Genomic DNA, 144,179 nt, shown 5'->3' with positions numbered 1-144,179 from the left:
GGGCAAGAGACCGGGGCGTCCCCCTGGGCCTCTAATACCTTCCCCTCCAGAGCAGAGTGTACCGCAGAAACAACCACTCCTCTTTGAAGAATGGGTACCGGATCACTCACATTACCCCCTCCAGGGAAACAACGAGATTGCATCAGCCTTGGTATTTTTTGCCCCAGGACGATAGGTAATAACAAAGTTAAACCTGGTAAAAAATAGCGACCACCTAGCTTGTCTAGGAGTGAGACGCTTAGCTGATTCGAGGTACAGAAGATTTTTGTGGTCCGTAATCACAGTGACGGGGTGGACTGCCACCTCTAAAAAGTGATGCCATTCTTCAAACGCTAGTTTAATAGCTAATAGTTCCCTATTGCCAATATCGTAGTTCTTTTCTGCTGCAGATAGTTTTTTTAGAAAAGAAAGCACAAGGACGCCATTTGCCAGGAGACGGACCCTGAGACAGCACCGCCCCCACTCCCACCTCTGACACATCGACTTCAACAATAAAAGGCTGAGAGACATCAGGTTGGACTAGTACAGGTGCCGAGGTAAACCTCTCTTTTAGAGAGGAAAAAGCATCTTTAGCGGCGTCAGACCATTTAGAAAAATCAGTCAATAACTGAATAATTTTTAATGAATTTCCTATAGAAATTTGCGAAGCCCAAGAACCGTTGCAGTGCTTTGAGGTTCTCAGGAAGATCCCAATCTAAAATTGCCTGGACCTTCCTAGGATCCATACGGAAACCTGAAGCAGATAAAAAATAAGCTACAGTCCAGCAAGGGTACCCTGTTAGATCAAGAGATAACTAAATTTAATAAGAAATGTGAAAATATACAGTGTCCACTGTATACTGCCCTCGTGGCGTTGCCAGGAGGTACAGGACACACCAAGAGGATAAAAGATACTTAGTACGAACAGACACACGCACTTAGTGACATCCCTGGGCAGAGGACCAGTTTAGGGTATCAGTGCTAGGGATTTCATTCCCCCCCCCCCCCCCCTTTTTATCCACCACTTACCTAGTGCATTTGACTATACCCTGGCCTCTTACCTCGGATTAACTATATAGGATTCTTTTGTATATGTATATTTTCACATTTCTTATTAAATTTAGTTATCTAACAGGGTACCCTTGCTGGACTGTTTGTTTTACACACTAATACCCTGTTTCGGTATAACTTTGGTATCTTTATTGCTGGACTTTTAGATAAAAAATAACCTAGGAACTGTATCTCCTGAACGGCGAAGACACATTTTTCAATTTTAGCATATAATTTATTCGTCCGTAGGACCTGCAGTACTTGTCTGACATGCGCCTCATGTGTTCTCAGATCAGACGAATAAATTAAAATATCATCTAGGTATATTACCACAAACTTGCCGATTAGATGACTAAAAATTTCATTAACAAAATGTTGAAAGACGGCAGGAGCATTGGTCAGACCGAAAGGCATAACTAGATCTTCATAATGCCCCTCAGGGGTGTTAAAAGCTGTCTTCCATGCATCCCCCTCCTTGATACGAATCAGATTGTAGGCCCCTCTAAGATCAAGTTTGGAGAACCACCTAGCATCCGCAATCTGGTTAAACAGGTCAGGAATGAGAGGAAGAGGGTATGGGTCTCGGATGGTTATCCGATTTAATTCGCGAAAATCTAGGCAAGGACGCAGACCCCCATCTTTCTTTTTAACGAAGAAAAACCCTGCAACAGGAATTTGGAGAAACAAGGACAAAATTTGTCTACCACGCCCTCTATACTCAGCTATGGCTCAGGAGGCCCACAGGCCCACTCACCTATTAAAAGGTGCCATAGTAAGTGTGGTTAATGCAGAGTGGATTGCTCCAGGATTTTCTACAGTAGCCTCTTGGTTTGTATAAGGATGTATGGTCTGGTCACTGAACAATCCCAGTCAAGTGGTGAAGACTCCAAGCAAGCACACCCCCAGACCACTTTACCCATTCTAGAGACTGCAGATACACTATATACAACTGCCTAAGGTAGGAGTATATGAATTTGTCCTTGTGTGCGTTGATCTCTTTTCACTGTGGCCAGAAGCCTTCCCAGTAGCAAAGATAAATGCAAAGATGACAGCAAAGAAGCTGGTCAGTGAACTGGTGTGCAGGTATGGAGTCCCTGAAGTTATTGAATCAGACAGGGGTTCCCACTTCACAAGAGAAGTAATGAATGAAGTGATACAGGCTTTAGGGGTTATCCAAGCTTTCCATATAGCATACCATTCCCAAAGTAGCGGCTGCATCGAGCGCCTAAATGGCACGATCAAATTGAAAATTCAGAAAGCCATGTAGGAAACTCAGCGGCCTTTGCCAGGGTGTTTGCATTTGGCCTTATATCCAGTTAGGACCACTCCAAACAGAAAAACAGGATTATCCTCATTTGAGATTCTATTTGGAAGCAACCCCAGATTAGGATTGTATTTTCCACAACAGTTGCAAATGAACTATGATAGCCTGACAAGCTAAATGCGGGCCCTCACAAAGAGGCTTGAGCACACCCATAAACAAGTAATTGCCTTCTTTCCAGATCCAGATTCAATAGAAGGAACACACAGTCTGCAAGCAGGAGACTGGGTGGTGATAAAAAGACATGTGAGGAAAGGCCTGGATCCCAGATTTGACAGTCTTTTCCAAGTCCTGTTAGGGGGTGTCCAAATGTGTCCCTTCCAGTTCTGAAATGTATTCCTATCGGTCAAGTCATGAGGTAGATTGTACCTGCCTATCTGTAATATTGTTGGGCGGCCATGTGCCATGGAGGGCGGGGTTAGACCAGTAAAAGGTCCAACACATGTTAACAGGGACACAGAATTTCTTGGAAACTAAGCAGACTATACGCAAGTCTTCTTTCATCTGTGCTGGTTGCTTACACTTGCAAGTCTCCATATATCTAAAAAAGACTAATAGTACTTCACAAGGATCAGGATTCAACGGTACCAGGGACCTGGCCTACTACTCTACTACAAAGGTTGAAGGAAAGCCTAACTGGACACATGCTTCTCACTGCAAGAAAGTTCTGACGCCCAAGAATAAGGATCCTCCTGCTGATGGCCGCCCGAATCCTGGGAACAACGGCACTGTACCAACAACTGAAGGATAATTGGGACAATGCACTTACCTGATACCACTAGGTGTTGTTTAGAGGACTCAATGACACTGACAGTAAAATGTAAGACTGTTGAATCTGTACTCACAGTCCCGTGAGTTCAAGAACTATGGCAATCTGGCAATCCCTTTTGACTTTTAAAGAACTTATTCATATGTCTTGGCAGTTTGTCTCACAAAGAAGACCAGGGCCTGATGATCAAAATTATAATTTCACTGCAGTCCCTCTCCCCATAGCATGGTGAGTGGAGGCTCCCTGGTGGAAAGATAAACAATAATGCAAGTAGTGTTGATTATAATAGTAGTCTATGTTGTAATTAAGCTTATGTTTATGTGCACCAACAGGTTCTGTACCAAAAGGATAAACTACCAAGATTGTTGATAAGTCTTGTGAACGGCATCAATGCCTGAGAGGGAATCTGGCCTCTGGCTGGCAGTTGTACCTATCCCACCTGAAATACCTCTGGGTTAAGATGTTAGTTCCAAGATATCTCAAAATGGGGGAATTGTGAGGGATGAGAATCCATTTTGTATAAAAATGTCCTCCATCTTGTGGATATGTGGAAAATTAATGAACCAGCTGGCAGAATGCAGGGAGTCTCTGTGTTTATAGTTAAAATGTGTTCTAGCTACAAGGCCAAGGAAAGCAGCTCCTTCGCTCCCCTTATCAGAGTTTGACATACAAGAGCAAGTTATGTTCCTTCTGAGTTTGGGATGTACTGCTGAAGAATGTCAACTTTGATATAAGATGCTGCAGAAACTTTTTAATTGCTAGAATTCGGTTAGTTTGGTGCAGAAGTATTGCCTTTTATGAATAATGAATCAAATCATTCGTTTTGCTTTCCACCTTTTTGGTGGTGTGCCAGATTTGTCTGTAGTGTTATAAAAATGTATGCTTGTGTGGAATAAATTATAGAGAGAATTTCATTTTGCGTGTGTCTGTGTCAGATCTCCGAGCGCTCATAAAGAAAACTTCAATTAGGACCCCGACAATCATAGAGGTGGGGGTTTTGCCCCAACACATTCACACTGCGGCCTTTATGTATTTTACCGTGTGTCTCATGAGAGCAAGACTGTCTGCGAGCCTGCAGCCAGGAATGCCACAGGTCTGATCGGGGTTGACGATCCCGCCGGTGACAACCTTCAGCCGGTTGGCTAGTACTTTGGCAAGGATCTTGTATTCCATGTTTAGGAGAGAGATAGGACGCCAGTTTTTTAGATCATATCTCTCCCCCTTCTGCCTATACAAGATCGCGATCATTCCTTCCCTCAACGATGGGGGCATTCTACCCTCCACCACCATCTTCTCACAGAGTTCTAGCAGATCCGGACAGATACATATAGCTCCGCTGGAAGACCGTCACTGCCTGGGGTCCTGGACCTAAAGGATCTAGCGGCAGAGAGAAGCTCCCCCACCACCAGAGGGTCATCCATTGCCCCCACACCTGCAGGATCAAGATGGTTTGAGATACCTGACAGGAATTTATCGGTGGCTGTCGGGTCGGTGTTCTTCAGGGAGTAGAACTCGCTGTAGTAGTCCGTGACAACTCCATTCACTTCCTCCTTACCTGATCGCATGTTGCCATCCTTGTCTCGAAGTTCGTTCATGGGCGTGAGGCTAGCGCGGAGTTTTCTGAAAAAGAACGAGTTACATTTCTCAACCTTCTCCGGGTTCTCCAATTTGGAAAGGAAGATGATTCGCTAGGATTCCTTCTCAAAGTGCCTTTTCAGGCTCTTTTTGGTCTCCTCCAGATCCTGTCTAACACTCCAGCGACACAGGTGAAGGTCTTGAAGAGATTGCAGCTGATACTGCAACTCTCTGAAATCCCTCTTCTTCTCACACGCCTGTTGTTGTTGCTTGTACTGAAAGAAACAACAAAACTGGACTTTAACATACTCCCACCAATTACTAGTCCATTCAAATAAGCATTTGTCATTCTGTTAAGCTATGTAGATCTCTCTAAGCTCCGAGCACGTCCTCCCGATTCAACATAGACAGTTCAGCTTCCAGTATCCAGGGCCGGGAGGAAACCCATCACAGAGGACTCACTGGACCTGAATGGCTCTGTGATCGGAGAAAAAGCAAGGGATCATAGTGTCCGCACTGCCTGACTGCCCTAAAGGTAAGCATAAAGTCTATCATAGAACGGAGTCCCACAATGTCCTGCAAGGACGCTTCGTTCACCATCTCAATAAGCAGTTTGGAAGTGACATCTAACTTGCTTGAAGTGCCAAAGCTGCGTCCGTCCTCCTCGATCTGGCAGTTGAAGTCCCCGGCCATCACTATGGTCCTAGCGGTAGCGAGCTGCAGTCGCAGGGCCTGGAAGAGCTCCAGTCGCTCACCCTTGTCAGGGGAAGCATACATATTGATGATCCTAATCGGCGCTCCCACCTAGGAGCCGTCTACAACAAGAAGTCTGCTGCAGACGACCTCCTGGACAAAGTCAAGTGTAAAAGCGCTTCCCCTGAGGAGGATGCCAGCCTACTAACAGTCACCACCACCAGACCAGTAGGACGGGCCATGGGACCAATTCCTGGCCAGATGGTTGTGATACCTAGAGGGGGGCTTTACTGCAGGCTACCAGTTCTTCCACAAGCTGGTGCCACTGGGGTAATCGGCAGGTGGATTTGAATAGCCTCAGTGGTGGTGACGAGGATGGAGGGGGTGGGGCAGGAAGGGGAGGATTGGGAGCATGGCCAGGGGCAGATGTCCGCTTACCCTCCTTCTTAGATGGCTTCTCTTTGGGCTTTGTCACTGCTGGAGTTGAGGCTGGAGTGGGTTTCCCTCTGACCGGAGCCTTGGCTGCAACGGATGCCCAGGTGCGATCTCTCTTTGGAAAGTCCTTGTAGACATGGGAGGACAGTCTGCATAGGTTGCACGCCATCTTCTTGGGGCAGTTATTGACCTGGCAAATTTGGCAAAGATCCTCCTTGCAGTTCTTCATCTCATGGCCCTTCTTTCCACATTTCTGGCAGAACTGTCGCATATTCGGGTAGTAGATAAGACCGTGGGAGTTTCTGAGGGAAAATGACTAGGGCAGGTGCAGGAGGCCATCTTGAGAGGTTGAGTCCTTGTTTAACTTGACAATCACTGACCACTTCCCGGTCCAGAAGCAGAGTCCGTCCAGGATATGAGTGTGTTCCCTCACCACTGTGCAGAACCGCTTCAGGAAAGTGGTAATGTCTGCCAGGGGTGTGCGGGTTCCTCATGGACACCGTGAGCCTTCTCTCCTCCCTCTAAATGGGGCAGTTCAAAGCAAGAAAATGGGGAATCCGGTGATGCTTATTTCACCGTTTACCAGTATCTTCTACAGATGTTTAGATCCCGGTCATGAATGCTTGGGCATTCAAAAGAGTGTTTCTTCAGGGAGGCACAAAAATACCAAACTTAAAAAATGCTAAATCTGACCAGCTTAGAGAAGCCATTATCATCACTAATTGGGACAATTTCCTCCAAAACATTCTAGGGGTTCAATACGGGAATCTCGCCCCTTGTACACACAAAACTTGTAAGTGTACCTTGAGGTACTCTCACAAAGTTTGCACATCTTCACACCATACCTCACCTGCTTAGAGGGAACATACTGGCGGAAAAAGAGTCTCCCCTTGAAAGCAATGAGAGACTCATCAACAGTGACTTCCCTTCCAGGGTAAAGGAGAGCATCGGAGCATGAACTGCTCTGATGCTCAAGTCAGGGGGGCTGCCTGGGTGAATATGGAGGTATGTCTGGGATCAGCTCTGAACCTGGACAGCCCCTTTAAATAGAGTCCTTAACCACTTATCGAAGATCGCCTTACATGTATGGCGGTGGATGCACTGCCAGAATGCATTCCGCCGTACATGCACGGCGGGTGATAGGCCGGGCACTGGAGTGGTGCATGCCCGACCACTACAGGGGTCTGGCAGTCCCTGGTAGCCGTGCCCTTGCTGTATATGCCGGCATCACTTTTTGCAGCAATGCCGGCGGATTAACCCCTTCTATGCCACGGTCCGCACTGACAGCGACATAGAAGTGGTTTGCGGCAGGTGAAGCAGCGCATCAAGTCCCCGAGCTGCTGTGGCAGGGACCCGATGTGTGACAAGGCAGCCAGATGCCGTGCAGAGGCTGCCCAATGCCCTGCACTGCACCGGGAACTGCCTTCTACGGGTGCCCAGGAGATCCAGCCTCAGGCTGGGTCTCCTAGGCAAGTTGTTAGTGTATGACTCAGTGTCATACACTAACAGGCAATGCATTACAATACAGATGTATTGTAATGCATTGCAGAGGGGATTAGACCCCTATAAGAGTGGAACAGAAATAAAGTTTTAAAAAAAAGTTTTAAAAAAGTGTTTTGAATAAAATAAATAAAGTTTCAAGTAAAAAAAACTAACACACCCCATTCCCCTGATGTTCTAATAAAAAATTGAAAAAAAAAAACTATATATAGTTTCCAAAGATGAGGCAGCACTCCAATGAAAATAGAAAATGGATCCTTTATTCCCCTCTGAGAGGACTTGCACCCGTTACTTTTTGGTCTTGTGCTGCTGGGCTGCTTTTTTGCTTTTTTGGTTTCTATACAGGGAGTGCAGAATTATTAGGCAAATGAGTATTTTGACCACATCATCCACTTTATGCATGTTGTCTTACTCCAAGCTGTATAGGCTCGAAAGCCTACTACCAATTAAGCATATTAGGTGATGTGCATCTCTGTAATGAGAAGGGGTGTGGTCTAATGACATCAACACCCTATATCAGGTGTGCATAATTATTAGGCAACTTCCTTTCCTTTGGCAAAATGGGTCAAAAGAAGGACTTGACATGCTCAGAAAAGTCAAAAATAGTGAGATATCTTGCAGAGGGATGCAGCACTCTTAAAATTGCAAAGCTTCTGAAGCGTGATCATCGAACAATCAAGCGTTTCATTCAAAATAGTCAACAGGGTCGCAAGAAGCGTGTGGAAAAAGCAAGGCGCAAAATAACTGCCCATGAACTGAGAAAAGTCAAGCGTGCAGCTGCCAAGATGCCACTTGCCACCAGTTTGGCCATATTTCAGAGCTGCAACATCACTGGAGTGCCCAAAAGCACAAGGTGTGCAATACTCAGAGACATGGCCAAGGTAAGAAAGGCTGAAAGACGACCACCACTGAACAAGACACATAAGCTGAAACGTCAAGACTAGGCCAAGAAATATCTCAAGACTGATTTTTCTAAGGTTTTATGGACTGATGAAATGAGAGTGAGTCTTGATGGGCCAGATGGATGGGCCAGTGGCTGGATTGGTAAAGGGCAGAGAGCTCCAGTCTGACCCAGACGCCAGCAAGGTGGAGGTGGAGTACTGGTTTGGGCTGGTATCATCAAAGATGAGCTTGTGGGGCCTTTTCGGGTTGAGGATGGAGTCAAGCTCAACTCCCAGTCCTACTGCCAGTTTCTGGAAGACACCTTCTTCAAGCAGTGGTACAGGAAGAAGTCTGCATCCTTCAAGAAAAACATGATTTTCATGCAGGACAATGCTCCATCACACGCGTCCAAGTACTCCACAGCGTGGCTGGCAAGAAAGGGTATAAAAGAAGAAAATCTAATGACATGGCCTCCTTGTTCACCTGATCTGAACCCCATTGAGAACCTGTGGTCCATCATCAAATGTGAGATTTACAAGGAGGGAAAACAGTACACCTCTCTGAACAGTGTCTGGGAGGCTGTGGTTGCTGCTGCACGCAATGTTGATGGTGAACAGATCAAAACACTGACAGAATCCATGGATGGCAGGCTTTTGAGTGTCCTTGCAAAGAAAGGTGGCTATATTGGTCACTGGTTTGTTTTTGTTTTGTTTTTGAATGTCAGAAATGTATATTTGTGAATGTTGAGATGTTATATTGGTTTCACTGGTAAAAATAAATAATTGAAATGGGTATATATTTGTTTTTTGTTAAGTTGCCTAATAATTATGCACAGTAATAGTCACCTGCACACACAGATATCCCCCTAAAATAGCTAAAACTAAAAACAAACTAAAAACTACTTTCAAAAATATTCAGCTTTGATATTAATGAGTTTTTTGGGTTCATTGAGAACATGGTTGTTGTTCAATAATAAAATTAATCCTCAAAAATACAACTTGCCTAATAATTCTGCACTCCTTGTATATATATATATAGAAAGCAAAAACAGAATCACAGCAGCACAAGACCAAAAAAATGCGGGTGCGAGTCGTCTCAGCCGCAGGCTCAAATGGCTATAAATGAGTATAGCATCCAAAGAACGAGGCAGCACTCCAGATAAAGTGAAAAAAGTGGATCCTTTATTCCCCTCTTTGCAATGTTTCAACCGTCTCAATGCGGTCTTTCTCAAGCATATCACATGGTGTCATACACGGGTATTTATACCCACAATACATAGCAAACAATAAAAATGACAATTATTCAATACTGTGCAGAGGCCCAACCCAAACAAAGGACAGACACGGACAATAGGGGACAGGGATCAGCAGGGAGAAAGGGGAGAAATACTGACGAAGGGAGACACAACGGGCACAGCAACATAGAAGTAAATAAATAGGTAAAAGGAAACCAATGGATTCCCCAACGGGTCACTGTATATATAATCTAAAGATAGGGGTGAACTTGGTTTATTAGAGTATGTCAGCACTAGGAAGAACACCTTCGAGATCCGTGCCATACTCGATTATAAGACAACAGGACGGGGGCCAAAGGGTCACCCCGCTCTCACGGCAGAGCCCCCAGGTCCAATGAGGGTGTGGGATCAAAGACACGTCCATTGCACAAGACCCAAACCCAACAACCGACCCCTAAGTCTATAGAATAAAATAACAGGAGAAAAACCACCACTCCAAACAGACAATATAACTACAGTTGACCCACATATTGTATAGCATAGACAATGTGAATGCGCCCCAAGGATCTCCCCCATCACCATAATCCCAACACAAAGACGTGTCTTTGATCCCACACCCTCATTGGACCTGGGGGCTCTGCCGTGAGAGCGGCGTGACCCTTTGGCCCCCGTCCTGTTGTCTTATAATCCAGTATGGCACGGATCTCGAAGGTGTTCTTCCTAGTGCTGACATACTCTAATAAACCAAGTTCACCCCTATCTTTAGATTATATATACAGTGACCCGTTGGGGAATCCATTGGTTTCCTTTTACCTATTTATTTACTTCAATGTTGCTGTGCCCGTTGTGTATCCCTTTGTCAGTATTTCTCCCCTTTCTCCCTGCTGATCCCTGTCCCCTATTGTCCGTGTCTGTCCTTTGTTTGGGTTGGGCCTCTGCACACGTTGCTGGGCTTGCGGTTGCAGTGACAGCAATGTTTGTATTGTTGCCTGGCGACGTACGTCCGGCTTCATGAGCGGGGCTCCACCCGGCATATCCTCTTGAGGGGTCACGTGACGATCGCGCTGGTCATGTGGCTACACGTCTCCATGGTGACGACGCTTGGCTCCTCTTTTGAGGGTGTTGCTCTTGTGTTGTGAAGGGGACTCTGGGCATGCGTGGTTCAGCGGTGAGGACGCAGACTTTGGCGCTCCTGTCCATGCGCCTCCGTGTGAGTTGTTTTTAATCTCACTGAATTATTCACTTCTTTTTATACACATAGGTGATATGGCGTTATGCTAATGAACTTGATTATGGTCAATTAACTCACAGTTATGTTATCACTATGATTAATATGTGTATGTACACTCTATTGTACTGTATAGCGCATTATGTTATGTAAACTATCAGGTCATACAAATCATGTTGGTTTTGATATATTATATATTGTATTATTCACGTTATTACACCCAGTATTGAATAATTGTCATTTTTATTGTTTGCTATGTATTGTGGGTATAAATACCCGTGTATGACACCATGTGATATGCTTGAGAAAGACCGCATTGAGACGGTTGAAACGTTGCACAGAGGGGGATAAAGGATCCACTTTTTTCAGTTTCTCTGGAGTGCTGCCTCGTTCTTTGGATGCAATACATATATATCTATTTATAGCCGCTTGAGCCCACGGCTGAGAGGACTTGCACCTATATCTTTGTCTTGTGCTGCTATATATTATCCAACCCATCCGAAAGACACCATAAAAAAAACTGTAAAAAAAACTATTTTTGTCAACTTACATCACTAAAAGTGCAACACCAAGCGATCAAAAAGGCATATGCTCTCAAAAATAGTACCAATCTAACTGTGACCTCATCCTGCAAAAAATGAGCCCCTACATAGGACAATCACTCAAAAACTGAAAAAACTATGGCTCTCAGAATATGGCGACACTAAAACATGATTTTTTTTTGTTTAAAAAATTATATTATTGTGTAAAACTGACATAAATAAAAAAAGTAGACATATTTGGTATTGCCGCGTCCATAATAACCTGCTCTATAAAAATATAACATGACCTAAACCCTCAGGTGAATACCGTAAAAAAATGTGTTAAAAAAAGCCATTTTTTTCACCTTACATCACAAAAAGTGTAATAACAAGCGATCAAAAAGTCATACGCACCCCAAAATAGTGCCCATCAAACCGTCATCTCATCCCACAAAAATAATACCCTACCCAAGATAATCGCCCAAAAACTGAAAAAACTATGGCTCTCAGACTATGGAAACACTAAAACCTTATTTTTTTTTTTTGTTTCAAAAATGAAATCATTGTGCAAAACTTACATAAATAAAAAAAAGTATACATATTAGGTATTGCCGCCTCTGTAATAACATGCTCTATAAAAATATCATATGACCTAACTCCTCAGATGAATTTCGCACCCCAGAATAGTGCCAATCAAACCGTCATCTCATCCCGCCAAAAATGAGCACCTACACAATACAGTCACCCAAAAAATAAATAAAACTTTGGCATTCAGAATGTGGAGACACTAAAGATTTATTTTTATTTTTTTTTTTATGCTTTGTTATGTAAAAACAGTTGTCATATTTGGTATTGTCGCGTCCATGACAACCTGCTCTATAAAAATACCACATGATCTAACCTGTCAGATGAATGTTGTACATAACAAACAAAAAAATCGGTGCCAAAAAAGCTATGTATTGTTATCTTGCATCACAAAAAGTGTAATATAGAGCAACCAAAAATCATATGCACCCTAAAATAGTACTGTTGCGGCAGGCCAAGGGTCAGCCACATATGGGGTGTTTCTATAAACTACAGAATCAGAGCCATACATATTGAGTTTTGCTTGGCTGTTAACTCTTGCTTTGTAACTGGTAACAAATTATGAAAATTGAAACTTTTCAAATTTTATCTCTATTTTCCATTAATTCTGGTGGAACACCTAAAGGGTTAACAACGTTTGTAAAACCAGTTTTGAATACCTTGATGGTGTAGTTTCTTAGATGGGGTCACTTTTATGGAGTTTCTACTCTAGGTATGCAAATGGGACTTGGTGCAAATAAACCAGTTCAGCAAAATCTGCCTTCCAAAAACCACACAGGACATCTTTCTCTCTACACCCTACCGTGTGCCCGTACAGTCGTTTAGGGCCACATATGGGGTGTTTCTGCAAACTACAGAATCAGGGCAATAAATATTGAAATTTGTTTGGCTGTTAACCCTTGCTTTGTCACTGGAAAAAATGGATTAAATGGAAAATTTGCCAAAAAATAGAAATTCTTAAATTTCATCTCCATTTGCCAATAACTCTTGTGGGACACCTAAAGGGTTAACAAAGTTTGTAAAACCAGCTTTGAATACCTTGAGGGGTGTAGTTTCTTAGATGGGGTCACTTTTATGGAGTTTCTACTCTAGGGGTGCAACAGGGGGGCTTCAAATGGGACATGGTGTAAATAAACCAGTCCAGCAAAATCTGCCCTCCAAAAACCACACGGCACACCTTTCCCTCTACGCCCTACTGTGTGCCCGTACAGTAGTTTACGGCCACATTTGAAGTGTTTATGCAAACTACAGAATCAGGGCAATACATGTAGAGTTTTGTTTGGCTGTTGACACTTGCTTTGTTACTGGAAAAAATTGATAAAAATGGAAAATTTGCCAAAAAATGAAAATTCTCAAATTTAATCTCCATTTGCCAATAACACTTGTGGAACACCCACTGGGTTAACAAAGTTTGTAAAACCAGTTTTGAATACCTTGAGGGGTGTAGTTTTTAGAATGAGGTCATTTTTGGGTGGTTTATATTATGTAAGCCTCACAAAGTGACTTCAGACCTCAACTAGTCCTTAAAAAGTGTTTTTTTTTTGAAAATTTCTGAAAATTTTCAAGATTTGCTTCTAAACTTCTAAGCCTTGTAATGTCCCCAAAAAATAAAATGTAATTTCCAAAATGACCCAAATACAAAGTAGAGAATAGGGGTAATGTAAAGTAATTTTACACTTTATACTATTTTTGGAGGTATTACTATATATTATAGAAGTAGAAAAATTTAAACTTGGAAATTTCCACATTTTTTGTAAATTTGGTATTTTTTTATAAATGAAAATTATAATTTTTTTACTCCATTTTACCAGTGTCATGGAGTACAATATGTGACAAAAAAACTATCTCAGAATGGACTGGAGAAGTAAAAGCATTTTAAAGTTATTCACACATAAAATTACACTGGTCAGATTTGCAAAAAAATGGCCTGGTCCTTAAGGTGAAAATGAGCCCGGTCCTTAAGGGGTTAAATATCAGAAATAAGGGTTTGCCTATGACATTACTTAATTCTCTTAGGATACAGGGGTGTATGCCATCTGCAGGGGCCTGGCAGTCCGCTGACCGCGACATAGAAGGGGTTTTTGGAGGGTGAGGGAGCCCATAGGTTCCCCGAGCTGCTTTGGCAGGCACCCGAAGGGTGACAACACAACAGAATCTGCCCAATGCCTTGCACAGCATCGGGACCTGCCTCCTACAGGGGGCTGAGGAGATCCAGCCCCAGGCTGGGTCTCCTAGGCAACCTGTTAGTGTATTACTCTGTGTAATACACTAACCCTAAGTTCACACTTGAGCGTTTTACAGCGCGTTCCTACGCGCTGTAAAACGCGCAACACATGAAAACCAATGCTTCCCTATGGGGCTGGTTCACATTTTCGCGTTTTACAGCGCGTTTGAACGCGCTGTAAAACGCCCGGCGCTCAAACAAGTACAGGAGCTTTTTTTGGCGCGTTTGACGCGCGTTTGGGCCATAGACTCTTTGGACAACACTGCTGTCAATGACCCAAACGCGCGTTCACTATAAAAAAAAACGCGCATAAAAACGCGCGGCAAAAATGCGCATAGAAACGCGCGTTTGAGAAACGCTTAGGTGTGAAACCAGGGTAAGGGTGCATTCACTTCACCATTTAGCTTTCCGTTCTTTCTCTCTCTTCTTCCATCAAAAGGAGAGAGAGAGAGAAGAAAAAAAACTGAATCCTGTGAAAAAACAGATCCTTTTGCATCAGTTGTTATCCATTTCAGTTTGATATCCGTTTTTTAGACGGTTAAAAAAAAGTCCTGCATGCAGTAGTTTTGTTTCCGTCTAAAAAAACTGATCTCAGACGGAAATGGCTCAAAAAAAGATGCAAAACTGATGCAACGGGATCAGTTTTTTTTTTACTGAATCCTGTTTTTTTTTTCTCTCTCTCTCTCTTCTTCTGATGGATCAGAAGACAAAAAACTGAACAGTGATGTGAATGCACGCTAAGGGTACTTTCACACAAGCGTCGCTGGATTCCGGCAGGCATTTCCATCGCTGGAACTTACTGCTAAATCTGGCAATCTGTATGCAAACTCACAAATGTATTGCAATACCTGATCCGTCTCTTCGGTTGTCATCTGGAAAAAAACAGATCCGGTATATATCTTTTTCACACTTTTAAAGGTGAACAGACCGCAAAACCGGAACACTTAGGGCCAGATCCGGCATTAATGCATTTCAATGTAAAAGAATGCTGGCATTCCAGCAAGTGTTCCGGAATTTTGGACGGAGAAAGTACAGCAGCATGCTGCAGTATTTTCGCTATCCAAACACCGTACAGTGACTGAACTGAATACATCCTGATTAGAGTTGAGCGAACACCTGGATGTTCGGGTTCGATAAGTTCGGCCGAACTTCCCAGAAATGTAGTCAATGGGGACCAGAACTTTTCGGCACTAAAAAGGCTGTAAAACAGCCCAGGAAAGAGCTAGAGGGCTGCAAAAGGCAGCAACATGCAGGTAAATCCCCTGCAAACAAATGTGGATAGGGAAATGAATAAAAATACAAATAAAATAAATAAAAAATAACCAATATCAATTGGAGAGAGGTCCCATAGCAGAGAATCTGGCTTCACGTCACCCACCACTGTAACAGTCCATTGTCAGATATTTAGTCCCAGGCACCCAGGCAGAGGAGAGAGGTCCCGTAACAGAGAATCTGGCTTCATGTCAGCAGAGAATCAGTCTGCATGTCATAGCAGAGAATCAGGCTTCACGTCAGCCACCACTGTAACAGTCCATTGTCATATATTTAGACCCAGGCACCCAGGCAGAGGAGAGAGGTCCCGTAACAGAGAATCTGGCTTCATGTCAGCAGAGAATCAGTCTGCATGTCATAGCAGAGAATCAGGCTTCACGTCAGCCACCACTGTAACAGTCCATTGTCATATATTTAGGCCAGGCACCCAGGCAGAGGAGAGAGGTCCCGTAACAGAGAATCTGGCTTCATGTCAGCAGAGAATCAGTCTGCATGTCATAGCAGAGAATCAGGCTTCACGTCAGCCACCACTGTAACAGTCCATTGTCATATATTTAGGCCCAGGCACCCAGGCAGAGGAGAGAGGTCCCGTAACAGAGAATCTGGCTTCATGTCAGCAGAGAATCAGTCTGCATGTCATAGCAGAGAATCAGGCTTCATGTCAGCCACCACTGTAACAGTCCATTGTCATATATTTAGGCCAAGGCACCCAGGCAGAGGAGAGAGGTCCCATAACAGAGAATCTGGCTTCATGTCAGCAGAGAATCAGTCTGCATGTCATAGCAGAGAATCAGGCTTCACGTCAGCCACCACTGTAACAGTCCATTGTCATATATTTAGGCCCAGGCACCCAGGCAGAGGAGAGAGGTCCCGTAACAGAGAATCTGGCTTCATGTCAGCAGAGAATCAGTCTGCATGTCATAGCAGAGAATCAGGCTTCACGTCAGCCACCACTGTAACAGTCCATTGTCATATATTTAGGCCAGGCACCCAGGCAGAGGAGAGAGGTCCCGTAACAGAGAATCTGGCTTCATGTCAGCAGAGAATCAGTCTGCATATCATAGCAGAGAATCAGGCTTCATGTCAGCCACCACTGTAACAGTCAATTGTCATATATTTAGGCCCAGGCACCCAGGCAGAGGAGAGAGGTCCTGTAACAGAGAATCTGGCTTCATGTCAGCAGAGAATCAGTCTGCATGTCATAGCAGAGAATCAGGCTTCACGTCAGCCACCACTGTAACAGTCCATTGTCATATATTTAGGCCCAGGCACCCAGGCAGAGGAGAGAGGTCCCATAACAGAGAATCTGGCTTTATGTCAGCAGAGAATCAGGCTTCACGTCAGCCACCACTGTAACAGTCCATTGTCATATATTTAGGCCCAGGCACCCAGGCATAGGAGAGAGGTCCCGTAACAGAGAATCTGGCTTCATGTCAGCAGAGAATCAGTCTGCATGTCATAGCAGAGAATCAGGCTTCACGTCAGCCACCACTGTAACAGTCCATTGTCATTGATTTAGGCCCAGGCACCCAGGCAGAGGAGAGAGGTCCCGTAACAGAGAATCTGGCTTCATGTCAGCAGAGAATCAGTCTGCATGTCATAGCAGAGAATCATGCTTCACGTCACCCAACATTGGAACAATCCATTGGCATATATTTAGGCCCCGGCACCCAGACAGAAGAGAGGTTCATTCAACTTTGGGTTGCCTCGCAATATAATGGTAAAATGAAAATAAAAATAGGATTGAATGAGGAAGTGCCCTGGAGTACAATAATATATGGTTAAGGGGAGGTAGTTAATGTCTAATGTGCACAAGGGATGGACAGGTCCTGTGGGATCCATGCCTGGTTCATTTTTATGAACGTCAGCTTGTCCACATCGGCTGTAGACAGGCGGCTGCGTTTGTCTGTAATGACGCCCCCTGCATTGCTGAATACACTTTCAGACAAAATGCTGGCCGCCGGGCAGGCCAGCACCTCCAAGGCATAAAAGGCTAGCTCTGGCCACGTGGACAATTTAGAGACCCAGAAGTTCAATGGGGCCGAACCATCAGTCAGTACGTGGAGGGGTGTGCACACGTACTGTTCCACCATGTTGCCTCCTGCTAACAAATGTTGCCTCCTGCTAACACGTTCCGCACAAGGTGGTGGTGCAGTTAGCTGTGGCGTGTTGACAAAACTTTTTCACATCTCTGCCATGCTAACCCTGCCCTCAGAGGAGCTGGCCGTGACACAGCTGCCTTGGCGACCTCTTGCTCCTCCTCTACCTTGGCCTTGAGCTTCCACTTGTTCCCCTGTGACATTTGGGAATGCTCTCAGTAGCGCGTCTACCAACGTGTGCTTGTACTCGCGCATCTTCCTATCACGCTCCAGTACAGGAAGAAAGGTGGGCACATTGTCTTTGTACCGTGGATCCAGCAGGGTGGCAACCCAGTAGTCTGCACACGTTAAAATGTGGGCAACTCTGCTGTCGTTGCGCAGGCACTGCAGCATGAAGTCGCTCATGTGTGCCAGGCTGCCCAGGGGTAAGGACAAGCTGTCCTCTGTGGGAGGCGTATCGTCATCGTCCTGCCTTTCCCCCCAGCCACGCAACAGTGATGGGCCCGAGCTGCGTTGGGTGCCACCCCGCTGTGACCATGCTTCATCCTCATCCTCCTCCACCTCCTCCTCATCCTCGTCCTCCTCGTCCTCCAGTAGTGGGCCCTGGCTGGCCACATTTGTACCTGGCCTCTACTGTTGCAAAAAACCTCCCTCTGAGTCACTTCGAAGAGACTGGCCTGAAAGTGCTAAAAATGACCCCTCTTCCTCCTCCTCTTCCTCCTCCTGGGCCACCTCCTCTTCCATCATCGCCCTAAGTGTTTTCTCAAGGAGACATAGAAGTGGTATTGTAACGCTGATAACGGCGTCATCGCCACTGGCCATGTTGGTGGAGTACTCGAAACAGCGCAACAGGGCACACAGGTCTCGCATGGAGGCCCAGTCAATGGTGGTGAAGTGGTGCTGTTCAGCAGTGCGACTGACCCGTGCGTGCTGAAGCCGAAACTCCACTATGGCCTGCTGCTGCTCGCACGGTCTGTCCAGCATGTGCAAGGTGGAGTTCCACCTGGTGGGCACGTCGTAAATGAGGCGGTGAGCGGGAAGGCCGAAGTTACGCTGTAGTGCCGACAGGCGAGCAGCGGCAGGATGTGAACGCCGGAAGCGCGAACAGACGGCCCGCACTTTATGCAGCAGCTCTGACATGTCGGAATAGTTGTGAATGAACTTCTGCACCACCAAATTCAGCACATGTGCCAAGCAAGGGATGTTCGTCAAACCGGCTAGTCCCAGAGCTGCAACGAGAATTCGCCCATTATCGCACACCACCAGGCCGGGCTTGAGGCTCACCGGCAGCAACCACTCGTCAGTCTGTTGTTCTATACCCCGCCACAACTCCTGTGCGGTGTGGGGCCTGTCCCCCAAACATATGAGTTTCAGAATGGCCTGCTGACGTTTACCCCGGGCTGTGCTGAAGTTGGTGGTGAAGGTGTGTGGCTGACTGGATGAGCAGGTGGAAGAAGAGGAGTAGGAAGCTGAGTAGGAGGAGGTGGCAACAGGAGGCAAAGAATGTTGCCCTGCGATCCTTGGTGGTGGAAGGACGTGCGCCAAACAGCTCTCCGCCTGGGGCCCAGCTGCCACTACATTTACCCAATGTGCAGTTAGGGAGATATAGCGTCCCTGGCCGTGCTTACTGGTCCACGTATCTGTGGTTAGGTGGACCTTGCCACAGATGACGTTGCGCAGTGCACACTTGATTTTATCGGATACTTGGTTGTGCAGGGAAGGCACGGCTCTCTTGGAGAAGTAGTGCCGGCTGGGAACAAGATACTGTGGGACAGAAAGCGACATGAGCTGTTTGAAGCTGTCTGTGTCCAGCAGCCTAAATGACAGCATTTCATAGGCCAGTAGTTTAGAAATGCTGGCATTCAGGGCCAGGGATCGGGGGTGGCTAGGTGGGAATTTACAATTTCTCTCAAATGTTTGTGAGATGGAGAGCTGAACGCTGCCGTGTGGCATGGTTGAGATGCTTGGTGACGGAGGTGGTGGTGTTGGTGGTACATCCCCTGTTTGCTGGGCGGCAGGTGCCAACGTTCCTCCAGAGGCAGAGGAAGAGGCCGAGGCGGCAGCAGCAGAAGAGGCCGAGGCGGCAGCAGCAGAAGAGGCCGAGGCGGCAGCAGCAGAAGAGGTAGCAGGGGGAGCCTGAGTGACTTTCTTGGTTTTAAGGTGTTTACTTCACTGCAGTTCATGCTTTGCATGCAGGTGCCTGGTCATGCAGGTTGTGCTAAGGTTCAGAACGTTAATGCCTCGCTTCAGGCTCTGATGGCACAGCGTGCAAACCACTCGGGTCTTGTCGTCAGCACATTGTTTGAAGAAGTGCCATGCCAGGGAACTCCTTGAAGCTGCCTTTGGGGTGCTCGGTCCCAGATGGCGGCGGTCAGTAGCAGGCGGAGTCTCTTGGCGGCGGGTGTTCTGCTTTTGCCCACTGCTCCCTCTTTTGCTACGCTGTTGGCTCGGTCTCACCACTGCCTCTTCCTCCGAACTGTGAAAGTCAGTGGCACGACCTTCATTCCATGTGGGGTCTCGGACCTCATCGTCCCCTGCATCGTCTTCCACCCAGTCTTGATCCCTGACCTCCTGTTCAGTCTGCACACTGCAGAAAGACGCAGCAGTTGGCACCTGTGCTTCGTCATCATCAGAGACGTGCTGAGGTGGTATTCCCATGTCCTCATCATCAGGAAACATAAGTGGTTGTGCATCAGTGCATTCTATGTCTTCCACCGCTGCGGAAGGGCTAGGTGGATGCCCTTGGGAAATCCTGCCAGCGGAGTCTTCAAACAGCATAAGAGACTGCTGCATAACTTGAGGCTCAGACAGTTTCCCTGGTATGCATGGGGGTGATGTGACAGACTGATGGGCTTGGTTTTCAGGCGCCATCTGTGCGCTTTCTGCAGAAGACTGGGTGGGAGATAATGTGAACGTGCTGGATCCACTGTCGGCCACCCAATTGACTAATGCCTGTACCTGCTCAGGCCTTAAGATCCTTAGAACGGCATTGGGCCCCACCAAATATCGCTGTAAATTATGGCGGCTACTGGGACCCTAGGTAGTTGGTACACTAGGACGTGTGGCTGTGGCAGAACGGCCACATCCTCTCCCAGCACCAGAGGGTCCACTAACACCACCACGACCATGTCCGCGTCCGCGTCCCTTACTAGATGTTTTGCTCATTGTTACCGTTCACCACAATAAGAAAAATATTATTTGGCCCAATGTATTGAATTCAAATTCAGGCCTTTTTTTACAGACACCTAACACTATCTGGCTATCTATTTAGGTACCATATTACACTAATACAGGCACAGCAGTAACGACAGATTTAGCTGAATATAAATTTGAGGCCTAGTATTTAGGCGCTGGGTGACAGGTATAGGTTTACTGACAGAATTAGACTTGGAAATGCACAGTAGCGTGTGTGTGAAGTTATTCAGAATGACCCTATGTGCACCTTGAATCTTATATACCCTTTTAGGGATAGATTTAAAATAGCTCTGATACAGCAGAAACCACTAAATTAGGAAATTGCTAAATTGGGAATTGTATTTCAACCCAGAACAAAAACTGTGCTTTGACAGACACTAAATTACTTGACCAGCCACAGCAGTAACGACAGATTTAGCTGGATATAAATTTGAGGCCTAGTATTTAGGCGCTGGGTGACAGGTATAGGTTTACTGACAATATTAGACTTAAAAATGCACAGTAGCGTGTGTGTGTGAAGTTATTCAGAATGACCCTATGTGCACCTTGAATCTTATATACCCTTTTAGGGAAAGATTTAAAATAGCTCTGATACAGCAGAAACCACTAAATTAGGAAATTGCTAAATTGGGAATTGTATTTCAACCCAGAACAAAAACTGTGCTTTGACGGACACTAAATAACTTGACCAGCCACACCAGTAACGACAGATTTAGCTGGATATAAATTTGAGGCCTAGTATTTAGGCACTGGGTGACAGGTATAGGTTTACTGACAGAATTAGACTTGGAATTGCACAGTAGCGTGTGTGTGAAGTTATTCAGAATGACCCTATGTGCACCTTGAATCTTATATACCCTTTTAGGGATAGATTTAAAATAGCTCTGATACAGCAGAAACCACTAAATTAGGAAATTGCTAAATTGGGAATTGTATTTCAACCCAGAACAAAAACTGTGCTTTGACGGACACTAAATAACTTGACCAGCCACACCAGTAACGACAGATTTAGCTGGATATAAATTTGAGGCCTAGTATTTAGGCACTGGGTGACAGGTATAGGTTTACTAACAAATTTGGACTTGGAAATGCACAGTAGCGTGTGTGTGAAGTTATTCAGAATGACCCTATGTGCACCTTGAATCTTATATACCCTTTCAGGGATAGATTTAAAATAGCTCTGATACAGCAGAAACCACTAAATTAGGAAATTGCTAAATTGGGAATTGTATTTCAACCCAGAACAAAAACTGTGCTATGACGGACACTAAATAACTTGACCAGCCACAGCAGTAATGACAGATTTAGCTGGATATAAATTTGAGGCCTAGTATTTAGGCGCTGGGTGACAGGTATAGGTTTACTGACAGAATTAGACTTGGAAATGCACCGTAGCGTGTGTGTGAAGTTATTCAGAATGACCCTATGTGCACCTTGATCCTTATATACCCTTTTAGGGATAGATTTAAAATAGCTCTGATACAGCAGAAACCACTAAATTAGTAAATTGCTAAATTGGGAATTGTATTTCAACCCAGAACAAAAACTGTGCTTTGACGGACACTAAATAACTTGACCAGCCACAGGAGTAACGACAGATTTAGCTGGATATAAATTTGAGGCATAGTATTTAGGCGCTGGGTGACAGGTATACGTTTACTGACAGAATTAGACTGGGCTTGGAGTGCAGCAGTGTTAGCCACACTGAGTGGATGGTAACTTTAGCTGCATCAACCATACTAACTGTATGTTATATATTAATCCATATAACATATTGTCTGTTTTATAACTTAAAAAAATGTTGTTACGGTTTATTAGTTGTGGAAGTACTAGGGGTGGTGTAATTACATTAACTATATTGAATTCCAGCAGTAATAATAAACCTCTAAAATGATAAACTTTAATTATAATACTTAAAAGTACGACAAACGGAACACATTACTAAAGTGAATCTACCGTAGGCATTGCTAATTACTAGTGGGTGGGGAAGCTATCCCTCTAGTCTCACCCTAGTCTCATGCTCAGCCCAGGGACGTTCCCTGATGGTGGGGACTCCCTGTCCTCGAACCTGGACTAAAATATCCTAATGCAATCCTACTACCAGGATGGTGATGGAGGGTAGAACAATTGCCTATCGGTAGATGACAGAATACACTCAATACTTTAAACACACACACACACCCCTATAGACATAGGGTAAATAGATGGACTTTGTATACAGCCCTATTGATGCAGGTGCCAATCAAAGGTACAAAGTACATTGAGGTATATGACACACCCCAAACATAAAGTACAAAAGATACAGAAAGAACCCCAATGCGTTTCCCCCACTGTGTGTGATCATCAGGGGTTAGGTAAGATCAAATAGTTGATATGATGGATAACGGATACCCATGCTATAAAACGATATCCGTCATAAGGGTGAAGACCACCACTATTTATGAATCGGTGTCCATTATGTATCCATCTTAGTTGTGGAAGGACCATCACTTGATAAGAGAAGGAGGGCAGAGCCAGTTCTATACAGTGACCAAAACAGAAGGAGGTGGTTGCTCCATATAATCACATCTGTGGGGCAGAGACACAGAGCAACGATAGTAAACATGCTCAGTAGTGACCTCCACCAATGGCCACCCAGATCACACAAATAACTCACAGTCTTAAAGAGATAAGAAGTATCCAGCTGAGTAGCAGGTGGCAATAGCCACATTAGATATCCTAGATTGCAAAAAGGGGCAGGTTCAATATAACCAGCAATCTAATCATAATAACAAACAGAGCAAGGGAGCTATGTCCCTACTTACAGTTGGTTGTCAAATTGTTTGGTCGACCATACCGGCTCCTCCAGAGGTCCGATAGGGTAATGGTCCCTCACCCCCATTTAAATACCCCTCTGCCAATTGCCATGTCGCTCAGAAAAAGACCTCACTTCCGGTTTCGCACAGGGTCATTTAACAATGATCTATCCGCATATGGAGCACAAGATGATCCCTGGAACGCATCCAGGAATCCCAGCTTCCGGTCACTGGAGCGCACCATACCTGTGACGTATTTCCGGCCACACGGACTAGCCCGTGGAACGCAAACCCCTCTTCCGGTGGTTGGAACGCACAGTACTTCCGGTCACATGGTTAGGAAGCTCCGTTACAGATGGATAAAATAGGTAGTCGGGGCGCACTAAGTTACACCGATTGGAGGGCGGACCAAACCACCTGCCTATAGCAAGTGGTGCACAGAGTGCTGCATACGAGGATCGAGTCATCTAATAACCAGTATGTGCCGCCAATGTACACAGAGGCGCATCCATAGTGATAACCTGGACACCCAGAGTTACCTTGGTGTGTTAAGGGCCAGAATAACAGGCAAACCCAATACCGTACATATAAAGGGATAAAGGGGAATCATCCTAAGAGCAGACAAGGGGTATATACGGGTAAGTTAGTGATAAGAGGGAACCGTCGTCATTCACTTATCAAGGGGCACCCACTCATGATCATAGGGGGTGTCCAAAATGGTAATGAACCCGGTTACGTTCATTGTTAATGATACACTCTTATTTAAGATGCTTCCTGCATCTGGCCAGTTAAGGGAGACACAGTCTTACAATTGGCTAAGCCAAGGCGGACAGGGGCAACCAGCACACGGCACAGGTTGCCATAGAATTTTAAGCATCTCGGGTCCCTCCCATGGTGGTCATTGACATCCATTGCCACCGGTGTCACATTCTTTTTGATTACATCATTGACATTCTCAAGGATCCTCCTTCTCACCTCTCTCACCGTTTTACCAATATAGTCCATTGGACATGTACACTCACATATATAAATCGCGCCCTTACTCCTGCAACTGATGAAATCTCTGATTTGAAAAGTCTAATTTGTCGCTGAGCATGTGATGACTTTAGCCGTCGATATAAAGTCACACGCCTTACAGGCGCCACATCTGAATATACCAATAGGCTTACAATCAAGCCAAGTGCCACTCCTGGCAGGCGGTGTGAAGTGACTATGCACAAGACGGTCCTTAATACTCCTACCACGCCTATAAGAGACGGCGGGGTGCTCAGCGACAATATCAGACAAATCAGAGTCCATCCGTAAAATAGGCCAATATTTCCTAAGCACACCCATGATCCCACGGTTAGCTACATCAAAATTGGAGATTATCCGCAGTGGTTGAGAGCTGTCAGCGGTTCTCTGCCTAGGAACTAGCAGGTCAACCCAGTTCCTTCCTTGTGCATGCTTAAAGGCATCTCTCAGCGCCGTCTGCGGATAACCCCTGGCCCTGAACCTCTCCTGTAGCCCCCTTGCCTCACTGAAGAAGGACTCACCCTCGGAGCAATTTCTCCTCAACCGGAGGTACTGACCTCTAGGTATCTCCCATTTGAGGGGGGCAGGGTGGTGACTACTCCAGTGAAGCAAGGAGTTTGTGGCCGTGGCCTTCCTATGAATTTTTGTTGATAGTTTATCCCCTATCTTCTTAACCCGAATATCCAGAAAGGTAATACTCCGAAGGTCCAGTTCAAAAGTGAACCGGAGGCTGATTTTATTTTTATTGAGGTCAGAGACAAATTTTTTGAAGTCCACTGATCCCCCTTTCCACACTACAAAGATGTTGCCAATGTGGCGTGTCCAGAATTGGATGTTATTGGCCCGCCAAACAACATGATCAGGGAATACATGACTGTCTTCCCACCAGCCCAGGAGGAGATTGGCATAGGTAGGGGCACAGGGGCTGCCAATAGCCGTCCCCCTGAGCTGGTGGTAGAAGCGTGCATTAAACAGAAAAAATTGGGGGTCAGTGTAAATTCCAAAAGTTGTAAAGTAAAAACGTTATGCGGACAATTGCGGTGTACCCTTTGTCCGAAGAAAGTACTCAACAGCTACAAGTCCGTAATGAGGTGGGATAGAACTCTCAGCCCGGAAGAGATGGGGGTCCTTAAGAGGGGACTTTCATTCGTACCCACTACGAATTTTAGTCTCTTCACCTGGACTAAGGACCTCCACCTCTTCTGTAGGAGACTCAAGTGGCATAAATTTTTTAAGACTTCCAACAGAGAGACCTGTGAGAACCTGGGACTGTATCAGGGTGACTTTGGTGATTTACAAACCCTGACTGAATTGAGTGAGGAGCATAGCCGTGACCCAGGCAGGGGCCCCTTCACTACGCTAAAGTCGAAGAGCAAAAGGATGCCACCCCCTGCTAATTACGAACATGTGGATATTTTTCTCCAGATGGTCATTACTGACCTCAACCGGATGGGTAAGATTGACCCTAAGACCTTCAATCTTTCCTCTGTGGAGATGCAGGTGCTGAGATCGCTTGAGAAAGATGACTACATTGTCATCAAGCCATCCGATAAGGGTGGTAATTTAGTGGTCCTTGATCTCCTAAAGGACAGGGATAGGTACAGGATTTTATCTACTAATCCGACCCCGTCCTTCCTTGAGGACTTGAGACTGTTGCTCTTGACGGGTCTCAACAAGAAGGTTATTAGTCCTTCTGAATTTGACTTTCTTCTTCCCGTTAAACCCTGCATAGCGACCTTCTTTGGGTTACCTAAAATACATAAAGGTACGACACCACTGAGGGGCTGCCCAAACGTGTCGGGTGTGAACTCCCTGACACAAAACTGTGGTGTCTACGTTGATCAGGTGTTGAGGCAGTTTGTTGTGTCCCTTCTGGCATACACGAGGGACACAATAAACTTCCTCAACAAGATTCAGACACTGAATCTTGACCCAGATTGCCTTTTGGCAATTATTGATGTAGAATTGCTTTACAGCTCTAGCCCATATCATTACGGACTTGTAGCCGTTGAGTACTTTCTTCGGACAAGGGGTACACATTGCGGTACACATAACGATTTTACTTTACAACTTTTGGAATTTACACTGACCCACAATTTTTTTCTGTTTAATGCACGCTTTTAATGACGGCTCTCAACCACTGCGGACTAATCTCCAATTTTGATGTAGCTAACCGTGAGATTATGGATGTGCTTAGGAAATATTGGCCTATTTTATGGATAGACTCAGATTTGTCTGACAAATCAGACTTTTCAGTGTCAGTGTACATGTCCAATGGACTATATTGGTAAAACGGTGAGAGAGGTGAGAAGGAGGATCCTTGAGCATGTCAATGATGTAATCAAAAAAAATGTGACACCGGTGGCAATGCATGTCAATGACCACCATGGGGGGGGACCCGAGATGATTAAAATTCTCTGTTCTGGAACTTGTACCTCCATCTCCCCGTGGGGGTGACTGGGACAGGAAGATCCTTCAGAAAGAGAATGGATACATAGATTCCGGTCCCAGTCCCCCCGTGGGATTAATGAAAGATTAACCTTCTCTTGCTTCCTCTGATTGCAATTTTTGTCAATCCCTATCTACCACCACCTAGATGGCAACCTGCGCCGTGTGCTGGTTGTCCCTGTCCGTCTTGGCTTGGCCAATTGTAAGACTGTGTCTCCCTTAACTTGCCAGATGCAGGAAGCATCTTAAATAAGAGTGTATCATTAACAATGAACGTAACAACGTTCATTGCCATTTTGGACACCTCTATGATCATGAGTGGGTGCCCCTTGATAAGTGAATGACGACGGTTCCCTCTTATCACTAACTTCCCCGTATATACCCCTTGTCTGCCTGACTTTTCTGCTCTTAGGATGATTCCCCTTTATCCCTTTATATGTGCTGTATTGGGTTTGCCTGTTATTCTGGCCCTTAACACACCAAGGTAACTCTGGGTATCCAGGTTATCACCATGGATGTGCCTTTGTGTACATTGGTGGCGCATGCTGGTTGCGCCTCTGTGTACATTGGCGGCGCATACTGGTTATTAGGTGACTCGATCTTCGTATGCGGCACTCTGTGCACCACTTGCTATAGGAAGGTGGTTTGGTCCGCCCTCCAATCGGTGTAACTTAGTGCGCCCCAACTACCTATTTTATCCATCTATAACGGAGCTTCCTAACCATGTGACCGAAAGTACTGTGCGTTCCAACCACCGGAAGAGAGGTTTGCGTTCCACGGGTTAGTCCGTGTGGCCAGAAATACGTCACAAGTATAGTGCGCGCCAGTGAACGGAAGCTGGAATTCCTGGATGCGTTCCAGGGATCATCTTGCGGTCCATATGTGGATCGTTCATTGTTAAATGACCCGGTGCGAAACCGGAAGTGAGGTATCATTCTGAGCGACATGGCAATTGGCAGAGGGGTATTTAAATGGGGGTGAGGGACCATTACACTATCGGACCTCTGGAGGAGCCGGTATGGTTGACCAAACAGTTTGACAACCAACTGTAAGTAGGGACATAGCTCCCTTGCTCTGTTTGCTATTATGATTAGATTGATGGTTATATTGAACGTGCCCCTTTTTGCAATCTAGGATATCTAATGTGGCTATTGCTACCTGCTACTCAGCTGGATACTTCTTATCTCTTTGAGACTGTGAGTTATTTGTGTGATCTGGGTGGCCATTGGGGGAGGTCACTACTGAGCATGTTTACTATTGCTACTCTGTGTCTCTCCCCCACAGATGTGTCTCTGAATATGTGATTATATGGAGCAACCACCTCCTTCCGTTTTGGTCGTTGTATAAAACTGTCTCTGCCCTCCTTCTCTTATCAAGTGATGGTCCTTCCACAACTAAGATTGATACATATTGGACACCGATTCATAAATAGTGGTGGTCTTCACCCTTATGACGGATATCGTTTTATAGCATGGGTATCCGTTATACATTAAATCAACTATTTGATCTTACCTACCCCCTGATGATCACACAGTGGGGGAAACGCGTTGGGGTTCTTTCTGTATCTTTTTTACTTTATGTTTGGGGTGTGTCATATACCTCGATGTACTTTGTACCTTTGATTGGCACCTGCATTAATAGGGCTGTATACAAAGTCCATCTTTTTACCCTCTGTCTATAGGGGTGTGTGTGTGTTTAATGTATTGTGTGTATTCTGTCATCTACCGATAGGCAATTGTTCTACCCTCCATCACCATCCTGGTAGTAGGATTGCATTAGGATATTTTAGTCCAGGTTTGAGGACAGGGAGTCCCCACCATCAGGGGACGTCCCTGGGCTGAGCATGAGACTAGGGTGAGACTCTAGGGATAGCTTCCCCACCCACTAGTAATTAGCAATGCCTACGGTAGATTCACTTTAGTAATGTGTTCTGTTTGTCATACTTTTAAGTATTATAATTAAAGATTATCATTTTAGAGGGTTATTATTACTGCTGGAATTAGGTATTTCTCCATTTGACCCTGTATTGGCTTGTATCTTTATTTGCTGGATCGGCATTAACTATATCGATTGGATGTCTGTTTAACAGGGTTGACCATCTAGTATGGGTTGTGAGCTCATTTAAGTGATTTGCACCTGTACGCGGTTGGAACTAACTCAGATAACTGTAATTGATTTTACCGTACTAAATCGACTGTGAGCACGACCGCTGGTGATTTTTTTTATTGTGGGGGTTGGCGGCCTATTGATCCCCTTCTGTGACTGGCGCTTTAATAACTGAAAAATGCACCCTTTTTAAATTGAGTACATATACTAAAGGGTCAACCGCATTAAGCTTGAGGACAGCCTGTCACAAAAGGTTGGAATAAGGTGTTGAGAGGAATGAAGAGGTGGTAGATTGGGGAAAATTGAACCAATTGTATCAAGTTGACTAACACTTTTGTTTGCCAGGCTACTTAAGTATTTACTCGGGGGATGGGGAGGTTTCCCCCTGCCGGCCACTGCAGAGTTGGCCGTTTTTTAATTTTTAATTTTTTTTCTGCTTTAAATACGGAATATAGAGATGGCCAGACAGAGGATAGGGTAAAGGGGGAGGGGACAACCAGAGTTAACACCTCAATTTCCCCAATGGTTAAAAAAGTAGAAAAGTCTAAGCAATTGCTGTTGACTAATATGAGCGGACAGATTAGTCCCCCCAAGAGGAAAAAAAAAGATGATACACTCCAAGACCCTGAGGGGGAATCCTTTAGTTCAGTAGAGAATGTTAGTTTGAAAACATCAGGGGAGGATTTCCAGTATGGGGAGAGAAGTAGTAAATAGAGTTGAGCAAACACCTGGATGTTCGGGTTCGAGAAGTTCGGCCGAACTTCCCGGAAATGTTCGGGTTCGGGCTCCAAACTCAACCCGAACTTTGCCCCGAACCCGAATCCCATTGAAGTCAATGGGGACCAGAACTTTTTGGCATTAAAAAGGCCTTAAAACAGCCCAGGAAAGGGCTAGAGGGTTGCAAAAGGCAGCAACATGTACGTAAATCCCCTGCAAACAAATGTGGATAGGGAAATGAATTAAAATTAAAATAACATAAATAACAATTAACCAGCAGAGAATCAGGCTTCATATCACCCACCACTGGAACAGGCCACTGTCAGATATTTAGGCCCCGGCACCCAGACAGAGGAGAGAGGTCCCATTGCAGAGAATCAGGTTTCATGTCATACAGTGGCGACTCTAGGAACAATGTATAGGGGGGGCACAAAGAAACCACAGTCAAAAATGGGGGGGCAAAAACAAAATAAGTATATATCAATATGATTACAAAATATGAGAGAATTGCGGTATGCAGGGTTACATTTATAATAAAGCAATTTACTTACAAAAGAAGCTATTCAGTCGTCTGCTGTGCCGTCCTCTGCTTGCTTCCACGGATTCTTTCCCCTTCTTTCTGTCACTCGTCAGTGCACTGTTATGGTGGATCTGTGGAAGACACACTGTTATGGGGGCATCTGAGAGACACATTATGCCTCTCATTATGCCTCTCATATCAGCCCTTATGCCTCATTAGCCCCCATTATTCCTCTTATTAACCCCATTATGCCTCTTATCACCCCCATATCAGCCCTTATGCCTCATTAGCCCCATTATAAGCCCTTATGCCTCATTAGCCCCATTATAAGCCCTTATGCCTCATTAGCCCCATTATTCCTCTTATTAGCCCCATTATGCCTCATTAGCCCCCATTATGCCTAATTAGCCCAATATGCCTCCAATTAGCCCCATATGCCTCCTATTAGCCCCCATAGCCCCCATATGCCTCCAATTAGCCCCATATGCCTCCTATTAGCCCCCATATGCCTCCAATTAGCCCCCATATGCCTCCAATTAGCCTCCATATGCCTCCAATTAGCCCCCATATGCCTACAATTAGCCCCCATAGCCCCATATGCCTCCAATTAGCCCCTATAGCCCCCATATGCATCCAATTAGCCCCCATATGCCTCCTATTAGCCCCATATGCCTCCTATTAGCCCCCATATGCCTCCTATTAGCCCCCATAGCCCCCATATGCCTCCAATTAGCCCCATATGCCTCCAATAAGCCCCATATGCCTTCAATTAGCCCCCATATGCCTTCAATTAGCCCCCATAATGCCCCCAGCAGCCACATTTTTTATAAAATAAAAAAAACACTTACCTCTCCTGCTCCTGGACGGACGCCGCCTGCAATTTTCTCCCTCCTCAGTCGACTGTGCTCTAAACTGGCGCACACAGCGTGAGGTCACAGAGCATCCTCACGCTGTGCGCAGCCCTGCACAGCTGACAGCCGAGGGCCAGGAAGTGGTGAGTACAGAGCGTTCACCACTTTCTGGTCCTTCGGTACTAATGAGCGCTTCCATAATGCCCCCCCCCCCTCGCTCCCCTCTAGCGACGCCACTAATGTCATAGCAGAGAATTAGGCTTCACGTCACCCACCACTGGAACAGGCCATTGTCAGATATTTAAGCCCCGGCACACAGACAGAGGAGAGAGGTCCCATAGCAGAGAATCAGGCTTCATGTCATAGCAGAGAATCAGGCTTCATGTCATAGCAGAGAATCAGGCTTCATGTCACCCACCACTGGAACAGGCCATTATCAGATATTTAGGCCCCGTCACCCAGACAGAGGAGAGAGGTCCCATAGCAGAGATTCAGGCTTCATGTCATAGCAGAGAATCAGGCTTTATGTCACCCAACACTGGTACAGGCCACTGTCAGATATTTATAGTCCCCGGCACCCAGAGAGAGGAGAGAGGTCCCATAGCAGAGAATCAGGCTTCATGTCATAGAAGAGAATCAGGCTTCGTGTCACCCACCACTGGAACAGGCCATTGTCAGATATTTTTAGGCCCCGGCACCCAGACAGAGGAGAGAGGTCCCATAGCAGAGAATCAGGCTTCATGTCACCCACCACTGGAACAGGCCACTGTCAGATATTTTTAGGCCCCGGCACCCAGACAGAGGAGAGAGGTCCCATAGCAGAGAATCAGGCTTCATGTCATAGCAGAGAATCAGGCTTTATGTCACCCAACACTGGAACAGGCCACTGTCAGATATTTTTAGGCCCCGGCACCCAGACAGAGGAGAGAGATCCCATAGTAGAGATTCAGGCTTCATGTCATAGCAGAGAATCAGGCTTCATGTCACCCAACACTGGAACAGGCCACTGTTAGATATTTTTAGGCCCCGGCACCCAGACAGAGGAGAGGTTCATTCAACTTTGGGTTGCCCCGCAATATAATGGTAAAATGAAAAAAAAAAAAGAGGAGTGAAAGTGCCCTGGAGTTCAAGAATATAAGGCTAAGGGGAGGTAGTTATAAATGTCTAATCTGCACAAGGGATGGACAGGTCCTGTGGGATCCATGCCTGGTTCATTTTTACGATCGTCAGCTTGTCCACATTAGCTGTAGACAGGCGGCTGCGTTTGTCTGTAATGACGCCCCCTGCCGTGCTGAATACACATTCAGACAAAACGCTGCCTGCCGGGCAGGCCAGCACCTCCAAGGCATAAAAGGCTAGCTCTGGCCACGTGGACAATTTGGAGACCCAGAAGTTGAATGGGGCCGAACCATCAGTCAGTACATGGAGGGGTGTGCACATATACTCTTCCACCATGTTAGTGAAATGTTGCCTCCTGCTAACACGTTCCGTATCAGGTGGTGGTGCAGTTAGCTGTGGCGTGTTGACAAAACTTTTCCACATCTCTGCCATGCTAACCCTTCCCTCAGAGGAGCTAGCCGTGACAAAGCTGCGTTGGCGACCTCTTGCTCCTCCTCTGCCTTCGGCTTGGGCTTACACTTGTTCCCCTGTGACATTTGGGATTGCTCTCAGTAGCGCGTCTACCAACGTTGTCGGGTATATAAAGCAAATGCTTTATATAAATATAAAAAAATAATTATCAGGTCAAAAGAAAAATGATGCAAACTATATTGACCCGTGAGATGGACATAAACATCTCAAAGAGTTCAATTGAGAACCTGATTATTTTGTGCAATCAGTAAAACAGGGTACAAGCGTCTATGCAAAAATATAAAAAAAAATGGTTTATTATACAATAGTTTAAAATACAATCAAAAATTAATCAACATAAATTTCAGTAATATACAATGATATGCAGTACCCAGAATTCACCACTATATGATACCAACAAAACACTACTCAACCAACACAAGAATATTATGCAATACAGCTTTAAATTTTTGAGAGATATACAATCAATGGATTATGCAGAAAACTCAATCAAGAAGATGATAGATACGAGCCCTTGCTCCGCCCAAAAATGATGACCAATCTTCAGATAATGGTAATATTGCAACAAAAATTATTGGCTTGATATCAAACTAGGGAATACAAAGATTCCCAACAGAGAGTTCTCCAATATTATCCCCTTTTTTCAGTTATATGCATCGTAACTGAAATCAGAGAAAATACTGATGTAGCAACTAACGTTACACGTCCGCAAATGAGCGGGTATCTGGCTAAGTATCAAGTCAATTAATTTATATCAATACTACATAAAACAAAAATATACATTACCCAAGGGTCAAGTGATGTGCAGAGTCTTGGGGCAGCCAGCTCTCAAGAGTTTTTCCCGATAATCCGAATGATTCTCCCGATATCTATAATCCAAATGTTTTTTTTTTCTTTTTTTTTTTTTTTCTCCTTGTATCTGGTTTCTTAACCCAAAACTTATCAGATGAACACGTCCTCCCAATCATTGTTGGATGGGTGTGTGCATTGATAAGGAGCATGACGTCATAATACTACCAAGAATGCACTTTTGCTACTGAGGTAGTATTAACCGCTTATATATAGGTGGCACTGTTGTATAAGCAATAAGCATCATACCATTAAGGGTTAACTCATATATGCCTAATATTTTCAATACTTCACACCTCTGACATCTAGAGGCCTTGTCTCAGGGCTGAGGGACAAACTTCGATACATGAATATATACTTTGAGGAACATCTAGACCATTCTCACACTGTGGAATTCATGTTCAGATTGGAAAAACAATGAAGCCTCAGAAACTGCATGTGTGGTGTATCTTCTAACTTTCTAAATGTATAATATATTGTTACAATAACACTAGCTTTTGAATGGCACAGTAATCTTCTCATGGACTTACTTTGGCCTACATGAAACTTCATACAAAACAGTGAATATAAATCAACATTGCTCTTAAAGGCAATAAGTAGCCATTATAACTAAAATAAGTAGATATAACTGTTTAAACTTATGAAAAAGCACAACAACGTGCGCTTGTACTTGCGCATCTTCCTATCACGCTCCAGTGCAGGAAGTAAGGTGGGCACATTGCTTTTGTACCGGGGATCTAGCAGGGTGGCAAACCAGTAGTCCGCACACGTTAAAATGTGGGCAACTCTGCTGTCGTTGCGCAGGCACTGCAGCATGTAGTCGCTCATGTGTGCCAGGCTGCCCAGAGGTAAGGACAAGCTGTCCTCTGTGGGAGGCGTATCGTCATCATCCTGCGTTTCCCCCCAGCCACGCACCAGTAATGGGCCCGAGCTGTGTTGGGTGCCACCCCGCTGTGAACATGCTTCATCCTCATCCTCCTCCACCTCCTCCTTATCCTCATCTTCCTCGTCCTCCAGTAGTGCCAGTAGTGGGCCCTGTCTGGCCACATTTGTACCTGGCCTCTGCTGTTGCAAAAAACCTCCCTCTGAGTCACTTCGAAGAGACTGGCCTGTAAGTGCTAAAAATGACCCCTCTTCCTCCTCCTGGGCCACCTCCTCTTCCATCATCGCCCTAAGTGTTTTCTCAAGGAGACATAGAAGTGGCATTGTAACGCTGATAACGGCGTCATCGCCACTGGCCATGTTGGTGGAGTACTCGAAACAGCGAAACAGGGCACACAGGTCTCGCATGAAGGCCCAGTTATTGGTGGTAAAGTGGTGCTGTCCCGCAGTGCGACTGACCCGTGCGTGCTGCAGCTGAAACTCCACTATGGCCTGCTGCTGCTCGCACAGTCTGTCCAGCATGTGCAAGGTGAAGTTCCACCTGGTGGGCATGTTGCATATGAGGCAGTGAGCGGGAAGGCCGAAGTTGCGCTGTAGCGCAGACAGGCGAGCAGCGGCAGGATGTGAACGCCGGAAGCGCGCACAGACGGCCCGCACTTTATGCAGCAGCTCTGACATGTTGGGGTTGTTGTGAATGAACTTCTGCACCACCAAATTCAACACATGCGCCAGGCAAGGGATGTGCGTCAAACCGGCTACTCCCAGAGCTGCGATGAGATTTCGCCCATTATCGCACACCACCAGGCCGGGCTTGAGGCTCACCGGCAGCAACCACTTGTCGGTCTGTTGTTCAATACCCCACCACAACTCCTGAGCGGTGTGGGGCCTGTCCCCCAAACATATGAGTTTCAGAATGGCCTGCTGACGTTTACCCCTGGCTGTGCTGAAGTTGGTGGTGAAGGTGTGTGGCTGACTGGATGAGCAGGTGGAAGAAGAGGAGGAGGAAGCCGAGTAGGAGGAGGAGGCTACAGGAGGCAAAGAATGTTACCCTGCGATCCTTGGCGGCGGAAAGACGTCCGCCAAACAGCTCTCCGCCTGGGGCCCAGCCGCTACTACATTTACACAGTGTGCAGTTAGGGAGATATAGCGTCCCTGGCCGTGCTTACTGTTCCACGTATCTGTGGTTAGGTGGACCTTGCCACAGATGGTGTTGCGCAGTGCACACTTGATTTTATCGGATACTTGGTTGTGCAGGGAAGGCACGGCTCTCTTGGAGAAGTAGTGCCGGCTGGGAACAACATACTGTGGGACAGCAAGCGACATGAGCTGTAGTAGTAGTTTAGAAATGCTGGCATTCAGGGCCAGGGATCGAGGGTGGCTAGGTGGGAATTTACACTTTCTCTCAAATGTTTGTGAGATGGAGAGCTGAACGCTGCCGTGTGATATGGTGGAGATGCTTGGTGACGGAGGTGGTGGTGTTGGTGGTACATCCTCTGTTTGCTGGGCGGCAGGTGCCAACGTTCCTCCAGAGGCGGAGAAAGAGGCCGAGGCGGCAGCAGCAGAAGTGGTAGCAGGGGGAACCTGAGTGAGTTCCTTGTTTTTAAGGTGTTTACTCCACTGCAGTTCATGCTTTGCATGCAGGTTCCTGGTTATGCAGGTTGTGCTAAGGTTCAGAACGTTAATGCCTCGCTTCAGGCTCCGATGGCACAGCGTGCAAACCACTCGGGTCTTGTCGTCAGCACATTGTTTGAAGAACTGCCACGCAAGGGAACTCCTTGAAGCTGCCTTTGGGGTGCTCGGTCCCAGATGGTTGTGGCCAGTAGCAGGCGGACTCTCTTGGCGTCGGGTGTTCTGCTTTTGCCCACTGCTCCCTCTTTTGCTACTCTGTTGGCTCGGTCTCACCACTGCCTCTTTCTATGAACTCTGAAAGTCAGTGGCACGACCTTCATTCCATGTGGGGTCTAGGACCTCATCGTCCCCTGCATCGTCTTCCACCCAGTCTTCCTCCCTGACCTCCTGTTCAGTCTGTACACTGCAGAAAGACGCAGCAGTTGGCACCTGTGTTTCATTATCAGAGACGTGCTGAGGTGGTATTCCCATGTCCTCATCATCAGGAAACTTAAGTGGTTGTGCGTAAGTGCATTCTATGTCTTCCACCGCTGGGGAAGGGCTAGGTGGATGCCCTTGGGAAACCCTGCCAGCAGAGTCTTCAAACAGCATAAGCAACTGCTGCATAAGTTGAGGCTCAGACAGTTTCCCTGATATGCATGGGGGTGATGTGACCTTGGTGATGGGCTTGGTTTTCAGGTGCCATATGTGCGCTTTCTGCAGATGACTGGGTGGGAGATAATGTGAACGTGCTGGATCCACTGTCGGCCACCCAATTGACTAATGCCTGTACCTGCTCAGGCCTAACCATCCTTAGAACGGTATTGGGCCCCACCAAATATCTCTGTAAATTCTGGCGGCTACTGGGACTACTTAGGTACCGTATTACACTAATACAGGCACAGCAGTAACCACAGATTAAGCTGAATATAAATTGTAGGCCTCTTATTTAGGCCCTGGATTGATGACAGGTATCCATTTTACGGACAGAATTAGACTTGGAAATGCACGGTATCGTGTGAAGTTATTGAGGATGACCCTATCCGCACCTTCAATCTAATATACCCTTTTATGGATAGATCTAAACTTGGCCTGATAAAGCAGAAACCACTGATTTAGGGAATTGCTAAGTTGGGAATTGTATTTCAACCCAGAACAAAATATATCCTTTGCCAGAAAGCAGACAGTATTACAATTGGCTGGCCACAGCTGAAACACCAGATTTAGGGTACTGCTATTTTGGCAATTGTATTTCACCCCTCAATAAAATAGCAAGCACAGCCAAGCCCCTGATGTAGGATATCAGCACCTTGAATGTAATATACCCTTTTAATGAATAGATTTGAAGTAGCCCTGATACAGCAGAAACCACTAATTTAGTAAATTGCTAAGTTGGCAATTGCATTTCAACCCTGAACAAAAATATATCCTTTGCCAGACAGCAGACAGTATTACAATTGGCTGGCCACAGCTGAAACACCAGATTTAGGGTACTGCTATTTTGGCAATTGTATTTCACCCCTCAATAAAATAGCAAGCACAGCCAAGCCCCTGATGTAGGATATAGCCAAAAAATAACCACACTATTGATGGTTAAATGCACTTGGTGACAGCTCGCCCTTGATGTAGGATATAGCCAAAAAATAACCACACTATTGATGGTTAAATGCACTTGGTGACAGCTTGCCCCTGATGTAGGATATAGCCAAAAAATAACCACACTATTGATGGTTAAATGAACTTGGTGACAGCTTGCCCCTGATGTAGGATATAGCCAAAAAATAACCACACTATTGATGGTTAAATGCACTTGGTGGCAGCTTGTGCTGGCGCACCACAAGACACAAAATGGCCGCCGATCACCCCAGAAAAAAGTGACTGAAAAACGCTCTGGGCAGCCTAAAAACAGTGAGCAATTGAATAGCAGCAGTTCAATGATCCACAGCTGTAGATCGATCACTGACTTAAATGTTTTGGTGGAGTTAATCACTGCCTAATCTCGCCCTAACAGTCGCAGCTGCAACCTCTCCCTACACTGTTCAGAGCAGAGTGACGTGCAGCGCTACGTGACTCCAGCTTAAATAGAGGCCGGGCTACTTGAGAAACCTTGTCGCGGTGCCCGGGCTTAGACATGTCCTACACCGTAGGACATGTTGACTAATCTCTCAATTTTAAAACCAGTTTGAGGATTTAGTAATACCGCAGAGTGCACCTGTCTTTTGCTATTTTGTTATATTGATTATCACATCCACACAATTGTTACCTTGTGTAGGATGTCTATTGTGGTACTTGTGGTTCGCTGCGGGCATCCTCCACCGTATGCATGTTTGCTGGGGATTGCCATTAGCAACGGGCCACAAGTGCAGGATTTGCTCCCCTATATATATGCACGACTGCATGTGGGTTTGAGCACCTCCTGCTATACCACGTCATTCCATTCAGTTTGTATATATAGAGATTCCTGGAGGTATATAAACTCCAATTTAAATGTGCCTGTTTTCCATCTACAGGCCACATTTAGGTGCACCTGTGAGGCCTGGGCCATACCAGACAGTCTTGAGTGGGACTTGCAGACTCCTCCCTCCTCCCATTGCAAGCATGGATACATGCTGGAGGTAACTGGTGAGTTGTTTGTGAGTCGGCCTTATGCTCCTGTAATTTGCCCACTGGCTCCTGGTATTTGCCCACTGGCACAGGTAGGAGAGTGTTAGGTCCCGGGCTACTTGAGAAACCTTGTCGCGGTGCCCGGGCTTAGACATGTCCTACACCGTAGGACATGTTGACTAATCTCTCAATTTTAAAACCAGTTTGAGGATTTAGTAATACCGCAGAGTGCACCTGTCTTTTGCTATTTTGTTATATTGATTATCACATCCACACAATTGTTACCTTGTGTAGGATGTCTATTGTGGTACTTGTGGTTCGCTGCGGGCATCCTCCACCGTATGCATGTTTGCTGGGGATTGCCATTAGCAACGGGCCACAAGTGCAGGATTTGCTCCCCTATATATATGCACGACTGCATGTGGGTTTGAGCACCTCCTGCTATACCACGTCATTCCATTCAGTTTAAATAGAGGCCGGGTCACATGCTGCACTGGCCAATCACAGCCATGCCAATAGTAGGCATGGCTGTGATGGCCTCTTGGGGCAAGTAGTATGACGCTTGTTGATTGGCTGCTTTGCAGCCTTTCAAAAAGCTCCAAGAAAACGACGAACACCGAACCCGAACCCAGACTTTTACGAAAATGTTCGGGTTCGGGTCCGTGTCACGAACTATACAGTTCGGGTTCGCTCATCCCTAATAAGGAGTACATTCCGTATGTGTTTTTTTTTTTTGCGGACACATTAACTTGAGTGGAGGCGCCGAACGTGATTTGCGGGCAATAATAGGACATGTTCTATTTTCAATGGAACGGAAAAACGGATACGAAATGCGTATGCGGAACACCAAAAACGGCCCATAAACGTAAAAAAAAAATGTTCATGTGAGGGAGGCCTATGTATGATGTTCAGGTGTTCACTTTTTTGGGCAAATATTGTACTATTACACATAGTCAAGCTAAATGTGCTTCTGACTAGTTTCACATGAGTGCATTGCAGGCTCACCACACATAAGATTCTTGACCCAACTGTTGGTCTATTGATCAGAATTCTCACAGCATCAATAAAGGCTGGAACACTAGTTGTGTTCCAGCCTCTATTGTGAGGCTGGAACACAACTAGTATGGTCAGGCTGGAACACTAGTTGTTAATACACAGTGTCAGGGCTTGTTCACACGACCATTGTGGTTCTGTGGCCGTATTGTGGTCCGCAATACATGGGCATCGGCTCGTGTGCACTCCGCATCACGGATGTGGACCCATTCATGAAAAACGGCCACGCAGCCTATACGCCCCAGGGGCATCACAAGTTGTCATGGCAACAAGCAGTGAGAGATCAGATATGTCTGAGTTTGCCAGGTTTATGGTGAGCAGAGAGCTAATTAACACCAGTCTCTCAAAATTTGATGACCGTGCGGAGAGCTACAGAGCCTGGAAGGCAACCTTAAAAGCTGCCATCGCCAACCTCAACCTAACCGCAGAGCAGGAACTCGACCTCTTGATCAACTGGCTGGGCCCAGGCTCCACAAATCGCATCAAGAGCCTTAGAAGAGCGATTCATCACTTGTTCTGTCAGTGGGAATACAGAAATACCTCTACCGACGCTGATCGAATGCAATCAAATACCCAACCATAGGGATGAAATTCCTACCCCGGAAGCTGCATTTCACCAACCACACCTAAGGCATCTAGCCAACGTTATCCTACCTATGGACAACAACGCCGAGATTCTACTCCTGCTTGGCAGAGACAATCTAAGGGTACACAAGGTGCGTCAACAGTGTAATGGTCCCGACTACGCACCATACGCCCAGAGACTGAACTTGGGATGGGTAGTCATAGGAAATGTATGCTTGGATCAACCAAGAATCCGCTCTTTCAAAACGTACTTGCGTGGAGATGGACGCACAACTTGCATTAAGCCTTGCCCTCATCACTACGAGGTGAAAGATAAGCCTCCAGACCTCATACAACCACCTGACGACATTCCTCCCTTCTTTGCCGACAACTTGGGAAGATTAGTCTTTCACACAAGCAAGGACGATGATAAAGTAGCTTTGTCAGTAGAAGACAGATAATTTATCAAGTTAATGGACAATGAGTTCCTTAAAGACGAAACCAATCACTGGGTTTCTCCATTACCCTTCCGAGCTACCAGGGTGAGACTCCAGAACAATAGGGAACAAGCTCTGTCTAGATTTAACTCTCTTCAGAGTACCATGAACAGTAAGCCTGGGATGAGAGAACACATCGTTGCCTTTATCGACAAAATATTCCGCAACAACCATGCAGAACCAGCTCCATCCTTAGGGAAGAACGACGAGTGCTGGTACTTGCCTTCATTTGGAGTGTATCACCCACGGAAACCTAATCAAATTAGGGTTGTTTTCGACTCAAGCGCCAAATATCAAGGTGTATCTCTTAATGATGTCCTTCTCACAGGTCCTAATCTGACGAATAACCTAGTTGGAGTGCTGATGAGGTTCAGAAAAGAGCTCGTTGCCATCACCGCCGACATTGAACAGATGTTCCACTGTTTCGTAGTCAGAGAGGACCACCAGAATTTTCTCAGGTTTCTGTGGTGCAAGAATAATGACACCAACGCCGAGATGGCAGAATATCGAATGAGGGTACACGTATTTGGAAACAGCCCTTCACCTGCCGTGACAACTTACGGCCTTCGGCGCACTGCATTAGAGGGAGAATCCGAGTATGGTAAAGACGCCAGAGACTTTGTAGATCTGCTCAAAAGGACTCAAAGTATGTTGTACCAAGCCAAACTTAGACTACACAAAATTGCCTCAAACAGCCTGGCCGTTATGAGGGCCTTCGAATCAGGCGATCATGCACCAGGATTCAAGGACATTAACTTGGGACTGGACAGTCCACCTGTGCAGAGGAGCTTGGGCCTCAGATGGGATCTCTCGGCTGACTCCATCGGTTTTCAGATAAGTTGCGCAGACAAGCCATTTACAAAACGAGGCGTCCTATCAGTGGTAAACAGCCTATTTGATCTGCTGGGATTTGTAGCGCCCATCACCATACAAGGTAAATCTCTACTGAGACAGTTCTCTGAAACAGTCAAGGATTGGGATACCCCACTTCCCTCCGAGAAAGAGCAAAAATGGGAAGCCTGGAAGCGATCTTTGTGTGCCTTGGATGAGATCCACATCCCGAGATGCTATGTTAAAACCTCACTTTCCTCTAGCATAAAGAAAGAACTCCACGTGTTCTCGGACGCCTCCACGGAGGCCATCGCAGCGGTTGCCTATCTGAAGGTGACAGAACCCAACAACCAAAATCACGTTGGATTTGTCTTTGGTAAGGCTAAGTTAGCCCCTAAGCCCGATCATACTATTCCCAGACTGGAACGTTGTGGGACTGTGTTGGCAGTGGAGATTGCGGATTTCATACAACAAGAACTGGGTGTAGCTTCTAGCTGAAGTCCAGTTTTACACCGACAGTAAAGTCGTTTTGGGTTACTTCCACAACCGGACCAAGCGATTTTATGTGTACGTTAGTAACCGCATAGAGAGAATCAGGAGATCCTCCAAACCTGAACAATGGCACTATGTACCATCCAAAATTGATCCAGCAGATCACGCGACTAGGCCTATGTGTATAGGTTCCTTTACTAACTCTACTTGGCTTACAGGTCCAGAGTTTCTGCTTGTAGAGGCGGACTAATGTGTACAGGAAGCTTTCAGCATCCAGGATCCGGATAATGATCCAGAAATCCGCGCTGAAGTTAGCGCATTAGTCACTGGAACTAAGCAAACAGCCAGCTTCGGTTGTCAGCACTTTGAGCGTTTCTCCAGTTGGATGAGACTCGTCAGAACTATTGCAAGGTGGCGAAAGGAGTACATCAGTATTCTTCAAGGAAGAAGAAAATGGCAACACCACAAACCAAACTTGAAGGAAGGAGACCTCGTATTGATGAAAGAGCAACAAACCGAAAGGATTGACTGGCCTATCGGACTAATTTCAAAGGTTTTCCCTAGCAGGGATGGCAAGGTCTGGAAGGTGGAGTTGAAGATATTCAGGAAAGGCGAGCTTAAAACGTTCTCAAGATTAATCAAAGAACTCATCTTAATATTACTAATCGAGAACGCCCCTGCTGGGTGAACAGGACTGTATCTAGCTTCGCAGATCTTCTCCATTCCAAGTTTTAAAACAGGACTAATCTATGTTTTGCATTCTAACATGTTCTTTTTACAGGTTGTTTTATATTTTATGGACATTTGTCATAGTGAAATCCCCAAAGTGAATTTCAGACTGTTGTGCTGTGTGCTGTTTCTTTCAAATTTAATTCATGCACTGTATTATTATATCTTCTTTCACAATGTTGTTACCAATGTATTGTTCTCTGCTGCCATCTACTGGCCGGAATTCGTATGCCTTGCTCTTGTTAAATAAAGTTTTTCTCTGCTGGTTGTGGTTTTAGCAGCCTTGGTCCTTGTCACTTCCTGTAGCCATTTTTCAGTGCTGCTTTCATTTGTGACTGGAGACACACACCTTGGCTTGTGAAGGCATCAGTTTTTGACCAGCAGTTAGCCTCAGGAAAGACATCCACATCACAGCATCTACTGCATTCCTGTATTGCATGACCGTATGTCGCTTCTTTGGCTCAAATAAACCCACGTTTGATTGCATCCTCATTTCTACGTCTGGATCCATCTAACCTGAGCATCTGCCGGTCCGGTCTGCTCCACTCCTTGGATACGAAGGTAGGACAGTCACAAAGTCATCATCAGTTATACCTTCGTTCACCTTCATGTGGGGACAGAACAGTTAGGGTGAGATTAGGCAGTGATTTACTCTTCCAAAACACTTACTGAAGTGATCGATGTACAGCTGTGAATCATTTAACCTCTGCCATTTAATTGCTCACAGTTTTTAGGCTGCCCAGAGCGTTTTTCTGTCACGTTTTTCTGGGGTGATCAGCGGCCATTTTGTATCCTGTGGTGCGCCAGCACAAGCTGCCACCAAGTACATTTAACCATCAAGGTGCTGATAGGGTCATTCTCAATAACTTCACATACACGCTACTGTGCAATTCCAAGTCTAATTCTTTCTGTAAACGTATACCTGTCACCCAGCGCCTAAATAATAGGCCTCAAATTTATATTCATCTAAATCTGTGGTTATTGCTGAGGCTGGTCAAGTTATTTTGGGTCCGTCAAAGCACAGTTTTTGTTCTGGGTTGAACAATTCCCAACTTAGCAATTCTCTAAATTAGTGGTTTCTGCTGTATCTGGCCTACTTTAAATCTATCCCTAAAAGGGTATATTAGATTTAAGGTGCAGATAGGGTCATTCTCAATAACTTCACACACACGCTACTGTGCATTTCCAAGTCTAATTCTGTCTGTAAACGTATACCTGTCACCCAGCGCCTAAATAATAGGCCTCAAATTTATATTCATCTAAATCTGTGGTTATTGCTGAGGCTGGTCAAGTTATTTTGGGTCCGTCAAAGCACAGTTTTTGTTCTGGGCTGAAATACAATTCCCAACTTAGCAATTCTTTAAATTAGTGGTTTCTGCTGTATCAGGCCTACTTTAAATCTATCCCTAAAAGGGTATATTAGATTCAAGGTGCTGATAGGGTCATTCTCAATAACTTCACACACACGCTACTGTGCATATCCAAGTCAAATTCTGTCCATAAACGTATACCTGTCACCCAGAGCCTAAATAATAGGCCTCAAATTTATATTCAGCTAAATCTGTGGTTATTGCTGTAGCTGGTCAAGTTATTTTGTGTCCGTCAAAGCACAGTTTTTGTTCTGGGTTGAAATACAATTCCCAACTTAGCAATTTCCTAAATTAGTGGTTTCTGCTGTATCAGGCCTATTTTAAATCTATCCCTAAAAGGGTATATTAGATTCAAGGTGCTGATAGGGTCATTCTCAATAACTTCACACACACGCTACTGTGCATATCCAAGTCAAATTCTGTCCGTAAACGTATACCTGTCACCCAGCGCCTAAATAATAGGCCTCAAATTTATATTCAGCTAAATCTGTGGTTATTGCTGTAGCTGGTCAAGTTATTTTGTGTCCGTCAAAGCACAGTTTTTGTTCTGGGTTGAAATACAATTCCCAACTTAGCAATTTCCTAAATTAGTGGTTTCTGCTGTATCAGGCCTACTTTAAATCTATCCCTAAAAGGGTATATTAGATTCAAGGGGCTGATAGGGTCATTCTCAATAACTTCACACACACGCTACTGTGCATTTCCAAGTCTAATTCTGTCTGTAAACGTATACCTGTCACCCAGAGCCTAAATAATAGGCCTCAAATTTATATTAAGCTAAATCTGTCATTACTGCTGTGCCTGTATTAGTGTAATACGGTACCTCAATAGATAGCCAGATAGTGTTAGGTGTCTGTAAAAAAAGGCCTGAATTTGAATTCAATACATTGGGCCAAATAATATTTTTGTTATTGTGGTGAACGGTAACAATGAGGAAAACATCTAGTAAGGGACGCGGAAGCGGACATGGTAGTGGTGGTGTTAGTGGACCCTCTGGTGCTGGGAGAGGACGTGGCCGTTCTGCCACAGCCACACGTCCTAGTGTACCAACTACCTCAGCTCCCAGTAGCCGCCATAATTTACAGCGATATTTGGTGGGGCCCAATGCCGTTCTAAGGATGGTAAGGCCTGAGCAGGTACAGGCATTAGTCAATTGGGTGGCCGACAGTGGATCCAGCACGTTCACATTATCTCCCACCCAGTCTTCTGCAGAAAGCGCACAGATGGCGACTGAAAACCAAGCCCATCAGTCTGTCACATCACCCCCATGCATACCAGGGAAACTGTCTGAGCCTCAAGTTATGCAGCAGTCTCTTATGCTGTTTGAAGACTCCGCTGGCAGGGTTTCCCAAGGGCATCCACCTAGCCCTTCCCCAGCGGTGGAAGACATAGAATGCACTGACGCAAGACCATTTATGTTTCCTAATGATGAGGACATGGGAATACGGTCTTTGATGATGACGAAACACAGGTGCCAACTGCTGCGTCTTTCTGCAGTGTGCAAACTGAACAGGAGGTCAGGGATCAAGACTGGGTGGAAGACGATGCAGGGGACGATGAGGTCCTAGACCCCACATGGAATGAAGGTCGTGCCACTGACTTTCAGAGTTCGGAGGAAAAGGCAGTGGTGAGACCGAGCCAACAGCGTAGCAAAAGAGGGAGCAGTGGGCAAAAGCAGAACACCCGCCGCCAAGAGACTCCGCCTGCTACTGACCTCCGCCATCTGGGACCGAGCACCCCAAAGGCAGCTTCAAGGAATTCCCTGGCATGGCACTTCTTCAAACAATGTGCTGACGACAAGACCCGAGTGGTTTGCACGCTGTGCCATCAGAGCCTGAAGCGAGGCATTAACGTTCTGAACCTTAGCACAACCTGCATGACCAGGCACCTGCATGCAAAGCATGAACTGCAGTGGAGTAAACACCTTAAAAACAAGGAAGTCACTCAGGCTCCCCCTGCTACCTCTTCTGCCGCTCCTCACGCCTCGGCCTCTTCTGCTGCTGCCGCCTCGGCCTCTTCCTCCGCCTCTGGAGGAACGTTGGCACCCGCCGCCCAGCAAACAGGGGATGTACCACCAACACCACCACCTCCGTCACCAAGCATCTCAACCATGTCACACGCCAGCGTTCAGCTCTCCATCTCACAAACATTTGAGAGAAAACGTAAATTCTCACCTAGCCACCCTCAATCCCTGGCCCTAAATGCCAGCATTTCTAAACTACTGGCCTATGAAATGCTGTCATTTAGGCTGGTGGACACAGACAGCTTCAAACAGCTCATGTCGCTTGCTGTCCCACAGTATGTTGTTCCCAGCCGGCACTACTTCTCCAAGAGAGCCGTGCCTTCCCTGCACAACCAAGTATCCGATAAAATCAAGTGTGCACTGCGCAACGCCATCTGTGGCAAGGTCCACCTAACCACAGATACGTGGAACAGTAAGCACGGCCAGGGACGCTATATCTCCCTAACTGCACACTGGGTAAATGTACTGGCGGCTGGGCCCCGGGCGGAGAGCTGTTTGGCGCACGTCCTTCCCCCGCCAAGGATCGCAGGGCAACATTCTTTGCCTCTTGTTGCCTCCTCCTCCTACTCGGCTTCCTCCTCCGCTTCTTCCACCTGCTCATCTAGTCAGCCACATACCTTCACCACCAAATTCAGCACAGCCCGGGGTAAATGTCAGCAGGCCATTCTGAAACTCATATGTTTGGGGGACAGGCCCCACACCGCACAGGTGGCGGGATATAGAACAACAGACCGACGAGTGGTTGCTGCCGGTGAGCCTCAAGCCCGGCCTGGTGGTGTGCGATAATGGGCGAAATCTCGCTGCAGCTCTGGGACTAGCCGGTTTGACGCACATCCCTTGCCTGGCGCATGTGCTGAATTTGGTGGTGCAGAAGTTCATTCACAACTACCCCGACATGTCAGAGCTGCTGCATAAAGTGCGGGCCGTCTGTTCGCATACTGCCGCTGCTCGCCTGTCCGCGCCACAGCGTAACTTCGGCCTTCCCGCTCACCGCCTCATATGCGACGTGCCCACCAGGTGGAACTCCACCTTGCACATGCTGGACAGACTGTGCGAGCAGCAGCAGGCCATAGTGGAGTTTCAGCTGCAGCACGCATGGGTCAGTTACACTGCGGAACAGCACTACTTCACCACCAATGACTGGGCCTCCATGCGAGACCTGTGTGCCCTGTTCCGCTGTTTCGAGTACTCCACCAACATGGCCAGTGGCGATGACGCCGTTATCAGCGTTACAATACCACTTCTATGTCTCCTTGAGAAAACACTTAGGGCGATGATGGAAGAGGAGGTGGCCCAGGAGGAGGAGGAGGAAGAGGGGTCATTTTTAGCACTTTCAGGCCAGTCTCTTCGAAGAAACTCAGAGGGAGGTTTTTTGCAACAGTAGAGGCCAGGTACAAATGTGGCCAGCCAGGGCCCACTACTGGAGGACGAGGACGACGAGGATGAGGAGGAGGTGGAAGAGGATGAGGATGAAGCATGGCCACAGCAGGGTGGCACCCAACGCAGCTCGGGCCCATCACTGGTGCGTGGCTGGGGGGAAACGCAGGACGATGACGATACGCCTCCCACAGAGGACAGCTTGTCCTTACCTCTGGGCAGCCTGGCACACATGAGCGACTACATGCTGCAGTGCTTGCGCAACGACAGCAGAGTTGCCCACATTTTAACGTGTGCGGACTACTGGGTTGCCACCCTGCTGGATCCACGGTACAAAGACAATGTGCCCACCTTACTTCCTGCACTGGAGCGTGATAGGAAGATGCGCGAGTACAAGCGCACGTTGGTAGACGCGCTACTGAGAGCATTCCCAAATGTCACAGGGGAACAAGTGGAAGCCCAAGGCGAAGGCAGAGGAGGAGCAAGAGGTCGCCAAAGCAGCTGTGTCACGGCCAGCTCCTCTGAGGGCAGGGTTAATATGGCAGAGATGTGGAAAGTTGTGTCAACACGTCACAGTTAACTGCACCACCACCTGATACGGAACGTGTTAGCAGGAGCCAACATTTCACTAACATGGTGGAACAGTACGTGTGCACATCCCTCCACGTACTGACTGATGCTTCGGCCCCATTCAACTTCTGAGTCTCCAAATTGTCCAATTAGCCAGAGCTAGCCTTTTATGCCTTGGAGGTGCTGGCCTGCCCGGCGGCCAGCGTTTTGTCTGAATGTGTATTCAGCACAGCAGGGGGCGTCATTACAGACAAACGCAGCCTCCTGTCTACAGCCAATGTGGACAAGCTGACGTTCATAAAAATGAACCAGGCATGGATACCACATGACCTGTCCATCCCTTGTGCAGATTAGACATTAACTACCTCCCCTTAACTATATATTATTGTACTCCAGGGCACTTCCTCATTCAATCCTATTTTTATTTTCATTTTACCATTATATTGCGGGGCAACCCAAAGTTGAATGAACCTCTCCTCTGTCTGGGTGCCTGGGCCTAAAAATATCTGACAGTGGCCTGTTCTAGTGTTGGGTGACGTGACGCATGATTCTCTGCTATGACATTAAGACTGATTCTCTGCGGACATGAATCCTCAATCTCTGTTATGGGACCTCTCTCCTCTGCCTGGGTGCCGGGGCCTAAATATCTGACAATGGACTGTTCCAGTGGTGGGTGACGTGAAGCCTGATTCTCTGCTATGACATGAAGACTGATTCTCTGCTGACATGAAGCCAGATTCTCTGTTATGGGACCTCTCTCCTCTGCCTGGGTGCCAGGGCCTAAATATCTGACAATGGACTGTTCCAGTGGTGGGTGACGTGAAGCATGATTCTCTGATATGACATGAAGACTGATTCTCTGCTGACATGAAGCCTGAATCTCTGCTATGGGACCACTCTCCTCTGCCTGGGTGCCTGGGCCTACATATCTGACAATGGACTGTTACAGTGGTGGGTGACGTGAAGCATAAATCTTTGCTTTGACATGAAGACTGATTCTCTGCTGACATGAAGCCTGAATCTCTGTTATGGTACCTCTCTCCTCTGCCTTTGTGCCGGGGCCTAAATATCTGACAATGAACTGTTACAGTGGTGGGTGACAAGAAGCATGATTCTCTGCTATGACATGAAGACTGATTCTCTGCTGACATGAAGCCTGAATCTCTGTTATGGGACCTCTCTCCTCTGCCTGGGTGCCGGGGCCTAAATATCTGACAATGGACTGTTACAGTGGTGGGTGATGCGAAGAATGATTCTCTGCTATGACATGAAGACTGATTCTCTGCTGACATGAAGCCTGAATCTCTGTTATGGGACCTCTCTCCTCTGCCTGGGTGCCGGGGCCTAAATATCTGACAATGGACTGTTACAGTGGTGGGTGACGTGAAGCATGATTCTTTGCTATGACATGAAGACTGATTCTCTGCTGACATGAAGCCTGAATCTCTGTTATGGGACCTCTCTCCTCTGCCTGGGTTCAGGGGCCTAAATATCTGACAATGGACTGTTCCAGTGGTGGGTGACGTGAAGCATGATTCTTTGCTATGACATGAAGACTGATTCTCTGCTGACATGAAGCCTGAATCTCTGTTATGGGACCTCTCTCCTCTGCCTGGGTGCTGGGGCCTAAATATCTGACAATGGACTGTTACAGTGGTGGGTGACGTGAAGCATGATTCTCTGCTATGACATGAAGACTGATTCTCTGCTGACATGAAGCCTGAATCTCTGTTATGGGACCTCTCTCCTCTGCCTGGGTGTCGGGGCCTAAACATCTGACAATGGACTGTTACAGTGGTGGGTGATGCGAAGCATGATTCTCTGCTATGACATGAAGACTGATTCTCTGCTGACATGAAGCCTGAATCTCTGTTATGGGACCTCTCTCCTCTGCCTGGGTGCCGAGGCCTAAATATCTGACAATGGACTGTTACAGTGGTGGGTGATGCGAAGAATGATTCTCTGCTATGACATGAAGACTGATTCTCTGCTATGACATGAAGACTGATTCTCTGCTGCCGGGGCCTAAATATCTGACAATGGACTGTTACAGTGGTGGGTGACGTGAAGCATGATTCTCTGCTATGACATGAAGACTGATTCTCTGCTGACATGAAGCCAGATTCTCTGTTATTGGACCTCTCTCCTCTGCCTGTTCTAGTGTTGGGTGACGTGACGCATGATTCTCTGCTATGACATGAAGACTGATTCTCTGCGGACATGAATCCTCAATCTCTGTTATGGGACCTCTCTCCTCTGCCTGGGTGCCGGGGCCTAAATATCTGACAATGGACTGTTCCAGTGGTGGGTGACGTGAAGCCTGATTCTCTGCTATGACATGAAGACTGATTCTCTGCTGACATGAAGCCAGATTCTCTGTTATGGGACCTCTCTCCTCTGCCTGGGTGCCAGGGCCTAAATATCTGACAATGGACTGTTCCAGTGGTGGGTGACGTCAAGCATGATTCTCTGATATGACATGAAGACTGATTCTCTGCTGACATGAAGCCTGAATCTCTGCTATGGGACCACTCTCCTCTGCCTGGGTGCCTGGGCCTACATATCTGACAATGGACTGTTACAGTGATGGGTGACGTGAAGCATAAATCTTTGCTTTGACATGAAGACTGATTCTCTGCTGACATGAAGCCTGAATCTCTGTTATGGTACCTCTCTCCTCTGCCTTTGTGCCGGGGCCTAAATATCTGACAATGAACTGTTACAGTGGTGGGTGACAAGAAGCATGATTCTCTGCTATGACATGAAGACTGATTCTCTGCTGACATGAAGCCTGAATCTCTGTTATGGGACCTCTCTCCTCTGCCTGGGTGCCGGGGCCTAAATATCTGACAATGGACTGTTACAGTGGTGGGTGATGCGAAGAATGATTCTCTGCTATGACATGAAGACTGATTCTCTGCTGACATGAAGCCTGAATCTCTGTTATGGGACCTCTCTCCTCTGCCTGGGTGCCGGGGCCTAAATATCTGACAATGGACTGTTACAGTGGTGGGTGACGTGAAGCATGATTCTTTGCTATGACATGAAGACTGATTCTCTGCTGACATGAAGCCTGAATCTCTGTTATGGGACCTCTCTCCTCTGCCTGGGTTCAGGGGCCTAAATATCTGACAATGGACTGTTCCAGTGGTGGGTGACGTGAAGCATGATTCTTTGCTATGACATGAAGACTGATTCTCTGCTGACATGAAGCCTGAATCTCTGTTATGGGACCTCTCTCCTCTGCCTGGGTGCCGGGGCCTAAATATCTGACAATGGACTGTTACAGTGGTGGGTGACGTGAAGCATGATTCTCTGCTATGACATGAAGACTGATTCTCTGCTGACATGAAGCCTGAATCTCTGTTATGGGACCTCTCTCCTCTGCCTGGGTGTCGGGGCCTAAACATCTGACAATGGACTGTTACAGTGGTGGGTGATGCGAAGCATGATTCTCTGCTATGACATGAAGACTGATTCTCTGCTGACATGAAGCCTGAATCTCTGTTATGGGACCTCTCTCCTCTGCCTGGGTGCCGAGGCTTAAATATCTGACAATGGACTGTTACAGTGGTGGGTGATGCGAAGAATGATTCTCTGCTATGACATGAAGACTGATTCTCTGCTATGACATGAAGACTGATTCTCTGCTGACATGAAGCCAGATTCTCTGTTATGGGACCTCTCTCCTCTGCCTGGGTGCCAGGGCCTAAATATCTGACAATGGACTGTTACAGTGGTGGGTGACGTGAAGCATGATTCTCTGCTATGACATGAAGACTGATTCTCTGCTGACATGAAGCCTGAATCTCTGTTATGGGACCTCTCTCCTCTGCCTTGGTGCCGGGGCCTAATATCTGACAATGGACTGTTACAGTGGTGGGTGATGCGAAGAATGATTCTCTGCTATGACATGAAGACTGATTCTCTGCTGACATGAAGCCTGAATCTCTGTTATGGGACCTCTCTCCTCTGCCTGGGTGCCGGGGCCTAAATATCTGACAATGGACTGTTACAGTGGTGGGTGACGTGAAGCATGATTCTCTGCTATGACATGAAGACTGATTCTCTGCTGACATGAAGCCAGATTCTCTGTTATGGGACCTCTCTCCTCTGCCTGGGTTCAGGGGCCTAAATATCTGACAATGGACTGTTCCAGTGGTGGGTGACGTGAAGCATGATTCTTTGCTATGACATGAAGACTGATTCTCTGCTGACATGAAGCCTGAATCTCTGTTATGGGACCTCTCTCCTCTGCCTGGGTGCCGGGGCCTAAATATCTGACAATGGACTGTTACAGTGGTGGGTGACGTGAAGCATGATTCTCTGCTATGACACGAAGACTGATTCTCTGCTGACATGAAGCCAGATTCTCTGTTATTGGACCTCTCTCCTCTGCCTGGGTGCCGGGGCCTAAATATCTGACAATGGACTGTTCCAGTGGTGGGTGACGTGAAGCCTGATTCTCTGCTATGACATGAAAACTGATTCTCTGCTGACATGAAGCCAGATTCTCTGTTATGGGACCTCTCTCCTCTGCCTGGGTGCCAGGGCCTTTATATCTGACAATGGACTGTTACAGTGGTGGGTAATGCGAAGCATGATTCTCTGCTATGACATGAAGACTGATTCTCTGCTGACATGAAGCCAGATTCTCTGTTATGGGACCTCTCTCCTCTGCCTGGGTTCAGGGGCCTAAATATCTGACAATGGACTGTTCCAGTGGTGGGTGACGTGAAGCATGATTCTTTGCTATGACATGAAGACTGATTCTCTGCTGACATGAAGCCTGAATCTCTGTTATGGGACCTCTCTCCTCTGCCTGGGTGCCGGGGCCTAAATATCTGACAATGGACTGTTACAGTGGTGGGTGACGTGAAGCATGATTCTCTGCTATGACATGAAGACTGATTCTCTGCTGACATGAAGCCTGAATCTCTGTTATGGGACCTCTCTCCTCTGCCTGGGTGTCGGGGCCTAAACATCTGACAATGGACTGTTACAGTGGTGGGTGATGCGAAGCATGATTCTCTGCTATGACATGAAGACTGATTCTCTGCTGACATGAAGCCTGAATCTCTGTTATGGGACCTCTCTCCTCTGCCTGGGTGCCGAGGCCTAAATATCTGACAATGGACTGTTACAGTGGTGGGTGATGCGAAGAATGATTCTCTGCTATGACATGAAGACTGATTCTCTGCTATGACATGAAGACTGATTCTCTGCTGACATGAAGCCAGATTCTCTGTTATGGGACCTCTCTCCTCTGCCTGGGTGCCAGGGCCTAAATATCTGACAATGGACTGTTACAGTGGTGGGTGACGTGAAGCATGATTCTCTGCTATGACATGAAGACTGATTCTCTGCTGACATGAAGCCTGAATCTCTGTTATGGGACCTCTCTCCTCTGCCTTGGTGCCGGGGCCTAATATCTGACAATGGACTGTTACAGTGGTGGGTGATGCGAAGAATGATTCTCTGCTATGACATGAAGACTGATTCTCTGCTGACATGAAGCCTGAATCTCTGTTATGGGACCTCTCTCCTCTGCCTGGGTGCCGGGGCCTAAATATCTGACAATGGACTGTTACAGTGGTGGGTGACGTGAAGCATGATTCTCTGCTATGACATGAAGACTGATTCTCTGCTGACATGAAGCCAGATTCTCTGTTATGGGACCTCTCTCCTCTGCCTGGGTTCAGGGGCCTAAATATCTGACAATGGACTGTTCCAGTGGTGGGTGACGTGAAGCATGATTCTTTGCTATGACATGAAGACTGATTCTCTGCTGACATGAAGCCTGAATCTCTGTTATGGGACCTCTCTCCTCTGCCTGGGTGCCGGGGCCTAAATATCTGACAATGGACTGTTACAGTGGTGGGTGACGTGAAGCATGATTCTCTGCTATGACACGAAGACTGATTCTCTGCTGACATGAAGCCAGATTCTCTGTTATTGGACCTCTCTCCTCTGCCTGGGTGCCGGGGCCTAAATATCTGACAATGGACTGTTCCAGTGGTGGGTGACGTGAAGCCTGATTCTCTGCTATGACATGAAGACTGATTCTCTGCTGACATGAAGCCAGATTCTCTGTTATGGGACCTCTCTCCTCTGCCTGGGTGCCAGGGCCTTTATATCTGACAATGGACTGTTACAGTGGTGGGTAATGCGAAGCATAATTCTCTATTATGACATGAAGACTGATTCTCTGCTGACATGAAGCCAGATTCTCTGTTATGGGACCTCTCTCCTCTGCCTGGGTTCAGGGGCCTAAATATCTGACAATGGACTGTTCCAGTGGTGGGTGACGTGAAGCATGATTCTTTGCTATGACATGAAGACTGATTCTCTGCTGACATGAAGCCTGAATCTCTGTTATGGGACCTCTCTCCTCTGCCTGGGTGCCGGGGCCTAAATATCTGACAATGGACTGTTACAGTGGTGGGTGACGTGAAGCATGATTCTCTGCTATGACATGAAGACTGATTCTCTGCTGACATGAAGCCTGAATCTCTGTTATGGGACCTCTCTCCTCTGCCTGGGTGTCGGGGCCTAAACATCTGACAATGGACTGTTACAGTGGTGGGTGATGCGAAGCATGATTCTCTGCTATGACATGAAGACTGATTCTCTGCTGACATGAAGCCTGAATCTCTGTTATGGGACCTCTCTCCTCTGCCTGGGTGCCGAGGCCTAAATATCTGACAATGGACTGTTACAGTGGTGGGTGATGCGAAGAATGATTCTCTGCTATGACATGAAGACTGATTCTCTGCTATGACATGAAGACTGATTCTCTGCTGACATGAAGCCAGATTCTCTGTTATGGGACCTCTCTCCTCTGCCTGGGTGCCAGGGCCTAAATATCTGACAATGGACTGTTACAGTGGTGGGTGACGTGAAGCATGATTCTCTGCTATGACATGAAGACTGATTCTCTGCTGACATGAAGCCTGAATCTCTGTTATGGGACCTCTCTCCTCTGCCTTGGTGCCGGGGCCTAATATCTGACAATGGACTGTTACAGTGGTGGGTGATGCGAAGAATGATTCTCTGCTATGACATGAAGACTGATTCTCTGCTGACATGAAGCCTGAATCTCTGTTATGGGACCTCTCTCCTCTGCCTGGGTGCCGGGGCCTAAATATCTGACAATGGACTGTTACAGTGGTGGGTGACGTGAAGCATGATTCTCTGCTATGACATGAAGACTGATTCTCTGCTGACATGAAGCCAGATTCTCTGTTATGGGACCTCTCTCCTCTGCCTGGGTTCAGGGGCCTAAATATCTGACAATGGACTGTTCCAGTGGTGGGTGACGTGAAGCATGATTCTTTGCTATGACATGAAGACTGATTCTCTGCTGACATGAAGCCTGAATCTCTGTTATGGGACCTCTCTCCTCTGCCTGGGTGCCGGGGCCTAAATATCTGACAATGGACTGTTACAGTGGTGGGTGACGTGAAGCATGATTCTCTGCTATGACATGAAGACTGATTCTCTGCTGACATGAAGCCAGATTCTCTGTTATTGGACCTCTCTCCTCTGCCTGGGTGCCGGGGCCTAAATATCTGACAATGGACTGTTCCAGTGGTGGGTGACGTGAAGCCTGATTCTCTGCTATGACATGAAGACTGATTCTCTGCTGACATGAAGCCAGATTCTCTGTTATGGGACCTCTCTCCTCTGCCTGGGTGCCAGGGCCTTTATATCTGACAATGGACTGTTACAGTGGTGGGTAATGCGAAGCATGATTCTCTGCTATGACATGAAGACTGATTCTCTGCTGACATGAAGCCAGATTCTCTGTTATGGGACCTCTCTCCTCTGCCTGGGTTCAGGGGCCTAAATATCTGACAATGGACTGTTCCAGTGGTGGGTGACGTTAAGCATGATTCTTTGCTATGACATGAAGACTGATTCTCTGCTGACATGAAGCCTGAATCTCTGTTATGGGACCTCTCTCCTCTGCCTGGGTGCCGGGGCCTAAATATCTGACAATGGACTGTTACAGTGGTGGGTGACGTGAAGCATGATTCTCTGCTATGACATGAAGACTGATTCTCTGCTGACATGAAGCCAGATTCTCTGTTATTGGACCTCTCTCCTCTGCCTGGGTGCCGGGGCCTAAATATCTGACAATGGACTGTTCCAGTGGTGGGTGACGTGAAGCCTGATTCTCTGCTATGACATGAAGACTGATTCTCTGCTGACATGAAGCCAGATTCTCTGTTATGGGACCTCTCTCCTCTGCCTGGGTGCCAGGGCCTTTATATCTGACAATGGACTGTTACAGTGGTGGGTAATGCGAAGCATGATTCTCTGCTATGACATGAAGACTGATTCTCTGCTGACATGAAGCCTGAATCTCTGTTATGGGACCTCTCTCCTCTGCCTGGGTACCAGGGCCTAAATTTCTGACAATGGACTGTTACAGTGGTGGGTGATGCGAAGCATGATTCTCTGCTATGACATGAAGACTGATTCTCTGCTGACATGAAGCAGATTCTCTGCTATGGGACCTCTCTCCAATTGATATTGGTTAATTATTATTTATTTTATTTTTATTTTTATTCATTTCCCTATCCACATTTGTTTGCAGGGGGTTTAACTACATTTTGCTGCCTTTTGCAGCCCTCTAGCCCTTTCCTGGGCTGTTTTACAGCCTTTTTAGTGCTGAAAAGTTCGGGTCCCCATTGACTTCAATGGGGTTCGGGTACGGGACTAAGTTCGGGTTGGGTTTGGATCCCGAACCCGAACATTTCCGGGAAGTTTGGCCGAACTTCTCGAACCCGAACATCCAGGTGTTCGCTCAACTCTACTCCTTATGTCTTCCGCAGCTTTCCGTTTTTGCTGAACCATCTATTGAAAATGTTATGCCCAGCCCAATTTTTTCTGCGTAATTACTGTATGTGGCATATGGAAAAACTGAACGGAAACAGAAACAATGGATCCATGAAAAACGGACCACAAAACACTTAAAAAGCCATACGGTCGTGAAAGAGGCCATAAATTCAATAACTAAGAGGAGTGTTCAGATACTTTTGGCCATATAGTGCATAACTATGACTCCTATAGGTCAGATGTCAAATTCGATTGGTAATCTATGTATGCATTTCTGGTCAACATCTCCTATGCTAATATATTTAGATGTCATGTACAGCTGCCATCATTAGCATATTCTGATGTGGTCAGTGCTGCTCTCAGACACAGCCTCCATGACATTAATGGCATGTGCGTCCTCCTGGGGCTCATTGTGGACAGAAACCAGTCTTAATTGGCTGCCTTTTAAATATCATTTAAGGGTCTGGTTTCTTTTAGCTCTCTGGTGGAGAAGGTGTTGTGTCAAAGTCTATTACCTTGCTGGACGTCTATCCCTTAAGTTACAAAAACTGGAAGCGTCAGCAGAGGTTTGAGAGGTCGATAAAGCTTTTAGATTCGGAGATGTTTTCAGGGGAGCCATTTCCTGCGGCTAAGAGTTGTTAATGGAGCTTAAGGAATTATCTTATGACTCGGTCTCTGAGAGCAGTTCATTTCTCCGCTGCTGTTCCCCTGTCGAAGCTGAATATGCTGCTGTCAAAGTCGCTTAATGAAAAGTAACGCGTCGCTGATTACAGTTTTATTTGGGCTCTATGTAAAAAGCGCCGTTAATTTAGCGTCTTCTCCTCTGTGTGTTTAAATTTGCTATGGTTGAATGAGTAAAACTCTGCCTCTTACCGCTCCCCATTCCTTCTTATCTTTTATTCAACTCTGAAGAGCAGGATCATCTGGCTCCATCCAGATATCCTATACCTGCTTTATGCGCTGCTTTAGTACATGGCTATACTTTTATATGCAGATTACCTTAGCTGGATAGTGCTATAATATAGACTATCACCTCATAACCAGCATACAGGCTTTTATTTTCTACGCACCCAATGCACCTTGCACATGCTTTAATGTATGGGTGATTATAGAGAAAATTCTTTACATCCATGCAGTAATGTAAAAAGCTACTGTATATCGGGATCTATCCATGTATGAGATACAGGCTTTAGAAATACATCTAAAATATTGTAGCTGTGGATGTCGATGAGGTTATGTCTAGTTTTACAGACAATCTTCTGTAATCATCTTTACATGGAATACGTGCTTATGCTGTCATAAAGCCCTCAATTACTCAATATACCATTATATGGATTTTACTTATAACGCACCTATAATTAAATCATTATTATGGTGTAGGCTATGACATAGATAACACTAAGTGTACACGTCTTTAAGCTGTATTATAATCATATAAACGTACCCACACAGTACATATTCTTTCTGAAATGTTCAAGCATGTAATGCTATCATACGGCTGTGTTATACAGACCCTTACCTCGTTGTGTATATATAGAGAGAGAGAGAGAGAGAGAGAGAGAAAGAGAGTAGGCTTGTGTCTAGAAAGTGACAGACTACAGTATAGCAGCAGTTATCACTGCGTTGTGACATTCTTATTCATTAAGTAGAATTCCTTCTAATAATACAGAATTCTGTAGCCTATATGATGCTCTGAATGTATGAAGGATTGACGCCCATTAATTCAGGTGGGACAGGCAGATGGGCAATGGGAGATAGACATTAAATCAGCACTGTGTAAAATCAATAAAATCCCACTGGTTTAATTTGAGTGTTTTTTATCCTAAATTATATTGCAATATTCTGACTGACAATTTACAGTGAGCTTGGTGAAGAAATATACACCAGGTTTTTAACATGTACTAGTATTATTGTGCTTCTTATTTTATTGCATTTGCTACATAGTGTACTTTACCAAGGGGTTTAAAGAGTAATTTCAGCGTGACTATCCCTATTAGTTCATTTCGCTTCTTACGGTATATAAAAAGCAATATCGTCTGCAATTTACAGATAGGACGGTGTACAATGGCATCGCCAGTCATACAGGCCCATTAACAGGAAACATTAGCAAGGAGAGAAAGTATATTGTAGCTCCGTGTTGTTTCCGATTGTAACGACCAATAAAGTGTGCGTCCTACACCTCCTTGTCTAAAGTATAATATACAGAGAGACCGTAAATGTCCAGAAAGACAGAAGGATATGAATTAGCTAGATATGATATAGATAGATGGATATTAGATATAGAGATATCAGATAGATATTAGATATAGAGATATTAGATAGAGAGATATAGAGATATGAGATAGATGATAGATAGATAGATAGATAGATAGATAGATAGATAGATATGAGATAGATAGATAAATAGATAGATAGATAGATACACATAGACATGAGATAGATAGACAGATAGATAGATAGATAGATAGATAGATATGAGATAGATAGATAGATAAATAGATAGATAGATAGATAGATAGATAGATAGATAGATACACATAGACATGAGATAGATAGACAGATAGATAGATAGATAGATAGATAGATAGATAGATAGATAGATAGATAGATAGATAGATAGATATAGACATTAGATAGATAGCTAGACAGCTAGATAGATAGATAGATAGATAGATAGATAGATAGATAGATAGATAGATAGATAGATACACATAGACATGAGATAGATAGACAGATAGATATAGATAGATAGATAGATAGATAGATAGATAGATAGATATACATTAGATAGATAGATAGATAGAGATAGACATTAGATAGATAGCTAGATAGCTAGATAGATAGAAACAGATAGACAAGAGATAGATAGATAGGTAGATAGATAGATAGATAGATAGATAGATAGATAGATAGATAGATAGATACAGATATACATGAGATAGACAGACATGAGATAGATAGATAGATAGATAGATAGATAGATAGATAGATAGATAAATAGATAGCAACCGATAGATGCGAGATAGATAGACTGATAGATATGAGATAGATAGATAGATAGATAGATAGATAGATAGCAACAGATAGACATGAGATAGACAGACGAGATAGATAGATAGATAGATCGATAGATAGATATATAGACAGATAGATATGAGATAGATAGATAGATAGCAACAGATAGACATGAGATAGATAGACAGATAGATACAGATAGACATGAGATAGACAGACGAGATAGATAGATAGATCGATAGATAGATATATAGACAGATAGATATGCAATAGATATATAGATAGATAGATAGATAGATAGCAACAGATAGATACGCGATAGATAGATAGACAGATAGATATGAGATAGATAGATAGATAGATAGACAGATATGAGATAGATAGATAGATAGATAGATAGATAGATAGATAGATAGATACAGATATACATGAGATAGACAGACATGAGATAGATAGATAAATAGATAAATATATAGATAGATAGCAACCGATAGATGCGAGATAGACTGATGGATATGAGATAGATAGACAGATACAGATAGACATGAGATAGATAGATAGATAGATAGATAGATAGCAACAGATAGACATGAGATAGATAGACAGATAGATACAGATAGACATGAGATAGACAGACGAGATAGATAGATAGATCGATAGATAGATATATAGACAGATAGATATGAGATAGATAGATAGATAGATAGATAGATAGCAACAGATAGATACGCGATAGACAGATAGATATGAGATAGATAGATAGATAGATAGATAGACAGATAGATATGAGATAGATAGATAGATAGATAGATAGATAGATAGACAGACAGATATGAGATAGATAGATAGATAGATGCAATTTAATGATGAGATGCTTATGACGCATATGATCCTTATTACATTCAGAAATGATTTATTATCTTTTTGTTGCCTCTCCTATGACGACTGCATCTGCTAAACAACATCTACCATGTATATAGACATCCGACTGTTTTTAATGAATGCTTGAAAAACCGTTTGATAAAGATTGGGAAGATTATGCACATGAAGCTGATCTAAGCTGTGGTGCCGGGAAGGTCAGTGGCAGCATTAACATGCCTCCTTGGCCCATCAACCTCCAGAAGCACTTTTCCCCCAGGAGAAAACACTTTTGCTATTACTGTCAAGTCCCCTTGACTCTCTTTTTGCCCTTTTATCTATTACAAGAAATTCGAGTTATCCTGCCCTTTTCACTTGAAGACGTGGCTGTGTGTAAAGCCTCCCCCTGAACTGAGATCACAAGCTACGGATCCTCCAGAAATTGAGGGGTTTACTGTCAAAATGAAAATTTCACTTCAAATTATCTTGGCTGATGCACGTTTTCCAGGGCCGGGGGCATCTCTCTCAGCCTTTTGACAGCTAGATCAGAGGAGAGGTTCAGTGATCTCGATAATATCATCCAGGAGAGCGAAAGTCAATACAATGACAGCTTATATGACTGCATACAATCCAATTACAGCTTCCTGTACACACAGTGCAAAGACGCTGATCTGCTGCTACCAGCCACATTCTTTAATTGCCGCTCACAAGAAAGTGGAAATAAGTCTTTCCAACTTAATATAGAAATCAATCAAATATATATATATATATATATATATATATATATATATTATTATTATTATTATTATTATTATTTTGTTTTTATTGTCTATACGCTCTGTTATTTGCATCTGTTTCTCCTACACACGCTTCAAATCACTTTGCATCTTGCAGGATCGCGACTCTCCTAAAGGCAATCCCGTGAAAAGAAAGACTACTACCATCCTCTCTTTCTCTTGGTTCCTGGCTGCACTCTAATTTTAACGTCAGATACAGTAAACCATTTATCCTGAAGTGTTGAAATATTTATGCAGGTTCATGGAGACCCCATAGAAGCTTAGGGAAGCATTAAGCTCAAAACAGTGGCAAAGACATCACTTGTGGAGATGTGAAGTCACTGTTAGCCTCATCTCCCTCTCTCTCTCTCTCACACACACACACACACACACACACACATATGCACATTTATAACATCTTACCTATCTATTCATCGATAGATATTTCAGGCATACAACAATACTTGCACCATCTACTGTTTTATCAACATCTTCTTGTGGCACAAGACCTTAATTTCTGAAACAGACCATTTATTGGGGTGAACAAATAGAAATGCCATTTCTGTACATCCAACAGATGTGCATTGTGTAAACTTGAACGCAGTGCGGTTTGTGAATCACTAACAGAGATATCTTCTGGATGGCTCAGAGTCATTACTAATCTAGCATGCTGTTCAAATTAGAGAACCTTTAACTAGAACTTTTGGTTGTCCTTGTAAACTTCAGGTTTGTAAACAGCAATTACTCCAACACATAGCATAGTTCGTGCTTAGACATCGATAAAAAGAACAGTCACAACACCAAGACTTCTTAAGAAAAGATCATTTAAACAAAGATACACGATTGACCATAATCTGAAATGTCAGTCCGGGACAGCCAGTGTATTGTTATATCCTCTGCTAGAAAGTGTCATATATTCATAAACTATTTTATGATATGTTATGAGCAGAACATTTTGCTGCCAGACTTAGGAAATGTAATAAATTCCTTATTACTGTCCTGTACCTTAGCAATATTAGTAGGGTTCCCAAGAGAGCGTCCTAAAGAACCAGCTTCAAGAATGGTTCCTTTGGTGGTGGCCCAAGAAACGGTGGTGTTGGTGAATGCCTGGTTCAAAGTACTGTGTCTGAACAAAGGGTCATGAAAAACGCCATCAACCCAATTTCTAAGACTCGTTACAGGAGAATCCTGCCGCCTGTCAATAACGCACACTGGAGTGGACACAGCAGAAGAAGACGAGGAGGAGGAGGATGAAGAAGGAGAGGGCACACCTTGGTGTTTCAACATGCAGGATGGATATTCACTCTGACTTAGAGATGTGGCTGTGTGAGCCAGAGACCATATTCTTGGTTTGGAATCCAGTAGTTGTTGACTTTGCTGCTGAAAGCAAAGTTTGGATTCACAACCTCTTTGTCTAACTCTCATTAAGTCCTGGTCACATTCATCAACAGTTTTTAGACAATTCTTATCCCTGTCAATTCCTTCATCTGCTGAAGAAACTGCTAGTGGCATCTTCAGAATTACATCTTTGCAATGGTCACTGGCACAATCTGTTATCCGCAATTGTCCTTCTTGTTGTGACTGGTGATGAAATGGTTGTTTCAACTCACATTCAGAGCTTTCAGACTCTAGTGTATCAAAGTCGTCAAGGTCACTGAGGTCTAGGTCTTTGTCTTCTCTTTCGGTTGCTTCCACTGTTAAGAAAGGTGGAAAGGACAATTAATTCTTGTTCCTACGTTATTCTCTAGGAAGGATCATAGCAATCAGAGCACTTTTGTGATGTAAGCAGGAGCAAAATTCAATATGCAATACGGGCAAAGCTGGAGACTTTCTTGATAATTTGATAACCATGATACTTAGTTTATATTAAAGCTATTTATACCAAATTTTTATTTTATGCATGTTAAAATGTATTTAAAAAACAACTAAGAAAAACCCGTGAAAGGTGATGAGGTATTGTTGAAGGAACAAACCTTCCATCTTTTTCTCGTTCTTAATGTCTTTTGTTGACTGGTCTTCCTCATCTTCCTCATCTTCATCATAAGGTCTTTTCTCATCAGAACATTTGTTTCTTGGTGGCCAGGTCATCTTGTTCTCTTTCTTAAGCCTCCTTCTGGCATTGGCAAACCATGTGGACACCTGAGTGAGGGTCATTTTGGTAATGATGGCCAGCATGATCTTCTCACCCTTAGTGGGATAAGGGTTTTTTCGGTGCTCCTGCAGCCAGGCTTTTAAGGTGCTGGTGGTTTCACGAGTAGCATTCTTCCTGCGAGTACCTCCATCCATGGTTCCATACCTAATATAACATAGCATTGTTAATATATTACATATGCCTTAAACCTGCTAGCATAGGTACAAAAACAAATTAAAGGGTCGCATGTAAATTGTAATACAATGTAAACTATTGTAATACACGAAATGATAAGAGTGACTTTTAGAGTGCACTACTATGTGGTTAATATCTCAGAGAGCACAAGTCCTATTTCCGTGGAAGCCTCTTTTAGAGGATACATTTGAATAACCTGGGGATATAACCGTTAATATAAATATTTCCCTCCTGCTCCTTTATTAGCCATGTCTCCAGCTTTTGTTGATGAAATTGTAAAAACGTATAAAGACAGTGGATTGCAGCTGAATATTTAATGCTCATCATACTGAAAGGTCACCGGCACCCATGTGGTATTCAAAAAAAAGGTTGAAATGGCTTAAGTGGTTTTGGTCTGCTTTAGGGATAATAGAGGCAGAAAGGTAAAACCGTTTTAAATCCCTTCAGGGTAAAGGGATGCAAAGCTTTGGGTAGCACTGAAGGCAGGCATGTGAGCTTGCTGGCTTCTCTGATTCTGTTAATACAAAGGCTTTAGATACAAGGTGAGAAAGCTTCAGCTGCTAGGCATACATATTGTATTGTAATTTTCCTCTGCCATGAAGATTGCATTGGTGCAATTAATGCACCATTTTTCATCACATGGAGATTCAATACATCAAGAGCTCTCCATATGCACTATATAGTGTATGTTTTTCAGTTTGAAGGAAATTGGAAAATATGCTATCATTTTTAAGCTGAAACAGCAAATCAAAATTCCTGTTGTGGATAAATATCTAGAATTTATCACAATTAAAAACAAAGAATTTGCTTTGATTTCTTTAAGGGATAGATTAGGGATAAGTAGGGATACTTTTCAGGATTTTTCACCAATTACTGAAATACACAATGTTTATTCACAATTGGACCATCATCCCTTTATGCCACACATGATTACATGCTAAGCTAAGGTCAAAATTACTTTTCCATGTATATTGTCCCAATGGCACTGGCCCACTAACTAATTCATTGTTAGTCTTTGTTATCTGCAAAAGAGAATTTTTGTACATGCCTAATACATTTTCAGATCCACAGAGGTTATCAATTAGCCTAAACATTTTGGATTCTCATCACAGAGATGGCGCTGGCTGCCGAATATCAGTTGAATCAACAGGATTGTATATATATATATATATATATATATATATATATATATATATATGTATTAGGGATGAGCAAACCTGTCGAGATTACTGTTCCATTGGGTCTGAACCAAAGTGACTCTGACTCCAATTTGCCCTGGAAATTGGCAATAACTAGCCTCCTAAAACATGTTATATCTTCTGTCACCCCCCATTGTGCAATTTTCATTAGCAGACATTATATATTTGCTAATATCAGCTGAGTGCAATCATACATGTCCTACCTTTGTCTGTGGCTTAATTCTTGTAAAATTCATACTTTTATCATATGCAAATTTCTTCACTACCAGCAAGTTGGGCGTGTACTAGCTAGTAGCCGCCGCACCTGTCTCTTCTAGACACGCCACATCTCCTCTTGATAGACAGGGCCAGCGAGCGCTCTCCTCCTCCTGCTGGCCCCATCTCCTTTTGATAGACAGGGCCAGGGAGCGCTCTCCTACTCCCGCTGGCCCCGTCTGCTGCTGAATTCCCGCGCCTGCGCCGTAACGTTCCTCAATCGGCACAGGCGTACTGAGTGAAGGACGCGCGCTTGCCAGCTCCTTCCTCAGTGCGCCTACGCCAATTACGTCAGTCTTCTCTTCCGGATGTAGTGTGACGTAATCGGCGCAGGTGCACTGAGGAAGGAGCTGGCAAGCGCACGTCCTTCACTCAGTACGCCTGCGCCGATTGAGGAACGTTACGGCGCAGGCGCGGGAATTCAGCAGCAGACGGGGCCAGCGGGAGTAGGAGAGCGCTCCCTGGCCCTGTCTATCAAAAGGAGATGGGGCGTGTCTGGAAGTGGCAGATGCGGCGGCTACCAGCAAGTACACGCACAACTTGCTGGTAGTGAAGAAATTTGAACTTGACCCGAACTTGACCCCGAACCCCATTGAAGTCAATGTGAACCTGAACTTTTGAGCACTAAAATGGCTGCAAAATTGTCATGGAAAGGGCTAGAGGGCTGCAAATGTCATCAAAATGTGGTTAAGAGCATGGCAAGTGCTCTGCAAACAAATGGCTTAAAATAACATAAAATACATTAAAAAAAAAAAAATAATAATAATAATCTTGATCTAGAAGGACTAGGTCCATATGGAGTAGGAGGTTGAGGAGGCAGTGGATGTGGCGGTGTAGGTGGAAGTGGCAGTGGAGGAGGAGGAGGAGGTAGCCTACACTGCTTTTTGGTTTACAATTTTATTTTTTATTTTTTTATTAGGGTACACCCCAAAACATTGGGAAATATAACCCTCCAGTGGTGCTAAACAAACGTTCAGACAATACACTAGCTGCAGGGCAGGCCAGCACCTCCAAGGCGTAAAGAGCAAGCTCAGGCAATGTGCCCAATTTGGAGACCCAGAAGTTGCAGGGGCTGACCCCTTTCAGTTCGTGTAAGCGTGTGCATACTTACTGCCCCACCATGCCGCACGTCCCCGTGATGTTCACGATCCAATTTGATATCTGCTCTATCAACTTTTGATGTTCTTTATGCGCCTACCATGGTGATCACGGGTGGCAGGGAATCAGGGTTCCAGGCCGGAGAGGGAGTGTGAGAAAAAAAGACCAAATTTAAGGGAGATAAATGTATAAAAAATTTGGGGAATCGAGCAGAAATGTGGGAAAAGCTATTGAAGCGCAAATGTGGGACAAATTGCAGAAGCCCAAATGTAGTCCAAAAGAGTCAAGCGGAAATGTGGGAAAAGCTATTGAAGCACAAATGTTGGCCAAAAAAGTATAGCGGAAATGTGGGACAAATTATTGAAGTGCAAATGTGGTACAACTTGTTTAAGTTTAAGCATTGAATCAAATTTGGTGGCGCGCATCAATTAAAGAAGCATTTCAGAAATGTTATTCCCTGTCACCTATGCAGAGCAGGGGTTTATTCACGTCTAAAATTGTATAATGTCAACCCAAGAATGTAACAGAAAAATTACAGAAAATTTATTAACCTGTCTACTTGGTAGAGCAGGGGTCTATAACAGAAAACAATTGTTTATTGTCACCCGAAAATGTAAAATAAAAATTATTGAAATTTATTAAGCTGTCAACTAGGTAGAGGAGGGGTATATTACACCCAAGAATTGGTGAATTTGACCCTAAAATGTAACTGACAAATGTTTTATTTTTTGTTAACCGGCCTACTAGGTTTAGCAGTGGTACATCACACCCAAAAAATTGTTAATTTCACCCCAAAATGTAAATGACAATTTTTTTTTTAAACCTGTCTACTTAGTATAGCAGTGGTACTATACACCCAAAAATTGCTGCATTTCACCAGAAAATGTAACTGACAAAGTAGTGAAATGATATAAAATAAAACATGTACAAATAAATAAAAATAAATAGATTTATGAGGTGGAGTTCTATATGGAGTAGGAGTTTGAGGAGGCGGTGGACGTAGCAGTGTAGGTGGAAGCAGCGATGGAGGAGGACACTCTAAAAGAGTGGTAAATTTCCAAAATACAAGAATGAGCAATTGTGCTGCAGTATAACAACGGCTGCTTAGTGCCGGTATACATGTCTATTCTGCACAAGGTACAGACAAGTCCTGAGGGATCCATGCCTGGTTCATTTTAATGAACGTGAGCTTGTCCACATTGGCTGTGGGCAAAAAAAAAAATGTTTAATAACTCAATATGACAGCAGTATATATACCCCAGGAATTTCAAACGTGCTTATGCTGCAAGGCCTGAAATATTGTGTATTTTGCCCCCAAAATTGTGTTTAATTAATGAAAGAATATAAGCCCTGTATATACAGGGTGTATCTCACACGGCCTGACCCACAGTAGGCCTGAATTAAAGATTGGTGCACCAAATGGTGGTATTTCAAACTTCTGAATCTAACCCAAATGTATTAAGGGTGTATCTCACAATGACATCTGCCCAAACGATTGTTTAACAACTGAATTTGACAGCAGTATATAAGCCTGTAATTTTGTCAAAAAAGTGCGTTTTTTAAACCCCAGGGTGTATTTCTACCTTAACCGCTTCCAGACCGCCTAAAGCAGGATCGCATTCCGGAGGCGGCTGACTCAGGCACCTTCACGCGTCGGCGCTTCATCTTGCGAGACGCGAGATTTCCTGGGAGCTCGCGCACACAGGCGCGCGCGTTCACAGGAACTGCAGGTAAGTGAGTGGATCTACAGTTGCCAGCGGCGATAGTTCGCTGGCAGGCTGTAAATGCAATTTTTTTTAACCCCTAAAAGGTATATTAGACGTTGTTTTGATAACAGTTCTAATATACCTGCTACCTCGTCCTCTGGTGGTCCCTTTTGCTTGGATCGACCACCAGAGGACACAGGCAGCACTGTAATAAGTAGCACCAAACACCACTACACTACAACTCCCCCTGTCACTTATTAACCCCTTATTAACCCCCTGATCACCCCATATGAGACTCCCTGATCACCCCCCTGTCATTGATCAGCCCCCTGTAAGGCTCCATTCAGATGTCCGTATGTGTTTTGCGGATCCGATCCATGGATACGCGGATCTGTAAAACACATACGGACGTCTGAATGGAGCCTTACAGGGGGCTGATTAATGACAGGGGGGTGATCACCCCATATAGAGTCCCTGATCACCCCCCTTCATTGATCACCCCCCTGTAAGGCTCCTTTCAGACAGTCGTATGTGTTTTGCAGATCCGCAAAACACGGACACCGGCAATGTGCTTTCCGCATTTTGCGGATCCGCACATTGCCAGAACTATATAAAAAATGCCTTTTCTTGTCCGCAACAATTGCGGACAAGAATAGGACACGTTCTATAAGCTCTACGAAAAACGCAGTGTTTGCCCGATCAGGCCTGATCTTGTGCGCACACTTGCATTCAGTCCGCCCCACCGCAGTGACAGAATTTTTTTTTCTGATCACTGCAAAAACACCATAAAATCGCTGCGGCACTATAAAAAGATCACTTTTGAGAGGCATGGCGAGTTCATAGATTTATTTATTTTTTGTCAAAAGTTAGCACAATTTTTTTATTTTTTTTTTGCTTTTTCTTACAAAGTCTCATATTCCACTAACTTGTGACAAAAAAATTAAATATCACATGAACTCACCATACCCCTCACGGAATCCAAATGCATACATTTTTTTAGACATTTATATTCCAGACTACTTCTCACGCTTTAGGGCCCCTAAAATGCCAGGGCAGTATAAATACCCCACATGTGACCCCATTTCAGAAAGAAGACACCCCAAGGTATTCGCTGAGGGGCATATTGAGTCCATGAAAGATTGAACTTTTTGTCACAAGTAAGTGGAAAGGGAGAATTTGTGAGAAAAAAAATAAAAATACAAATTTCCGCTAACTTGTGCAAAAAAAAAAAAACTTCTATGAACTCGCCATGCCCCTCACGGAATAACTTGGGGTGTCTTCTTTCCAAAATGGGGTCACATGTGAGGTATTTATACTGCCCTGGCATTTTAGGGGCCCTAAAGTGTGAGAAGAAGTCTGGATTCCAAATGCCTAAAAATGCCCTCCTAAAAGGTACTCATTGGAATTTGGGCCCATTTGCCCACCCAGGCTGCAAAAAAAGTGTCACACGTGTGGTATCGCCGTACTCAGGAGAAGTTGGGCAATGTGTTTTGGGGTATATTTTTACATATACCCATGCTGGGTGAGAGAAATATCTCTCTAAAATGACAACTTTGTATTAAAAAAATGGTAAAAGTTGACTTTTACTGAGATATTTCTCTCACCCAGCATGGTTATATGTAAAAATACTCCCTAAAACACATTGTCCTACTTCTTCTGAGTACGGCGATACCACATGTGTGACACTTTTTTGCAGCCAAGATGAGCAAAGGGGCCCAAATTCCAAAGAGCACCTTTAGGATTTCGCAGGGCATTTTTTACGCATTTGGATTCCAGACTTCTTCTCACGCTTTAGGTCCACTAAAATGCCAGGGCAGTATAAAGTGACTCAATTTTGGAAAGAAGACACCCCAAGGTATTTCGTGATGGGCATAGTGAGTTCATGGAAGTTTTTATTTTTTGTCACAAGTTAGTATAATTTGAGATTTTGTAAGAAAAAAAAAATCACAATTTTCCGCAAATTTGTGACACAAAATAAAAACGTCTATGAACTCACTATGCCCATCAGCGAATACCTTAGGGTCGTCTACTTTCCGAAATGGGGTCATTTGTGGGGCGTTTCTACTGTCTGGCCATTGTACTCAATGAAACTCAGGAAACATGACAGGTGCTCAGAAAGTCATAGCTGCTTCAAAATGCGGAAATTCACATTTTTGCACCATAGTTTGTAAACGCTATAACTTTTGTACAAACCAATAAATATACACTTATTCCATTTTTTAACAAATACATGTAGAACAATAAATTTAGAGAAAATTTTATATAGAAATGTATTTTTTTTAAATATACAACTGAAAGTGAAAAATGTCATTTTTTTTGAAAAAAGGTCTGTAAATTTCTTTTAATAACAAAAAAAGTAAAAATTTCAGTAGCAATGAAATACCACCAAATTAAAGCTCGATTAGTGAGAAGAAAAGGAGGTCAAATTCATTTGGGTGGTAAGTTGTATGACCGAGCAATAGACGATGAAAGTAGTGTAGTGCAGAATTGTAAAAAGTGGTCTGGTCATTAAGGGGGGTTTAAGCTAGGGAAGCTGAGCTGGTTAAATTGCACACTGACTAATCCAGATGTTGTATATTGCAAAAAAGGTGTTTTTTTAGTAACAGAATATGAAAGCTGTATATATTAAACTTTAATTTAACACTTGCAGATCAGGAAAATTGTGTTTTTTGGCTAAAAAGTGTGTTTTTAAAACCCCAGAAAATGATGACTGTACTTCTAGCTTAAATTGCACACTGACTAATCTAGATGTTGTATATTGCCAAAAAAGTGTTTTTATGGTAACAGAATACGAAAGATGTATATATATTAAACTTGAATTTAACACTTGCAGATCAGGAAAATACATTTTTTCAGCAAAAAAGTGTGTTTTTAAAACCCCAGAAAATGATGGCTGTATTTCTAGCTTAAATTGCACACTGACAAAGCCTGCAAATGTAGCAGATGTTGAAAATTGCCCCAAAAATTTGGATTTTCAATGTCCCAAAAGCTCAGAGGCAGTGCTGGTGCACTGAGCTTGCATAAAATGTCCGCCACCGCCGCCCACCTAACTGACTTATTAAAGTTATTTTTTTTCTGTCACTGGGCTCAGGGCAGGATAAAAAAAATTGTGCCCTGCACCCACAAAACATGTATCTATGTAGATCGCTAAGTTAGATTCAGATTTTGAGCAAAGAGTCTCTCCTATTTTCTCCCTGAAATCACCAGCAGCGCTACCTGACTCCAGCTTATATAGAGGCTGGGTCACATGCTACACTTGCCAATCACAGCCATGCCATTTGTAGGCATGGCTGTGATGGCTTCTAAGGTCAGACATTTAACCGCTTGTTGATTGGCTGTTCTGCAGCCTTTAAAAAAGTGGCAAGAAAAATCCGAACAGCGAACCAAAACTTTTACAGAAATGTTCGGGTTCGGGTCCGGGGTCCAAAAATCCAAAAGTTTGGTACAAACCCGAACTTTACAGTTTGGGTTCGCTCAACCCTACATATGATAAAAGTATGATTTTTACAAAAAATAAGCCACAGACAAAAGGTAAGACATGTATAATTGCACTCAGCTGACATTAGCAAATAGCTAATGTTGGCTAATGAAATTTTCACAATGGGGGGGGTGACAGAAGCCCTTTAAGCTCTTGAAAGCAATGACAGCAATAGTAAATCATGTCTGAGTGACTCTGACATTCATAGATATGGGTAAAGGAACATTTCATGGCATTAACAAACAACACTGCACAGGCACATGTGTAAGGCTAGTTTCACACTAGCGGCAGGGGAGTCTGGCAGGCTGTTCCGGCGGGTAAACAGCCCGTGGAATCTGTCCTGCCGCTAGTTCACGTGTGCCCCCAGACTGTCGCTCCATCCTATGACGGCAGCGCACGCTGAGAGGCAGCCGGACTAAAAGTACTGGGTGCAGTACTTTATGTCCTGCTGCCTCTCGCCGCTCCCTTTATAGTCAATGGGGACGGAGCGGCAGTCCAGGGGCAAACGTGAAATAGAAACAGCCTGTCGGACTCCTCTGCCGCTAATGTGAAAGAACCCTTATGCTTTTTAATATTCCAAAGCTTCCAAATATTGTCCCTTATCGTGGGTAGATGGTGATTAAACACACAATGTTATGGCATATTTTTTTATTTTTAAACTATGGATTGTTGGGGGACCAAGAGTTAAAAAATGATGCCTTCTTAGGGTTAGAATGTGTTCCCATACAAGACGCACAAGTGTTAATAGTCAGAAGTAAAAGTGGCTGGTTGTGAACGAGCCGAGAAAAATTCTGACTTTTAATTGGGAGCAATGTGAAAAGGGTAGCGTAATAGGCATGCGGCCACAGTAGTAGCGGCAGCTGAAGCAGCACAGCATGGAACATACAAGTCTGTACATTGGCAGTCTATGGGTAGTAGTAGTAATAGCAGTGGCAGAGACTTAGTGATAATAGTGGTGGCAATAGGGGATTTACAGTGAGGAGTAGCAGCTGCAGCAGTGGTGGCCACAGCATCTAGATGGTACATGTTGGAAGGCAGGCAGCAGCAGTGGCATGATGGAGGCAGCAGCCATATGGAACATGATAGTAGGCAGGCAGACAGCAATAATGGCAGGATGGGGCATGGTCAGAAATCTATTCATCGGCCTCAGCTGGAGGAGTGTCAAAATTCTCCCGAATTTAGGCACAGTTCATATTGACAAAAGTAATGTTTTGGACACAAGTGGAGGAAAACTTGGTCAGTTTGGGTGTGACCACTCCCCATGTGGCTCTGAAAATCCCCTATGAGATGACACTGGAGGCTGGGCAAAAATGAGGACATGTCAGAGACCATATCGGGCCAGTTCTGGCCAGTGTTGTAGTTGGCCTACACAGAAGTCCATGGGGTCAGGGAGCAGGGTATGCGCAGAAGACAGGCCAGAGTATAGGTAGGCCTGAACCTGGGCATTCAGTTTCCATTTGCTGATTTGCCTCAGTCTAGTGCATCATGGGAAAAAAATGATCCATCATGTTGAGTTGACTGAAATGGCTGCTGCTGTTTCTGCTACTTGTGGCGGCGGAAGGTGGGTGACTCTGTGTGGGACAGAAAGGGTCCTCCTTTTCAGACATGCTGATGTCAGGAGTCTGCTCACTGAAAGCTGGTGCAAACTGTGTACACAATGTTTCCTGGTAATAACATAATTTTGCCTTTCTTTTAGAGGGAGAAAAACATTCCCCCATTTTGCTTTAAAAGCAAGAGTCTAAAAGCATGGCTATCCAGTAATAATCAGATTGCTTGATGTCAATGATATGCAGAGCAGTATTTTGTCTGGCCGCTTCCCAGCATATTTTCTGGGTTATGGCTAGATTTCGCCAGTCCACATTATAGGGAATGGGGATGGACAGAATTCGGACAGTGCAAGGCAGTGCCTGGCAGTAACAGATCTGGCAGGCTGTTCCCAGCCAAAGCAGCCTTCCAGATCTGCTTGCACAGATGTGAAATAGGCCTAAGCAAGTATACAGCTTGCCATTCTGGCCAGCGTTTCCAAGGAGCCAGTTCTGTCTAGCATCCTCCAGCTCCAACCCCTCCAGTGGCAGCTCCTCATCCTCCTCCTCAATGGGAGTTTTTCCTTGTATGTCCCCAACAGCTACCGGGTGGACAGCAAAATACATTAGTTGTCCTTCTGTCCTGCTGCCCCCGGCTACATGAGCATCATCAACTGTTTAAAGATAAATATAAGGGGGATGAAATTATTTAACCCCCTGGACACACCAAAACGTGAGCTGTCTGTAGATGCCCTGACGCAGATTTTGGACTACTATTTCACATGTTGTCACTCAGAGATTTTAAATGCTACCCACTGTATTACAACACACACATTGCACACTTACATTGCTTTTTTCACAACAAATTAAACCTTGAACTGTCTGGAGATGCCCTGACACAGAATTTGGTCTATTATTTCACATATTGTCAACCAGAGAATTCAAATGCTACCCTCATAATTGTAAAATGCATGTAACACACTTTCAATGCAATTTTTTTGCAAAAAACAAAACCTTGAACTGTCTGGAGATACCCCGACACTGATTTCGGAGTAATATTTAATGTGATTTGAAACACTACAAAAGCAGCAGGATGAATTCTGAAGTGTGCCCCAAGAACAGCATCTTGCAGCGGCATGCTATTCCATCCGGTTTGCGTTTAGTTGGACCATCATTTATTTTTCAACAGGACAATGACCCCCAACACACCTCCAGGCTGTGTAAGGGCTATTTGACCATGAAGGAGAGTGATGGGGTGCTGCGCCAGATGACCTGGCCGCCACAGTCACCGGACCTGAACCCAAACGAGATGGTTTGGGGTGAGCTGGACCACAGAGTGAAGACAAAAGAGCCAACAAGTGCTAAGAATCTCTGGGAACTCCTTCAAGACTGTTGGAAGACCATTTCAGGTGACTACCTCTTGAAGCTCATCAAGAAAATGCCAAGAGTGTGCAAAGCAGTAATCAAAGAAAAAGGTGGCTACTTTGAAGAACCTAGAATATGACATATATTCAGTTGTTTCACACTTTTTTGTTATGTATATAATTCCACTTGTGTTAATTCATAGTTTTGATGCCTTCAGTGTGAATCTACAATTTTCATAGTCGTGAAAATAAAGAAAACTCTTTGAATGAGAAGGTTTGTCCAAACCTTTGGTCTGTACTGTGTATATATATATATATATATATATATATATATATGTATATACACACACAGTCAGTCAGGTCCATAAATATTGGGACATCAACACTATTCTAAAAATTTTGGCATTATACACCATGACAATGGATTTGAAATGAAACAAAAAAGATGCACTTTAACTGCAGACTGTCAGCTTTAATTTGAGGGGATTTACATCCAAACATCAGTTGAACGGTGTAGGAATTACAACAGTTTGCATATGTGCCTCCCACTTGTTAAGGAACCAAACGCAATGAGACATAATGATAATCATAAATCAAACTTTCACTTTTAAATACTTGGTTGCAAATCCTTTGCAGTCAATTACAGCCTTAAGTCTGGAAGGCATAGACATCACCAGACACTGGGTTTCATCCCTGGTGATGCTCTGCTAGGCTCTACTGCAACTGTCTTCAGTTCCTGCTTGTTCTTGGGGCATATTCCCTTCAGTTTTGTCTTCAGCAAGTGAAATGCATGCTCAATCGGATTCAAGTCAGGTGATTGACTTGGCCATTGCATAACATTCCACTTCTTTCCCTTAAAAAAACTCTTTGGTTGCTTTTGCAGTATGCTTTGGGTCATTGTCCATCTGCACTGTAAAGCGCCCTCCAATAAGTTCTAAAGCATTTGGCTGAATATGAGCAGATAATATTGCCCGAAACACTTCAGAATTCATCCTGCTGCTTTTGTCAGCACTCACATCAATAAATACAAGAGAACCAGTTCCATTGGCAGCCATGCATGCCCACGCCATGACACTACCACCACATGCTTCACTGATGAGGTGGTATGCTTAGGATCATGAGCAGTTCCTTTACTTCTCCATACTCTTCTCTTCCCATCACTCTGGTACAAGTTGATCTTGGTCTCATCTGTCCATAGGATGTTATCCCAGAACTGTGAAGGCTTTTTTAGATGTTGTTTGGCTCACCAATGGTTTACATCTTGTGGTGAACCCTCTGTATTCACTCTGGTGAAGTCTTCTCTTGATTGTTGACTTTGACACGGACATCTTTCTCCTGGAGAGTGTTCTTGATCTGGCCAACTGTTGTGAAGGTTGTTACTTCACCAGGGAAAGAATTCTTCGGTCATCCACCACAGATTTTGTCCGTGGTCTTCCGGGTCTTTTGGTGTTGCTGAGCTCACTGGTGTGTTCCTTCTTTTTATGAATGTTCCAAACAGTTGTTTCAGCCACGCCTAATGTTTTTGCTATCTCTCTGATGGGTTTGTTTTGTTTTTTTTTCAGCCTAATGATGGCTTGCTTCACTGATAGTCACAGATGTGTAATAAAGGTGATTGATCAGAAGCACTGGATTCCTGCTGCCTTCCATCACTACTACTCTACATGCGATCTTGGCCAGGGGGTTTAGTCACAGGTGTTATGTGCTTATCCTGATGACTACCCCCTATTGAAGTGAGTGTGACTTGTGGGAAATCGTCCTGAGGGGCATTTCATTCATTTATTTATTTATTATATTTTCACCATTTATATTAATGTAAGTTCATGCCATTTATGTGAAGCTGCCCTGAGGGGCATTTCACAATTTCTAGTATTCATTTTTATTATTAATCTCCATTATTAATTTTTATCATCAATAATTTTTTATTATGATCAATTTCCAGTTTTCTATTTAGACCACCCCTTAATATACATCCTTCCCTTATATAGCTTTGTTCACTTATAGTACCACGTACTATTCCTAAATCACGTGATAGAGCTATCTAGTCCTACGTCTCATTTCCCACCCCCACCCCCTCATTTCCCACCCCTTTATCAATTTTTTTTCCCCATGACTTTGTGTCCTAACGGGGATTGGCACTTGTTTTCCTTCTCTCCTGTTTTTTGGGGTCTATACTGTAAGTGACTGACTTTGTTCAACACTATAGATATATCCCCCTACATACGCATTCACCGATAGTGACAGCTCTTTGGATCTCATCTTGAGAGTTGACAGCAACAGATTCCAAATGCAAATAGCACACTTGAAATGAACTCTGGACCTTTTATCTGCTCATTGTAATTGGGATAATGAGGGAATAACACACACCTGGCCATTGAACAGCTGAGAAGCCAATTGTCCTATTACTTTTGGTTCCTTAAAAAATGGTTGGCACAAATGCAAACTGTTGTAATTCCTACACTTTTCACCTCATTTGGATGTAAATACCCTCAAATTAAAGCTGACAGTCTGCAGTTAAAGCACATCTTGTTTGTTTCATTTAAAATCCACCAAATTGTGGTGGTGTATAGAGCCAAAAATGTTACAATTGTGTTGATGTCCCAATATTTATGGAATTGACTGTATATATATATATATATATATATATATATGTTAAATGACCCGTATTCATACTGTTCTATCTTGTATGGTGTGTGTGTGCTTGTGGTTAAAAAATGTATTTACTATTGATTTGAGGCCAACATTAAAGTAAACCTTTTACTACAAAATAGAAAAATAAAATGAATTCTTAAAGATTATGGGGGAGATTTATCAAACTGCTCCTTTGGTAAATAAAAGTGGGAATAATCTGATTTGTTGCTATGGGCAACTAAGCCAGTTCTACTTGACACCAGTTTGATTAATATCCCCCTATGTATTTATATAATTATACATGAATCAAACCGTTAACATTAGAAAATAAAAGGCAGAAAAACATTCTAATTTAGTAGAAATCTAAAAGAACACTCTTGGATGGACTACATTTGCTGTCTTGTTCTCCGCTGCAAGTATGTAAAGGAATCTGCCTGAGCCAACTCTAGAGCAGGTAACATATAGTTGTCCATGAGAGAAGCATGGTTGTTCCGAGTTAACACCAGTAATTTTTAGGGACTGGCCTTAAAATGTAATGTTGAATACTTGTAATTGGGAATTAAGGGGATCAGAGGAATTAAGACATCTTCATTCTGAGAACAGCCAGTCAGTATTATAGTCAGTATAGTAGCCTCATTCACATGAAGCATGCATTGTTTGACAGAGGATTGAGTTGCATCGCAGTGTATCTACATTTTTGTAAAGTATTATCACAGCTCCAACAATGTGGTGACATTCTATTTGATTCTAAGAAATTTTAAATCTCAACAGGTTACTTTATGCTATCCTCAAGATTTATAGTGGTGTCAACAGCAGTGTATTTGAAAATTTGTCCTGGTATGTCTCTTAAAATGTGAGCATTAATCACGTTTACTGTGTAGTTACTGGTAGTCAAAATTGCCAGTTCATAAAGCCAAGGATTAGTGTTGCGCAAAAAGCATTCAAAGTGGAATTCAGTCCGAAATTTTGGAAAACTTCAATTCAAACTAAATCCAAATCTCCTCACGCTTCATGGTAAAGAATTAGGTTTTCCTAAAATGGTAGCTTCACATGTTACAAAGAGAAACTAAGTGTAAAGCAGACAAGCCCAGGAATGCAAGATCACCTATAATGCCCTGCAGCCAGCCAATCCGCAAAAAGACATCCCCTTTGATGTCACAGCCCTATAAAACCCTCATCCCATGCAGTCATTGCCCTGTGAGCTGAGGAGAGACATGACAAGTGCTTATGTGCTAGGGACAGTGTTGCTGAAAATGATTAATAGAAGAATATTGGAGAGGGAGAGTACAAGGAGACTTATTCTACGTCAGTTCTATTTATTTATTCCTATATTTACTTATTCCTACATAAGCCTTAAACTAAGATATTTAATTCAATACCAATAAGATTGAATTATTTATTATCCCACTGCCAACATGCCAAACAATATCATCTAGTCTGCACCTTTAAGGGGGGGGGGGGGTCAGGTCTTAAGAAAAAGTGCCCTGTCTGACCCAGGAAGAAGTACAGCGGCATCTTAAAAAAGTTAAAATGGACAAATCGCCATAACCAGATGACATACACCCCCATATCATTATTTCTGATATTTAAGGGCTCTATATTGACAGAGTTAAAGGCAAATGTGGTGCCAATATTCAAAAAGGGTCCAAAAACAAAGCCCTGGAAACTATAGGCTGATAAGTTTAACATCTGGTGTGGGTAAACAGTTTGAAGGTTTTCGAAGAGATGCTATCTTGGAGTACCTCAATGAAAATAACCAAATAACATCATGTCAGCATGGCTTCATGAGGGATCGGTCATATCAAACTATTTAAATCAGTTTCTATATGGAGGTAAGTTCTAGACTTGACTGTGGCAAATCAATGGATGTTGTATATCTTGACTTCTCCAAAGCATTTAATACTGTACCACATAAAAGGTTAGTATATAAAATGAGAATGTTTGGACTGGGAAAAAATGTCTGTATGTAGCTAGCTCAGTGACAGAAAACAATACACACTCAGATTGGGTCACTGTCACTAGTGGGGTATCACAGGGGTTAGTATTGGGCCCTATTCTCCAATATTTTTAATAATGACCTTGTAGAAGTGTGAAGGTGGCAAGTGTGAAGGTGGAAGAAGCAGCATCAGGAGGATGCCACAGGGTGGCAAGATGACATAGTAATGAGGTAGCAGCAGCATCAGGAGACCACAGAGTGGCGAGGTGACATAGTGTGGAGGTGGCAGCAGCATCAGGAGACCACAGAGTGGCAAGATGTCATAGTGTGGAGCTGACAGCAGCATGAGGAGACCACAGAGTGACCTAGTCACAGAGTAGGGAGGTGGGTGGCAATACCATTACCAGCTGAAGATAGTGGGTGAAAGAAGGAGCACTTGGCATCAGATGAGTGGCATCAGGTAGGTGGCAGCATCAGAATAGTAGCTGAGGAGGGTAGCAGAAGAAACCAATCTCTTTTGTCAAAGAGAGCAAAATGAATTGCAAAAGAAAGGCGTCAGCCCTCTACAGAGTAATGAGGGGGGAGTTGCCGAGAGCTATGAGGAGAAAGCAAAGCCATTAAATATTTTTTGAACACTGTATTCACTGAGGAAAATTAACTGTCAGATGAAATGCAGAATGTAAAAGTAAATTCCACATTAAAAGTGCCCTGTCTAACGCAGGAAGAAGTATAGCGGTGTCTTTAAAAGATTAAAATACACAAATCACCAGGACCAGATGGCATACACCCCTGTATCCTAAGAGAAGTAAGTAATGTCATAACCAGACCCTTATGTCTGATATTTAAGGAGTCTATACTGACAAGATGCTATCTTGGAGTACCTCAATGAAAACAAGCGAATAACGCCATATCAGCATGGCTTTATGAGGGATGGGTCATGTCAAGCTAATTTAATCAGTTTCTATGAGGAGGTAAGTTATAGACTTGACAGCGGCAACTCAATGGATGTCATATATCTGGACTTCTCCTAAGCATTTGACACTGTACCGCATGAAAGGTTAATATATAATATGAGAGTGCTTGGACTCAGAACATTTCTGAATGTGGGTAAGTAACTGGCTCAGTAATAGAAAACAGAGGGTGGTTATTAATGGTACACACTCAGATTGGGTCACTGTCACTAGTGGAGAACCTCAGAGGACAGTATTGGGCCTATTCTCTTGAATATATTTATTAATAATCTTGTAGAAAGCTTGCACAATAAAAATAATCTATTTTTGCAGGCACTAAAGTGTGTTAAGTAATTAACATGGAAGATGACAGTATACTGTCATCTTGGGGAAGGAATAATGCAAGTCACCCATACATACAAAATGGTAAAAACTTTGTAACACTGACATGGAAAAGGACCTAGGAATTTTAGTGAACAGCAAACTAAGCTGTATAAACCAGTGTCAGGCAGCTGCTGCCAAGGCCAATAAAATAATGGGTTGCATCAAAAGGGGCATAGATGCCCATGATGAGAACATAGTCCTGCCACTTTACAAATCACTAGTCAGACCACACATGGAGTACTGTGTACAATTCTGGGATCCTGTGAACAAGGCAAACATAGCAGAGCTGGAGAGGGTTCAGAGGAGGACAACTAAAGTAATAACTGGAATGGGGGACTACGATACCCTGAAATATTGTCAAAATTAGGGTTATTCACTTTAGAAAAAAGACAACTGAGGGCAATTCTAATAACTATGTATAAATATATCAGGGGTCAGTCCAGAGATCTCTCCCATCATCAGGAAAGAAGGTTCATACACAAACATAGAAGAGGATTCTTTACGGTAAGAGCAGTGAGACTATGGAACCTGAGGAGGTGGTGATGGTGAGTTCACTAAAAGAGTTCAAGAGGGGTTTGGATGCATTTCTGGAGTGTAATAATATTATAGGTTATAGCTACTAGAGATCATTGATCCAGGGAGTTATTCTGACTGGCTTCTACCTCACAGGGTTGTTTTTTTTTGTCTTCCTCTGGAACAACTTGCAGGATAACAGGCCAAACTGGATGGACAGATGTCTTTTTTCGGCCTTATAAACTATGTTACAATATTTGTCAAAGTGTTGGTGTGGCACAATGGATGATCTAGTCTGATGCATGAGGCATTGGTGGGTGGAAATCCTGGCTGATCCATGTCTGATTCATCTTGACAAAGGTCATTCTCTCCACATTTTAGGTGGACACGCAAATTCTTCTTGGGGTAACTATAGCCCCCACCACACTAAACACCCGCTCTGATGCCACACTACTGGCCGGGAAGGCCAGCTTCTCCAGGGAAAACTCTGACAGTTGCGGCCACAAATCGAGCCCCCATTGTGGACCAGTAGCAAGATTCCAAAAAGGTGGAGAGCCAGACGTCATCACTCTGCCGAAAAGTGATGATTCGACTGTCACTACGCAAGCAAGTGAGCATGCATCAGGCCATTTGTGCAAGTGACTTGGAGGGACTCCCTGCCTTCATCTCCACTGCATACTGCCATGGTGTGTCTGGGTTCTCTGCCTCATCTTCCTCATCGCCCTGTAGCTCTTCTGGCTGCTAAGGCTCCTCCTCTCCTGTCACCTGTGTGTAAAATTGCTTGTATTCCAACGTCCTCCTCCTCCAGTTCAGCCCCCACAGGGCTCATGTGGCGTTGAGAGCTAAGTGCCACGTCTCCAGTCCCCTGACCAGCCAGATTTGCCAGCATCTGTTCCAGGACATGAAGCAGTGGAATGACGTTGTTCATCCCGTAGTCCTGGCGACTGACAAATAACGTGGTCTCCTCAAAAGGCCTGAGCAAACGGCAGGTGTCACGCATGAGCTGCCACTGACTAACATTGTAGTTACACAGGGGAGTACTCCTGTCCGCTTGGATCATCAAGAAATCGATTATGCCCTTTCTTGGTTTGTATAGTCGGTCCAACATATGGAGGGTGGAATTCCAATGGGTGGAAACATCGTAAATCAGCCTATGTTGGGGGATGCTGTTTTGACGCTCCAGCTCAAGGTGGGTGTGCTTTGCGGTGTACAAGTGGCTGAAGTGCATGTAAAGTTTCATGGCCATTTTTAGGATGTCTCTCAGATGGGTGGAAGACTTCAGGAACCACTTGAAAACCAGATTGAACATGTGTGCCATGTAGGGTGCATGGCTCAGCCCTCCTTAACACAGTGCCGACACCATGTTCTTCCCGTTGTCAGTCACCATGGTTCCGATTTTGAGTTGTCATGGAGAAAGCCAGGATTCGATTTCTTGATTTCTTGTGTGACTCAGTTCGCCCCAGCAAACGAGGTGCAGAACAGCGTGTGCCCTGCACATGTGGTATGCTGAAGGGGCACTGTGAATTGTCCATGCAGTGGAGGCTGAGAACACGGTGGAGGATGAGGAGGCAGATCCGGACATTGTCGCAGGACCCACGGCATGAGAACGTGTAGGCGGAAGCGGCGTCACCTGGCCAAGTTGCTGGTATGGCTGTGCAGGAACCACATTCACCCAGTGGACCGTAAAGGATATGTATTGTCCCTGACCGTAGTTACAGCTCCACACATCGGCGCTGCAATGCACTTTGGCAGACATTGACAGGCTCAAGGACCGGCCCATCTTGTGTTCTACATGTGTGCAGGGCTGGTACTGTCTTTTTGGGAACTAAATGACGGCTTAGGACTGTCCATCTTGGCTTGGCACAAGCCATCAGTTCTCTGAAAGGTGCAGAGTCCACCACTTGGAAAGGGAGTGACTGCAGCACAAAAAACTTGGCCAGGAGCACATTCAGCTTCTGCGCCTTTGGATCAGTGCATGCATACTGTTGTCTCTTGGCAATCACTTTGGTGATCGATTGCTGACAAAATGACTGACGAGGAGTAGGAGGAGCAGGAGCATCAGGATCAGCAGATGATGGGAAGAACAGACAGCTCCCTTCGGCTGAGGTGGTGGAGCCTTGACTGCCTGAAAACGGGTACGTGCTAATGGGTGATACAGACCACCACATCGGAGCCGCGGTTCTCCCAGGCCACTTTATGGTGATGCTGCATATGTTGACGTAGGGCCGTTATGTTGACGTAGGGCCATGGTGCCAACATTGTCACCCTGGCCACGCTTCACCTTATGTCCACAGATTCTACAAATGGCCATGTTCACCTCCTCCAGCGACTTAACAAAAAACTGCCACACCACGGAATAGGTGATTTTACCTCTAACACTCCGCACTGACTGACTGCTACCGCCCCTGCTTCCGTGAACCCCTGCATTACAACTTTCCGGGCAGATAGGCTCCTGCAAAGCACGTTTGGCTCCTGACCTCCCACTGCTGGCCAAGTTTTTTGCCACACTAGCGACTTGCTGGCTCCACCACTGCCTCACAGGCAAGCTGCAACCCTCTTCTCATAATGATGATGAAGCCCCTAATTCACCCGGCTCCCAAGTGCGATCAGCTATATAATCATTGAGCACTGTCTGCACGTCATTGATGTCCTCCTCAACGGTCTCTTGGTCAGGAGCCTGACTGTTCGCAAAAATAGCTCTCACGCTACTCTCCTCATCACTACTTGCCCGCCTACTGGAAGAAGCGGCACATGTCTCCTCCACATGTTGGCTGTCCTCTAGTAGCTCGTCCTTGCTGTATAGTAAAGCTAAGCCCATAGCATATAATACTACTCTGGCTGAGGGAACAGAAAAGGACAGAGGCTGGTAGATGACCAGTGAGGGCACAGGGCCTGCTCCCGGGCCATGACAACTAATGGTTTTGTCTGACGAATGCACCGAGTCTTGGCTGGGGGTGTCTGATGTCACTTGGGAAGAAGTGGATGACTGAGTCAACCATTCAAGAACCGCTGGGTTGCTGGTCAAGACACGACCGCTAGATGACACCGGGAGCTCAGGCCTCTCATCGCGACTCCTGCTGCCATGCAGAACATGCACCGCTAAACGTCAAATAATATATATATATATATTTTGCCTCTAATATACGCCAGAAATGGCTATAATTTTCTCACTTCACCACACAACGGCAAATACTGTTTTTAGTGCCACTAATACACGCAAAAAATGGCTTTAGAACATATAACTGCACCACTGAACGGTAAATATATAGTTTTTTCCATTAATACATGTAAAAAAAAGGCCATAATTTTCTCACTTCACCACACAACACGAAATACATTTTTTGTGCCACTAATACATGCAAAAAAGGGCTTTAGAACATATAACTGCACCGCTGAATGGCAAATATATATATTTTTTAGCCACTAATACACACCAAAAAGGCCTGTAATTTTCTCACTTCACCACTTAACGGTAAATACTTTTTTTGTGCCACTAATACACGCCAAAAAGTGCTTTAGAAGATATAACTGCACCGCTGAACGGCAAATAGGCCCTTATTTTTTTCCACTTATACAATCCACAAAAGCCTTTAGAACATATAACTGCACTGCAGAACGGCAAATAACATTTTTTTTTTTTGCGTCTAATACATGCTAAAAAAGGTTTAGAACATATAACTGCACCGCTGAACAGCAAATAATATATATTTTTTGGCCACTAATACACGCTGTGGGAATCAGCTTTGGTAGAGGCAGGATTGGCCGGCTTGCGAACAGTCCGAGACAGTGACACTTGGGATGATGTCCAAGGAAAGTCCCACTTTATTGTTGTTTCAAATAGCAAACACAAAAGGCCTTTACGTTTTAGGCAAAAACTCAAAACCTGCTCATCCTAGCACTATCTAAACAGTGTTTCACTAACTGTCCTAAACATTGTACTGTCAGCCTTGAAGTTCATCACAGCGAGCTACTCACATGCACCAGTATATTAGATCCAGGTCTCTCTCAGCTCAGTCTCTGACCCAGAGTCTTTATGAAAGTGCTACAGGTGTAGCTAATCAGGCGGCAGCTAGCTAGATCTCTTGTTGAAGTGGACTTCGGATTGGGGAACTCACCCAACTCTTCCCCAATCCAAAACTCCAGGCCCTATGTTTGCTTTTTACAAACCCACGTCAGGAAAGCTTGGGCTTTCCACTACATACTGGGCATTCCCTGGAGCTTGAGCTGCATATGACAGGATTCTGGGGGAAAAATACCTGCCATCAATCACTCTACCTGTCACTTTCTCACATACCCTCCCCCTCTGTTCAAACCTCTGGGGTCAGACACTTTTAGCTATCAGACAATGCGTCTTAGATAGAGCATCTGCATGTCCTTGTAGCTTTCCTGCTTTGTGCTCAACGGAAAAGTAAAAATTTTGTAAAGTGAGAAACCCGTCCTTCTTCCTGTCTGCGGCCAGAAAACTTGTGCAGGTGCAGTACCGCCTGCGGCCTGCGCCTGCGCAATCATCAACGTCCTGAGGGCAACAGCGCTCAGGTCACATCACTGGGCTCGGCGCATGCCCAGTGAGACTTTTGAGGCTGTTGCCCTCAGGAGGTTGATGATCGCGCAGGCCGCAGGCGGTACTGCACCTGCGCGAGTTTTCTGGCTGCAGACAGGAAGAAGGACGGGGCATTTCTATAAGGTAGACTATGACGTGGGGAGGGGGCGGAACCGTTTGCCGGGCTGTGGGAGGTTATTTGATGATCAGGAGGCGTTCTTGGGCACTGCAGGGGGGCGTCACTGGGCATCGGAGAGTGAAAAAAACACCCCTCAGGGCACCTTGGACCCTAATTAGCATAACATAAAAAGCGCTTTTATATCAAAACTACAAAACGAAATAAAGTAAAAAGAAGACTGCTGGAAATAAGGTACTTTAGTCAACATAGCGATGGTGCCAGCTTAAAATGGTAAAAGCAGGTGACAGATTCCCTTTAACATACTCTTTAGGCCTCTTTGCACATGAGTGTGCCCCATGGTCGTGCTGTGGCCCGCAAATTATGAACACAGAACACCAACCGTAGGGCAGACACAGCAGATCGCAGATCCATTCACTTTAATAGGTCCGCAAACCGCCTGTTCCTCAAAAAGACAGGACATGTTCTATATTTTTGTGGAACGGAAGAACGGTACGAAACCCCACGGAAGCACTCCATAGTGCTTCCGTATGGTACCGTCCCATGCTTCCGTTCCGCACAATTCCGCATCTCCGGATTTGCGGACCCATTCAAGTGAATGGTTACGCATCTGTGATGCGGAATGCCCAAGGAATGGCTCCCGTGTATTCCGGATCCTCAAATGTGGTCTGCAATATGGCCACGGAGCGCACATGTTTGTGTGAAAGACATCTTAATGTTTTATTGAACCATTCTAAAACTAATTTTTAACAGTAAACATAACTCCTTCATGATTCTGGACATGAAGGTGGTGCCCAGGGACAGGACTCATCTCATGTTTATTTGCATATGTATCAAAATTTACACAAATGTTTTTTTTTTACACAATAAAAGAACACAGAGCTATGGGGACTGGATATTGCGGATGTGCTAGCGGCCATCTAGCAACCCATGTCCTCAGCTCTATACACAAAATCCCGGTGACAGGTTCCCTTTAAAGCTGGGGGCACTATAAAAAAAAAATATTTACACCTTAGAAGACATTATCTGGGGCCAAATTAGGGGGCATTATTAAAGCTGGGGGCAGTAACAAAAAAAAATTATCTTACACTATGGGGGAAATTATTTTAGCTGGGGGCCTACATAGGGGCATTATTAAAGCTGGGGGCAGCAACCAAAAAAAAATCCTACACTATGGGGGACATTATTTAATCTGGGGGCCTACCATCCTGTGGGTGTTCTCGGAAGGGTGGGTCTAGAAATAACTGCCAATCAAATTAATTCATTTTTCATGTCTGTTTTTAACGGACATGAAAAACTGATGCAAAACGGACATTAACCCTTTCATGACCAAGGGTCATTGATGCCTCAGTGTCCAGGTCAAAATTTACAAATCTGACATGCATCACTTTATGTGGCAATAGCTTTGGAACACTTTTATTTATCCAAGCCATTCTGAGATTGTTTTCTCGTGACATATTGTACTTTATGATGGTCATAAATTTGAGTCAATATATTTCACCTTTATTTATGAAAAAATCCCAAATTTATAAAAAAAAATTGAAAAACTCACAATTTTCTGAATTTCTATTTCTCTTCTTCTAAAACAGAAAGTCATACCTAATAAAATATTTATTACTTAACACTAACCATATGTCTACTTTATGTTGGCATCATTTTGGAAATGTCATTTTATTTTTTTAGGACGTTAGAAGGCTTAGAAGTTTAGAAGCAATTTCTAAATTTTAAATTTTAAAGAGAATTTCCAAAACCCACTTTTTAAGGACCAGTTCAGGTCTGAAGTCACTTTGTGGGGCTTACATAGTGGAAACCCCACATAAATGACCCCATTGTAAAAACTACACCCTCAAGTTACTCAAAACTGATTTTACAAACTTTGTTCACCCTTTAGGTGTTCCACAAGAATTAAAGGAAAATGGAGATGAAATTTCTAAATTTCACTTTTTGGGCAGATTTTCCATTTTATCATTTTTTTTCTTTAACACATTGAGGGTTAACAGACAAAAAAAACCCTCAATATTTATTAGAGAAAACTTTGTATCCAGCTCACCTTCCTGGTGTGGTGTATAAACCCGGCTCCAGAGGCCCTGGGGGAGTGTTCCCGTAGCAGGCAGCAAATAAAATAGGAAAAAGGGTATCTGGAGACAATGGAGGTCCTCTTAGCTCTTCTTTATTAATTCATAAAACCGACACAGTCACTGGATCCACGGCATGGTCGCTGACGCGTTTCGGGTATGTACCCTTAGTCGTAGCTAAACTGGTTTTAGATGTCATAGAAAAAGTAAAGTAGTAGGACACACAGGGCTGCTAGTCGCCAACCAGGGTGCTCACAGTCAAGTAGTATCACCCTACTACTGGTTGAGAACAAATGTATAGATAAAAAGACTGGGCACACCTGAGGAAATTTGGTCACTCTATTTATTAATTGGGCTAAAAACACATATAGTCAATAAGAAGGAAATAATGTGCTCAATTGGCGCTTAGGTGAACAGGTATATATTAGACAGTAAAATATATAGGATGCAATATATACCACCAATATGTGATACAAAATGGACAGGATATACAATATATTCGATCAGTTGACCTCCTATAAATAAAGTAAAATTAGGACATCAATAAGAACTAATAAAAATTGCAATAAATATAGCAGCATGTAGCATGTGTAGCAGCGTTGATATAGAGATCTAAATAGCAGCATAAATGTCTGTATAGCAACTTAAAATATTATCTCCAATAAAAAGGATCGGATGGCACCGAATATATCAAGACGGCTGACTGCCGTAAATAGTCGCAAGTAAGTTAGTTATTATGCATCCATTCCGAACATCAATTCATATACAAAGTTCAGCAGACAATCTCCGTTATTTCCACCATGGGGTATTGCAGTCAGTGCGGTAGGTCAATGCCAAAACCGCAAGTGCATCTAAGGTCACAGTGCTTAAACTGAGCGCAGCGGCGTCCCGCTGTTACTGAACCTAGCGGCGTCCCGCTAGAGATGAATAATGCAGTTAGTGATCGCTCTAAAGTCAGAACAGTCTTACCAATTTCTGAAGACCTCTGCCGTCCTGTAGACTCTAATGGGATGCTTTCCCCTTGTCTTTCAGGCTGTTCGTTAACCGCGTCGGTGGATTGTTACACATGGGCCAGCCGGTTCAAGTCCAGGCTCCAGCTCACCTCCACCTTCTCCCGCGGAATTTCAAAGTCAGTTTTTTCGGCACTTGGTCTTATGTTATCTGTGGTGCACTCACATTAAGATGGGGGGGGGGTCTGCACCACAGAGAGCCATAGCTTTTTTATTTTTTGGGCGATTGTCTTAAATAGGGTATAATTTTTTTGCGGGATGAGGTTACGGTTTGATTGGTATTATTTTGGGGGTCATAAGCCTTTTTGATCGCTTGCTGTGGCACTTTTTGTGATGTAAGGTGACAAAAATGGCTTTTTTTACACATTTTTTTTTAATAGTGTTTATCGGACGGGGTCTATCATGTGATATATTTATAGAGACGGTCGTTACGGACGTGGTGATACCTAATATGTGTATTTTTTTTTTTTTTTTTCATTTTTTATAGGAAAAGGCAATTTTTTTTAATTTACATTTTTATTTATTTATTTTAACTTTTTTTTTTTTTTTTTTTTTTATCAAGTCCCTCTTGTATCTTGAAAATCCAGTGGGGCTGATGGATGTACTATACTTTGCAATGCTCTTGCATTGCAAAGTATAATACAATTAGATGCCCTGTAAGTGGCAACAGTGGACGCTCGGGGCTGCCATCGCAGTGCGGCAGCCCCGATGGTGGAGAGAGGGAGCCCACTCCCTCTATTAACCCCATGTATGCCGCTGCCGCGGCATCTATGGGGTTACAGCGGAGTGTCAGCATAGAGCTGAAACTCTGCTGATGACGGCGGCTCAGGAATGGAGCCGCCGCCATCACACACAGCAGGGGGACCAAACCGTATCGGAGGCAGCACTGGAAGGGGAGGGGGTGTCACTGAATGTATGGGGCGGGCGCATCAGGGCACTGGGCAGGCTGATTCAATGTGCACAGTGCAGACAGCTTCAGGTGCAGGCGGACACAAGGAGGGGCAAAGATTGGGGGGCACAGATGGGGGGGCACAAATTAGGGGGTGGGCACAGATCAGGGTCACAGATCGGGGGGGCACGAGGACTCCATGTGATTTCAGGCTCTGATCTGCAGAGTGCAGATCAGAGCCTGAAACCGGCATTTTTTCACTGCCGCGATCCGATTGATTAGTCTGCACAGACTAACCAATCGGATTGATTGCGGCAAGGGGCCACTCTGATTGGCCCCTTGCCGGCATTACTGCACTGTATGCTGTCCGTGACAGCTTTGCAGCGCTTGGATTAAAGAGCTGCCAGAACGTTTTTATACATGGTAGCTGCACGGGGTATGTGCAGCTATCACGTACAGTCATGTGAAAAAATTAGGACACCCTTTGAAAGCATGTGGTTTTTTGTAACATTTTTAATAAAAGGTTATTTCATCTCCGTTTCAACAATACAGAGAGATTAAAGTAATCCAACTAAACAAAGAAAACTGAAGAAAAGTCTTTTCAAGATCTTCTGTAAATGTCATTCTACAAAAATGCCTATTCTAACTGAGGAAAAAGATAGGACACCCTTGCCCCTAATAGCGAGTGTTACCTCCTTTGGCTGAAATAACTGCAGTGAGACGGTTCTTGTAGCCATCTACCAGTCTTCGACATCGGTCTGAGGAAAGTTTACCCCACTCCTCAATGCAGAACTTTTTCAGCTGTGAGATGTTTGAGGGGTTTCTTGCACGTACAGCCCTTTTCAAGTCACCCCACAGCATCTCAATGGGATTCAAATCTGGACTTTGACTTGGCCATTCCAGGACTCTCCATTTCTTCTTTTTCAGCCAATCTTTGGTTGATTTACTAGTATGTTTTGGGTCATTGTCATGTTGCATGGTCCAGTTCCGCTTCAGCTTTAATTTTCTAACTGATGGTCTCACATGTTCTTCAAGCACCTTCTGATACACAGTAGAATTCATCGTGGATTCTATGATGGTGAGCTGACCAGGTCCTGCTGCAGCAAAGCAGCCCCAAACCATGACACTTCCACCTCCATGCTTCACAGTTGGTATGAGGTTCTTTTCTTGGAATGCTGTGTTTGGTTTACGCCAAACATGTCCTCTGCTGTTGTGTCCAAATAATTCAATTTTGGACTCATCTGTCCAAAGAACATTATTCCAGAAGTCCTGGTCTTTGTCAACTTTATCTCTGGCAAATGTCAGTCTGGCCTCGATGTTTCTCTTGGAAAGCAAAGGTTTCCTCCTTGCACACCTCCCATGCAAGTTAAACTTGTACAGTCTCTTTCTGATTGTAGAGGCATGTACTTCTACATCAACAGTAGCCAGAGCCTGCTGTAGTTCTCGAGATGACACTTTAGGGTTTTTGGAGACCTCTTTTAGCATCTTGCGGTCTGCTCTTGGGGTGAACTTGCTGGGGCGACCAGTCCTGGGCATGTTGGCAGTTGTTTTGAAAGCCCTCCACTTGTAGACTATCTTCCGGACAGTGGAATGGCTGATTTCAAAATCTTTTGAGATCTTTTTAAATCCCTTCCCAGACTCATAGGCTGCTACAATCTTTTTTCTGAAGTCCTCTGACAGCTCTTTTGCTCTCACCATGGTGCTCACTCTCACTTCAACAGTCAGGAGCACACCAAACTAAATGTCTGAGGTTTAAATAGGGCAAGCCTCATTCAACATGCAGAATAACGATCTACTAATTATGTGCACCTGGTGTGATATACCTGTGTGAGATCTGAGCCAATTTAAGAGGGAATACATGTGAGGGTGTCCTATCTTTTTCCTCAGTTAGAATAGGCATTTTTGTAGAATGACATTTACAGAAGATCTTGAAAAGACTTTTCTTCAGTTTTCTTTGTTTAGTTGGATTACTTTAATCTCTCTGTATTGTTGAAACGGAGATGAAATAACCTTTTATTAAAAATGTTACAAAAAACCACATGCTTTCAAAGGGTGTCCTAATTTTTTCACATGACTGTATATATATACAGATTGCGGTCATGAAGGGATTAAAAACGGACACATGGCTAGAAAATGGATGCACACACTGATTCAAAATGGTCATGAAAAACTGACAGTGTGTATGTTTTTAATTGACGTTTTTTTGTGCATGTAGCCGCTAGTGATGAGCGGCAGGGGTCATATTCGAAATCGCGATATTTCGCGAATATTTTTAGAATATTCGTCGAATATTCGAAAATTCGCAAAAAAAATTCTTGCTAAAAATCGGCAAGGTAACGATTGTGTAATATGCAAATTTTCGTAATTCAAATTTTCGGATTCAAATTTTTATTGCGAATTTTTCAACTTTAAGACAAAGAAGATTATAGCACTATGTTAGCTAAATTGCTCTATATTCGTTTTTTTCGAATATTCGCTATATTGCTATAATTACGAATATTCGAAAAAACAAAGTTATAGCAATATAGCGAAAATTCAAAAAAAAAGAATATAGAGCAATTAAGCTAATATAGTGCTATAATCTTCTTTGTCTAATAGTTGTAAGTTAAGTTAAAAAATTCGCAATAAAAATTCAAATCCGAAAATTCGCATATTACACAATCATTACCTTGCCGATTTTTTTCAAGAAAAAAAAAAAAAAAGATTATAGCACTATATTAGCTAAATTGCTCTATTTTCGATTTTTGGAATATTCGCTATATTGCTATAACAGTTTTTTCGAATATTCGTAATATATAGCAATATAGCGAATATTCGAAAAAAACGAATATAGAGCAATTTAGCTAATATAGTGCTATAATCTTTTTTTTATAGTTGTAATTTTTTTCCAATCTGAACTTCAGATGAGAAAAAAATTACAACTATTAGACAAAGAAGATTATAGCACTATATTAGCTTAATTGCTCTATATTCGTTTTTTTCGAATTTTCGCTATATTGCTATAACTTCGTTTTTTCAAATATTTGTAATATTCTAAAACAAGAATATATAGCAATATTGCGAATATTCGAAAAAACAAATATAGAGCAATTTAGCTAACATAGTGCTATAATCTTCTTTGTCTTAAAGTTGAAAAATTCCGAAAATTCGCATATTACACAATAATTACCTTGCCGATTTTTTCAAGAAAAAAAAATCGTGCATTTTCGAATATGCCCCCTGCCGCTCATCACTACTCCTAAAGTCAAGTATATTGCAGCCTTCTTATTGGCCCACAAGCTAGAAGCAGGAAGGGATCATGTGTACTGATAAAAAAAAAAAATTTTAAAAAAAAAAAAAAAAGGAAAAAAAAGAATATTCGAAATTACGAATATATATAACTATATTCGAAATATTCGCGAATTTTCGAAGTGGCTATATTCGCGATAAAAATTCGAAATTCGAATATTCGTGATCAACACTAGTAGCCGCCGTGTGCATGTAGCCTTATACACACAAAAAATGGATTAAGTACACATAACTGCAATGCTGAACGGCAAATATATTTTTATGCCACTAATACAAGCCAAAAAGGGCTGTAGTTTTCTCACTTCACCACACAACAGCAAATACTTTTTTGTGCCACTAATACAGGCCAAAAAGGGCTTTAGAACATATAACTGCACTACTGAACGGCAAACAGGCCCTTATTTTTTCAACTTATACACTTTACTAAAGGCTTTAGAACATAAAACTACACTGCTGAACGGCAAATAATATATAATTTTTGCCACTAATACACGCAAAAAAGGGTTTTAAGGCCTCATGCGCATGACCGTTTAGTTTTTTGCACAGTTTTTGCAATTTTCTCACTTCACCACACAACGGCAAATACTTTTTTTTGTGCCACTAATACATGCCAAAAGGGGCTTTGTATATTTTTTTGCCACTACTAAATGCCAAAAAGGGCTTTAGAACTTATAACTGCACTGCTGAACGGCAAATACGCCCTTATTTTTTCCACTTATACACTTCACAAAAGGCTTTTGAACATGTAACTGCACCGCTGAAAGGCAAATAATAAATTTTTTTTTGCCACTACTACACGCCACAAAAGGCTTTAGAACATATAACTGCACCACTGAAAGGCAAATAATTTTTTTTTTTTTGCCACAAATAAACGCCAAAAAGGGCTTTAGAACATATAACTGCACTGCTGAACGGCAAATTCACCCTTACTTTTTTCCACTTATACACTCCACAAAAGGCTTTTGAACATATAACTGCACCGCTAAACGGCAAATAATATATATATTTTTTCCACTAATACACGCCATAAAGGGCTTTAGAACACGTAACTGCACTGCTGAACTGCATATAGGCAGTTATTTTTTCCACTTATACACGCCACAAAAGGCTTTAGAACATACAGGTCCTTCTAAAAAAATTTGCATATTGTGATAAAGTTCATTATTTTCTGTAATGTACTGATAAACATTAGACTTTCATATATTTTAGATTCATTACACACCAACTGAAGTAGTTCAAGCCTTTTATTGTTTTAATATTAATGATTTTGGCAGACAGCTCATGAAAACCCAAATTTCCTATCTAAAAAAATTAGCATATTTCATCCGACCAGTAAAACAAAAGTGTTTTTAATACCAAAAAAAGTCAACGTTCAAATAATTATGTTCAGTTATGCACTCAATACTTGGTCTGGAATCCTTTTCCAGAAATGACTGCTTCAATGCGGAGTGGCATGGAGGCAATCAGCCTGTGGCACGGCTGAGGTGTTATGGAGGCCCAGGATGCTTCGATAGCGGCCTTAAGCTCATCCAGAGTGTTGGGTCTTGCGTCTCTCAACTTTCTCTTCCCAATATCCCACAGATTCTCTATGGGGTTCAGGTCAGGAGAGTTGGCAGGCCAATTGAGCACAGTAATACCATGGTCAGTAAACCATTTACCAGTGGTTTTGGCACTGTGAGCAGGTGCCAGGTCGTGCTGAAAAATGAAATCTTCATCTCCATAAAGCTTTTCAGCAGATGGAAGCATGAAGTGCTCCAAAATCTTCTGATAGCTAGCTGCATTGACCCTGCCCTTGATAAAACACAGTGGACCAACACCAGCAGCTGACATGGCACCCCAGACCATCACTGACTGTGGGTACTTGACACTGGACTTCAGGCATTTTGGCATTTCCCTCTCCCCAGTCTTCCTCCAGACTCTGGCATCTTGATTTCCGAATGACATGCAAAATTAGCTTTCATCCGAAAAAAGTACTTTGGACCACTGAGCAACAGTCCAGTGCTGCTTCTCTGTAGCCCAGGTCAGGCGCTTCTGCCGCTGTTTCTGGTTCAAAAGTGCCTTGACCTGGGGAATGCGGCACCTGTGGCCCATTTCCTGCACACGCCTGTACACGGTGGCTCTAGATGTTTCTACTCCAGACTCAGTCCACTGCTTCCGCAGGTCCCCCAAGGTCTGGAATCGGTCCTTCTCCACAATCTTCATCAGGGTCCGGTCACCTCTTCGCGTTTTCTGCCACACTTTTTCCTTCCCACAGACTTCCCACTGAGGTGCCTTGATACAGCACTCTGGGAACAGCCTATTCGTTCAGAAATTTCTTTCTGTGTCTTACCCTCTTGCTTGAGGGTGTCAATGATGGCCTTCTGGACAGCAGTCAGGTCGGCAGTCTTACCCATGATTGCGGTTTTGAGTAATGAACCAGGCTGGGAGTTTTTAAAAGCCTCATAAATCTTTTGCGGGTGTTTAGAGTTAATTAGTTGATTCAGATGATTAGGTTACTAGCTCGTTTAGAGAACCTTTTCATGATATGCTAATTTTTTTAGATAGGAATTTTGGGTTTTCATGAGCTGTATGCAAAAATCATCAATATTAAAACAATAAAAGGCTTGAACTACTTCAGTTGGTGTGTAATGAATCTAAAATATATGAAAGTCTAATGTTTATCAGTACATTACAGAAAATAATGAACTTTATCACAATATGCTAATTTTTTTAGAAGGACCTGTATAACTGCACCGCTGAACGGCAAATATTCCCTTATTTTTTTTCACTTATACACACCATTTAATTGCTTCGCTGAGCGGCAAATATAATATATTTTTTTGCCACTAATACATGCCAAAGAGGGCTTTAAAACATGTAACTGCTTCGCTGATCGACAAATAGGCCCTTATTTTTTTCTACTTATACACTCCACAAAAGGCTTTAGAACATATAACTGCACCGCTGAACAGCAAATAATATAATTTTTTTTGCCACTAATGCACGCCAAAAAGGGCTGTAGAATATATAACTGCTCTGCTGAATGGCAAATAATATATATATTTTTTCCACTAATACATGCCAAAAAGGGCTTTTGAACATATAGCTGCACCACTGAACGGCAAATAGGCCCTTTTTTTCCACTTAAACACGCCAGAAAAGCCTTTAGAACCTATAACTGTACTGCTGAAGGCAAATAATGTATATTTTTTTGCCACTAATACACGCCAAATATGGCTTTAGAACATATAACTGCGCTGCTGAACAGCAAATATATATTTTTTTGCCACTAATACGTGCCAAAAAGGGCTGTAATTTTTTTACTTCACCACACAGCGGCAAATACTTTTTTTTGTGGCACTAATACACACCAGAAAGGGCTTTAGAACATATAACTGCACCACTGAATGGCAAATAGGCCCTTACTTTTTTCCACTTATACACGCCACAAAAAGCTTTAGAACTTATAACTACACCGCTGAAAGGCAAGTAATATATTTTTTTGCCACTAATACAAGCCAAAAAATGCTTTAGAACATATAACTGCACCGCACAAGGGCAAATAGGACGTAGAAATATTTCCTTGTAATAAACCTTGTTAATGGCTGTATTAAATAGCACTTACACCCCAAGAAAAAGGACAGTTTGCTGAAATTACAGAGCTGTATAATGGCAATTTGGATCTGCAATCATTGCAGCAAGATGTAATAGGATTGCACCTATTGAACCCTGTTCTGCTTCATACTGTGAAATGATTCCCCCCCATCCTTTCCCTGGACTTCTATACAGCAAAATGAAAGTTTTAAAGTCTTTTCTACCACTGACCCTAGCGCTTGCTGACACCCCCTGCACTAAGTACACAGGAAAATGGCTGAATCCAAGATGGCTGAGGCTATTTATTGGGCTGTGACATAAAAGGGCTGGCTGGCTGCTGATTTGTTGTATGCATGGCATTGTGGGTGATCCCTCTTTCCCAGAGTTCCTTGCTCCAGGTCCTAACACAGCAGCCATTTTAGGAAAAAATTTGATTTGTTACCACGAAGCATGAGGAAATTCGGATTCGGTGCAAATCAAATTTTTTCCTGAAATTCGAATCAAATTCTACTTTGTCAACTTCGATTCGCTCATCTTTAATGATAAAAGCTACTGAAAAGTTACCTGTATTGAACAAGAAATCACGACCTTTTATTAGACCTACTGGCCAGTGTGAAAATTGCAGGATTATATACAAAATATCAAAAGTGACATGGAAAAAAAAAAGAAAAAGAAATTAACATAAACATTTTTAACATAAAAATGTGATTTAAACAATAGGTCATTTTCTGATGACATATTCCATTTAAAGGTGCTCACTTGGCATCCAAATTTTCCAGATCTCAATCCAGCTGAGCATCTGTGGGATGCCCTGGAAAATAGGTCTGATCCACCTCAACCTGCAGGGAATCTGTTCCTGGCGTCCTGTAGGTGACATACACAATAGGGCACATTTACTAAGACCTTCTTTTTTATGCTGGTCTTAGTTTCCCCCTTGCGCTGCTGTCTAATTTAGGCCTCATGCACACAACCGTTGTGTGCATTCGTGGCCGTTGTGCCATTTACCGTTTTTTTTTCGCGGACCCATTGACTTTCAATGGGTCCGTGGAAAAATCATAAAATGCACCATTTTGCAGCCGAGACCGTGATCCGTGTATCCTGTCCGTCAAAAAAATAGAACCTGTCCTATTTTTTTGACGGACAACAGTTCACGGACCCATTGAAGTCAATGGGTCCGTGAAAGAACACGGCAAGATTGGCATCCGTGTCCGTGATCCATGGCCGTAGGTTACTTTCATACAGACGGATCCGAAGATCCGTCTGCATAAAAGCTTTTTCAGAGCTGAGTTTTCACTTTGTTTTACTCATGAAAACAAGCAAAGCCACTTTAGTAAATGTGCCCCATAGTCTCTGACGCTTGTGTGCAACTAGCTTTAGGGGTTATCCCATGAATAATGCAAAAAATTGAAATCAGACATCATACAGTACATGCCACCATCTTTCGAACTAAGGGCTCTTTCACACTTGGGTTCTTTTGTTCCGGCATAGAGTTCCGTCGTCGGGGCTCTATGCCGGAAGAATCCTCAGGATCCTCAGAATCCTTAGGATCAGGATTATCCCCATGCATTCTAAATGGAGAGAAATCCGTTCAGGATGCATCAGGATGTCTTCAGTTCAGGACCGGAACGTTTTTTGGCCGGAGAAAATACTGCAGCATGCTGCGCTTTTTGCTCCGGCCAAAAATCCTGAAGACTTGCCGCAAGGCCGGATCCGGAATTAATGCCCATTGAAAGGCATTAATCCGGATCTGGCCTTAAGCTAAACGTCGTTTTGGCGCATTACCGGATACGACATTTAGCTTTTTCTGAATGGTTACCATGGCTGCCAGGACGGTAAAGTGTAGTGGGGAGCACTATACTTACTGTCCGTGCGGCTACCGGGGCACTCTAGAGTGACGTCAGGGCGCCCCACACGCATGGATGACGTGATCGCATGGACACGTCCTCCATGCGCATGGGGCGCTTTGACGTCATTCTGGAGCGTTCTGGGAGCCGCACGGACGGTAAGTATACTGCTCCCCCGCTCCCCACTACTACTATGGCAACCAGGACTTTAATAGCGTCCTGGCTGCCATAGTAACACTGAACGCATCTTGAAGACGGATCCGTCTTAGAATGCTTTCAGTTCACTTGCGCTTTTCAGGATCCGGCGTGTAATTCCGGCAAATGGAGTACACGACGGATCCGGACAACGCAAGTGTGAAAGAGGCCTAAGCTAGAACCAGCCCTGTACCTCACATGGATCCAGAGATCTACTCAGTCATTGCTCTGCTAGATTTATATAAAGCTAGCAGCTCAAGGAGAGTGTCTTTTTTGCTACAACTCAGGAGGTGTGTCCTTGCTTTCCCTACCACAGCTCAGAATGCAGTTGAAGGATGAAACTGAGCATGTGCGGCCATCTCAGTGAGCAGGAAAAAGAAATAAGAAAAAGAACAAAAAGTAGGCAGCGCTATACAGATACATTTTATTGAATAAGTGGCTATACAGAATTATTAATTACATGCAATTACAAAAGTATTCAGATACTGGTGCTGGTTTGAAAACTGTGAAATATTTTTTTGTGGGACAATCCCTATTCAGACAGCCAATGTTCGGTCAGTGATTTCCATCAGTGATTTTGAGCCAAAACGAGCTGCGGCTCTAAACACAGAACAGGTACAGATCTTTCCCTTAGGGCTCATGTTGTTGTTTTGCGGTCCTTTTTCACGGATCCGTTGCTCTGTATCTGAGGTTATTTTTTTCTGATTTAAATCCTCCTCCGTTCCGTTATCCCACAAAACATATTTGTATGGTTTCCGTATGTGATCTGTTTTTTGCGGATCGGAAACGGAAACAGTAACTTATTAATCACCAAACACATGAGCAATATGGTCTGAGCATAGCATTTCTACAGTATGGATCCGCAAAATACAGATAAAATACGGATGACATACGGATGTGTTCCGTGTGCGTTCCGTATATTTTGCAGACCCATTGACTTGAATGGTGCCTCGGACCGTGATTTATGGACAATAATAGGAAATGCACTATTTTTTGGCGAAAAGGAAATATGGAAATTTTTGCGGACCCATTGAAGTAAATGGTTCCGCAAACGGTCCGCAAAAAAAACGGAATAGAAGCGGAAAGAAAATAAGTTTGTGTTTTGGCTCACAATCACTGATGGAAATCACTGAACAAAACACTGACTTGTGAATGAGGTTTAAAGGGAATGTGTCATTAAAAAATGACCTATTATTTAAATCATGTTTTTATGTTTAACATAATTTTAAAGAATTTCTTATGATGTTATTTTTAATTTGTATTAATTTTGGTTTTTCATGTTAATATCTACATTATAGTAAAACAAAAAACATAAAATCCCGCAGTTTTCGCACTGGTCACTAAGTCTAATAATAGGTGCCTCATCTCGGTCTGTACAGATTACTTTACTACAGTTATATATTATTCTAAACCTGCCTGTAATGATAAGTAGGGATGAGCGAACCCGAACTGTAAAGTTCAGGTTCGTACCGAATTTTGGAGTGTCCGTGACACGGACCCGAACCCGAACATTTTCATAAAAGTCCGGGTTCGGGTTCGGTGTTGTCGCTTTCTTGCCGCTTTTTGAAAGGCTGCAAAGCAGCCAATCAACAAGCGTCACACTACTTGCCCCAAGAGGCCATCACAGCCATGCCTACTATTGGCATGGCTGTGATTGGCCAGTGCAGCATGTGACCCAGCCTCTATTTAAGCTGGAGTCACGTAGCGCCACACGTCACTCTGCTCTGAACAGTGTAGGGAGAGGTTGCAGCTGCGACTGTTAGGGCGAGATTAGGCAGTGATTAACTCCTCCAAAACATTTAAGTCAGTGATCGATCTACAGCTGTGGATCATTGAACTGCTGCTATTCAATTGCTCACTGTTTTTAGGCTGCCCAGAGCATTTTTTCAGTCACTTTTTTCTGGAGTTATCGGCGGCAATTTTGTGTCTTATGGTGCGCCAGCACAAGCTGCCACCAAGTACATTTAAATCAATAGTGTGTTTTTTTTTTTTTGCTATATCCTACATCAGGGGCAAGCTGTCACCAAGTGCATTTAACCATCAATAGTGTGGTTATTTTTTTGCTATATCCTACATCAGGGACAAGCTGTCACCAAGTGCATTTAACCATCAATAGTGTGGTTATTTTTTGGCTATATCCTACATCAGGGGGCAAGCTGTCACCAAGTGCATTTAACCATCAATAGTGTGGTGATTTTTTGGCTATATCCTACATCAGGGGCAAGCTGTCACCAAGTGCATTTAACCATCAATAGTGTGGTTATTTTTTGGCTATATCCTACATCAGGGGCAAGCTGTCACCAAGTGCATTTAACCATCAATAGTGTGGTTATTTTTTGGCTATATCCTACATCAGGGGCAAGCTGTCACCAAGTGCATTTAACCATCAATAGTGTGGTTATTTTTTGGCTATATCCTACATCAGGGGCAAGCTGTCACCAAGTGCATTTAACCATCAATAGTGTGGTTATTTTTTGGCTATATCCTACATCAGGGGCTTGGCTGTGCTTGCTATTTTATTGAGGGGTGAAATGCAATTGCCAAAATAGCAGTACCCTAAATCTGGTGTTTCAGCTGTGGCCAGCCAATTGTAATACTGTCTGCTGTCTGGCAAAGGATATATTTTTGTTCAGGGTTGAAATACAATTCCCAACTTAGCAATTTCCTAAATTAGTGGTTTCTGCTGTATCAGGGCTACTTTAAATCAATTCATTAAATGGGTATATTAGATTCAAGGTGCTGATAGGGCCATCCTCAATAATTTCACACACACGCTACTGTGCAATTCCAAGTCTAATTCTGTCTGTAAACGTATACCTGTCACCCAGCGCCTAAATAATAGGCCTCAAATTTATATTCATCTAAATCTGTGGTTATTTCTGAGGCTGGTCAAGTTATTTTGGGTCCGTCAAAGCACAGTTTTTGTTCTGGGTTGAAATAAAATTCCCAACTTAGCAATTCTCTAAATTAGTGGTTTCTGCTGTATCAGGCCTACTTTAAATCTACCCCTAAAAGGGTATATTAGATTCAAGGTGCTGATAGGGTCATTCTCAATAACTTCACACACACGCTACTGTGCAATTCCAAGTCTAATTCTGTCTGTAAACGTATACCTGTCACCCAGCGCCTAAATAATAGGCCTCAAATTTATATTCATCTAAATCTGTGGTTATTTCTGAGGCTGGTCAAGTTATTTTGGGTCCATCAAAGCACAGTTTTTGTTCTGGGTTGAAATACAATTCCCAACTTAGCAATTCTCTAAATTAGTGGTTTCTGCTGTATCAGGCCTACTTTAAATCTATCCCTAAAAGGGTATATTAGATTCAAGGTGCTGATAGGGCCATCCTCAATAGTTTCACACACACGCTACTGTGCAATTCCAAGTCTAATTCTGTCTGTAAACGTATACCTGTCACCCAGCGCCTAAATAATAGGCCTCAAATTTATATTCATCTAAATCTGTGGTTATTGCTGAGGCTGGTCAAGATATTTTGGATCCGCCAAAGCACAGTTTTTGTTCTGGGTTGAAATACAATTCCCAACTTAGCAATTCTCTAAATTAGTGGTTTCTGCTGTATCAGGCCTACTTTAAATCTACCCCTAAAAGGGTATATTAGATTCAAGGTGCTGATAGGGTCATTCTCAATAACTTCACACACACGCTACTGTGCAATTCCAAGTCTAATTCTGTCTGTAAACGTATACCTGTCACCCAGCGCTTAAATAATAGGCCTCAAATTTATATTCAGCTAAATCTGTCGTTACTGCTGTGCCTTTATTAGTGTAATACGGTACCTAAATAGATAGCCAGATAGTGTTAGGTGTCTGTAAAAAAAAACCTGAATTTGAATTCAATACATTGGGCCAAATAATATTTTTCTTATTGTGGTGAACGGTAACAATGAGGAAAACATCTAGTAAGGGACGAGGAAGCGGACATGTTCGTGGTGGTGTTAGTGGACCCTCTGGTGCTGGGAGAGGACGTGGCCGTTCTGCCACAGCCACACGTCCTAGTGTACCAACTACCTCAGGTCCCAGTAGCCGCCATAATTTACAGCGATATTTGGTGGGGCCCAATGCCGTTCTAAGGATGGTAAGGCCTGAGCAGGTACAGGCATTAGTCAATTGGGTGGCCGACAGTGGATCCAGCACGTTCACATTATCTCCCATCCAGTCTTCTGCAGAAAGCACACAGGGGGGCGTGGCCTGACCAAGCTAGATGGCGGCTGCTTGTTAGCAGAGCTCTCCCCACCAGCACCCATCTAAGGCTAGGTCTACACGACGACATTTGTCGCGCGACATTTTGTTGCACCAATGTCGCGCGACAATTTTTATAATGGCAGTCTATGGTGTCACACTGCAACATGCGACATGCTGCGACTGCGACGCGACAGTCGCAGAAAATCCATTCAAGATGGATTTTTCTGCGACTGTCGCGTCGCAGTCGCAACATGTCGCATGTTGCAGTGCGACTCCCTAGACTGCCATTATAAAAATTGTCGCGCGACATTGGTGCAACAAAATGTTGCGCGACAACTGTTGCGCCCTATCTGTCGCGCGACTTTTTGTCGCGCGACAAATGTCGTCGTGTAGACCTAGCCTAAGCCTCATTTCAGCGCTATCCTGACCTCGGCATGAAGATCCAGCCGAAGGATTGTATGCAGACAGCACCGGGGCGTAAAGAGGACCCGAGCTCCAGCCTGGAGATGGACAAATACCTGAGTAAACCGGCCTCTCAGCCGCCGGCGCGGCCCTCCAAGATGGCGCCGAAACCTCCCGGCCCGGCTCTGGGTGACCATGCTTCAGCCCAACTTCCAGGAGATGAAAGCGCTCCGCACAGTGACGAGAGAACCGGCCTCACTAGGGAATTTCTTGAAGAAGCCCTACAGCGAGCACTTGCTCCTTTAGCCGCGGACCTTGTGGCCATAAAAACTGACGTGCACCACATAGGTGATCGCGTTGAATCGCTGGAACAGTCGCATGACGCCATACTTACCTTCAATGCAGCAGTGAAAGACACCCTGCTCTCGCATGCCAGGGCGATGAATACACTCCTACTTCAAATGGAAGATCAGGAGAACAGGAACAGAAGGAGGAATATTAGGCTCAGGGGGCTTCCAGAGGCGGACGACAATGAGGATTTATTTCAAGTTATGGACTCCCTTTTAAGCGTGCTGCTAGGCCCAGAACAAGCGGCACACATCACTGTGGAAAGAGTACACAGAGCTTTAAAACCGAAACCGGTGTCCCAGGACAATCCAAGAGATATAATTTGCGGTATTCTTAGCTATAGAGACACCGAATTAATCCTACAAGCGGCTAGGAAGCAAGGAGAAGTGAAGCTCCAAGGTGTCCAGGTCCAAATTTATCAGGACTTAGCTGCATCCACGTTGCAAAAACGGCGCTTACTGAAGCCCCTCACCGATCTTCTACGGTCATCTAAACTACCATATCGCTGGCTCTTCCCATTTGGGATTTCTATCACAGTGGGGAACCGCCATTACAGCAGCCTCCGATTGAGATTCCCTCCTGGCTACCCGTCCTACCTATGGAGGACTTACCACCGCTCCCGCAGGTGTCGAAGTGGATGAAACCGAAACCCCAAAGAGCTGGGAAGAACAAGAGAGCATGGCCCCGTGGAGATCCGGACTAAGGGTTCGCTGATAACGCCATTTTTTTTTTTTTTTTCCCTTACAGCAGCTACAGCATTGTTGCAACGGCCAGTATGCGTCCCTGTTAATCTTTTTGCTCTATTTCTGTGATAGACAGAATCACTGGCATTTGTATTCACCAACTGTTTGTTTGGCTATAAGCCCATAGCTGTGTGACTAGGTTGCCTATGGTTACGCTCAGTTAGGCTGTTAAGCTGCTTAATATTGTGCCTTTCCTTCCTCAGCAAAACTAATAATGTTGGTCAGGATAGCTTTATCTTTTAAACTCTAAATTAATATGCAAGAGGCTTAGAAGTGGGGTTCTGGGCTGGTTAGGATACACATGGTATCTACCTGTGCAATTTTCTCTTTCCCCCCCGGTCCAAAAGTCCGTACTTCTTCGCTATTATCTTTGAGTTACTGTTGTTGTTTTATTCAGTTCACTGTCCTATTTGGTACATCCCAATGGTCTAGCTGGGCACACGACTTTAATCTGCAAAATGTCATTTTACTAAGATGGCTCCGTTGACATTATGTTTTACCACCCTTAATGTACATGGATGTAATAGTCCTAGAAAACACAGTAGAGTGTTTCAGGTTCTCAAGAGAATTGGTGGGGATATAATACTCCTCCAAGAGACCCATTTCTCCCACTTACATGTCCCTAATTTAGAACATAGTCCTTTCAATGTGTGGTATCATGCTACTTCCAATAGTTCTGCGGCTAGAGGGGTCAGTATAGGATTCAAGCGGGGCACCCCTTTTACAATGCATTCTGTAGTGAGAGATCCGGAAGGGAGATACCTATTATTGAAGGGAGAGATAGGACACGTAACTGTCACAATATGTAATCTCTATGCTCCAAATGTGAAGACGGTTAGTTGGTTGACAGATGTGCTGGACAAGATTGGCCCGTTTGCTGCTGGCCTATTGTTAATTGGGGGAGATTTTAACCTTGCCTTGAATCCTTTACTCAACTCCTCTACCCAGAAATCAGCCGTCTCATTCCGTGCTCTCAAAACGGTTCAGTCACGTCTTAGATCTTTGCACCTTAGTGGAGGTCGGCGCATGGTGACAGACGTGATTACACGTTCTATTCTAACCCTCACAAATCATACCAGAGGTTGGATTACCTCCTTGTGCAGGATAAATATCTACCAGCTGTTAGGTCCTCCACTCTCCATAATATCACGGTCTTTGACCATGCACCGGTCTCCCTTGTCATTGGATTCCCAGAATTGTGTAGCAGAGAGTGGACCTGGAGGTTAAATCACACCCTTCTGGATTCGCAGGCTCAGGTAAACGACATCTCGCAAAAACTGCGGTCATACTTCTCTGCCAACACAACGTCCGATATGTCTCCTGCGATCGTATGGGAGGCACATAAGGCGGTAATTAGAGGAGAGTTTATTGCGTTAGGGTCTCACATCAGCAAGATGAGAACGCGTAAATTGGCAGACCTCTTGACCCGCATTGCTAGTCTGGAGTCATCCCACAAACGCTCCTGTGCTCTTAGAGACCTGGAGGAGCTAAAGACCACGAGACGAGAATTACAGGAGTTGTTAAACATTAGGGCGTCTAAAGCATACCTAAAAGTGAAGCACAAACATTATGTCCATGGAAATAGAGGCGGGAAAATAATGTCTGCACTCATAAAAAAGCGAGATGATCAGGTATTCATTAAGCGCATGAAATCACAGGCGGGACCCGCCACGTCCGACGCCCGAGATATCTCAAAAATCTTCAGGGATTATTATCACAATTTGTATAACCTTAGAGGGGTGGAACAGGAGAAAGTGCGGATGGACCGAAAAAGGGAGATTGAACTTTTCTTGAGGGCATTGCACCTTCCCACCCTCGATGATTCTTCCATATCATCACTGTTGGCCCCCATTACATTAACTGAAGTAAAAAAAGTTTTAAACTCAACTCCATCAGGCAAGAGCCCAGGTCCAGATGGATTTACTGTGGCGTACTATAAAAGGTTTTTCCCGGATCTGGATCCACATCTAGTTAATCTCTTCAATGCTCTTTTAAGCGGTACCCCTATAGCCAGCCAGGCCCTAGAAGCACATATAGTTGTATTGCCTAAACCGGGCAAAGACGTTGAGGTCCCCTCTAGCTATAGACCAATTTCTCTGCTGAATGCAGACGTGAAGCTGTGGGCTAAGGTACTGGCCAATAGGCTGTCCCCTTTACTTCCGGGGATTATATCCCCTGAACAATCGGGCTTTGTGGGGGGCAGGGAATGCAGAGACAGCACCTTCAGAGTTCTTCAAGCCCAGCAATTTGCTTTAAAACATGGGAGGAAGCTCGCATTTCTCAGCACCGATGCCGAAAAGGCATTTGACAGAGTGGCCTGGGACTACATGGAAGCCACGTTGCATAGATTCGGTCTTCCCCCTCAATTTGTGGGGGCGGTGCTGTCTCTGTATTCTAACCCTTCCGCAAAAGTGCAAGTGAACGGGATCCTGTCACCCCCTTTTAAGATTTCGAATGGGACGCGCCAGGGCTGCCTACTCTCGCCCACACTGTTTATTATGTGCTTAGAGACATTTATACAATCCCTGAGGCAGGACCCTAGTATTCAGGGGCTCACAATAGGCAGGGACCTTCACACTGTCGCTGCTTTTGCGGATGACATGCTCATATTTTTGACCAACCCTGAAAAAGCTTTCCCAGTTTTCTTACAACAATTGGAGGTGTTTGGCGCCCTTTCCAATTTTAAAATTAATCTATCTAAATGTGTGGCAATGGGTATCAACATCTCCCACTCATCAGTTGCGCAGTTAGAGAGGGATTTCCCATTTGAGTGGAATAATTCCCACATTAAGTACCTAGGAAATAAATATAACTAAAGACCCTAGCTTGCTGTTTCAGCAGAATTATACGCCACTATACAACAGCATAAAGCAGCAATTAACTGATATAAGGATTCCCTTTTTATCCTGGTAAGGGAGAAAAAAACTATTAAAGACCTACATCCTACCTAGAACACTATATACTCTTCAGACATTACCTATCCCTCTCCCTCAATCTTTCTTTGCAAAGATTCGTAGTCTCTTTTCCTCATTTGTATGGGGAGGTCATAAGCCCAGGCTGGCATATAAGATCCTCACCAAGCCCACATTTAGAGGGGGATTTGAACTCCCTGATGTTGCAGCATATTACAGAGCTATTCAGCTTAGACTACACTCTGAAATTAGCAACCCCACAATTATAAAACTTGGATGTAAAATAGCTAGGGAAATAATGGGCCCCAAGGGAGTGGCGGCATTATGGGACCCGAAACTAGTGACGAGTAATTCCATGGGTAAAAGGGGACTCAACTCTATGCAAGGGGTCATGGTTACCTGGTCAAGGATTTCACCACTCCTACGCAACTCTCCATGCCTGTCTCCGTACACTCCCACTTGCTACGTTCCATATTTAGTGAATCAGGATTTTCAAGATGATTTGGGGATGTGGAGGGCACTGGGAAGTGTAGCGATTGGGGATGTCTTGGGAAACAGGTCAATCCCTTCTATCCAAAGCTTGAAAACAAGTTTCCCTCACATTCCATGGTCGCCCACTCAATTCTCCCAGTTCCAAAAAATATGTGCCCAATATCTGGCCTGCACCCCTAATAAACTAGATCCTACTTGGTATGATACATGTTTGCTTAAACAACCAAACAGGAAAGGAGCCATATCCAGAGTATACAATAAATTACTGGAAGAAGTAGGCCCGAACAAACCTTGGTTCATTTCCCAATGGGAAAAAGAGCTAAACACTTCGTTTGATGAAGGAATGGTGGACAAGATTCTTTGCCGCTCTCATGGTTATTCTAGGTGTATTAGGGTCCAAGAAAATGCGTACAAGCTGGTAACTCGGTGGTACAATACGCCTGAAAAATTGCATGCCATTGACCCCTCACATTCGGAGCAGTGCTGGAGATGCAAAGAGTCCAAGGGCACATTGCTCCACATCTGGTGGGCCTGTCCTTTGATCCAACCGTATTAGGATATGGTTTCCAAGAGTATATTGGAAATTGTCCCTTCCTCGTCCCCGTTGACTCCCTTAGTGGTCCTGTTGAATCTCCCCAATGAAAAATTCACTCTACCCAAACATTCTTTATTATCTTCCCTTGTAGCTGCGGCAAAACTCCTGGTTCCAGTTCACTGGCTTACCAATGAAATTCCGATGTTCTCGGACTGGATAAACAAAGTCCAGGAGATCCGCCAATTGGAGGAGATGTCTAGTTGGGAATCCCTGTCCCACGATAAACACCTACGGATGTGGTCTCCATGGCTGCAATGGCAGGCTAACAGGCAGAATGCCTTAGCGAATGAGGCAGTGACTGACACTGCTAGTAGTGGTTAACGGTGATTGTACCCCAGAGAATTATGGCCTCTCAATACCTGTTTGTCTGAGATTTGTGATTCGGGATGAGAGAGGGTCGGAGCGATATCCTGACTTCCAGTTATTATATGTATCTTTGGTCAGATATGGCGTTATCGGATGTGTCTCATCCTTATATTCCCCCTATGTCTCGAATATTTGTACTAATATTATGTCATTACATAGATGTCATTAGTATATCATTGGGTGCTCTTCTCATGTCGTGTAATTTTCTTCTACATTTTAAATGCCTTATGTGTAAATGCTGGTCCATGGATGTACTGTTTCACGTTTCTGTTATCGTTATTACAGTATGATAAACAACTTAAGCTTTATTCTGTAAGCTGATGAAACTCTTAAATAAAGATTTGTCAAAAAAAAAGAAAGCGCACAGATGGCACCTGAAAACCAAGCCCATCAGTCTGTCACATCACCCCCATGCATACCAGGGAAACTGTCTGAGCCTCAAGTTATGCAGCAGTCTCTTATGCTGTTTGAAGACTCCGCTGGCAGGGTTTCCCAAGGGCATCCACCTAGCCCTTCCCCAGCGGTGGAAGACATAGAATGCACTGACGCACAACCACTTATGTTTCCTGATGATGAGGACATGGGAATACGGTCTCTGATGATGACGAAACACAGGTGCCAACTGCTGCGTCTTTCTGCAGTGTGCAGACTGAACAGGAGGTCAGGGATCAAGACTGGGTGGAAGACGATGCAGGGGACGATGAGGTCCTAGACCCCACATGTAATGAAGGTTGTGCCACTGACTTTCACAGTTCGGAGGAAGAGGCAGTGGTGAGACCGAGCCAACAGCGTAGCAAAAGAGGGAGCAGTGGGCAAAAGCAGAACACCCGCCGCCAAGAGACTCCGCCTGCTACTGACCGCCGCCATCTGGGACCGAGCACCCCAAAGGCAGCTTCAAGGAGTTCCCTGGCATGGCACTTCTTCAAACAATGTGCTGACGACAAGACCCGAGTGGTTTGCACGCTGTGCTATCAGAGCCTGAAGCGAGGCATTAACGTTGTGAACCTTAGCACAACCTGCGTAACTTCGGCCTTTCCGCTCACCTCCTCATATGAGACGTGCCCACCAGGTGGAACTCCACCTTGCACATGCTGGACAGACTGTGCGAGCAGCAGCAGGCCATAGTGGAGTTTCAGCTGCAGCACGCACGGGTCAGTCGCACTGTGGAACAGCACCACTTCACCACCAATGACTGGGCCTCCTTGCGAGACCTGTGTGCCCTGTTGCGCTGTTTCGAGTACTCCACCAACATGGCCAGTGGTGATGACGCTGTTATCAGCGTTACAATACCACTTCTATGTCTCCTTGAGAAAACGCTTAGGGCGATGATGGAAGAGGAGGTGGCCCAAGAGGAGGAGGAGGAGGAGGAGGAAGAGGGGTCATTTTTAGCACTTTCAGGCCAGTCTCTTTGAAGTGACTCAGAGGGAGGTTTTTTGCAACAGCAGAGGCCAGGTACAAATGTGGCCAGCCAAGGCCCACTACTGGAGGACGAGGAGGACGAGGATGAGGAGGAGGATGAAGCATGGTTACAGCGGGGTGGCACCCAACGCAGCTCGGGCCCATCACTGGTGCGTGGCTGGGGGGAAACGCAGGATGATGACGATACGCCTCCCACAGAGCTTGTCCTTACCTCTGGGCAGCCTAGCACACATGAGCGACTACATGCTGCAGTGCCTGCGCAATGACAGCATGGTTGCCCACATTTTAATGTGTGCGGACTACTGGGTTGCCACCCTGCTGGATCCACGGTACAAAGACAATGTGCTCACCTTACTTCCTGCACTGGAGCGTGATAGGAAGATGTGCGAGTACAAGCGCACGTTGGTAGACGCGCTACTAAGAGCATTCCCAAATGTCACAGGGGAACAAGTGGAAGCCCAAGGCGAAGGCAGAGGAGGAGCAAGAGGTCGCCAGCGCAGCTGTGTCACGGCCAGCTCCTCTGAGGGCAGGGTTAGCATGGCAGAGATGTGGAAAAGTTTTGTCAACACGCCACAGCTAACTGCACCACCACCTGATACGCAACGTGTTAGCAGGAGGCAACATTTCACTAACATGGTGGAACAGTATGTGTGCACCCCCCTCCACGTACTGACTGATGGTTCGGCCCCATTCAACTTCTGGGTCTCTAAATTGTCCACGTGGCCAGAGCTAGCCTTTTATGCCTTGGAGGTGCTGGCCTGCCCGGCGGCCAGCGTTTTTTCTGAACGTGTATTCAGCACGGCAGGGGGTGTCATTACAGACAAATGCAGCCGCCTGTCTACAGCCAATGTGGACAAGCTGACGTTCATAAAAATGAACCAGGCATGGATCCCACAGGACCTGTCCATCCCTTGTGCAGATTAGACATTAACTACTTCCCCTTAACCATATATTATTGTACTCCAGGTCACTTCCTCATTCAATCCTATTTTTATTTTCATTTTACCATTATATTGCGGGGCAACCCAAAGTTGAATGAACCTCTCCTCTGTCTGGGTGCCAGGGCCTAAATATATGACAATGGACTGTTCCAATGTTGGGTGACGTGAAGCATGATTCTCTGCTATGACATGCAGACTGATTCTCTGCTGACATGAAGCCAGATTCTCTGTTATGGGACCTCTCTCCTCTGCCTGGGTGCCGGGGCCTAAATATCTGACAATGGACTGTTCCAGTGTTGGGTGACGTGAAGCATGATTCTCTGCTATGACATGAAGTCTGATTCTCTGCTGACATGAAGCCATATTCTCTGTTACGGCACCTCTCTCCTCTGCCTGGGTGCCGGGGCCTAATTATCTGACAATGGACTGTTCCAGTGGTGGGTGACGTGAAGCATGATTCTCTGCTATGACATGAAGACTGATTCTCTGCTGACATGAAGCCAGATTCTCTGTTATGGGACCTCTCTCCTCTGCCTGGGTGCCGGGGCCTAAATATATGACAATGGACCTTTTTAGTGCCGAAAATTTCGGGCCCCTATTGACTTCAATGGGGTTCGGGTTCGGGACGAAGTTCGGGTCGGGTTCGGATACTGAACCCGAACATTTCCGGGAAGTTCGGCCGAACTTCTCGAACCCGAACATCAAGGTGTTCGCTCAACTCTAATGATAAGGAGATATCACCTCTGTGTACAGATAAGACAAGTTCCATCACTAACAATAGGTGATTGTCATAAGTGATTGTCATAGCTTATCTATTCTGTGCAATGACCTCTGCACAGATCACAGAGCATGGCTCTTTCCCATCTAAGGCCTCCTGCACACAAACCTTTTTATTTTTTTTCCATTAACGTTCTGTTTTTTGCGTTCCGTATACGGAACCGTTCATTTCAATGGATCCCCCCAAAAAACGGAAGGTACTCCATATGCTTTCCATTTCCGTATTTCCATTCTGTTCAGACATAGAACATGTCCTATTATTGTCCGCAAATAACGATTTGTGGCTCCATTCAAGTCAATGGTACCGCCAAAAAAACGGAATGCATACTGAACCATCTATTGCAAAATGTTATACCCAGCCCAATTTTTTTTATGTACTTACTGTTTAAAAATTATTGTATGCTACCGTTTCCGTTTGCGATCTTCAAAAAACTGATCAAAAACGGAAACCAAGAGGAAACCAAACGGAAAAACGGAACAGAAGCGGAACGGAAATGAAAACACTACTGAAACAAAAAACAGATCAGTTTAAAACAGACCGCAAAAACCATACAATCGTGTGCAGGAGGTCTAAGTTAATAGGGTCCCATCCTGACCATTGTGTCTATGGCCCATTGGGCTGCGTAAAGCAATTTTCTTAATGCTTTGTAAATGCTGTTAAGAACAGCTCAGACAAGATGTCAGCCACCACAATCATGTTCAGGGAACAGAAAATAAAATCAGATTAAAAGAAAAGGTTATGTTCCGATATCTGGTTTTAACTGGCAAATAAAAATTTTGGTGACACATTGCCTCTAAATTTGGATTAGCATTAGGGAACACAGAAAAGAGTGTTCAGTCCAGATTTGCCATCCAACTTTTCTAAGGTGTTTGCTTCCAACTGATGAATTTATGCAGCTGGATTTTGCTCCAGATAAAGAGAGCTTCAACAGGAAAAAAAGATTATGGGGTTTATTTACTATCCATAAATAAGCCTATATTAGTCAAGTGAATGGAGTGAGTACTTGTAATTAGACTACACTTGGTAGACAATGGACAGTGTAATGAAGAGAAAGTAGCACATGCAGGGAGCGCCACCTCCTCTTCAAATAGCTAATTAGTGATGGTGCTAGGTGTCGGACCCTGGCCGATCAGATATTGATGACCTATCCCGAGGATAGGTTATCAATACAAACAGGCTGCACAACCCCTTTAGGGCTCATGCACATGGCCATAGTTTGTCCTCATTCGTTCTGCATTTTTTGCGTATCCATTTATCTAAATAGGGCCAAAAAAGACGCACACAGCACACTCATGTTCAATCCGCATCCGCAAGTCATAAAAAAATAAAATAAATGGTGGCATGCACTCAGCCGGGATCTGTGTTTTGCAGACCACAAAACACTTGTGCGTGAGCCCTTCAGGAATGGGATGAGTGGAAGACAGCATTTAATACCCCTGAGGGTTATTTTGAATATCTGGTCAAGCCTTTTGGTTTAGCCATCTGCTTTCAGAATCTGGTGAACGATATTTTCAGGGAATTATTAGGAAACTTGCCATTGTATAACTTGATGATATATTGATCTATGCTCCATATTGGGTGTTCCATTTACAATATGTTAGAATGGTGTTACAAATACTTCATGATAACTATTTGTATGAAATACTGGAAAAATGTGTGTTTGGCAATTCAGTAGGTTCCGATTCCCTTTCTCAGGAATATTCTTACCCCAAGGGAATTTCATATGGACTCTGCCAAGGTCCAAGCGATTATGGCTTTGGTCCAACCTTCTCCCTTTGAGGACCAAGGGACGTATTTGTCCCATGTTTTTAATTGCCTGTATCGTCTGATTAAGAACTTAAAATACTTTTTTTTCTTTGAGTCAAAATATTAGTTATTATCAACAAATGGATCTAGCTTTTTGCCAGTTATTTCATGAAATGGCTTAGTTACAGCAACTGAAGTGTACAAACTTCAGTTGCTGTAACAAAAAAATGTAGCTTCTTTTGGTCTTCCATTAAAAGTGACCAAAATAGTCACATTTGTCCCGTGTCATAACTCCTCCCCCAAAAATGACACAAGTGTAGAAATGGTTTTATTTATTGTTCAAATACATTCTTAAATGGAAAAAATATATAATTCTTTTTATATTGATGACGGTAATCTTATGGTCCTCAAAGGGTTTAATGGGCATCTGTCATTAGATTTATACCTATGAAAATGGCTGACCTGTAGCATATGCACTTGGCAGCTGAAGCATCTGTTTGGTGGTCCCATGTTTATATGTGCCCACTTTGCTGAGTAAAATGTTTTAATTTATGCCAAGGAGCAACAAGGGCATTGCCGTCACACCTAGATGCTCTGCTCTCTCTACAACTGCCCGGGCCCTCTCCACTTTGATTGACAGGCTCATTTGGATATATTAAAACTGAAATGTTCTCAGCAATGCGGGCACATATGAACTTTGGACCAACACAGATGCCTTCAGCTGCCAATTGCACATGCAACAGGTCAGCCAGTTTCACAGGTACAAATCTGCTGAAAGAAGCCCTTTAAAGCATTGCAACACTTTCTTGAATTCACAAACTATTACCCCAAGTTCACACTTCCTGGTAATAGCCAATCCTCTTACTAAGGCATCCTGCACACAAACGTGTGTGCCCCGTTGCCGTATTGCAGACCGCATTTGCGGATCCGCAATACACGGGTGTTGTTCCGTGGGCATTCCGGATCACGGATACGGACCCATTAACTTCAATGGGCCCGCATATCCAGAGATACGGAATTGTGCGGGACGGAAGCACGGAATGGAACCCTACGGAAGCACTACGGAGTGCTTCTGTGGAGTTTCGTCCCTACTTCCGTTCCGCAAAAAGATCGAAAATGTCCTATCTTTTTGCGGAACGGCTGGATCGCGGACCCATTAAACTGAATTGGTCCACAATCCGCTGCGGCTGCCCCATGGACGGTGTTCGTGCATTGCAGCCCGCAATATGCGGGCCGTAGCACGACAACGTAGCGCACACTAACGTATGCAGGAGGCCTTGTATGACTAAGAAACGGGGGATCTACTTCAATGGTAACAAGAAGCATTTACATACTTTGATTTATTGAAAAAATGTTTTATGGAAGCCCCTGTTTTGATCCAGCCAGAGCAGTCTAAGGCTAGGTCTACACGACGACATTTGTTGCGCAGCAAAAAGTCGCGCAACATTTGTCGCGCAACATTTTGTTGCACTAATGTTGCGTGACAATGCTGCGACTGCGACGCGACAGTCGCAGAAAAATCCATCTCGAATTGATTTTTTGCGACTGCCATTATAAAAATTGTCGCGCGACATTAGTGCAACAAAATGTTGCGCGACAAATGTCGTCATGTAGACCTAGCCTAAGTCATTTGTGATTGAGGTTGATGCCTCTGAGGTAGGTGTGGGAGCTGTGTTGTCCCAGGGAACACTTTCACTTACTTAGGGCTCATGCACACAACCCTATATATTTTGTGGTCCACAAAAAATACGTATGACATCTGTGTGCATTCCGTATTTTGCGGAACGGGACAGCTGGCCCCTAATAGAACAGTCCTATCCTTGTCTGTAATGCAGACAATAATAGGACATGTTCTATTTTCTTGCGTAACGGAAATACGGAAATGGAATGTACACAGACTAACTTCCGATTTTTTGCGGACCCATTGAAATGAATGGTTCTGTATACAGTCTGCAAAAAAAAAAACGAACAGACACGAAAAGAAAATATCTTTGTGTGCATGTTTTTTTTCTCATGTATTTTCACTGACTAACATAAAATATTCCATTGGTAACAGAGGGCTCTTTGCCATTAAGAGAGCATTTGAAGAATGGCTTCACTTTTTAGAAAGAGCTCAACACCAAGTAATGGTCCTTGATCACGAGAATTTGAAGTTTTCAGAATCAGCAAAGCGTTTGATTCCTAGACAGGCTCAGTGCCCACTATTTTTTCAATCGATTTTATTTTGTCATTACATTTAGGCCTGGTTCAAAGAATATTAAAGCTGAAGCTCTGTCTAGGAGTTTCTATGCCAGTAGTTCCCCGGATTCCAATCCAGAACCTATCTTGCCTGAAGGTATTTCCGCTATCTCTTCTGATTTGGCATCTGAAATCCGAGCCGATCAGATCACTGAGAACTTACCTGAAGGTAAATTATTTTCCCCCAACCAGTTCTGTCTACACCATGGCCAGCCTTAGGGCTGCTATCCTGAGGATAGATCATTAATATCTAAGTACCGGAAAACCACTTAAAGGTATCTGTACATGGATGAAGGTTTACAATCATAAAATCCACACAGATTTCCGTGCAGAAGTTTGTGTGTTTCCACACCAAAAACAACATGCGTTACCTGCACACACCTAGGGTATGTGCGGTTTTTCCACATGGATTCTTGCGTAGAAAATCCACAGTATTACAGTACCAGCAAAGTTAATGTAATTCGACAAGTTTCATGTAATCTTTGCTTTTTTCTTCTATGTGGAAACTGACCTGCCATATAGATTAATCAGCAGCATGTCAATTGCTTGTGTGATTTTTTTATTTATTTTTTTTGCGGATTTCACCCTTTGCAATGCAAGGGTAAGAACTGTGGCAAATCTGCATCTAAATTGTCACCCCCGGACGAAGACACGCCGAAACGTGCATTGGAGTAGCGCCATCCTGGTTGTGGGCACAGCACTCTGGGTAAGTTACATGCAACAGGTCCCAGGTTTTTACATGCAAAGGGTAGCATGTCATTTCTCTCCCTGATATTATATTATTGTTATTTTCCATTTTGACTGGTGTTAACTATTATGGGTGCCTGATATTTATTACTGAATTTATTATTGAATATTTGTCATTTTTCCATCTTTAATGAACAGTCTTTGGCCCACAAGCAACTTAAGCAGGGAGGAATCTTGACTTCAGATGGAAAAAAAAATTGCGAATGGTCTAAAATTTATATATAGCACTATATTGAATATTCGTTTTTAGTTTTTTTAGAATATCCATCAATGACGAATATTCTAGAAAGTGAATATATAGCAATGACGAATATTCTAAAAAACAAATATATAGTGCTATATATTAGTTTTTAGAATATTCACCTTTTTTTTCCATCTGAAAAAAGATTCTTCCCTGCTTCTTGCTTGTGGGCCAATGAGTCATTGGCCCACAAGCAACTTAAGCGAAAGGAATCCTGACTACAGATGGAAAAAAATGACGAATATTCTAAAAAACAAATATATAGTACTGTATTCAATATGGTGCATATTGAATATAGTACTATATATTTGTTTTTTTTAGAATATTCATCATTTTTTTCCATCTGAAGTCTTGATTCCTCCCTGCTTAAAGGGAACCTGTCACTGGGATTTCGTGTATAGAGCTGAGGACATGGGTTGCTAGATGGCCGCTAGCACATACCCAGTGATTTGATACATATGCAAATTAACCTGAGATGAGTCCTATCCCTGAAATGAGTCAGGGACATAACTAATCTCAGGTTAATTTGCATACGTATCAAATCGTTTTTTTTTAACACAATTAAAGCACACAGAGCTATGGGGACTGGGTATTGCGGATGTGCTAGCGGACATCTAGCAACCCATGTCCTCAGCTCTATACACAAAATCCCAGTGACAGGTTCCTTTTAACTTGACTCATTGGACCACAAGCAAGAAGCAGATAGGAATCATGTTTTCAGATGGAAAAAAATGACAAATATTCGATATAACGAATATTAGCAAATTCTCAAAGTTGCGATATTCGCAATAAATATTCGAAATTTGAATATTCGCTCTCAACACTAGTGTGCATTCCATTTCCGGATGTCTGTATTTCCGTTATGCAAAAAAATAGAACATGTCCTATTATTATCCGCATTATTATCCGCATTACGGACAAGGATAGTACTGTTCTATTAGGGGCCAGCTGTTTCGTTCCACAAAATGCACCACAAAATAAATGGAGACCACAAAATAAATACGGTCGTGTGCATGAGTTCTTAGGCCTTTTGCACACGAACATACGAGAATACGGTGGGTCCACAATACACAGGCACCGACCCTTGTGCACTTTGCATCACGGATTTGGATCCAATTAACTTAAATGGGTCCGCAATCATGGAGATGCGGAATGGAAGCACGGATCGGAACCCCATGGAAGCACTATGGAGTGCTTCCGTGGTGTTTCTGTCCGTGCCTCCGCACCGCACAGACGTTGCCTGTCCCCAGTGCAAGGAAAGGATGCACAACATTCGTGTGCAAGAGGCCAGTAAAGGGGACCTGTCATCAACTTTATGCTGACCTCACTGAAGGCAGCATAAAGTAGCAACAGAAATGCTGGTTTTAAAGGTGTGTCACTCATGAGCTAATAGTAAGTAGTGATAAGCGGCAGGGGCAATATTTGAATTTGCAATATTTCATGAATATTTGGTAGAATATTCATCAAAAATTCATCATATATTCGCGAATATTTTCTTGATTGCAAAAAATCGGCAATGTAATATTCGCACGAAATACAGGTGTGGGTCACTATAGCTACATTTTTCAAACTGCTAGAAGTTTCCTGAGACTGTAGAAAATGGTTGACACGACAGAACATTACAATAGCTTTAGGCTAGGTCTACACGACGACATTTGTCGCGCGACATTTTGTTGCACTAATGTTGCGCGACAATTTTTATAATGGCAGTCTATGGTGTCGCACTGCAACATGCGACATGCTGCGACTGCGGCGCGACAGTCGCAGAAAATACATTTGAGATGTCGCGCAACAAATGTCGTAGTGTAGACCTAGCCTAATAGGCAGATAGAGTGTTCCAATATATTCACGATTCTGAAATCGGCACTAATGATGCGAATATTTTGGCGCAATACGTGCAACTTCACATTTTAACAGGTCTGACTACTTATTAGTGATTTGTGCACTAAGTATTGTTGTGAATTTGTGACATCACAGCACTATGTATGTATATATGTATGTAGCATACATACAGCACTATGAGGAAGGCTCCTGTGTAAGAGCCGAAACGTCGCTACAGCCTTATGGGTAAATAAAGTTTTTTGTATTTTTTACTATTGGAGTGCTGCCCTCTTTATCGCCTGTAACTACTGGATTGGCTTATATCCGCATTGGGCTTTTTTTGCACCCTTCATCCACTGTTTAATTTTTTGACGGTGCTGCCAACTCTTTTTTCTTTTTATATATATATATATATATATATATATATATGCTAAATATCTCATGTAATGACACAGTAAAGCAGAGAGCACAGCAATGACACTGCTGTCTCTCTCAGATCTGCAAAATACTGCATACAAGGGCTGCTGGGGGGGTTCTTATATAGTAAGTGGAAGGCAACAATCCTATTGGTTGCTAGGGATGTTCCTAAGCTCGGACAAAGACTTTGCAGACTTCTCATTGGCCCACAAGCAAGAAGGTAGGTTACTGATGAAAAAAAAAAAATCTAGAATATTCAAAATTACAAATATATATCACTATATTCTAAATATTCGCAAATTCTCGAAGTGCCGATATTCGCAAATAATATTCAACAATATTCGCTATTCGAATATTTGCGCCCAACTCTAATAGTAAATGGTTGCCGAGAACCAGCTTTATAATCATTACAGTCCAGGCCTTGAAAAGAGTCAAATCTACATGAGAAGAATCGTGGTTATTCATATTCTCCTGCACTGTCACCCATCTGCTGATGATTAATCTCTCTACTAGAGAGAAAGGGAGAAAACTAGGTAGAAGACTGTAAGTCATCAGCAGGTGGGCAGGGAGAGCAGGAATTTATAAATAACCATGACTCTTCTCAAGTGGCCGTGACTCTTTTCCAGGCCTAGTCTGAAATGTTTGTGAAGTTGGTTCTCGGCAACCACTTACTTTTCTCTTATCTCTTATATATATATAAATGAGTTTCTATCTGTCTGTCTGTCTAGACATTCTTTATGCGCGACCAAACGACTGGACCGATCTCCACCAGGTACATCAGGTGTCCAGGAAGGTTTTAGACCAGGTCTCAGCTCTCTAGGACTTACCATTCCTGAGATATTCCCAAAAAATTACCTGCATTAGCCAATAGAAGCCAGCAAGCATTTCACTAAAATCCGAACTGCCATTTACACGGTCACATGTCCCTAATTAGCCAATAGAAGATTGCAGGTCCTACTCAAAGTTGCCATAACAACTGATCACAGGTTTTAGCATATCGCAGGTGCTTAAATATTCAGTCATATGACGTATGACGGCACAACTACAATATTACATGCATGGGGGGCAGGGGCCACTATTAAACGGACAGGCGCTGTGGAGTTCACTGTTAAAGAGGCGAATACTGTGAAGGTCACTGTTAAAGTGGTCAATGCTAAAGGGGCGGGCACTGTGGAGGTCACTATTAAAGGGGCAGGTACTGTGGAGGTCACTATTAAAGGGGCAGGTACTCTGATGGTCACTGTTAAAGGGTCAGGCACTGTGAAGGTCACTGTTAAAGGGGTGGCCACTATTAAGGTCACTGTTAAAGGGGTGGTCAATGTTAAAGGGACGGGAACTGTGGAGGTCACTGTTAAAGTGGTCAATGCTAAAGGGGCAGGCACTGTGTAGGTCACTATTAAAGGGGCAGGTACTGTGGAGGTCACTGTTAAAGAGGCTGGCACTGTGGAGGTCAGTGTTAAAGGGGCGGACACTGTGGAGGTCACTGTTAAAGGGGAAGGCACTATTAAAGGGACGAGAAATGTGGAGAGCACTGTTGAAGGGGCGGGCACTGTGGAGGTCACTATTAAAGGGGCGGGTACTGTTAAAGGGGCAGGCACTGTAGAGATTACTGTTAAAGTGGCGGGCACTGTGGAGGTCAATGTTAAAGGGACGGCCACTGTGGAGGTCAATGTTAAAGGAGCGGGCAGTGTGGAGATCACTGTTAAAGGGTCAGGCTCTGGTCATTGTTAAAGGGGCAAACAATGTAGAGGTCATTGTGAAGGGGCGGGCACTGTGGAGGTCAATGTTAAAGGGGTGGCCACTGTTGAGGTCAAAGTTAAAGGGGCGGCCACTGTGGAGGTCACTGTTAAAGGGACAAGCACTGTGCAGGTAACTGTTAAAGATGCGGTCACTGTTAAAGGGGCGGGTACTGTGTAGGTCACTGTTAAAGGGGCGGACACTGTGGCGGTCAATGTTAAAGGGACGGCCACTCTGGAGGTCAATTTTAAAGGGGCGGCCACTATGGAGGTCACTGTTAAAGGGGCAGGCTCTATGGAGATCACTGTTAAAGGGGCAGACACTGTGGAGGTCATTGTTAAAGGGGCAGGTACTGTAGAGGTCACTGTTATGGGGGAAACTGTTGATATCTTTTTACGGCACATGGAAACATAAAATGAAATAGATGAAATATACCCATGCAAAGCCGGGTCCTTCTGCTAGTAACTTATAAATGACAGACCGCTGAAATCTGTCTCTACTTTGTTCTGCCGTTAATATGGGCAGCATAAAGTTGATGACAGGTTCCCTTTAAGTGGGCATCCAGGGATTTCTGGCACAAAAAAAACACTTGTCTCTAGTTATCACTGGTGGTCTGCTATTTTGGGAGACATCGCTGCATATGTGTCTGTTTGTGAGGCTTGTGCTCATTTTAAGACCCACAGGATACACACCCCTGCAGAGCTTTGGCCTTTACTAATCCCCAAAAGGCTACCTTCTCAACTCTCAATTGAATTCATCACTGATTTTCCACCTTCACATGGGAAAACTGTTGTCTGTGTGGTTGATAGATTTAGCAAGATATGTCGCTTTGTCCCTCTCAGTCAGTTGCCTAATGTGAAAGTGTTGTCTTCTCTGTTCATTGACAATGTAGTCCAGTTGCATGGTATCCCTGAAGACATTGTGTCAGATAGTGGTGTGCAATTTGTTTCTACATTATGGAAGACTTTATTTTCAAAATTGGGAATTAATCTTTATTTTTGTCAACCTTTCATCCTAAAACCAACCACCATAAAGGCATGCAGCATTTTTCTGTCCAGAGCTATAGATAGATTTCAAAAAGTATGGGAGAGGCTTCTTAAAGTAGACCATAACAATTCCATTTCTAAAGGATTAGTGGCAGAATTTCCACTTTGGTAATTGTGTTCCTTGGGATCACAGATTTCTAAAAGGTGTTGTCTGAAGTAATTTAAAAACTCTGAAAAACCCTACAATGGCTTAAAATTTAAATTCTTATCCCTTTTCTCCAGCTTCATTCTCTGCGGCACTGGACTGGTTCTGCTACCATTGCTTGTTGACAAACTGCAGAGGGGATATGGCCAATGTGACTGCTGCAGCCAATGTCCTCAATGGTCTATAACACAGAGGGCAGTGATTAGCTGTGGTGGTCACATGTGCATATGCTGTATTTTGCAAACAGTGGCAGCAGGACTAGACAGATCAGCAGAGGAAGGGGGAATATCAAGGATTTTTTTATGGGCTTGCCCTACATTTTTAATTATCTTAGACAACCGCATTACTTAGACAACCGCATATAATAAATAATGTACAAAAGTAATGCAGATTACGCAGGTACTTAATACATTTGAACCATGTATATGAAAGTATATGAAAAGATTAGTTTATTTGCTGGTGAGATTATACCCAAAAATAGCCACAGCCACAACACGGGTGAGGGGAGTAAAAGAGTTGCTATAGATTGACAAATGTATGGCCTTCTATATATAAGCTGCTAACTCTGCATAGTGGCAGACAGCTGAGACAGACCAGACCTGTCCTAGAGGCTTTTCTGCAGTTGAAATGGCCACAGAGACGTAGAAAGTGTCTATGTAAAAGTGGCATCTATAAAAGTTACATAGTTAATACTGTTGCAAAACATGCAAATGGTAATGGAGGTGGTGATTTCAATAGAAAAGCTGGATACATGGTTATAAAGTTAGCCAATGTTCTTTCATTTCCGGTATCGAAACTACTTGTCATTGAAACCTTTGGACATAGTGACATATTGCTATATGACACTTCTTTCTATTTGACACTACAAAGGTTAATAGTGTCACTTAAACTGGAGTAGGAACCTTTACAACATATCTATTCCTATGTACATGTAATGGGTTAATACTCGTTACTGTGTTCCAACTGCTTGGCCACTCTTTCTTTGAAAATGGAAGGAAAACATACATTATTGTCAGAATTTAAAGAGAACATGGTGCAGTCTGGTGCAAACTGATTGATACATGAGTCCTAATACAAAGACATCAGTATTAACCAACTTTGGAGAAAGGATATAAAGGGCATTCACATGAGCATTCACATTAGAGTACCGTAACTTGACTGGCTCAATGTTAGGGGGAAATTAAAATTCCAGTCCCATAGAATTGAATAAACTGAAATAACCTTAAAAACTGGAATATGACAAAACAGTTATGCTGGGTTCACTAGTTTTTTTTGTGGTGTTTTTTTTAATAGTCTTTGCACCATTATTAACTCCATATGTTATATGTAAATCTGTCGGAATTATAAAACCCAGAACAAACATGCATTTTTTTGGGATCCATGTTTTTCTTTTCTTTTTCAATCTATGGTGTTTTTCTTTATATGAAAAAATGCAAATAGATACAAAATGCTTTGAAAACACATGAATTTCATGGAAATTTGTTTACAAGCCCAGAAAAAATGTGTGTGAAGGATCCCTAACCAACTTGAACTTGCTGTATAAAATGCAGGGATATTATTTTGTAAGTGAATCAGTTACCTGTCATACTGGTACTGGCTCAGGGTGTGATCATAAGGATAATAGGCGGCAGTCTGGGCAATACCGGCATGTGTAGATCCGGTGCCATCCTTTGAATCAAAGGTGTTCTGTAACATAAGGTCAACAGGGTTTATATGACAGTATACATATACAATCCCTTTTTATCCCCTCACATTAACTATCAGAAATCTCATTCCCAATCCATAGCGTTATCTGGGCTTCCAGACACAGTTTAATCATCTCAATATAACACACAATGCTAAATACAAGACAAATTAGCTCATTCTCATGACACTATTGTATATTGCTCTCTGCTCCTGTGGATATATAATGAATTAGTGCATTATACATGCTCTTCCAAAACTCATTCTACTGTTAATATGTTTACAGATAAGGGAAGCAGTTCATACACATTTAATACATATTCTGCACTACAAGAAAAGATAAAATAACTGACAACATCCATCTCAAGCTGCCACTTCCTGTTTATCTATTGAGAATAGAGAAGATAAATGCTCCATGCTAATCTGCAGAATAGATGTAATACTAGCAGAGACAGGGGGCTATATATACACATTATATATATATATATATATATATATATATATATATATATATATATATATATACACACACACACATACAAAGAGGTGGTGCTGAATTGTCATATTTGCCATTTTGTCATTTAAATGCATACAGTGATAAACATACATGCAATTCTGGAAAACTCATAGTACTACCAATTCAAAGTGACAGACTCGGCTCTACTGTGTCTGCACATACACATAGAAAATACATCATGTAGTGCAAAACATAAATCCATGAAAAGTCTTACCAGAGAATAGAAGGCAGAAGCATCAGTGCCATATGTGACATAGTTGCCATAGCCCTGGGAGCTTGTATAGGGGCTCCCATAAACTCCTAAAGCAGCTGCAGAGTTGAGTTCATGCCTGGCAGTGGCCAGCAGCCTGCTCTCATACACAGGACAATAGACCGGGGTCTGAGCAGAGGCTGCAGCAGCTGGATCTGACAAGGTCCTTCCACTTGATTCGCAGCAGGTAGACAATGAATTGGTGGTCATCAAGAACTAGGGGGGAAGTCATACAATGAGAACAAGACATGGACTTTCTGCCTCTATGTGAGTACATCTAACTCAAACCGCAGAGAAACATGGAAAAAGTGTAATATTACAGCTCATTGTGTCATCATGGATCTAAAGAATGCTGATTATTGTCATTCCATATGACTTCTATATGACTTCTGTAAAGTCAATTTTATTCTTGCTATTATTAAAAATAAAAAGACATCATTAAGTACAGGCAGCATGGTCCTACAAAGTCAGTCTTTTCTCAAATCATCTGTACATTTTTTATATGGCGCTTACCTGAGGTGTGGAGGAGTATGGATAGCCAAACTGAGGATATGACATGTTACATCAACTCCGGAATCCCAGAAAAGGCAGGCAAGGGATTTTATCTGGCTTACTGGATCGGAGCTTTCTTCTGGAACGATTGGTGACCACAGGTTCCCAGATGCTTAAAGGGAGAAGAAGAAGAAAAGCATCCTTGACGTTTTAACCCTTTAATCTCCCTTCAGCTCAATATACCTAGAAACATCTCTGGCGTACATTGAAAAGAGTCGGGGATATTGCTCCAAAGGACATTTACTAACAATAATAATCAGTACACAGAAAATCCAGCAGGCAAGGAGCGTGTTGTGACGTCATCGCACCCTTTCATCTCCGGAGCGGTGCATCCAAGGGTGCAAAATACTGATCTCCAACGATCTCTTTTATGGATCGCGCAAGTGATCGTACAAGGCAATTATAGCTGATTGAATCATTCATTGCACTCACATTAATGATTTTATCTCCTTACTCACTGAAGGATGGGAAGCGCTTTTAATTGGAAATTAATTAATGAGCAGCTGTTTCGGACACTAATAATTAGCCTCATTTACAAACGAGAGGGGCAGAAATGGGACTTTCTACTGCAATGTAAAGTCTACCCCCAGGTTGGTAGTTTGATCATTCAACAAATTATGGATCGATCGTATTCAGTACACCATGCTGAATGCCGAAGACGCTGGGAAGAACGGAAACAGGCAGGGAATTACAAGTATTGGCATGAAGCGCCAAAGGAAAGGTAACAATTAACATTATTGTAAACTTTTTCCTTATCCCAATTTCCTGAGATGGAGAAGAGGGGTCAGTATCTGATAAATTAGGTAAAATCAGCTGACATTAATATGCTTTTACGGTAAAAATGCTCCGGATTGATACTTTACAGTTCTGCGCTTCAAACAAAAGTTACTAACAGTTTGGTATATTTATTTCCATCCTAATGTTACTGAAGTCTTGTAGTAATTATAAACTACTAAATAATGGCTTATAAAGTGTGTGTGTATCTATCTATAGCAATCAATATGCGACATATTAGGTGGCGCAGTATAATGCAATATACCCTAAATATCTTGGCTTGATTGGCGGCCCAGGTGCACGTCTTTCAGTGTATCTATGGTGTGCTGACTTGCAGAGATAGCTGCCTGGGTTCAGACATGCGGATAGCCCTGGGGTCACACTCTAATTAATGACGCTGCTCTCTTCTTTTCCCCAGCTGGAAGACTGCCTCCCAGAAACCAATGTGCCCACTGCTGACAGCTCGATTGAGGGTGATTGATGACTATCTGGAGACCACAGTACACCTCATGGAGTATATACTGCTTAATTACTTCCTACTACTCATGATTATCTATGCTAATATAGCTATATATATATATATATATATATATATATATATATATATATATATTCTATTTAATAATATAATCTATTTCTATCTAATCTATATCTATTTAATCTCTATCTATCGAGCTATTATCTATTCTATCTAATCTATTCAATTTAATAAATATAATTTATCTATCTATCCTATCTATTTGATCTATCTATTATCTATTCTATCTAATGTCATCTAATCTATCTCACCTCAGAGTCTAGCAATACTTGTGTAATCAGATACATTCCGCACTATGTTCTGTGTGTATATTCAGCCTAGTAATTCTAGTATGGTAGTAACCTGTGTCCCCCACAGTATACACACCTGCACACAGACTGGGTTGATTATGGAAAAGTAGCTATTGCTGGAGACCAGTAATAAAGCCCTGTCCTGGAGATGACAAGCATGCCGTGCCCGGCTAAAACAGTCTCATCTACATAACAAAGGTTGTCAAATAAAACTGTATTGAGCCTTAGCATGAGTTTAGATCGGATGATACATGGTATATCACGGGTACAGTGTATTCCTCAAGACTGGAAAAAGTGACATGCTTTTCTTCAGGTTGCCCCCCTGTAATCTCCATATTAGAAGGACGTGTTTCTCCCGATGTTCCAGGGACTGAACCTTAGATTATCGTTTAGCCTTTGATTTCCAAGCATAAGGCAGATGAGGGCAGGTCACAAGTGTCGGCGGTCTGTTCCAGGTGCCATCACAATGCTGCCCATGGAAACTGAATGCCGCTTTATTAACAGTTCACATCCAGAAAATACGTGATGGCACCGGATACATATACCTGAAGATATGTGATGGCACCGGGTACATATACCTGCACATACATGATGGCACCGGGTACATATACCTGCACATACGTGATGGCACCGGCTACATATATCTGCACATAGGTGATGGCACTGGGTACATATACCTGCACATACGTGATGGCACCGGGTACATATACATGCAAATACGTGATAACACCAGGTACATATACCTGCAGATATGTGATGGCACCGGGTGCATATATCTGCACATACCTGATGGCACTGGTCTGGGTACATATAACTGCACATTCGTGATGGCACCGGGTACATATACCTGCAGATATGAGATGGCACCGGGTACATATACCTACAGATATGAGATGGCACCGGGTACATATACCTGCAGATATGAAATGGCACCGGGTACATATACCTGCAGATATGAGATGGCACCGGGTACATATACCTGCAGATATGAGATGGCACCGGGTACATATACCTGCAGGCCATTCAGAAATTCTACACGACAGAAGTCACACATATAACGATCACACAAACTTTTTCTCGGATGCCATGGTGTGCACATGGAGCAGACCCTTCTCCCTTCAGTGAAGTTGCTTAGGCTGCCGGCATTAGTATATTCCATGCGAATTAGAACAAAATTACTAACATACAGATTGTTATCAGAGCAGAAATCAGCAAACGCCTATGAAGTTAAGTTTTCATTGGTCTCCCCTGGAGAAGTCCTAGCACATGCAAGAGCTATGAGACCTAGTCACTGAGGACTGTAATGCCGATACCTGGTCGCCTGCCCCTGTCAGTACACCTGGCTGGTATGAAGGGAAAGTTACCTGGTGCAGCTCCCGCAGACTAGAGGTGTGCTGTGCCTGTCACGCTGTCACCGGCCGGTAATGTGTATCATACCTGACTATGGAGGAGAGTAAGTGCTCCCGGTCCCCAGCCTGTTACTGGAGTGACGTTACACTGCACAGCTCCACTGGTTAACGCTTCCTTGCACCACACAGCCTCCACTCTGCAGCAGAAGTTTCCCCTCCAGAGCAAAGTAAGGGAATCCACCCAAAACACCTATAAAGGTAGCCTTGGCTGGGCTTCTGTCTGCCTGATCTATTATTCCTGTCTATCTATCTATCTATCTATCTATCCATCTATCATCTATATATCTCATATTTATCTATTTATCTCCTATCTATGTATTTATCTATCTCATAGCTGTCTATCTTATATCTATCTATCTATCTATCTAGTCTGTCTATATAATCTATTATTGATATATATCTGTCTCTTATTATCTGTCTATTTATTTAACATCTATTTATCATATATATATATATATATATATATATATATATATATATATCCAGTCTGTGTCTATATAATCTATTATTGATATCTATCTGTCTCTCATTATCTATCTGATCTATCTTACCAGTATGTAGCCTATGAAGACATCATGCATATATGGCAATCTGAAGTGCCTAAATCAGTAAACTTCAGCTCTGTGTAGCCAACATTTTTTCATAAATGCATATTAAATTGTCTCCCTTGTACTTGTATACACTGTATACGGCTTGGGAGGGCTAGGGGATGGATACATATGAGTATACCTATGGTTCTGCCTGATATGGAGCAGCACCTTATTTCCTATAGAAAGCATTATCCCATCCCTGCCCTCATCTAATCGCAGACTTAATATGCGACACAGAGCAAAGCATTTACTTAATTCATATAGAAAGCTGAGCTTTTCACCAACAACATAGGAATACCACACAACAGCTACAGTGTCTACACTACTGAGCCTAGGGTGAACCCCGGCCTTTATAAACCCTGCTGCAAGCCCTTATGCAATCTCTGATGTAGCTACAAAGGCTGAGCCCAGATCATCTATCACCATCACCAACACAAATGATGACAGGCTGACAAGGGGCAAAGAAGTGAAGTCCCTGCTAGCATGTTCCCCACCAGGAGCAGGGCAGAGTGCTATTTCTGCAATGTACAGCGATCACATAAATGCCCACCTAGCAGAATAAATCTGACAAAGACCTCTTATAATGTCCTTCCAGCACATGCACTTCAATTTGTAGTTTGTCCAGGAGGACACATTGCAGCCTCCAGGATATCTCCATCCATATCACTGGGGCAGGTTTATATAGCTATCTGCTATAAATTACTCCCCAGCCTTAAGAACTTCCTATCAGCTGCTTGTATTTCTGTGTTATGTGCTGTACAAATCTGAGTGTGTCTGCTGCATCTCTGCTCATATGGTGTATGGGGTACTCTGTTATATGTAAAGGTCAAACTGGATAACATTTTCCAAGAGAACACAGCAGGGGATGCTTGTATACTGCCACATATCTTTTCTCGGATACACTGTGCAAAGGAAGCCTGTATACTGCCATATTTCCCTTCTCAGCGACACTGTGTACAGGGAAATCCTGTATATTACCATATATCTCTTCTCAGAGACACTGAGTACAGGGAAGCCTGTATACTGCCATCACTCCCTTCTCGGTGACACTGTGTACAGGAAGCCTGTATACTACCACATATCCCTTCTCAGTGACACTGTGTACTGAAAACCTGTATACTGCCATATATCCCTTCTCAGTGACACTGTGTATGGGGAAGCCTGTATACTGCCATATATCTCTTCTCAGGGACACTGTGTACAGGGAAGCCTGTATACTGCCACATATACTTTCTCAGTGACACTGTGTATGGGGAAGCCTGAATACTGCCATATATCCCTTCTCAGGGAGACTGTGTACAGGGAAGCCTGTATACTGCCATATATCCCTTCTCAGGGAGACTGTGTACAGGGAAGCCTGTATACTGCCACATATACTTTCTCAGTGACACTGTGTATGGGGAAGCCTGTATACTGCCATATATCCCTCCTCATGGACACTGTGTACAGAAAACCTGTATACTGCCATATATCCCTTCTCAGGGACACTGTGTACAGGGAAGCCTGTATACTGACACATATACTTTCTCAGTGACACTGTGTACAGGGAAGCCTGTATACTGCCACATATACTTTCTCAGTGACACTGTGTATGGGGAAGCCTGTATACTGCCATATATCCCTTCTCAGAGACACTGTGTATGGGTAGCCTGTATACTGCCATATATCCCTTCTCAGGGACACTGTGTACAGGGAAGCCTGTATACTGCCATATATGCCTTCTCAGGGACACTGTGTACAGGGAAGCCTGTATACCGCCACATATACTTTCTCAGTGACACTGTGTACAGGGAAGCCTGTATACTGCCATATATACCTTCTCAGTGACACTGTGTATGGGTAGCCTGTATAGTGCCATTTAGCCATTCTCAGTGACACTATGTACAGGGAACCTGTATACTGCCATATATCCTTTCTCAGTGACACTGTGTACAGGGAAATCCTGTATACTGCTATATAACGCTTCTTACTGACACTGTGTACAAAGGAAGCCTGCATACTGCCAAATATACCTTCTCAGTGACACTATGTATGGGGAAGCCTGCATACTGCCATATATCCCTTCTCAGGGACACTGTGTACAGGGAAGCCTGTATACTGACACATATACTTTCTCAGTGACACTGTGTATGGGGAAGCCTGTATACCGCCACATATACTTTCTCAGTGACACTGTGTACAGGGAAGCCTGTATACTGCCATATATCCCTTCTCAGTGACACTGTGTATGGGTAGCCTGTATAGTGCCATTTAGCCATTCTCAGTGACACTATGTACAGGGAACCTGTATAGTGCCATATATCCCTTCTCAGTGACACTGTGTACAGGGAAATCCTGTATACTGCTATATAACGCTTCTTACTGACACTGTGTACAAAGGAAGCCTGCATACTGCCAAATATACCTTCTCAGTGACACTATGTATAGGGAAGCCTGTATACTGCCATATATCCCTTCTCAGGGACACTGTGTACAGGGAAGCCTGTATACTGCCACATATACTTTCTCAGTGGCACTGTGTATGGGGAAGCCTGTATACTGCCATATATCCCTCCTCATGGACACTGTGTACAGAAAACCTGTATACTGCCATTTATCCTTTCTCAGTGACACTGTGTATGGGTAGCCTGTATACTGCCATATATCCCTTCTCAGGGACACTGTGTACAGGGAAGCCTGTATACTGACACATATACTTTCTCAGTGACACTGTGTACAGGGAAGCCTGTATACTGCCATATATCCCTTCTCAGTGACACTGTGTATGGGTAGCCTGTATAGTGCCATTTAGCCATTCTCAGTGACACTATGTACAGGGAACCTGTATACTGCCATATATCCTTTCTCAGTGACACTGTGTACAGGGAAATCCTGTATACTGCTATATATCACTTCTTACTGACACTGTGTACAAAGGAAGCCTGCATACTGCCAAATATAGCTTCTCAGCGACACTGTGTATGGGGAAGCCTGTATACTGCCATATATCCCTTCTCAGGGACACTGTGTATGGGTAGCCTTTATACTGCCATATATCCCTTCTCAGGGACTCTGTATACAGGGAAGCCTGTATACTGCCATATATCCCTTCTCAGTGACACTGTGAATGAGTAGCCTGTATAGTTCCATTTAGCCATTCTCAGTGACACTATGTACAGGGAACCTGTATAGTGCCATATATCCCTTCTCAGTGACACTGTGTACAGGGAAATCCTGTATACTGCTATATATTGCTTCTTACTGACACTGTGTACAAAGGAAGCCTGCATACTGCCAAATATACCTTCTCAGTGACACTGTACGGGAAGTCTGTATAGTGCCATATATCTCTTCTCAGGGACACTGTGTATGGGTAGCCTGTATACTGCCATGTATACCTTCTCAGAGACACTGTGTACGGGGAAGCCTATATTCTGCCATATATCCCTTCTCAGTGACACTGTTTACAGGAAGCCTGTAAAGTGCTATATATTCCTTCTCAGGAACGCTGTGTACAGGAAGTCTGTATACTGCCGTATATACCTTCTCAGGGACACTGTGTACAGGGAAGCATGTATACTGCTATATATCCCTTCTCAGTGACACTGTGTACGGGGAAGCCTATATACTGCCATATATCCCTTCTCATGGACACTGTGTACAGGGAAGCCTGTATACTGCCACATATACCTTCTAAGTGACATTGTGTACGAGGAAGCCTGTATACTGCTATATATCCCTTCTCAGTGAGACTGTGTACAGGGAAGCCTGTATAGTGCCATATATTCCTTCTCAGAGACACTGTGTACAGGGAAGCATGTATACTGCCATATATCCCTTCTCAGGGACACTGTGTATGGGTAGCCTGTATACTGCCATATATCCCTTCTCAGTGACACTGAGTACAGGGAACTCTGTATACTGCCACATATCCCTTCTCGGTTACACTGTGTACGGGAAGCCTGTATACTGCCATATATCCCTTCTCAGAGACACTGTGTAGAGGAAAGCCTGTATACTGCCACATATCCCTTCTCAGTCACACTGTGTACAGGAAGCCTGTATACTGCCATATATCCCTTCTCAGGGACACTGTTTATGGGTAGCCTGTATACTGCCATATATCCCTTCTCAGTGACACTGTGTACAGGGAAGCCTGTATATTGCCATATATCCCTTCTCAGTGACACTGAGTACAGGGAACCCTGTATACTGCCACATATCCCTTCTCGGTGACACTGTGTACGGGAAGCCTGTATACTGCCATATATCCCTTATCAGAGACACTGTGTAGAGGAAAGCCTGCATACTGCCACATATCCCTTCTCAGTCACACTGTGTACAGGAAGCCTGTATACTGCCATATATCCCTTCTCAGGGACACTGTGTATGGGTAGCCTGTATACTGCCATATATCCCTTCTCAGTGACACTGTGTACAGGGAAGCCTGTATACTGCCACATATACCTTCTCAGTGACACTGTACGAGGAAGCCTGTATACTGCCATATATCCCTTCTCAGTGACACTGTGTACAGGGAAGCCTGTATACTGCCACATATACCTTCTCAGTGACACTGTGTATGAGGAAGCCTGTATATTGCCATATATCCCTTCTCAGTGACACTGTGTACAGGGAATCCTGTATACTGCCACATATACCTTCTCAGTGACACTGTACGAGGAAGCCTGTATACTGCTATATATCCCTTCTCAGTGACACTGTGTACAGGGAAGCCTGTATACTGCCATATATCCCTTCTCGGTTACACTGTGTACAGGGAAGCCTGTATACTGCCATATATACCTTCTCAGTGACACTGTGTACAGGGAAGCCTGTATACTGCCACATATACCTTCTCGGTGACACTGTGTACGAGGAAGCCTGTATACTGCAATATATCCCTTCTCAGGGACACTGTGTATGGGTAGCCTGTATACTGCCATATATCCCTTCTGAGTGACACTGTGTACAGGGAAGCCTGTATACTGCCATATATCCCTTCTCAGTGACACTGTGTACGAGGAAGCCTGTATACTGCTATATATCCCTTCTCAGTGATACTGTGTACAGGGAAGCCTGTATACTGCCATATATTCCTTCTGAGAGACACTGTGTACAGGGAAGCCTGTATACTGCCGTATATCCCGTCTCAGGGACACTGTGTATGGGTAGCTTGTATACTGCCATATATCCCTTCTTAGTGACACTGTGTACAGGGAAGCCTGTATACTGCCGTATATCCCTTCTCAGTGACACTGTGTACAGGAAGCCTGTATACTGCCACGTATACCTTCTCAGTGACACTGTGTACGAGGAAGCCTGTATACTGCCATATATCCCTTCTCAGTGACACTGTGTACAGGGAAGCCTGTATACTGCCATATATCCCTTCTCAGTGACACTGTGTACAGGGAAGCCTGTATACTGCCATATATCCCTTCTCGGTGACACTGTGTACAGGGAAGCCTGTATACTGCCATATATACCTTCTCAGTGACACTGTGTACAGGGAAGCCTGTATACTGCCACATATACCTTCTCAGTGACACTGTACGAGGAAGCCTGTACAGTGCTATATATCCCTTCTCAGTGACACCGTGTACAGGGAAATCCTGTGTACTGCCATATATCCCTTCTCAGTGACACTGTGTACAGGGAAGCCTGTATACTGCCGTATATCCCGTCTCAGGGACACTGTGTATGGGTAGCCTGTATACTGCCATATATCCCTTCTTAGTGACACTGTGTACAGGGAAGCCTGTATACTGCCGTATATCCCTTCTCAGTGACACTGTGTACAGGAAGCCTGTATACTGCCACATATACCTTCTCAGTGACACTGTGTACGAGGAAGCCTGTATACTGCCATATATCCCTTCTCAGTGACACTGTGTACAGGGAAGCCTGTATACTGCCATATATCCCTTCTCAGTGACACTGAGTACAGGGAACTCTGTATACTGCCACATATCCCTTCTCGGTTACACTGTGTACGGGAAGCCTGTATACTGCCATATATCCCTTCTCAGAGACACTGTGTAGAGGAAAGCCTGTATACTGCCACATATCCCTTCTCAGTCACACTGTGTACAGGAAGCCTGTATACTGCCATATATCCCTTCTCAGGGACACTGTTTATGGGTAGCCTGTATACTGCCATATATCCCTTCTCAGTGACACTGTGTACAGGGAAGCCTGTATATTGCCATATATCCCTTCTCAGTGACACTGAGTACAGGGAACCCTGTATACTGCCACATATCCCTTCTCGGTGACACTGTGTACGGGAAGCCTGTATACTGCCATATATCCCTTCTCAGAGACACTGTGTAGAGGAAAGCCTGCATACTGCCACATATCCCTTCTCAGTCACACTGTGTACAGGAAGCCTGTATACTGCCATATATCCCTTCTCAGGGACACTGTGTATGGGTAGCCTGTATACTGCCATATATCCCTTCTCAGTGACACTGTGTACAGGGAAGCCTGTATACTGCCACATATACCTTCTCAGTGACACTGTACGAGGAAGCCTGTATACTGCCATATATCCCTTCTCAGTGACACTGTGTACAGGGAAGCCTGTATACTGCCACATATACCTTCTCAGTGACACTGTGTATGAGGAAGCCTGTATATTGCCATATATCCCTTCTCAGTGACACTGTGTACAGGGAATCCTGTATACTGCCACATATACCTTCTCAGTGACACTGTACGAGGAAGCCTGTATACTGCTATATATCCCTTCTCAGTGACACTGTGTACAGGGAAGCCTGTATACTGCCATATATCCCTTCTCGGTGACACTGTGTACAGGGAAGCCTGTATACTGCCATATATACCTTCTCAGTGACACTGTGTACAGGGAAGCCTGTATACTGCCACATATACCTTCTCGGTGACACTGTGTACGAGGAAGCCTGTATACTGCAATATATCCCTTCTCAGGGACACTGTGTATGGGTAGCCTGTATACTGCCATATATCCCTTCTGAGTGACACTGTGTACAGGGAAGCCTGTATACTGCCATATATCCCTTCTCAGTGACACTGTGTACGAGGAAGCCTGTATACTGCTATATATCCCTTCTGAGAGACACTGTGTACAGGGAAGCCTGTATACTGCCGTATATCCCGTCTCAGGGACACTGTGTATGGGTAGCCTGTATACTGCCATATATCCCTTCTTAGTGACACTGTGTACAGGGAAGCCTGTATACTGCCGTATATCCTTTCTCAGTGACACTGTGTACAGGAAGCCTGTATACTGCCACGTATACCTTCTCAGTGACACTGTGTACGAGGAAGCCTGTATACTGCCATATGACCCTTCTCAGTGACACTGTGTACAGGGAAGCCTGTATACTGCCATATATCCCTTCTCAGTGACACTGTGTACAGGGAAGCCTGTATACTGCCATATATCCCTTCTCGGTGACACTGTGTACAGGGAAGCCTGTATACTGCCATATATACCTTCTCAGTGACACTGTGTACAGGGAAGCCTGTATACTGCCACATATACCTTCTCAGTGACACTGTACGAGGAAGCCTGTACAGTGCTATATATCCCTTCTCAGTGACACCGTGTACAGGGAAATCCTGTGTACTGCCATATATCCCTTCTCAGTGACACTGTGTACAGGGAAGCCTGTATACTGCCGTATATCCCGTCTCAGGGACACTGTGTATGGGTAGCCTGTATACTGCCATATATCCCTTCTTAGTGACACTGTGTACAGGGAAGCCTGTATACTGCCGTATATCCCTTCTCAGTGACACTGTGTACAGGAAGCCTGTATACTGCCACATATACCTTCTCAGTGACACTGTGTACGAGGAAGCCTGTATACTGCCATATATCCCTTCTCAGTGACACTGTGTACAGGGAAGCCTGTATACTGCCATATATCCCTTCTCAGTGACACTGTGTACAGGAAAGCCTGAATACTGCCACATATCCCTTCTCGGTGACACTGTGTACGGGAAGCCTGTATACTGCCATATATCCCTTCTCAGAGACACTGTGTAGAGGAAAGCCTGTATACTGCCACATATCCCTTCTCAGTCACACTGTGTACAGGAAGCCTGTATACTGCCATATATCCCTTCTCAGGGACACTGTGTATGGGTAGCCTGTATACTGCCATATATCCCTTCTGAGTGACACTGTGTACAGGGAAGCCTGTATACTGCCATATATCCCTTCTCAGTGACACTGTGTACGAGGAAGCCTGTATACTGCTATATATCCCTTCTCAGTGATACTGTGTACAGGGAAGCCTGTATAGTGCCATATATTCCTTCTCAGAGACACTGTGTACAGGGAAGCCTGTATACTGCCGTATATCCCGTCTCAGGGACACTGTGTATGGGTAGCCTGTATACTTCCATATATCCCTTCTTAGTGACACTGTGTACAGGGAAGTCTGTATACTGCTGTATATCCCTTCTCAGTGACACTGTGTACAGGAAGCCTGTATACTGCCACGTATACCTTCTCAGTGACACTGTGTACGAGGAAGCCTGTATACTGCCATATATCCCTTCTCAGTGACACTGTGTACAGGGAAGCCTGTATACTGCCATATATTCCTTCTCAGAGACACTGTGTACAGGGAAGCCTGTATACTGCCGTATATCCCGTCTCAGGGACACTGTGTATGGGTAGCCTGTATACTGCCATATATCCCTTCTTAGTGACACTGTGTACAGGGAAGCCTGTATACTGCCGTATATCCCTTCTCAGTGACACTGTTTACAGGAAGCCTGTATACTGCCACGTATACCTTCTCAGTGACACTGTGTACAAGGAAGCCTGTATACTGCCATATATCCCTTCTCAGTGACACTGTGTACAGTGATGCCTGTATACTGCCATATATCCCTTCTCGGTGACACTGTGTACAGGGAAGCCTGTATACTGCCATATATACCTTCTCAGTGACACTGTGTACAGGGAAGCCTGTATACTGCCACATATACCTTCTCAGTGACACTGTACGAGGAAGCCTGTACAGTGCTATATATCCCTTCTCAGTGACACCGTGTACAGGGAAATCCTGTATACTGCCATATATCCCTTCTCAGTGACACTGTGTACAGGGAAGCCTGTATACTGCCGTATATCCCGTCTTAGGCACACTGTGTATGGGTAGCCTGTATACTGCCATATATCCCTTCTTAGTGACACTGTGTACAGGGAAGCCTGTATACTGCCGTATATCCCTTCTCAGTGACACTGTGTACAGGAAGCCTGTATACTGCCACGTATACCTTCTCAGTGACACTGTGTACGAGGAAGCCTGTATACTGCCATATATCCCTTCTCAGTGACACTGTGTACAGGGAAGCCTGTATACTGCCATATATCCCTTCTCAGTGACACTGTGTACAGGGAAGCCTGTATACTGCCATATATCCCTTCTCGGTGACACTGTGTACAGGGAAGCCTGTATACTGCCATATATACCTTCTCAGTGACACTGTGTACAGGGAAGCCTGTATACTGCCATATATCCCATCTTAGGGACACTGTGTATGGGTAGCCTGTATACTGCCATATATCCCTTCTTAGTGACACTGTGTACAGGGAAGCCTGTATACTGCCGTATATCCCTTCTCAGTGACACTGTGTACAGGAAGCCTGTATACTGCCATATATCCCTTCTTAGTGACACTGTGTACAGGGAAGCCTGTATAGTGCCATATATCCCTTCTCAGTGACACTGTGTATAGGGAAGCCTGTATACTGCCATATATCCCTTCTCAGTGACACTGTGTACAGGTAAGCCTGTATACTGCCGTATATCCCTTCTCAGTGACACTGTGTACAGGAAGCCTGTATACTGCCACGTATACCTTCTCAGTGACACTGTGTACGAGGAAGCCTGTATACTGCCATATATCCCTTCTCAGTGACACTGTGTACAGGAAGTCTGTATACTGCCATATATCCCTTCTCAGTGACACTGTGTACAGGGAAGCCTGTATAGTGCCATATATCCCTTCTCAGTGACACTGTGTATAGGGAAGCCTGTATACTGCCATATATCCCTTCTCAGTGACACTGTGTACAGGGAAGCCTGTTTACTGCCATATATCCCTTCTCAGTGACACTGTGTACAGGGAAGCCTGTATACTGCCATATATCCCTTCTCGGTGACACTGTGTACAGGGAAGCCTGTATACTGCCATATATACCTTCTCAGTGACACTGTGTACAGGGAAGCCTGTATACTGCCACATATACCTTCTCAGTGACACTGTACGAGGAAGCCTGTACAGTGCTATATATCCCTTCTCAGTGACACTGTGTACAGGGAAATCCTGTATACTGCCGTATATCCCTTCTCAGTGACACTGTGTACAGGAAGCCTGTATACTGCCACGTATACCTTCTCAGTGACACTGTGTACGAGGAAGCCTGTATACTGCCATATATCCCTTCTCAGTGACACTGTGTATAGGGAAGCCTGTATACTGCCATATATACCTTCTCAGTGACACTGTGTACAGGAAGCCTGTATACTGCCACGTATACCTTCTCAGTGACACTGTGTACGAGGAAGCCTGTATACTGCCATATATCTCTTCTCAGTGACACTGTGTATAGGGAAGCCTGTATACTGCCATATATACCTTCTCAGTGACACTGTGTACAGGGAAGCCTGTATACTGCCATATATCCCTTCTCAGTGACACTGTGTACAGGGAAGCCTGTATACTGCCACATATACCTTCTCAGTGACACTGTACGAGGAAGCCTGTACAGTGCTATATATCCCTTCTCAGTGACACCGTGTACAGGGAAATCCTGTATACTGCCATATATCCCTTCTCAGTGACACTGTGTACAGGGAAGCCTGTATACTGCCGTATATCCCGTCTTAGGCACACTGTGTATGGGTAGCCTTTATACTGCCATATATCCCTTCTCAGTGACACTGTGTATGGGTAGCCTGTATACTGCCATATATCTCTTCTCAGTGACACTGTGCACTATATCCACATGCCAGTAATTCCAAGCACTTGTGAGACTATTTAATATTTATGTGCTACCACTTGTTTGTTCAAGGTCATCTTCTAATGACCCACATCTAATCCACAGGTTAAGACTTCAGTCATGGTCTTTCAGCTAAAGTGATGCTGAAGTAAGGCTATGTTCACATATATCAGTTGTTTTATGCGGGAGCCGGACACAAGTGATAGAAGTCTGGTGACTGGGGCACATGACCTCTTCTAATGCTAATGAGACCTGTACCCGGCAATGCAATAGTTACTGTTTACTCCCACAGGACAACTGTTTTATAGCTTGTGATTTACAGAGAACACCCACCGACTACTGCTCCTGCCATTTATACCGACTTCCACTGACCAGCATTCCCACCATAATGTAAAATCACCCTTATGTACAGTATACTCCATGAAATATCTTCACTGGTTTTTCAAGTGATCAGGACCCAGCCTTTCATTACACCTACAGTAAATCACTCACCACAATACTGATAGAATTAAGTTTCTCTAAAAATGATTTTTATTTTTCCAGATCCAGTTAATTGAAAGAAGCAGATAAAAGGCACATATACCTAATGACTGCAATGAAACCCTAAGGGCTTTCTATCTAAAGAAGCACACATAGAATCACATCAAACAGAGGTGCAGATACCTCCTCGCCGCCGGATCGACCTAATTTAATGACCTGGGTGCAAATATATATTTAGACTCTCTTTTCTTTTATTGCCTTAGAACAATACATGAACATGCCTCATTTTCCACAGTGTCAGACTGCAAAGACATTTTAATCACAGCCAGTCTCCAGTGGAAATTGCAGTTGTAATTTTTTGGGATTACAATAGACTTTGGAGAAAACTGCTGAGGTAGATATTTATTTTATTTACTATAAAAAGGGAAAAGGGTCATGTCATTTCTGAGAAGCAGAAGTGCTGCTTTCACCCCGAATAAAAGAGCACTTGACCTGTACATGAGACTTAATAAACATCAATAGAACTCAATTAAATCAACAGTTACTAGCTCTATAAGGCAGAGAGACCGAGGACGTTCAGCAGCGGGACCGGGGACAGATTTCATTTTCATTTCACTGTTCTCTGTGGAACAATAGGCTAGGGTGTCAATTTATTTCTCTCATTTATAGTCATCATGACAGTTTAGTCAAACAACTGGTTCAGATCAGAATTAAAGTGCCTGGTCAAAGATGCTAGGTATGAAGGGGTCAAAATATAGATTTGAATGTACTTTACCCATCTCTCCAGCTAATTTTATTAAGATGGGAACAGGTGTTCCCTAAGAAACAGCGGATTTTCATCTTTCAGATACTCTTTAGGCCTCATGCACACGACCGTTGTGTGCACCCGTGGCCGTTGTTCCGTTCTCCGTGATTTTCTGCGGACCCATTGACTTTCAATGGGTCAGTTGAAAACTCAGAAAATGCACCGTTTGTTGTCCGCCTCCGTGATCCGTGTATCCTGTCCGTCAAAAAAAATCGGACCTGTCCTATTTTTTTGATGGACAACGGTTCACGGACCCATTCAAGTCAATGGGTCTGTGAAAGAAAACGGATGCACACAAGATTGGCATCCGTGTCCGTGATCCGTGGCCGTAGGTTACTTGCATACTGACGGATCCGAAGATCCGTCTGCATAAAAGCTTTTTAAGAGCTGAGTTTTCACTTTGGGAAAACTCAGATCCGACAGTATATTCTAACACAGAGGCGTTCCCATAGTGATGGGGACGCTTCTAGTTAGAATATACAACAAACTGTGTACATGACTGCCCCCTGCTGCCTGGCAGCACCCGATCTCTTACAGGGGGCTGTGATCCGTACAATGAACCCCTCAGGTGCTGCCCCCTCCCTTCCCAGTTTAAATTTCAATGGTGGCCAGTGTGGCCCCCCCTCCCTCTATTGTATTAATAACATTGGTGGCCAGTGTGCAGCCCCCCCCTCGCCCCCCCCCCCCCCTTCCTCCCTCTATTGTATTAATACATTGGTGGCCAGTGTGCGGCCTCCCCCCCCCCCCCGATCATTGGTGGCAGCGAAGTTCCGATCAGAGTCCCAGTTTAATCGCTGAGGCTCCGATTGGTAACCATGGCAACCAGGACGCTACTGCAGTCCTGGTTGCCATGGTTACTTAGCAATAGTAAAAGCATTATACTTACCTGCTGGCTGCTGCGATGTCTGTGTCCGGCTGGGAGCTCCTCCTACTGGTAAGTGACAGTTCATTTAGCAATGCGCCGCACAGACCTATCACTTACCAGTAGGAGGAGCTCCCGGCCGGACACAGACATCGCAGCAGCCAGCAGGTAAGTATGATGCTTCTACTATTGCTAAGTAACCATGGCAACCAGGACTGCAGTAGCGTCCTCGTTGCCATAGTTACCGATCAGAGCCCCAGCGATTAAACTGGGACTCCGATCGGAACTCCGCTGCCACCAATGATCGGGGGGGGGGGGAGAGGGGAGGCCGCACACTGTGCCACCAATGTTATTATTACAATAGAGGGAGGGAGGGGGCCGCACACTGGCCACCAATGTTATTATTACAATAGAGGGAGGGAGGGGGGGCCGGGGGAGGCCGCACACTGACCACCAATGTTATTATTTCAATAGAGGGAGGGAGGGGGTGCCGGGGGAGGCCGCACACTGGCCACCAATGTTATTATTACAATAGAGGGAGGGAGGGGGGGGGGGCCGGGGGAGGCCGCACACTGTGCCACCAATGTTATTAATACAATAGAGGGAGGGAGGGGGTCTGCCCCCTGCTGCCTGGCAGCCCTGATCTCTTACAGGGGGCTATGATACACGCAATTAACCCCTTCAGGTGCGGCACCTGAGGGGTTAATTGTGCTGATCATGGCCCCCTGTAAGAGATCATTGGCTGCCAGGCAGCAGGGGGCAGTCATATACACAGTTTGTAGTATATTCTAACTAGAAGCATCCCCATCACCATGGGAACACCTCTGTGTTAGAATATACTGTCGGATATGAGTTTTCACGATGTAACTCATATCCGACAGTATATTCTAACATAGATCTGTTCCCATGGTGATGGGGAGGCTTCAAGTTAAAATATACCATCGGATTGGAGAAAACTCCGATGGTATAAAAGGGACTCCAGACTTTACATTGAAAGTCAATGGGGACGGATCCGTTTGCAATTGCACCATATTGTGTCAACGTCAAACGGATCCGTCCACATTGACTTGCATTGTAATTCAGGACGGATCCGTTTGGCTCCGCATGGCCAGGCGGACACCAAAACAACTTTTTTTTCATGTCCGTGGATACTCCAAAAATCAAGGAAGACCCACGGACGAAAAAACGGTCACGGATCACGGACCAACGGAACCCCGTTTTGCGGACAGTGAAAAAATACTGTCGTGTGCATGAGGCCTTACTTTTTTTTTTGTCAGCCATGGATATTTATTATACTTACAGGATATTATATAAAACATGCATGTAATAAAATAATACTGAGGATAGGAATGGAGTGTGTGCTGGACAATGTGGACATTTGCAGGACTTCCTCCCAAGCACCACAATATGGAAAACTAAGAAAACAATGCTAGCAAACAAGGGAGGGGTCCTTCCTACAAGGATTCTAAGCACGGCAACCAGGTTGCAGAATAGGGAAATATGTAAGGTGCAGCTTGACAGGCAACAGAATTAGATTGCATTGCAATTAACTCTTTCTTTACTGGAGGATGCAATAAATAGGCTTCATCTGTGACAACTGTAACAGACCAGTAGTAACTGATAGGTATGATATAGGATATGATATTGGCACAGATTGGCCCACAGGGTAACAGGTGAATATTCCGGGGGTCCTTGAGCAAGGTGGGCCCCTAGTCTCCCACTCCTTGCACATGGCACCGTAAATTTACTACATTACATTTAGATTGGCAGCATAAAATATCTCAGCTAGCCTATTCATCCATATAAAAACTTGGTAAATTATGTAACCAACTACTCATTGTGTTATTATAGATAGAATAGGTGGCTGAGATATCTTGTAGGTACAGAGGCAGGCTAGCCAGTATAATCTTTTTTTAAATCAGGGCCCTGCCTTCTTAAAGTCAAAGCAGGGGCCCCCATAATCAATCATCTTGAGTATCTTGCTGCTGCCTGCACTGTGTGAGCAGACATTATTTACATGTAGCTGCACAGTAGGCCCCCAGATCTTATGAGTGGGCCCTAGAAACCCCAGCTGACACAGTATAAATATAGAACAATCTGTATATGGCTCACAACATCAATTAGAATAATAACATAGTAACATAGTATATAAGGCTGAAAAAGACATTTGTCCATCCAGTTCGGCCTGTCATCCTGCAAGTTGATCCAGAGGAAGGTACAAAAAAAACAACAACTGTGAGGTAGAAATTCCTTCCCGACTCCAATCAGGCAATCAGAATAAGGCCGAATGCACACGGCCGTTGTTCCCTGGATTCCTGCTGAGAGCAGGAGCGCACGGCATCATGGGTTGATAGATCATACCAGTGTATTACTGTACTGTGGCGGCAGCAAGGAGCGCACGGCGTCATAGCAACCCATGATGCCGTGCGCTCCTGCTCTCAGCAGGAATCCAGGCCGCGGTTCCACGGACCGCTCACGGGCGTGAACAACGGCCGTGTGCATTCGGCCTAACTCCCTGGATCAATGAGCCATCTCTAGTAGCTATAGTCTATAAAATGATTACGCTCTAGAAATACATCCAACTCTTGTAGGCCTCTTGCACACAAACGTTTTTTTTTTTTACGTTTCCGTTCCATTTATGCTGATTCTG

At 44.0% G+C, this 144,179-nt stretch overlaps 1 protein-coding gene across 1 annotated transcript; it reads right to left on the bottom strand.

Annotated features, from left to right (window-relative positions):
- Window positions 1–62,095: 62,095 nt before the first annotated feature.
- On the bottom strand, window positions 62,096–127,885 carry IRX4 (iroquois homeobox 4). Its single transcript, XM_044294918.1, has 6 exons — window positions 127,758–127,885; window positions 124,753–124,903; window positions 124,204–124,455; window positions 123,369–123,475; window positions 63,519–63,841; window positions 62,096–63,239 (listed from the first exon to the last, which is right to left on the bottom strand). Exons 2-6 carry the CDS (start codon window positions 124,795–124,797, stop codon window positions 62,485–62,487), a joined length of 1,482 nt encoding a protein of 493 aa, XP_044150853.1. The 5' UTR covers window positions 124,798–124,903; window positions 127,758–127,885; the 3' UTR covers window positions 62,096–62,484.
- Window positions 127,886–144,179: the final 16,294 nt, after the last annotated feature.

This window comes from Bufo gargarizans, chromosome 5 (genome assembly GCF_014858855.1).
Source record: "Bufo gargarizans isolate SCDJY-AF-19 chromosome 5, ASM1485885v1, whole genome shotgun sequence".
Lineage (NCBI taxonomy): Eukaryota > Metazoa > Chordata > Amphibia > Anura > Bufonidae > Bufo > Bufo gargarizans.
The sequence above is the reverse complement of the archived record's forward strand: the minus strand, read 5'-3'. Positions and strand labels throughout refer to the sequence as shown.

Excerpts from the sequence above, each read along its gene's own strand:
- IRX4 (XM_044294918.1), bottom strand. The coding sequence starts at position 124,797 with ATGTCATATCCTCAGTTTGGCTATCCATACTCCTCCACACCTCAG. Across the intron at positions 124,456-124,752 it reads CATACTCCTCCACACCTCAG|TTCTTGATGACCACCAATTC; the intron begins GTAAGCGCCATA and ends CTTCCCCCCTAG. Across the intron at positions 123,476-124,203 it reads CTTCTGCCTTCTATTCTCTG|AACACCTTTGATTCAAAGGA; the intron begins GTAAGACTTTTC and ends CTTATGTTACAG.